The sequence below is a fragment of the Thamnophis sirtalis genome, unplaced genomic scaffold (assembly GCF_051295495.1).
Source record: "Thamnophis sirtalis isolate CommonGarterSnake01/CBP01778 unplaced genomic scaffold, rThaSir2_p1.2 scaffold_1, whole genome shotgun sequence".
NCBI classification, from domain to species: domain Eukaryota; kingdom Metazoa; phylum Chordata; class Lepidosauria; order Squamata; family Natricidae; genus Thamnophis; species Thamnophis sirtalis.
In genome coordinates this window covers 109,664,514-109,808,692 of record NW_028261381.1, presented here as the reverse complement: position 1 = coordinate 109,808,692, position 144,179 = coordinate 109,664,514, and the positions used below count along the sequence as shown (strand labels likewise).

General features: G+C 41.1%; 8 protein-coding genes and 2 pseudogenes across 8 annotated transcripts in view; all 10 read left to right on the top strand.

Moving 5' to 3' along the window:
* Positions 1 to 309, top strand: part of LOC148049672 (disintegrin and metalloproteinase domain-containing protein 20-like) — a 4,507-nt gene extending 4,198 nt beyond the window's left edge. The window contains exon 1 of the mRNA XM_087721640.1: positions 1 to 309. This exon is cut by the window's left edge and continues 4,198 nt beyond it. The gene's annotated coding sequence lies outside the window, so the exon portion shown is untranslated.
* Positions 310 to 14,794: 14,485 nt separating this feature from the next.
* Positions 14,795 to 18,112, top strand: LOC148049671 (disintegrin and metalloproteinase domain-containing protein 20-like). The gene is made up of 2 exons (XM_087723624.1): positions 14,795 to 15,699; positions 15,949 to 18,112. Exons 1-2 carry the CDS (start codon positions 14,795 to 14,797, stop codon positions 17,231 to 17,233), a joined length of 2,190 nt encoding a protein of 729 aa, XP_087579750.1. The 3' UTR covers positions 17,234 to 18,112.
* A 21,834-nt stretch (positions 18,113 to 39,946) lies between these two features.
* Positions 39,947 to 48,543, top strand: LOC148049670 (disintegrin and metalloproteinase domain-containing protein 20-like). The gene is made up of 2 exons (XM_087721631.1): positions 39,947 to 42,252; positions 48,326 to 48,543. Exons 1-2 carry the CDS (start codon positions 40,275 to 40,277, stop codon positions 48,541 to 48,543), a joined length of 2,196 nt encoding a protein of 731 aa, XP_087577757.1. The 5' UTR covers positions 39,947 to 40,274.
* An 11,403-nt stretch (positions 48,544 to 59,946) lies between these two features.
* On the top strand, positions 59,947 to 123,434 carry LOC148049664 (disintegrin and metalloproteinase domain-containing protein 20-like). The gene is made up of 3 exons (XM_087721621.1): positions 59,947 to 60,660; positions 73,072 to 73,214; positions 123,079 to 123,434. Exons 1-2 carry the CDS (start codon positions 60,081 to 60,083, stop codon positions 73,122 to 73,124), a joined length of 633 nt encoding a protein of 210 aa, XP_087577747.1. The 5' UTR covers positions 59,947 to 60,080; the 3' UTR covers positions 73,125 to 73,214; positions 123,079 to 123,434.
* On the top strand, positions 65,724 to 70,290 carry LOC148049669 (disintegrin and metalloproteinase domain-containing protein 20-like). The gene has a single exon (XM_087721606.1). The coding sequence runs from the start codon at positions 67,394 to 67,396 to the stop codon at positions 69,581 to 69,583; it is 2,190 nt and encodes a 729-aa protein (XP_087577732.1). The 5' UTR covers positions 65,724 to 67,393; the 3' UTR covers positions 69,584 to 70,290.
* Positions 88,736 to 92,251, top strand: LOC148049668 (disintegrin and metalloproteinase domain-containing protein 20-like; annotated as a pseudogene).
* On the top strand, positions 96,462 to 99,826 carry LOC148049667 (disintegrin and metalloproteinase domain-containing protein 20-like). The gene has a single exon (XM_087723509.1). The coding sequence runs from the start codon at positions 97,319 to 97,321 to the stop codon at positions 99,506 to 99,508; it is 2,190 nt and encodes a 729-aa protein (XP_087579635.1). The 5' UTR covers positions 96,462 to 97,318; the 3' UTR covers positions 99,509 to 99,826.
* On the top strand, positions 112,536 to 115,815 carry LOC148049666 (disintegrin and metalloproteinase domain-containing protein 20-like). Its single transcript, XM_087723420.1, has one exon. The coding sequence runs from the start codon at positions 113,078 to 113,080 to the stop codon at positions 115,184 to 115,186; it is 2,109 nt and encodes a 702-aa protein (XP_087579546.1). The 5' UTR covers positions 112,536 to 113,077; the 3' UTR covers positions 115,187 to 115,815.
* Positions 120,727 to 123,097, top strand: LOC148049665 (disintegrin and metalloproteinase domain-containing protein 20-like). The gene has a single exon (XM_087721612.1). It carries the CDS (start codon positions 120,767 to 120,769, stop codon positions 122,954 to 122,956), a length of 2,190 nt encoding a protein of 729 aa, XP_087577738.1. The 5' UTR covers positions 120,727 to 120,766; the 3' UTR covers positions 122,957 to 123,097.
* A 17,593-nt stretch (positions 123,435 to 141,027) lies between the features above and the next one.
* Positions 141,028 to 144,001, top strand: LOC148049663 (disintegrin and metalloproteinase domain-containing protein 20-like; annotated as a pseudogene).
* The last annotated feature ends 178 nt before the right edge of the window (positions 144,002 to 144,179 follow it).

The following is a 144,179-nucleotide window of genomic DNA, read 5'->3' as shown; positions in this document are numbered from 1 at the left end:
GAATGACTAACATGTCTTTCTGTATATTTCAAAGCATGATGAATGTCTGAAGGACGCTCATTAATCTAACGTGGAGTCAAACAGGAGGGGATTATAGACACTTGGTATTTCCACTAAGATAGTTCACTTAGCCAGTTCTCAATAGTCTATTCCTGGCCATGAAGAGATAGCGGATGAATTGGGAATTTAGTATCAGTCCTAGTATTTGCCAGTCTATTCCTGTTGCCGGCTGGTGAATGAACATTTGGGCAAGTGGATGGGGCTGGGGTTCAGTCTCAATCTTTGTTACTAAAATTTAGTTTAAAACTCCACAAGATCTCAATCTGCATCTTTTCTCAAACTTTTTTGAGTATGCGATCCTGGTAGTTTTCTTAATAGTGAAGCCAAACTTTTCACCCAAATGCACGATTTTTGAATTTTTTTCTATGGTGTTTCTTCGAGTCAGTTTGGACAATTTTTCTAAAGCCACTAATGAGATTATATATTCCAAATTTATTTAATGTGGTTTAATCCCTCTTAACTGGGTGTTAATTTCTCTGACCAGGTGAACTGGTACCACTGACTACTATAACAACAGGGTATCACCATTAGCGCACTAAATAAACTAAAGGCCTCCAAAACACCTTAAGTAAAGTGGAAAAGTAGAAAGGCTGAGAGCGGAGAAATTGGAAAGGTACAGGTTGATGAAACAGAGAAGAGGAGGTGGATGATTTATGACTGTGTGTCTTCCCTGGACTCACCTGGATTTCAGTGAACTACCTTCTGTGTGCTGTGATCAATTGGAGCCAAGGCCCAACAGCTATCTCCTCCTGGGGAAGGAGGAGACTCTGGTCCACCGGAAGGGGCACACTGAGAATTTTGTGGATTTTCTGGATGACAACATCACTCAACTTTGTTCCTAGTTAGAGACTGGGATGATTGCTGTGTTATTTGGGAACATTTCACTGGTGGGTTTCAAAAATTGTTTGAACCTACTCTGTGGGTGTGGCCTCCTTTGTGGGAGTGGCTTGTTGCCCATGTGACCGGATATGAAGATGCCGACGACACTTGTCAGAACCACCTTAAATTACCTCACACACAGCACTGCCATGCATAAGAATATGATGTAAACTTGTTTTTTAAAAGGCATCTTTGGTTTGCGTTAAAAAAACTTCAACAACGCAATGTTCTAATTACACCACAAACGCAGCAGTCATCCTTACCTTTCACAGAGACACTGAGTTTTATAAATATGAGCATGATAGTGTAGAATAATCATATCCAAGGACCAGTGGTGGGTTTCAAAAATTTTTGGAACATCTTCTGTAGGTGTGGCCTGCTTTCCGGGTCCACTGGTGGAACCTCTTCTAACTGGTTTGGTAGATTTGACAAACCGGTTCTACCAAATAGGTGCGAACTGGGAGGAACCCACCTCTGGAACATTTCCATTCTTGCTCCTGAGGAAGTGGAAGGTTCCTAGGGTGTTTGAGCGCAAGCATTTTTGTTTTAGACCCATGCTCCCTCCAGGCTCGGTACTCTCTCCGCTTCTATTTTACATCAACAGGAAGCCATTGGGTGAGATCATCCATCACTATGGACTGAGATATCATCAATATGTTTACGATACACAGCTACATATCTCAGTCCATGGTGAGTTACGTGATGCCCTGATCTCCTTCTCGCAGTACCTGGAGGCCATTAGGGACTGGTGGGGGAACAACAGGTTGAACCTGAACCCTGGTAAGATTGGGTGGCTCTGGGGTGCTTTGGTCCATGGGCAATTGCCATCTTTGATCTTGGATGGGGTGGTTCTGCTCCAAACAGACCAGTAAATAAATGGGATTCTCCTAGATTTGCGATTCCTGCTTGAAAGAGCAGGCGACAGTTGTAGCCAGGAGGGCCTTTGCACAATGTAAATTATGCACCATTTACATCCTTTCCTGGGCCAACAATCCCTGTTCACGGTTATTCATGCCTTATTCACCTGTCTTGACTATAGCAATGTGCTCTACATAGGGCTGCCCTTGAAAAGCCTCCGAAAGCTTCATTTGTTTCAGTATCCATTGGCCTGCATGGTTTTGTGCAGACCTCTATGTGCACATATGATACCTCTTACATGGGAATTACATTGGTTGCCAATTTGCTTCCGTGTGCAATTCAAGGTACTGGTTGTCCCCATTAAAGCCCTTCATCCTTGTGACCAGGTTATCTGAGTGACCATCTCTTGCCGATCACATACAGCTGACTCACTAGAGTGGGGAGGAAAAGAATGTTGTGTGTCCTGTCCTCTATGGAAGTTCATCTGTTGGGACCCAGAAGAAGGGCCCCTTTAGTGTCTCTCTCTCTCTGGAACCTTATCCCTCAAAAAATTAGACTGGCGCCCACCCTGAGACTCTTTCATAAGGAACTGAAGATATGGTTTCACCAGCAGGTTTGGAGAACAGAGAATGGGGTGCAGCTCTTTAAAAGGCTGATTTGAATGTGTGTAGTCACTGAGGGGGCCGGGGAGTTATTATTTTATTTTAATTTTATAATTATTTTTTATACATGTTCTATTATCTGTAAGCCACCTAGAGTCACTGTGAACTAGTAGGCTGCTATATACATTCTCATAAATGAATGAATGAATCAATCAATCAATTAATCAATCAATGATAAACCAACCAACAAACAAACAAAAAAATAGGAGTCATCTACAATATACAGGGTAAGGACTGTAACAGCCACTAGGTAGCATAGACAGCAGAGGACTAGCACACCATATCCATGAACACTAACTAGCAATGAGAGGACACAATAAATCTCCATAGTCGCATAATACACAGATAAACTCGACCATAATTTGGATGGGGAAACAGTCAGCATCCTCGACCAAGTTAAATCCCAAAGTGTAAGGAAATTCTGGCAAACTTGGTATTCAGACAAGTCAGCCATCAGCAAACCCCTCGAGAAGTTAAAAAAGAAGCAAAGAGAGCAAAATATTCATTTTTGGAATCTAATTTTAGTAGGCTTTTGATCCCACTTAACAGGAGGTGTATAGACGCTGTAGTATCCAATGTAATCTTTGTTGAACAGGACAATTCTTGTTGTTGTTGCTGTTTTGTGTAGTTTAAAACGGCATCATTGCTTCCGGTTTGGCATCACGCCGGTGCGAGCTGCCGACAGATCCTCTGCTCGGTTCGCCCGGCCTTTTGCACGAGAATGGCTGTAGCAGGCAAGGTCTTTTCGAGGTGCGAGGACCAGTGGAGAGGGGAAGCATCGGATCAGCGGAGGGAGAAAGGCGATCTCCCCCACGAAGCGAGAGGCTCCCTCAGATCGAGTGCAAAGGAGGTCGGCTGATTAATGGCCGACCAGAAGACGTGACTGCCAGCCTTTAACAAGGAAGGGAAAGACAGCTGCAGGGAACATATCGGATTGAAAGACGGTAAACGAAAGACTTTGATTAAGAACCTAAATTTGACGAAATTAATAATTTAACTTTTCTGAGCACGGATACGTAAGTGGGTGCATCAAGCTGAATCAGCTAGTAAAGACAGACAGGGAAAGATTTAAGAGAGCCGAGTGGCAGATCGGATAGAGAAGGACCGAGTCTTTGAATATTTAAATTTGGAGGATTAACAGTGGGCGAGACGGAGAAGTGAAAGATAGTTGGTTGGATCTGTCCCCCTCGTGGGAAAAAGGGGAAAAAGATCTGCGAGTCACGAGGGTTTGAATCAGCTTTAAAACTCTGGTGAGGCGGTGCCAAGGCATACTGATAGAGACAACAGAAGGGCGACACCTTGAAAGCGAAAACTGAGCGCCGGCGGGGGGGGAAGAAACCATCCCCCCCTGCCTCTTTCTTTACCTCACTGACAACAAGAAGTGATTGATCGGTGAGCTCTGAAACGACTTTCGGGAGCTCGGACCTCTCCCATCTCTTGACTCTCCACGCTGAAACGTTTTCTTCCTATCTAGTGGACACCTCTTAGATATTACAGAACTGTTCTATTGTATACTGTATAGTGCTGCTCTAATTTAACTATCTTGCTTTTTTTTGGGTGTGCGTTATAGTGGATTGATTGTTGTTGAACAACACACTGAGACTTGGGTAGCTGATATATTGTTAACATTACTGTCTAGATACCTAACTCATTGGTTAACCAATTAATTAAGTATAAACTATTCAAAAAGTTTATAGATTAATGTAATAGAACTGTATAAATACTCTAACACCAGCTAGAAGGTACTGGAACTACAGATCAAAGGGGGAGAGCTGAATTAAGTTAAATGGCAACAAGAATAGTAACCTTAACTAAAGGAAGCAAAAAACAAACTTCTCTATCCACTCCGGTGAGGGAAAAGTCGCCTGAGGGCAGGCAGACAGGAGATAAGACAGCCTCAACTTCACAAGGCCAGGAGGTAACAATGGACTCTCTACAGGAAGCAATATTGAAGATGAATGAAAACATCACCAAAGGCCTGGAGGGAGTAAAGAACGAAATGAGTGAAGTTAAAAATAATATGGGGAGGATTGAGGAGCGTGTAGGGGCTATCCAAACAGCTTTGTCAAGGAATGAACAGGAAATCAAAAATGTTAAGGAGAGAACGGAAGTAGCAGAAAAAAGAATAGATAAGACAGAGGATAGACTGGAATCCATAAACACAAATCTGGAGGAGGCCATCCTCCACCTAGAATTAGAGAGATCAGCGTTTTATTTGAGACTACAAAATGTAGAAGAAGCGAGAGATGAAAATCTTCGGGAGCTGATTGCAGAAATTCTGGGACTAGTTCTTGACAGGCCGAAAAATGAGGTCATTAACGAATTGGATGAAATTTATAGAATTAACACAAGCTTTGCGAGACGTCATCGACTTCCGAGGGAGATCCATGTGAGGGTTCTAAGAAGACAGTTGAGAGAGGATATTCTAAGCACAATAAGAGGGGACTCATTAACATATAAAGGTAAAGAAATTCTTATCTTAAAGCAGATCCCCTGGAGAGTTAGAGAGAAGAGAAGGAAATATAACTTCCTCTCCTCACAATTAAATAGACATAGAATCCAGTTTCGATGGCTCCTTCCGGAAGGAATGCTAGTAACATGGAGGGGAAAGAAGTACCAGATAGACACCTTGGAGAAAGCTCAAGAATTCCAGGAACTTTTATTTGCAGACGAAGAGAGGTTTAATAAAGAAGGAACCTTAAGTAGAAGACAGGAAGATATTATAACTGAATCCCAACTGGAGGGGCGAGAGACGAGAGAGGTCAGAGAGCGAGAGAGATATGGCAGAGAAGAATCAAGAGCAAGGTCACCAATTGAGACAAGATCTAAAGGTGCCCTCAAAGCAAACAACTTGTAAAGGAGTTGAGGAATGGGAAACAAATATACTATCAGCAAATATGAATGGTCTTAACATAACATCAAAAAGAAAACATGTACTGTTGAATTTATTGAAACAAAAGTTAGATGTAATCTGTCTTCAGGAAACCCACATTAAAGAGAAATATAATAACCTGTTGAAATGCCCAAAATTAGGTAAAGCATTTTGTTCGTCAGCACAAACTAGAAAAAGGGGAATTGTGATGTATATAAAAGAATGGTTGAACCCCAAATTAATATATGCAGATAAAGAGGGTAGAATATTAATGGCGGAGATAACGAATGGTGGGAAAAAATTTTTACTAGTTGGAATTTATGCCCCAAACCAAAAACAAGAAAGATTCTATGTAAATTTACACAAGAGGATAAATGAAATAAAGTGGCAAAATATATGTATTCTAGGGGACTTCAACGCAGTAGTAGACGGTAAAATGGATTACAAGGTATACACAAGGAAAGTACTAGAAGGAAACTACCGACCGCCTATGCAAATATGGTGAAGGAACTAGACCTCTATGATGTCTGGCGAACAATGAATGACAAGATACAACAGTACACATTCTACTCTCAACCACATAATTCTTGGTCCCGTATCGATATGGTCTGGTCAAACCTGGAACTACTTATGGATACTGTAAATATTGAAATAACAACAAACAAGTGGGCCGACCATCATCCAGTCTTATTGCAATGGAAAGGAAAGACAAGGATAAAAGCTAGGTGGACATTAAACCAGAACATATTACAAGAGAAACAATTTGTACAATCAATAGAAAAGGAATTGGGATATTTTTTCAAAGAAAATGGTAAAGAGCAGACATCAATACAAAACGTCTGGGATACGATGAAGGCAGTCGTGAGAGGAACATCAATAGCCTATATAGCAAGAAGAAATAAAATGCATAGGGAAAAACTTAATACATTGAACAAAGAATTAAGAGAGATAGAACTGCTGATTCAGAAAGAGCCAGACAATATTAAATACAGGGAAAAAGGAGAGTTAATTAAACACCAAATAAATCTGATTTCTCAAGAGGAAGTAGTACAAAACATTAAGAGAATGAAGCAGAACTATTTTGAACATGCAAATAAAACTGGGAGATGGCTGGCTCACAAAATAAGAAAAGATGAGGCAAAAAGAACTATTAAACAACTGAGCGACGAGGAGGGGAACTTGAAACAGGAAATAGGGGAAAAGAAAAAGATTGTACAGAACTACTATAAGAAACTATATGAACCGGACGAAATTAGTGAACAAGACATCAGAAAATACCTAATAGAACAGAAACTTCCAGTCTTGCCGGAGGAGATGAGAGAGATGCTTGATAAGGAAATTACACAAGAGGAATTGAAAAAGGCCATTCAAAAACAAAAAAACAATAAAACACCTGGTCCAGATGGGCTTCCGTCGGAAATCTATAAAAAACTCCAAAATACCATAGAAGACAAATTATTAGAATTATTTAATGAGGCACTACAAAACAGTAAGGTTCCAAAATCATGGGGGGAAGCTTTCATTACCCTAATACCAAAGGAAGAGGCGGATAGTAGTAAAATTCAAAACTATAGACCTATATCCTTGTTAAACGCGGATTACAAAATTTTTATATCAATTTTGGCAGAAAGATTAAAAATAATATTAAATCAAAATATCCATTCGGACCAAAATGGCTTTCTCCCTAAAAGACACATTCGGAACAATACAAGAATAATAATTAACACCTTGGAATTCTACGAAACAAGATCTGAGAAACAATTAGCATTAATTTTTGTCGACGCGCAGAAAGCATTCGATAACTTAGATTGGAATTTTTTAATCACACAACTAAAAATGATGAAATTCGGCAACAAATTTATTAAGATTATAGAAACTATATATTCACAGCAATCAGCAAACATTATAATTAATGGAGAATTAACAGAGAGGGTACGAATCAGAAAGGGTGTTAGACAAGGGTGTCCGCTCTCCCCAGTACTATTTATTATGTCGTTAGAGGTTCTCCTAAATCAGATAAGATTAAATCAGGAAATTAGGGGTTTGACCATAAAAAAAGAACAATATAAAACACAGGCCTTCGCGGACGACATGGTCTTTATTGTGGAAGACCCTCTAATCTCAGGACCGAAATTAATGAAGGACATTGAGGACTTTGGGCGTGTGGCCGGATTAAATTAAAAATAAATAAGGAAAAAACAAAAATGATTATAAAGAACTTTCCCAAAAAACAGATAGAAGAACTAGAGAAAGCAATGGAATTAAAGGTAACTAAAAAGGTCAAATACTTAGGGATTTGGCTATCTGCGAAATGCTCTTCTATAAAAGAAGATAACTATGATAAACTATTACGAAACATCCAAAAAGATTTAAAAAATTGGTCGAAGCTACAAATATCATTGATGGGAAGAATCTCAGTAATCAAGATGAATGTCTTGCCAAAAATTCTCTATTTATTTCAAACGGCACCGGTTAAATTAGGAGAAAATTTTTATAACGATTTGGATAAAATGGTACGAAATTTTGTGTGGAATGGCAAAAAGCCTAGAATAAAATATAAGCATCTTCAAGATAAAAGAGCGCAAGGTGGAATGGGCCTACCGGAATGGAAAGCATATCATCAAGAGTTAATTCACGTTGTCCCAGGGTCCTAGTTCCTATCAACATGCAGAAAGCTGTACTAGCAAAAAAGTACAATTACTACTTTTATTACTACTTCTGCTAGTATGTTTTTGTTCTCACTAAGAATTAGTCCAGCCAGTCACAATAATAGGTTAAACCAGTTGCTGAAAATCAGAACATTTCTTTTCAGGATTGATAAAAAATTTGAAGGATGCTTGTTCGTGTCTATTCTATCATGGATCATTCAAATAATAGAGCATCTCAACTATCTTTCAAACAAGCAAGGTCTCTGGCCTGTATTGGCCCATTTATGGATTGTTTCCTACCTTCCTGTAATGGAGGGGGCTCAAATTCAAAATTTAGCAATGAATTAACTATTCTTTGGATGTCAGTTTTTGTTCTTGCTCTATTAAACTCCATTATATTCCAAAGAATTCCATTTATTGTTACTATAGTCAGAATCTTTCAACTTGCGATTCGTACACATCCTTCCTTACTTTTTTTCTAGCCCACAAAAGTTATAGTGGACTCTCTTTCCCGTGTCAAAGGTTCTACTTTGATGGGTTTCTTTCTCTCGATGGGAAATGGATATGTATATTTCATGCCTATTTGTGATGCTGTTGAGGAAGAGCTTGGCTGGGACCGTTGAAGAGAGATGGCCTCCAGGCTTTAGGCGTATTTCTTATGAAACAACCATTCCCAGGCAAGTGACACCCAAGTCTGGACATGAGGAACCAGAGCATGTAACCTATTTACTGCAGATTGGAGGGAATAAGCAAGTGGTACATCCCAGACAGAAGTGGGGTTTGGTGCCTAAACATTTCCCTGTGTTCTACTCTAATGAAGAAGGAGATCTCCAGATGGAGCAACCTTTCATCAGAGATGATTGTTTTTATCATGGCTTTGTTCAGGACAAACCCTCTTCTCTGGTCACCCTCAGCTTTTGCTCAGGAGGACTCTGAGGTATTTCGGAATTCGAAAATAAAATAAAGGTTCGCATATATGTGCTAGTCATTCTGGACTCCAGGGTGTGTGTGCTCATCTCCCTTTCAAAGCTGAAGAGCCAGTGCTGTCCCAAAATGTCTCTGTGGTCATGTGGCCGGCATGACTAAATGCCAAAGGTGCATGGAACACTGCTACCTTCCTACCAAAGGTGATTCCTATTTTTTCTACTTGCATTTTTACATGCTTTCGAACTGCTAGGTTGGCAGAAGCTGGGACAAGTAACAGGCGCTCACTCTGTTATATGGAGCTAGGGTTTTGAATTGCCAAACTGCTGATCTTTCTGATCGACAAGCTCAGCGTCTTAGCCACTGAGTCACCGTATCCCTAGAAAATAGAACAAATGAATTTGAGCCAGTTGAGGAATCTGCTATCTTTCAGCATAAAATTCTAGTTGCTATGAGCGTAACAGATATTCTTCATATGGCAACTTCATTATATGAACCACTGTCTGTTAAACTGTCTTTAGCTGGACTGGAAATCTGGACCCAAGGGAGTCCCATAAACCTTAAGTGGGACATACATAAGACCCTTAGATCTTTCACTGATTGGAGAAGACGATCACTACAAAGACGTCTAAGGAATGATGCTGCTCATTTATTTGCATTCAAGAATTTTAGTGAGCTAGGATTAGCATTCACAGGAAGAATTTGTAGAGATGACTATGGATCTGCTGTTGAACAATACATAACCACCAGCCTGTTCACTATATCTTTAATATTTGTTCATGAGCTAGTACATAATCTCAGAATGAGCCATGATAAAAAATATTTTTGGAAATATTTTTTATTATTTACATTATTATTATATACTTTATTCATTAAACATGAAACTCAGCCAACTGAACATTCAGAAATGCATTACAAATACCAGTGAGTGGTGCTAATGGTTGATACGGGTTGCTGCCAGGTATCGTAGGTATCAACCAAATACCTTTCAAAATATATGATGTTCCGAGTAGTGTAGTTTTTTTGCAGTTCTGCTGGTGTTATTGCAGGAAGCTGCAATTTGTTGATGTATCTTAGTATTGTATTCTTAGACATGGTGCCAAGTGCCCCGATGACATTGGGTATCACTGTTACATGCTTCATCCATAGCCGTTTAGTTTCGATGGCTAGGTCGCAATATTTCATTATTTTTTCTAGTTCTTTTTCTTTTACTCTGGCATTTCCTGGAACAGCAATATCAATAAACTGTACACTTCAGCTCTCTCCATCTATGATATTGTTGTGCTCCAAATGACGATCCATTTGTATTTGAAAGTCCCACAAGATCTTCACCTTCTCATTTTCGATAAGTTTTTCCACTTTATGTTCCCATGACTTTCTGGATACAGATAAACCATATTTTTTACATTATGACCACTGGATTAATTTAGCAACTCGGTCATGTCCAGCTTTGTAATCAGTTTGTGTGATTTTGCTGCATTCACATATGAAATGTGAAACAGTTTCGACTTTGTTATTGCAAAGTCGGCAGTTTGGGTTGTCAGTGAATTTCTGTATCTTCACTTTCATGGCATTAGTTTGTAGTGCTTGTTCTTGAGCAGCCAGTATTAAACCTTCCGTTTCTTTCTTGAGGGTGCCCATCCTAAGCCATGTCCATGTCAAGTTGGCATTACATTTTCCTTCAATGTTTTTCAAGTGCTGTCCATACAAACTTTGGTTTTCCATCTATTTAATCTGTCATCCAGCTGTTTTCCTTATATTCTGCCTTTGTTTCTGTTGTTTTTATGCTGTTCTCTGTTTTCACAGCCTGCAGCAATTTTTCTGTACTTTGGTTCACATAATTTATTCAAACTCCATTTTTCTTCTTCTACAGTTTGATGGGTTTGCAATAGGCCCCTGCCCCCTATTTTTCTTGGCAATACAACCTGTCGATGTCACTTCGTGGATGTAAAGTTGGTACATATTCAAAAGTTTGTGTCTTTTCCGGTCCAGGTTTTTCAGTTCAGCCAAAGTCCAGTTGATGATTCCAGCTGAGTAGCGTATCACTGGAACTGCCCATTTATTAATGGCTTGAATTATGTTTCCAGCATTCAGCTTTGATTTTAATATTTTGCAGACCCTCTTGATGTATTCCTTTTTTGTTGACTCTTTGGCTTTTCCATTCAAGATGTTATCTGCTTCCAATATGCCTAGGTACTTGTAACCATCATCCTTTGCTAATGCTTTCACTATATCTCCATTTCCCAGTTCCATTCCTTCTGTATTTTTCATTTTTCCTCGCTGCATGGATAATATAGCACATTTTTCATGTCCAAAGATTCATCTCTGCCAGCATCCTGGACTGTTGGAGATGCTGGACTGTGCTGAACACACTCTCCTTCCTTTCCTGTTCTCCTCTCCAGCTGTTTCTGCTGCTCCTCTAACAACCGACCAGTTAAATATGCCATGGTTAAATCCTGTCCTTGCATGGACTCTAGACTAGTCATAAGAACATCCCATGAACTGTCCAAAGACCTAAGCACCACATATGCCTTGTGTGCTTCAGTAAAAGTCATTCTCTTTCCTTCCAACTTAAGCAATGTCCTTCTCATATTCTGCAAATATGTGGAAATACACTCTCCTGGCTTCAGCTGTGCCTTATACAGTTTCCAAGTCAGCAACACTTTGTTACCTGCAGACTCTCTCACATAAACACTACGCAACTCCTCCCAGCACTGTTTTGCAGATTGTTTTTTAAAATGTTTTTTATTAGATAAACATTAAAAATATTGGACATAGTGCGACAATTCTGGCATAAGCATTTCCATGTAGTTTTTGAATCTTACAGCAATTACAGTTTATATCCATTACATAGGTATGTGTAGTCAGTCAAATTACCTGCCCATTAATCCCTTTTTTATATAAGTACTAACCATACAAATACATATCCAATTGCTACTATCACACAATCTTAATACCATCTTGGAAACTTGGGTTTCAAACAAATGAGCCATCAACAGGCACATAGAAATAAAACCACACGAGAGGCAGCTCCGAAGTCACGACGACACGAAGTGTGATCTCAATGCTCGGAGATCGCAGTCAACACTTTTGCCACTGGGGGGTCCAAATGGATCTAAACTGTCCTGAAGAGACAGTGAACAGGAAGAATATGTCTTGCTGATATGGGGATATTGCAAAATCCCCAAAAGAAGCAAGAGAAGTTCTTCAAGCCGGTGAGAAAAATTCCAGCCAAGGCTGATGAGGTTGGGGCTTTTGGTTGGGCCCAAAACTGAAGGAATGGAAAGTGAAAGTGTTTCCAGCTGGTGAGGATTTTTTATCATTTTAAAAGAGAGACTGCCTATAAAAACTTAAAAATTGATTTAAATTGAAAAATAGAAGAATCAAGCGGCAAAATTAAACTTTTAATGGTTCTGGGTAGTAGTTATCTCACTTTTTTAAATACTATCTTTATGGATGGAATCTTTACAAGCCTTTTAAATGCCAGAGTAAAAGAAAAAGAACTAGAAAAAATAATGAAATATTGCGACCTAGCCACCGAAACTACACGGCTATGGATGAAGCATGTAACAGTGATACCCATTGTCATCGGGGTACTTGGCACCATGTCTAAGAATACAATACTAAGATACATCAACAAATTGCATAAATTGCATCCATAAAATGGATGGATTAAGTCTTCTTTTTCTACTTTTTCTCTGTGACTCTCTGTCATTTAAAGACCAAAGCTTTCCTCTTTCATTGCTGTGGGTATAAAAAAGAAACATCGTAACAGTGCTGCACTGCTCAAATGCTGACAGGTTTTGTTGATTGGAGCTGTATTCAAGTGGAACCTTCTCCTTTCTTCATGGTTTGTTTTGATGGCTCATTACAGAGCGATAGGGGTAAGCCAGATGTCCCTTTGAAGTGTGTTTTCAACCAGAGAAGAGGGGGAAAACGGCTTTTGTGAATTCATGTTTTAACTTTAATAATTTTCCAAGCAAGGGCAGCTGTGCTTGTTAAGATGGCACAATGTCAAGAAAATATAGAGATCGTAAGCTTGCAGACAATATTTTCAGAATTACTAAAACTATCAAATACATATGAAAGAATAGAACAAAAACTGGAATATTTAGAGCAGCTTACAGTAAAATATGATGGAAAAATTGAAGATGTTTATCAAATGCAAAATGAGGGGATTGAAACCCAAAAAATTGAAGTAGAAAATGAATATAAAGAGATTAAACTTGCTGATATTTATGGCAATTGGTTTGTTTTTGAAAATGCAAAGAATGGAATATTTAAAGAGGAAATAAATGGAGAGGAAATCTATCTCAAAGGGCAAGGTATAGAAGAAGAAGAAGAAAAAATTAAAGAATTTATGGACTATGAAACCTTATCTGCAAAAATATTGATAACACTGCTGACAATAAAAGATAAACGGAACAAAGAAACAGAAAGAGGGCATCAAGATTACATGAGAGATCTTACAAGCAAGGAGTTGCTAAGTCCATACTAAGCTGATCAAGAAGATGTTTAGAAGGTTAATACCACAAATGGCAGAAAACATGAGACTGTTTTGTCATTGGAAAGATACAGGTTGATAAATGGAAGAGTATCATTTAAAACTAGTTAAACCTAGTGAAATTTAGTGATAATAGATATAGTCAAATAAATAATTGATAATGTTACTATTGTATACAATGTGTAGTGTCATGATGAGTAATAATTGGATATGAATATTGAATGGTACCCATGAAAGGAAGATTAGAAATCCCTTTGGATTATATATAAAGGTTAATAAAAAAGAACTAAGTTAGATACAGTTAAGTTTTGATTATTAGGGGGGAAATGTTATGATACAGGATATAGTCAAATAAAGGAGAGATAATGATGACAACCTATATATATGTATGGGTACAATATAAGGAAACTGGATGAAAATTGCAAACAGTTATCTGGAAAGGAGGATTAGAAAAGTTTGCTATTAAATATTATGGAAGTTTAGCTAGAATAGGACATAAGGATTCAGTATTAATGGAGGAATTCAAATAAATTCATGTTTATCTATATCTTCCCCTATGCAGAGCTTCTGTTTAAAGCTCTGAAAACTTGAATGAAATTTCAGTGGTGTCATGATTCTTCATACCAGATGATCAGAACTAAATAGCAAATCTAACATAAATTTGATGTGGATTTGAAAATCTGAGATTAGTTAGATTGACATGCTTCCCACCCTCCCTCTCCCTCTCACACTCCCACCTCCATTCCCTTTCCCTCTCCCTCCCCCTCCTTCTCCCCGATTGCCTGTTCCCTGCCTGACTAGCTGTCTGGTTTATCTTCAATTCAATAAGAATGAAAATTCTTAATTCAAAGATTGGGCCATTTGGTATGTAAAAAGCCTCAGTACTCCCCCGCCCCCAAATGACTTTTGAAATTAGAAGGTTCAAATTTTTGGTTTTGAGCTCTTACAAAGCTACACCTCTTATAATTTGATAGGCTACTTCACTTGAACTAATTGACTTCAATTCACACCCTCAGCCAACCAGAAAAAATATGCAGTTCATTCCTGCTAGATAAACTAGACAAAAGTAGGATACGAACAGAAATCAAGCTGTTTGGAGTTAACCTGGGAACTTCAAGTAATTAAACAATGAGTCATCATAATAACATTTCATACATCTTCATTTCATACATCTTCCTTTGCTCTTGTATTCTACATTTGTTTGTTTAAACTCCACCCACATTCCAGAATATTTCATTTTCTGTTGCTATGTACAGAATCCTCATTTTCAAATGTTTGAGTCTCTCCTAACATCTCTCTTACACAGACACTCATAATTCCCCTATAACGATCTCTGTTGAGATTCCTTTCTAAGAATTGTGTCAATTTCTATTCTTGTTCTATGAAAATGAGTACCTGTCTGCCATTGTTGAGTGTGATATTGCTTAAGATTGTTCAAAATGCAGCTTCTGGACAGGCACCTCCTCAGGGCTTCAGATATGCCTCTTACGACGTGATCATCCCAAGGAAGCTGTCTCCCAAGTATGGGGAAGAAGAACCCCAGGATGTGAGCTACCTCCTGCCCATTGAAGGAAATCCCCATGTGGTATTCCTCAGGCAAAGAAGGAACTTCATCCCTAAGGTCTTTCCTGTCTTCACCTATAATACATCGGGAGATCTCCAAGTGGATCATCCTTTTATCAAGGATGATTGTTTCTACCATGGATTTATTCAGAGAAAGTCCCCTTCTCGAGTCACCCTCAGTACATGTTCAGGAGGCCTGAGAGGTCTCATACAAATGGAAAATAAGACCTATGAAATTGAACCAGTCCAGGAATCTTCTACCTTTCAAGACGTGGTGTTTCGGTTAGAAGTAGAGGAAGAGGCTCTCCAAATGACTTGTGGAGTTGGAGAGGAAGAGCAGAGCCATCAAGAGGGCATAATACTTGAAACAGAGAATGTTGCCACCAAGGATATTTTTGGTAAGTCCTGGTGGCCACATACAAGATATATCAAAGTGGCAATTGTGATTGATTATGAACTACATTTGAGGTTTCACAGAAATGAATCTTTTATTACGATGCAAGTTCTAGATATTGTCCACACTGCAAATTCATTCTATGATCCACTTTCTGTTCATCTGTCAATAACAGGCTTAGTGATCTGGTCACAAAACAACCCCATAAACATTACCTCTACAGCAGGTAGCACACTTTCACAGTTTAATATTTGGAGAAGAGATCATCTGCTTAAAATTTTAAAAAATGATGTTGGTCACTTATTATCATATAAGTATTTTGGGGGAACAGTAGGACTTGCTACTGAGCCAAGGTGGCGCAGTGGTTAAATGCAGCACTGCAGGCTACTGCTAGATCAGCAGGTCAGCGGTTCAAATCTCACTGGCTCAGGGTTGACTCAGCCTTCCATCCTTCCGAGGTGGGTAAAATGAGGACCCAGATTGTTGGGGGCAATATGCTGACTCTCTGTAAACCGCTTAGAGAGGCCTGAAAGGCCTATGAAGCGGTATATAAGTCTACTGCTATTGCTATTGCTATTGCTATTGCTTGCTTATGTTGGAACAATATGTAGCGGTCACTGGGCAAGTGCTATTGAATCCTATAGAACTTCCAGTTTGTTTTTAATTTCTGAAATATTTGCCCATGAACTGGGACACGTGCTTGGAATGGAACATGATGAACAATTTTGTTATTGTGAAAAGAGTAAATGCATTATGGCAGCCCATGCAGTAGAGACTGATAAATTTAGCAACTGCAGTTACAAGGATTATTTCCGCCGTAGAAACACTGGGTGTTTATTTGTCCCACCAGACACTAACACAACATTTAAGTTTGAATCCTGTGGTAACAAAAGAGTGGAAAAGGGAGAGCAGTGTGACTGTGGGTCACAAACACAATGCAAGTCAGATCTGTGCTGCCAAGCTAATTGTATATTGCGCCCTGCGGCTGTTTGTGCCTTTGGACTGTGCTGTGCTAAGTGCCAGTATCGTCAACGTGGAACTGTTTGCAGAGAGAAGATTAGCAGTTGTGATCTCCCTGAATATTGCAATGGGACTTCAGAGCACTGCCCAGAAGATGCGCATGTGCAAGATGGTGCCTTGTGTAATGATGGTGTGTATTGTTATCATGGGAAGTGCACGACTCATGATATGCAGTGCAAAATGATATTTGGTAGTGGAGCAACAGTCGCTTCTGAAGCTTGCTTTAGACAAGTGAATAATAAAGGTGATCGCTTTGGCAACTGTGGCCTTAAACATGGAATTTACAAGAAATGTGATACTGGGGATACCCTCTGTGGCCGTATCCAGTGTAAAAGTGAAGAAATTCCTTCTTTGGAGGATCACACTACAATAATTCATACTTCCATTGGAGATAATCAGTGCTGGGGTACTGACTACCACACTGGGATGAAGGTAGATGATATTGGAGCCGTGAGAGATGGCACCCCTTGTGGCAATAACACGTTGTGCATTGAGGGGAGTTGTGTCAATGTGTCCATTCTGAAATATGACTGTAATGTCACAATGTGCCACAATCGGGGAGTTTGTAACACTCTCAAACACTGTCACTGTGATATTGGATGGGCCCCTCCAGACTGCAGCAATATAGGCTATGGAGGTAGCATAGACAGTGGGCCACTTCCCATTTCAATAGAGGCTAACGGTATTGTGAAAATCTCAGCTATAGCTGGAATATTCTGTGCCTTTTGTCTCACAATTGTTTCTACTGGTCTGATTATCTGGTTCAAAGATAGTCTGAGAAACCGATTTCGAAAATTTCAGGGAAGAGTCCATGCTACAGAATCAAATGATGAAGGAGCACCAATGTAACTCACCCTTGCTAAGAATGCACAACCCATCCAGAATAAGCACAGGAATTAATAGTCAAATTGAAAAACAAAAAAATTGAAACTTCAATGTTTTAATTATATTTCCCTGACATTTCTTTGAAGGTGAAGAAACCTTGTGATATAGTCTGTGAGAATGAGTTGAGTAAATCTCTGATTTGTAATGAAAAATAACTCCCCAAGACAGCCTTGTCAACGAAGCGTCTGAACTGAAGATAACCTCAAGCATTAGCCAACTATACCAACTGTACATTGGATGTGAAACAAAGATCAAGAGGCATTGTTGATTATAGAGAATTTGGGCTGTCAACACAGCACTGCACATCGACCCTTCTCTAATTCTGCCCTGTTCAGATTAATAATGACATTATTATGGACGTTTAGTATTGTGAAGCCACTCAATGACTACTGGAGAAAGACATCTCCAACATGGCCCTCTGTGTTATTCAATTACAACTGGTCTCATCTGTTCCACTATGATTGATCTGTTTTAAATAAAAGGTTGTTTAGGTTTTAGCCTAGCTCTTAGTGTCATCAGTGTGCCCAGCTACCCTTTCTCACACACTGCAAAAAACACACTGACACGAGAGAGAGGGAGGGAGAGAGGGAGAGAGGGAGGGAGAAAGATTCATATAAACGAACTCTCATAGAGAGCTACGTCTGGTAGAAGAGCCCTTCATTCATCCACCACCAATTCCTCCTCTGGCCCACAGCTACAAGAAACATCAGTCACTTTATAATGATAATAACTTAGCAAAGAAATAGAGCCATGTTGCTTCTTCCTTCTTTCTTCTTCCCTTCTCAGGACACCTATATGGCACTTGCTCTTGATAAGTTATTCCAAAAACATACTCAAACTCAATGCACCAGTGAAGACAGCCCCAGTGTGTGTCCCCCCCCCGCTTTTCCTCCTTATTGACAATCTTAACTGGACAAACTCTCTCTTTTCCAAGAGAGATTTTCCATCCAAAACATCTCACACTAAGTAAATGAAATGGCAATAAGGGACCCAAGAGATGATTTCTTTCTCTTTTAATGTTATTTCCTTTGGCTAAACTGTTATTATGTGGAATTAGGTAGGGTTGCTATGTAACATTTCGGATAGGATAGAATTGTTTATTGGCCAAGTGTGATTGGACCAGTGGTGGGTTTCAATTTTTTTGGGAACCTACTCTGTGGGTGTGGCCTCCTTTGTGGGAGTGGCTTGCCGGCCATGTGACCTGGTGGGAGTGGCTTGCCAGCCATGTGTTTTCTCTCTCTCTCTCTCTCTCTCTTTCCTTCCTTTTGTCTCTCTGTCCCTTTTTTCTTTTTTTCTTTTATCTCTCACTCTTTTTCTTTCTTTTTTCTTTTTTTCTTTATCTATTTCTTCCTTTCTTTCTCTTTCTCTCTCTCTCTCTGTGTCTCTCAGTCTGTCTCTCTCTGTGTGGGGGGGGCAGTGGTGTGTTTCAAAATTTTTTGGAACCTCTTCTGTAGGTGTGGCCTGCTTTCCGGGTACACTAGTGGAACCTCTTCAGTAGATTTGATGAACCGGTTCTACTGAATAGGTGCGAACTGGTAGGAACCCTCCTCTGGATTGGACACACAAGGAATTTGTCTTTGGTGCATATGCTCTCAGAGTACATAAAACGAAAAAGAAAGGGAAAAAATACATTCATGTGATTGGTAGGCCACCAGGTGGCTGGTTGGCCACCAGGAGGCGCCTGAGCCTTGAACCAGTGGGGAGGAGACAAGGGAGTGTGATCCTGACATCATGCGTTTGAGCAGTGGGGAGGAGACAAGGGAGTTGGTCCTGGATGCCCGGCAACAGAGAGCTAATAGGCGTAAGGAACAGTTGCGCAGTTACAGGAGATAATTGCACTCAGCTGGTGTTAATTACGCTCCTCTCAAGACTATAAAAGGAATGATTGTGCGCACGCTCAATGCAGGAGTCAACATATTTACTAGAACTGGAGAACTCTTGTGGCTAGCTTGGCTGGCTGGATTGCTGCCAAGGACTGGTCTGTGCTGGATTGCTGCCAAGGGCTAGTCTCTGTGTTAATAAATCCTTGAAGTATCTTTATAGCAATAGCAATAGCAGTTAGACTTATATACCGCTTCATAGGGCTTTCAGCCCTCTCTAAGCGGTTTACAGAGTCAGCATATTGCCCCCAACAACAATCCGGGTCCTCATTTTACCCACCTCGGAAGGATGGAAGGCTGAGTCAACCCTGAGCCGGTGAGATTTGAACAGCCGAACTGCAGAACTGCAGTCAGCTGAAGTAGCCTGCAGTGCTGCATTTAACCACTGCGCCACCAGGGCTCTTTATCTCGGCGTGCTTTGGTGTAGGACGGGGGAGGGGCGGGTCAGAACAACGAGCCATGATGAAATTCACAATTTTTGTGACATTTTTGAGGACATCTTCAAATTTCTTGCTGCTTTCCCTGGCACAAAGAGCTTCTTGATGTATAATACAATGGAACTGGATGACTATGCTTTATTTCTTTAACAAACAACTGTATGAAACCAGATGTTGCCCGCACCATGGAAGGTGCTCCATCAATAGTAATTGAAACCACTTTTTCTGGTCTTATGTCTTGTGACGAAAAAGCCTCCATCATAGCATTGTAGATATCTATCCCTTGTGTTCTTTCAGGCAAAGACACCAGTTTCACCAGCTCTTCTCTCATGATGTCACCAACAGCATAATGCAAAATTACTGCTACCCTTGCATGAGTATTTACATCAGTGCTTTCATCCAAGCACATGGAGTAACAGGCTGCCTTTTGTAAGTAAGAGGTGAGTTGCTGACTAACATCAGTTGCCATGCGCTGGATTCGAACTTTAACAGTATTTCTGCTAAATAGAACCTCAGAGATGCACTTCATAATTTTATCCTTGCTTGGGAAATCCTGAAAAAGGGAATCACTTCCAGACAACATGGCTGTTTTGATAATATCCCCATCAGAGAGGGGCCATGTTCTGCTTAGGCACAGTGAAATTTGAAAACTGGCAGTTGTCAGATGATTTGTTCTGGGCAGAAAATTGGAAAAACTAAGAGTCTGGGAATGATAGTTCCTCGCTTTTCTTTCAATAAACTCTTTTCTTTTCTTTCAATTGCACCACTTTTGTGGTTGGTGTCAAAGTGCTGTCTCACACGTGATGTGCGACACACAACATTTTCATTGCACAAAGTACATAATGCTTTCCCACTGTGTTCAATCACTCCAAATGACTCTTTCCAGGCCTCTTAGAATGATCGTCCACTATCTGATTTTTTTTTTTTTTTTGCTGTGCTTATTTTCAGATATTCAAGACTTGGAGTGTACAAAAACACATTATTTTAAAAAAAATGAGGCATCCAAATCAAACCTATCCCTGTACCAAAAATAGCTCACACTATTAGTTAATACTGAAGAAATTCCCTGAATCAACCAATCTATAGCAGTGATTCCCAGCTGGGGGTTCTTTTGAATTTGCTGAATAGGAGAAAGCAATTTCACAGAAGAGGGGATGGAGAGGGTAGTGGGATGGTTTGTCTGGGGAAATTCTCACTCACTCCCAGACCCCTTTGGGATCAAGCAGAACACCCGCAGCCCTCCCCTGTGTCCTCAGGCATTGGAACATTAGGGGGGGGTGCTTTTCAAGGAGCCACAAGCGGGCTGAGAGCTGGTTTTTGTCCCACAAGTAAGTTTTGGCCCAACATGAAGGTCTTTTATTTGCTCCTTGTACTCTTTGTCTTTGCATTTTTACCCGCCTTTTAATTCCAGAAATCAGGCTCTGTATTAAATGGTACTCTAGACAAAAGATGCTTTTAGACATGATAATAGCTGTCTGCCATGCCTATCTGCCAGCAGCTCCTTTGGGGGAAGGAGAAGAAGAGTGAGAAGTCAGGAAAGGGAGGAGACGACCAGGAAAGGGAGAGAGAACCGGAGAAAGAAAGGCTGGGAGGAGGGAGGGAGGGCTGAAGGGTGTGTGTGGAACTCATTTGTGAATATTAACATGGGTGCTCTGAGCGGAGACAGACATCCCAGAGGCACTGAAGCAACCGCCGCTCTTCCCTCCAGGCAAATGAGGGGTTTCCTTGCTATAACTTTCAATGATCCAACAGCTGCATGGAAGCCAGATGTTGGGAAATCACTCCTTGTTCGGTCCTCTACAGAGCAGGAGCCTCCCACCCGCACTACTGAATCAGTGATCTCCTTCGAATAGCACCTGGAGGCTGTTAGGGGCTGGATGGGGAGCAACAGGTTGAAACTGAATCCTGGGACGATCGTGTGACTGTGGGTTTAGGGCACTTTGGTCCATGGACAGTTGCCATTTATGGTCTAGGAGGGTGTGGCACTGCCCCAAATACACCCACTGCATAATCTGTGAGTTCTCCTGAATTTGTGACCTGCTGAAAGAGCAAGTGGCAGTTTTGGGGAGAAGAACCTTTGGACAACTACGAGCTGTGCACCAATTACACCCTTTCCTGGACCAACAATCCCTACTCTCTATCACTCATGCCTTAGTCACTTGTCTTGACAATTGCAATGCGCTCTACATGGAGCTGCCCTTGAAAGCCCTCCAGAAGGTCTAGTTGATTCAAAATGAAGTGGCCCACATGGTTTTGTGCAGATCTCTACATGCACATGTGTCACATCTATCACAGGAACTGCATTGTTAGCCAACGTGGCTACAGGTTCAATTCAAGGTGCTGGTTTTCACCTTTAAAGCCTGCTATCAATACAGGGTCATGGGGCTCATGGGGTAGTGGCCTCAGAATTGACCTGACCACAGGTTTTAAGAGGCTGCTTTTTGCTGGGGAGTTTTAACTTCAAGTCTTTTGTGGAGAGGTAGACCTTTCCCCCCATCTGGGATGGCCATTGTGGGGTTCAGTGTTCATCTGCCTGTGTCTTATAGGTCTGTGCTGCTTTAGCTAGCACTTTCTTGACATTTTCCAATGCTTCTTTTACCATTGACAGCTAGTCTGTCAAGCTGATTGAGGAGGGGGGGAAATCCCTTGGGTATTCTGGCATTGGGACAAAGTCCATGCCACTCACTACTTTGAACGAAGTTGGTCCCATGCTACTGTGAACAGCATTATTATACGCAATCTCAGTGAAAGGCAGGAGGTTTGCCCAATTGGACTGCTGATAGTTTGCCTGACACCTCAGGTATTGCTCTAACATGGTGTTCAGACATTCTTCTCATTATTAGCTGGATGAAAAGCCGAGCTAAGCTGCTAGGACACACCTATGTACCGCAGGAGTCCCTTTTTGTGAAATGGGGCCTTGGAGTTCAGGTGGGCCTTTTTGTTACGTACCTGTCTCCCTGCTACGTTTCATCGGCGCTGCTGGAGCTGCTGGATGTGTTAGCTGGATTGGCGGTTGATTTCCCCAGGCTGATGATCCTGGGGGATTTCAATCTGCCTTCCATTGGCGAGACATCCAAGTCAGCTCGGGAGTTCATGGCTTCCATGATGGCTATGGACCTAACTCAGTTAATTCAAGACCCCACCCATAATGTGGCAGTGGATGAATGATCTAGATTTAGGGGATATTTCTATCCAACCCTTGTCATGGTCGAATCATTTACCTAGGAGCTCGGAGAGATGAAACGCCAGAAAAGACACCTAGAGAGTGGTTGGACGGCCAGCCAGTCCGAATCTGATCGAACACTAATAAGAATTCATATTAAATCCTACTTAGTGGCGATAAAAGCGGCAAAACGGCAACATTTTTCTGCTCTTATCGCGTCCGCACATAACTGCCCACCCGCCCTGTTTAGGCTGACTTGCTCCTTACTTAACCAAGGAACTGGGAAAGGCCCCTTGCAGGGTAGAGGTGAAGAATTTGTTCAGTATCTGCAGGATAAAATCACTCAGATCCAAACAGGCTTGGACTCTGACTGGGTAGATTTGGGTGAGTTGACGGGGATGAATCTTGTGGAGACCATCTGGGATGAGTTTGACCCTGTGACCCCCAAGGGCATGGACAGGATTATGGAGATACTCAGTGCTGCTACTTGTGTGCTGGACCCGTGTCTCTCTTGGTTAGTCTCAGCTTCCCGGGAGGTGACACGAGGCTGGCTCCAGGCGATTACCAACACTTCGTTGAGAGAGGGGTTCTTTCCCACCACCTTGAATGAGGTGGTGGTGAGGCCCCTCCTTAAGAAGCCTTCCCTGGACCCAGCTTCTTTAGCCAATTATCGTCCAGTCTCCAACCTTCGCTTTGAGAGTGCAATAGCACGTCAGCTTCCCCAGTTTCTGGATGAAGCTGTCTACCTGGATCCATTTGAGTCGGGTTTCAGGCCCGGATACAGCACTGAGATGGCATTGGTCACGTTGGTCGATGATCTCTGGTAGGCTCAGGACAGGGTCTGCTCCTCTGTCCTGGTCCTGTTAGACTTCTCAGTGGCTTTCGATACCATGCTATCCTACTGTGACGACTCAGGGGGTTGGGAGTGGGGGGCACCTTTTTACGGTGGTTCTCCTCCTACCTGTCGGATCGGTCACAGTTTGTGTTGACCGAAGGGCAGGGATCAACCCTGAGGTACATCACTCGGATATGTGGCTTAGTTTAGAAGAACACCTGATGGCCATAACCAGGGGGGCCTTTTACCAGGTTCGCCTGGTACGTCAGTTGCGCCCCTTCCTGGATCGGGATGCTCTGTGCACAGTCACTCATGCCCTCGTCCTTTCTCGCCTGGACTACTGTAATGCTCTCTACATGGGGCTGCCCTTGAAGAGCACCCGGAGGCTTCAGCTGGTCCAGAATGCGGCTGCGCGGGTTATCATGGGGGCACCTAGGTGCTCCCATGTTACACCCCTTTTAGGCAGCCTGCACTGGTTGCCGGTTGTCTTCCGGGTGTGATTATGACCTTTAAAGCACCCCATGGCTTAGGCCCAGGATACCTGTGAGACCACCTACTGCCACCGGTAGCCTCCCACCGTCCAGTGCGATCCCACAGAGTTGGCTTCCTTAGGGTGCCGTCGGCCAGACAGTGTCGGCTAGCGACCCCCAGGGGGAGAGCCTTCTCTGTGGGAGTGCCTTCCCTCTGGAATGAGCTGCCCCCGGAACTTCGTATAATCCCCGACCTCCGGTCCTTCCGATGTGCCCTAAAAAGGTGGCTTTTCCAGCAAGCCTGCCTGGCCTGAACAAAGCAAAATAAATTATTGATCGTTGTTAATTTTAATTCGATTTAAAAAAAATGTTATTGTTAATTCTAATTGGGTTTGTTTGGAATATTCTATTTAATTTTTTTAAACTTTTGTATTATGTGTTTCTTTTAATGTTGTATGCCACCCTGAGTCCTTGGCAGAAGGGCAGCATATAAATCTAATAAACCAAACCAAACCATTGTGGTGCAAATGGTGCACTTTTCACATAACTGTCCAAATCTTTCTTCCCGCCAGACCACCAGAGTTGCCCCCATACTAAATGTAAAGTCTTTAGAAACTCAAAGTGGCCCGCCAATTTGATGTTGTGGCTCTTCCTCTGCATAGGGACTCTGGGATGTAGAGTTTTGTCCCCTTTTTGTCAAGATATGTTGGTTGTCATGGAAGTAGGGATCTGCTAGCATTTCGATTTTGAGTTCAATGGTTAGATCACTTGCTGTTCAATCTGGCCAGTCACGGTGTTGTCATCTGGTGGTCACTTGGGCTTCTGGTGGTCATGTGGTACCAGGTTAGCAGTGCCCATCTTACAGCAAAAGCTTCTTCTTTTTCCCTTGCAGCCCAGTGTCTCTCTGTGTCCATAAGTTTGTGGGAAGTGCAGGGCTGTAATTTTCCTTGGCTATTTCTTGGGAGTAGCATTGCTCCCACTGCCATGTCACTGGCATCTGCTTGGATAATGAAGGGTTGTTTGGGATGAGGAGGTTTCAGCAGTGGTTCCTTTCAAAAAAGTTCTTTTAGTGTTTTGAATGACTTTTTGCAGGTCCCACTGTTGGGGTTGTCCCGGGCAGGGCTTCCTCCCTGGACTCCCTGTCTTTAGGAGGTCTGTCATGGGTTTGGCAATCTTTGCAAAGGAGAGGATGAATTGCCTGTAAAGGTTTGTGAAACCTAGGAAGCTTTGTAGCTGTCTGTAGTTGCAAGGAGGCTGCCAGTTTAAGATGGCTTGTACTTTGGCTGGGCCCATTTCTATGCCCTCATTTGACATGTGGTAGTCCAGGTTGTCTAGCTGTGTGCAGTGAAACCCAGATTTTGACAGCTTGGTGTACAGGTTTGCCACCAGACGTTTTTGCAGTACCTGGTGGACTAGGGGTGTGTGGTCCTCCATTGTCTCAGTGTAAATGAGGATGTCATTCAGGTAGACAAGGACCCCCATATAGAGGTGCTCATGCAGCACCTTGTTTATTAACTGCATCAACACCGCTGGGACCAGCGACATGTGGTGAGGTTTATGGCTGGTGAGGCACTGATGTCATCACCCAGATGCTGAGGAAAGAAACATTTTACATTTACAAAATATAACAAATACATTTCAGTACTTCAACAGCATACAGGTAGTCCTCAACTTACAACTGTTCATTTAGTGACTATTCAAAGTTACCCCACTGAAAAAAGTGACTTAAGACCGTTTTTCACTTATGACCATTGCAGCATCCCCATGGTCACATGATCAAAATTCAGATGCTTCGCAACTGGTTCATACTTTTGATGGTTGCAGTGTCCTGGAGTCACATGATCACTTTGTCCAACCATCTTACATTTTGCAAACTTCTGACAGTAGATAAGCAAAGTCAATGGAGGAAGCCAGATTCACTTAACAACCGTGTTACTAACTTAACACCTGCAGTGATTCACTTAACAACTGCAACAAGAAAAGTCGTAGAGTGGGGCAAAATTCACAACTGTCTTACTGTGCAAAATAAAATTTTAGGTTTGATTTTTTTTTATTAAAAGTTTTAATGAGTTTTACAATTATATACCTTCCCTCCCTCCCCCTCGATCCCTCATCCCCTCCCTCTTCCCCCCCACAACCTCCCAATGCAAATACAGGGTATAAACATTTAGCAACCATATACTAAAATAAACTAACTAACTTTAGCGTCATCCCTCGCTTGTACTTTAACTCCCCTTTTGTAAAGCTAACTTTAAATAAGTTGTAACATTCCTTGCTCATTCATTCATAAGCTATCTGAAGTTTCTTAGTCCCATATTTATTTTGAATGTAATCAATCCATCTTCTCCATTCCAGCTTGTATTTCCCATCTGAATAATCCTTGAGATATGCTGATATTTTTGCCATCTCTGGTTTGTTACTTTTAACGTCCATTCTTCCTTCTTCCAGTACTGCGCCACCAACAGTCTTGCTGCCATTGTTAAGTTCAGAATCAAATTAGTCTCTATAACTGTACAATCTGTGATTATACCTACCAAGAATAACTGAGGAGTAAACTTTATCCACTTTTTAAGAATATTTTGCATAATCCACCATATTTTTATCCAAAATGCTTTGACCTTTTTACAAGTCCACCATATATGATGATACGTAGCATCAGCACAATCACATCTCCAGCATTTAGGTTGTAAGTTCGGAGACATACAAGCTAATTTTTTAGGACCTAATGCCATCTATAAAACATCTTGTAGAAATTCTCTCTCAGGTTTTGGACTTGCGTAAATTTTAGGTTTCTTACCCATATCTTTTCCCATGTTTCCATCATTATTGGTTCTTCAAAATTTTGTGCCCACTTTATCATACAGTCTTTAACTAACTCTGTTTCAGAATCTATTTCTATCAATATATTATAAAACCTTTTTATATGCATTTCACTTTGGTCCCTAATTTGTTTTACTAGGTTGTCCTCATTTTGCATAATACCAATTTTCTGGTCTTTTTTTCCATCTGGCCTGTAGCTGTCCATACTGAAACCAGGTTTGAATTACCCTTTCCACTTTTAGTACATTCAGAGGTTTTAACTGTAATACACCTCCTTCTATAGTAAGAAGCTGTCTGTATGTGGTTACATCTTGTTTTTGTTCTGTGATTATATTCTCTATTGCGTGTCTGGGTATTGGCCATATAGGTATCTTATCATTTAATTTATGTTGATATTTTTTCCAGACACGCAATAGAGCATTCCTTAAAATATGACATTTAAAAATCTTATCCACCTTCTTATCATATATTAAATAAGCATGCCAACCATACACCAAATCATACCCTTCAATGTTCAGTATTCTATCCTCTGTTGAGTTGATCCAATTACTAATTATTGATAAAGCTACTGCTTCATAATATAATTTTAAGTTTGGCATTTTCAAACCTCCTCTCTTACGTACATCTTGCATTATTTTAAGTTTTATTCTCGGTTTCTTCCCTGCCCAAACAAATTTATTAATACCCTTCTGCCATTCTTCCAAATTTGCATCTTTTTTAAGTATTGGTATCATTTGAAAAAGGAATAAAAACTTAGGCAAAACATTCATTTTTACTGCTGCTATCTTTCCCAGCAAAGAGTTGTAGTTTTTCCCATTTCTTCATCTCTACCTGTATTCTATGCCATAATGGTTCGTAATTATACTTATATAATTTCCCATTTGAGGTTGTAATATAAACTCCTAGATACTTGACCTTTTTTACTATCTCGCATCCTGTTATTCTTTTAATTCTTCTCTTTGATTTGCGTTCATATTTTTAACTATCATCTTTGTTTTCCCTAGATTTATTTTAAACCCAGATACTTGACCATATTGATTAATTATGTTCATTAAAGCCATAGTTGATTTCCCCAGTTGGGGAAATGCTCGTAATCTGTATTCATAATGCCTAATCTTAATTCCCTGTAAATCATCTGACCCGCGTATTTTATTCAACAATAACTCCAGGGTTAAGATAAACAATAATGGAGACAGGGAACACCCATGTCTTGTTCCTTTTTCAATTTTAAAAGGTGCTGTTAAATTACCATTAACTATAATTTGTGCTGTTTGTTCCTGACATATTGCCTTGATAGATTGTGTGAAATGCTCTCCAAATTTCATCTTTTGTATTATTTTCATTAAAAATTGCCAATTTACTTGATCAAGTGCTTTCTCCGCATCCAAGAATATGAACGCTTCGGGACTTGGTTGTTCTTTCCCAGATACTCCAATATATTAACAATTTGGCTTACATCACTTTTCATTTGTCTCCCTTGTATAAAACCAGATTGATAATTGTGGATCACTTGTTGTATAACTAAAATCAACCTATTTGCTAATATTTTAGCAAAAAATTTATAACCTGTATTGAGTAGTGATATAGGCCTATAATTTTTTGGCTGGCTAAGATCATGAGCTTCTTTCGGAATCAGGGAGATAAAGGCTGTTCTCAAAGATGGAGGTACCCTTCCTTACAATTGGATTCTATTAAATAGTTCCTTAAGAGGTTCTACCATTTTTATAATAAACCACTGTCAGTCCATCTATACCAGGTGCCTTCCCAACTTTTAATTGTTCAATTACCAGGAGGATTTCCTCCGAGGTTATTGGTTGATTCAATCTCTCCCTTTGCTCATCCGTAACTATAGGGATTTTCTCTTTCTCCAAGTACCTATCTATGTCTAAATCTTGTATTTTATCACCAGTGTACAATCTCATGTAAAATTCTAAAAAAGCCTTTTTAATCATATCCTGTTGATAAACTTCTTTACCTTTATAATCAATTTTTTCTATAGTACAAAATTTTTGTTTTTTCCTCGTCATATATGCTAACCATCTACCTGGTTTATTTGCATTGCAAAAAGTATTATGTTTAGCATAAAATAAATTAGTAGCCACCTGATCTGATATCAACATATTAAATTGCACTCGTAGTAAAGTGATTGCCTCTTTTGTCTTATTACCTGAGTTAGATATTAGCTCCTGCTCTTTCTTCTTTATCTCTTCCTCTAATTCCTTTCATTTTGCCCCCTGTCTATGTCTATATAGATTATTTAAGTTTATTAAAACTCCTCGCATATACGTTTTACTTGCATCCCAAACCATTTCCATAGATGTTCCCTTATTCATATTAAGAGCAAAATATTCTTCCAACAGTTTTTTACATTCATTGACATTTTTTTCATATCTAAATAAATTTTCATTTAACCTCCAAGACCTTCTAGGTTCCTTCCCTTATTCTGGTTCCATCCAAACTGGGTTATGATCTGTTAAAGCTCTTGAGCGTATCTTCCTCTTCTTTACCTTAGAAAGAAAATCATTTGTGATTAATATAAAATCAATCCTAGAAAAGGATTGATGCCTATCAGAGAAAAATGTAAAGTCCTGTTCTTTAGCATTCCTTTCCCGCCAGATGTCTCTTAGCTCAATATCGTCCATCATATCAAAGAAAGACTTAGGTAATCTTGCACGTGTTTGAATATTTTGCAATGGACCCTTCTTGTCTTTCTCAGTATCCAATGCTCCATTCCAGTCACCCAATAATATATACGATCTAAATCCCATTGTATTAACTTGGTATGGAGCAACTTATAAAATTTTTCTTGTTGTTGATTGGGGGCGTATACCCCCGTTAAGAGTATCTTTTTTCCTTCTAATAGTAGTTCAATTGCAATATATCTTCCTTGGGAGTCTGCTTCAATTAATTCCGCCTTTAAATCCCTTCTTAAATATATAAATATACCATTTTTCTTCTCCAGGGCAGAAGCTACAAAATGTTGTCCCAATCTTGCATTCATTAAGTATTTCTGATCATTTGTTCTAATATGTGTTTCTTGCAGACAAATTACATCGTTTTTAAATTGTTTCAAATAGTGGTATTTTTTTCCCTTTTTTGTGGTGAGTTTAAGCCATTGACATTCCAGGTTAAAAATTTAATTGTCATCTTCAGCTCCCTGAAGCTTTTTAAAAGTCACCTGGAAATCCTGTAGTTTGATCTTCGGCCTGGCTCCCCCCATGGCTTCTGTGTTAATGTTTATAGTTTCTTGAGTTGTTGTCAGGGCTTGTTGCATCTTTAATTCTTGTTCCTTGCATTTGGTAGCCGCTCGGGTTTGTCTTTGCTCCATAATTCCTTCTGTCTCCATAAGAAGATTCAAAGTTTGGGCCACATCCAATGATCCTTGGGTATCTTGCTGTCTGGCCTCTCCTGCTTGCTCCCTTTCTCTGAATCCTGGAGTTGGAGGGTAACCAGCCTTTAATACGTTGCTGTAAAAATCTCTGGCCTTCCAAACTGAATTGAGACGATGTTTTTGCCCCAAGTAATTCACACTAATCCGGCTGGAACTTCCCATCTATATTGTATCTGATGGTTTTTAAGTTCATCCACTAGGAATGCATAGTCTTTCCTAGATTTCAACATTTTTGGTGGAATTTCCTTCAAAACTATCACCTCCTGACCTGCAATCTGCAACTTGGTTTTATAGGACCAAGTAGTATCAGGTTCCTTATATTCCTAGTAGCAAAGTAGACTACAATCTCTTGGTAATTGTTTCTGTCTGGCAATCCATGAATTAACGCAGTATATTTTGTCCATTTGCCAATCATACTCAGCTCTTGGTTGACCAATTAATTGGTCAAAAGCTTCTGCAAGAATCTCTTTCAGATTTTCTTGGTTATTCTCTTTCAGGCCTCTTATTCTCAAAGCAAATTCCATCACTCTATATTGTATCATTGTAATTTCTGCTTTTGACTTATCAGTCTTATTTTGAACCTCTTCAACTTTACTTTCTAGATTGACATTGGACTGGTTAATTTCTTCCACTCTATCATCCAATGAGGATACATAGCTAGCCAAATCTTTAAAGGCTTCTACTATGTCTTCTCTTATTTGCTGGTTACGAGTCTGGTTTAGCTCCTTGATCCCAGATATTTCCTCCGAAACCTCCTTAAAGGCAGATGTAATCTTTTCTTCTATCTTAAGTTCTAAAGGAGAAGCCTGTTCTTTTAAGGCGCCTTGCAGTGGGGGGAGGTAATAATGACTGTAATTTGTTTGTCGGGGCTGGAGAGCTGCCAGCGCTCTTTGAAGTAGTTGTTCAAAGGCCATTGTTTTGAGGCCATTTCAACTATTCAATTAAACTTATCTTCCACCAAATTGTTAAGTCCAACCAAACCACTTAGTCCAATTATTAAGTCTTGTAGCTTATTAGTAAATCAATGCTGTTTTGAGTGATCTTAAACTCTTAGTTCTTTTAACAACTTTAGGAAGCACTTAAGATGTAATAGCTTGTTAAGTTTCAATTCAGCCACACCTTCAATATTCGGCACCATTTTCACTTCAATCTTGTTAGTTTTAACAGAAGGAGTTTTTGTAAAACGGAGTTAAAGTTTTAAAATACCTGCAATTGTGAAACTCTCCAGTATTTTCTCTGCCTGCTTCTTACTCAAATGTAGATCAAACATTGATTGCAGGGGTGGTCGTGGCTCTTTGATCTGTGGAAAGCAGAGCATCCTGAGAGCGGAGTGTGTCGAGCTACAGGGGGGCTCACACCTTCCAAACCCTAGAATTTACTCCTGGGGGGGTGTTAAGGGAACTCTACCCATGCTTGGCAGCTCTCCTCTTTCCTCTTCACCCAAGGAAAGAGTTTTCAACCTGCCAGACAACTGATTTACGCTGTCCAGGCAATGTAACGCGATCTCGGGGCTGGAACGTCTCAGAGGAGACGTTGTCAGAGCAGCACGGTGCCACCGGAAGCCCGGTTCAATTGTGGTCATAGGTTCAGGACTACCTGTCTCCTATTAAAACACGACAAATGATCATCGTGAAGGGAGGACTGTGACCTCTTTGATCTTTTTACAATTGCATAGAAAATGGCGAGAATTAATATTCTACTTCAGTTTTACTTGGAAATGAACAGCTATCAGTAATAAAGTTTAGCAGGGAATGGCATTCACTATTGAAAACATATCGTCCCCTACAACCCTGGGTAGAAATTTTGGAATATATTTAAGGCAAGTTAAATATTAATAATTAATTTTATATAGGTTGCCTGCATTGGATGTTTGCATAATGGAATGATGGAGAGGAGGAGAAGGAGGAGGAGGAGAGATGAAAGGCAAGGGGGGGAGGAATTCCTACTCTTTCCCCAGTGTATCCCTCAGCAGTGGCAGGTAACTGTAATTCACGTCCAGGTCTGCTCAACCACCCCGCTTTGCACCGCAAGTATTATTTAACTAGGGGTGAGTAGAAAACAATGAAAAATAAACGTGTTCCCCCTGGAGCTTGGTGGGGGGGAGCAGCAATCCCCGTCTGTCACCAAAGGAACCTCAGGCAGTTAAAAGGGAATAAGCGTGGCCTTAGCTCAGCAGAAATGACTGGATTTTATTATTAGCCCACCTCGTATAATAAAGCGCTATTGCCATCAACGTTCTAGCAGGCCGGGGCGGGGGGACAATTTTTATCTTCATCCAATTTTTATGCTTCATTGTTGCAGGAGGCTGCTAATTGTTCTGGTGGGACATTTGGTGGGGGGTTTCCCTGTGTGGGCAATGTTTCTATTTGCTGGTGTGGAAGGGGTTTGGGTCCTCTTGCTATCATCAGCCTCTGAATGCCCCTCTTCCATCAGATTGTCAGCCTCCACTTGTCTAGTCAAGAGCGCCCCTGTATGACCGTGTCCATCATCTTAGGGGCTATTTTATGAATTGGATTGCTTCCCAGTGGACTGCTAACTCTATCTTCACTGATTTGATCAGGTAGGTTGTGTAGACTCCCCCTAGTAGGGACCCATCGACTTGTTCGAATCTGATCAGGTGGGCTAGTCTCTTCGCTCTAATCCCCAACTTCAGGACTGTGGTTAATCAAGCATCTAGTGCAGCCTGAGTCTATTAGGGCTTGAAAAGTACCTCGGGTCTCCATTTTTGGGATTGTGAGAGGCATATTGTGAGGATATAGGGATGGATCCATTCACTCACCATTGCGTCATTTTTATCTTCGTCCTTTCTGTCATAGAAATCCAGCAATTGGTCATTATTGGCTTGAGTCCCCACCACCACCACTCTGGCTGGGTGGGGGGGACCCCTACAGCCTGGAGGGCTTTTCAGGATGTGTCAGTGGCATGCCTGGGGCTTCGTTCCAGTTGTGTCCTGGGTAGTGGCTCTGGCTTGGGTTTCGGAGCTGGGGTTGCGCATGTCAATGTAATGTGGCTCATCCCTCCACATCTGTAGCATTTCAATTGGCTTTGTGGGAGGGATGGTTTTGGAGCCGGCTATCCTGGTGCAGCTTCCCATTGGCCAGATGGTCTCTGGTCTGGTTGTCCTTCCCCTTGGTATCTGGTTGCTTCTGCATGTTGTGAATGCACAATCCACAGTTAACTTTTATGGTTACTCAGAACTCTTCAGAGAGGCTGTTTAGAATATCCCGATAGGCGGTTCCTTGGGCAATTTGCTTGTCCAGGCTCGTTCTGAAAAAGTGAACTAATAGCCACTCCGGCAAAGGGGATAGCTTCTCCATGAGTCTCCTGAATTCACAGATGTATTCCTTAATAGGTCGCCTTCTGTGCTTTAGGTTTCAAAGCTCATCCTCCATGTATTCATCCTCCTCCACCTCCTCAAATCTGGCTTCAAGCTCTTGTAGGAAGTCATCGACATCTTGCAGCTGGGGGGCTCTCTTATAGAGAGCTGCTAGCCATTCCTTTGCTTCTCCCTCTAGCCCCTAGGTGGTGTTATTCACCATGGCTCTCTGTGATGGGTAAAGGTATCCTTACTGCTCTAAGTGGATTCTAGCAAGTCAAGAAATAGAGCCAGTTGATCTGAGTCCCCATCGAGTTTTCCCCTGAATCAGGGCGATTTGTTCAGCACTACTCTTCCCACATCATGTTGGCCCCCATATGCCTGTGCTTGGTGTGTTTGGAAGTTTCTCTAATCTCTAGTTCATAGAAAGGGATGGTTGCCCATCTTGGGTAGCTTCCCTGTTGTGTAGAGGGGCCACCAGCAGCAGCCTTGGGCTCATTCTCCCTGGTGGGCGGAGAAGGGGGACTGCATTCCAGTCTGCTTCTCCCTCTTCAAAGTTCTTAGTTGCAACCTCTCTCTTTTTGGGTGGCACAACAGCCCCTCATCACGAAAGGCATTTCAGTCAAATTTCTCACTCAGCTGTTCTAAGGATCCCCATAATGGTTCCATCAGGGTTTTTGAGAGTCTGGGCTGTTCCCAGTCCCTCCCCCATTCCAGACTACCTAGCTTGCTCAGGGGCTTTCCCCAGCCACGGACGCGAGGGTGGGGAGCAATACCTCAGCTGCTATGCTTTTGTATTCTATATTCGATTCTTCAAACTCCGCCTACATTCTAAAACCTATTGCCTGTTTCTGTTGCTATGTACAGAATCCTCATTTTCAAATGTTTAAGTCTGTCTCAACATTTCTCTCTCACAGAAACAATTTTAATTCTGCTATTCCCATCCCTATTGAGATTCCTTTCTTAGGGTCAGTTTGTACCCTCATTCAATCCCAACATCTCTCTCTCTCACACACCCACACAGACAAATACGCTGAATTCCCATGTGCCCATCCATATTGGGATTCGTTTCCTAGGATAGGGTCAGTTTCTACCCAAGAAGAATATCCCATTCTTTTTTGTCTTTTACGTATCTGGACTGAACTTGTAAATAAGCCCACCATTCCAGTTCTATTCCTTCGTCATATAATTCTTTTCTGGATTTTAGTTCACCTCTTTCATTTAGCATCTCCTTATAAGTTATTACTTTCCCTAAATTAATAAAATTCGGATGTATGATCATCTCCAGCGTCGATAACCAGTTTGGGGATTCCATGTAATTTTGCTGTTTGATCCTCATCCACGTAGATCTCCTTTTATATGTTGCCTCTGGAAGTACTGGTGGGCTTTATATTTTCCATCCCATAGGAAGGCACGCCACCCCATTTGCATACCACAATGTAAATAAAGCTTTCAAAGTATTTTTTGATGTTTTCCTTCATAATGTAAAATACCTAGAAGAAACTGCTATCATATTTCTTAATAGCAAACCACATCTATGAACGCCAGCATCAAGAAGACACAATGAAAATGGCAGTTGGACTTACCTGAACTGCATGTTTCAACGAGAAGGGTGGGAGGAGTAACCATTGGGTATTAACCTAATCTGATTGCCTATTGGAGATTGAGGAAATCTTTGGAAGCCACACCTCCTGCTGGTCCGGTGGCCACCCACTTTAACCGAACGTCTGAACGGCATCTGAAAGGAAGCAAAAAGAAACAGCCAATACCATTCTCCCTAGCTGTTGCTTGGACCTGGACGTGCTCAGGCCCTGCTTCATGGCGCAGGGCGCCATAACAGGCGGGAAGTGACTCCTCCCACCCTTCTCGTTGAAACATGCAGTTCAGGTAAGTCCAACTGCCAGTTTCCGAAGAGAAGGTGTGGGAGGAGTAACCATTGGGACATACCAAAGTTAGTTGTCCTGGGAGGGAATGGACGGGCCTGAGCCCCCTTGCGAGTCTAGGACGCTCTGAAGGACCCTCCTGCCGAAGGCGGCGTCCGCCGAGGCGTAGGCGTCCAATCTATAGTGTCTAATGAAGGGGGAAGGGGAGGCCCAGGCGGCCGCTCGACAAATCTCTTCTAGGGGAGCCTGGGAAGACTAGGCGGCTGAGGTGGCAGCACTTCTGGTGGAGTGTGCTGTGATACCCTGTGGGACCTGAAGACCCCGAGCCTGATAGGCCTGAGAGATGGCCGCTCTGATCCATCTGCTGATGGTGGCTGAGGAGACCTTAGCCCCACGGGTGGAAGGCTGGAAGGACATGAAGAGGGCCTCTGATCGTCGAAAGGGAGCCGTGCGCTTCAAGTAGATGCGTAGGGCTCTTCTAACATCTAACTTATGCCAGGATTTCTCCCTTTCCCCAGAGGGATGGGGACAGAAATCCGGAAGGATGATCTCTAACCCTCTGTGGAAGGGGGAGTTGATCTTGGGCATGAAAGAGGGGTCTAGTCTGAGGATGACCCTGTTATCTAGGAAAGTGCAGAGGTCTGCTCTGCTGGAAAGGGCGTTGATCTCTGAGACCCTTCTGGCTGAAGTGATGGCTACCAGAAAAACGACCTTAAGGGTCAGAAGCTGGAGGGAAATCTCTTTCAGAGGCTCAAACGGAGCCTCCGTTAGAGCCTGGAGGACTGTGGGAAGATCCCAGGAGGGGAATCGATGGACCGCTGAGGGTTTCAAATTCGCCGCCCCTTTGAGAAAACGCCTGAGAACCGGGTGTTGAGATAAGGGGGGAGCGTTAACCCCCCCTAAGACTGTGGAAAGAGCGGAAACCTGACGCCTAAGGGTGCTGGTGGCGAGGCCCTTCTGGTGACCCTCCTGGAGGAAGTCTAGAACCTGAGGAACCGAGGCAGTCGTAGGACAGATGTCTTTACCCCGGCACCAGTCTGAGAAGGCCACCCACGAGGCATTGTAGATGCGGGTGGTGGATTGTCTCCGGGATGCCTCTACCACCTTGATGACCTCCTCGGAGAACTGAGCCTGTCTCAGTTGTTCCTGCTCAAGCGCCAGACAGTCAGATGGAGCCACTCCGGGTCTGGGTGCTCTAGGGATCCCTGGTGGAGCGCCACCTCCCCTGCTGGGATCCTCCAGGGAGGAGCTGTGGACAGGTCCACCAGATCTGCCAGCCAGGGGTGGCGTGGCCAAAAAGGAGCTACCATTATCAGATCTGCCCTCTCAGCTACCACCCTCCTCAACCCCGGGGATGAGGGGAAGGGGGGAAAAGGCGTAGAGAAGACCTGGTGGCCAGCTGCAGCGTAGGGCATCCGTGTCCATGGCTCCCGGGGTCGGGAACCTCGAGACGAACTTTGGTATCTGGGCGTTGTGCGGCGTCGCAAACAGGTCCACCGTCGGATGTCCGAACCTCTCGCAGATCCTGTGGAAGATCGAGGGATGGAGCTGCCACTCTCCGTTGTCGATCGTTTCTCTGCTTAGCCAGTCTGCTTGATGGTTCTCTGTTCCGGAGATGTGCTCCGCTTTGATGGACGCCAGGTGTTTCTCCGCCCAGTGACCCAGACGCAGCGCCTCGTCGCGGAGAGCCTTGGAGTGGGTGCCTCCTTGTCTGTTCACGTGTGCCTTGGCCGCTACGTTGTCTGTCAGGACTAGGATGTGTTGACCTCTGACCATGTCCTTGAAGTTCGGAGGGCCAGGTGGATGGCCCTGAGCTCCAACCAGTTGATGTTGTGACTTAGATCTGTTGGAGTCCACCGACCTTGGCCGATCTGGTTCTCCAGGTGGGCCCCCCAGCCGAAGAGGCTTGCGTCGGTGGTGAGCGTCATCCTTGGTGGATCTCTGAAGAGGCAGCCTCTGTTCAGAGCTGGGGACAGCCACCAGCGGAAGGATAGCAGCACCTGGGGTGATACTCGGATCTTGAAGGTCGCGTCGCTTGTCCCGGCCTTCTGATGTGGTAGCAGGAACCACTGGAGCTCCCTGGCATGCAGTCGGGCCCAAGGGATGATCCCTATGCACGAGATGAACTTTCCCAGGAGCCTGGAAAGAAGAACTACAGGGACAGAGCGTGACTTGCGAACCTCCCCCGCCACCGAGTCGATGATGGACCCTAGGTGAAGCAGCCTGGTGGAGGGCACGAGGTGGCTTTTCTCCAGGTTAATGGAGAACCCCAGGGATCTGAGAGTGTCGATGGTAGTATTCAGATCCCTTGCAGCTGAGGCAGAGGACCTGGCCAGGACGAGTATGTCATCAAGGTAGCAAAATAAACGGACAGGGAGGGAATGCAGGTGACCAGCAGCTGCAGCTAGCACCTTGGTGAAAGTCCTGGGAGCTGAGGCCAACCCAAAGGGCAGGGCTCTGTATTGGAAATGGTTCCCCTCATGGGAGAACCTCAGAAATTTATGGTGCTCCGGGGTGATCCTGATATGCAGGTATGCCTCTGTAAGGTCGATGGAGGCAAGGAAGTCGCCCGGCCGGATGCCCTCCAGGATGGATCTTAGAGAAGCCATTTTAAATTTACGGTATACCACCCTGGAGTTGAGTAACTTAAGGTCCAGGATGGCTCTCCAACCCCCCGAGCTTTTGGGCACTAGGAAGAGGTTTGAATAAAATCCTGACCCTTTTTCCCCTTCTGGGACCCTCTCGATGGCCCTGATGTCGAGGAGATGTTTAATGGCCTTGGTCTTAAGGGCCCTCTTGTTTGGGTCGGAGGAGGAGGAGAAGGTGCGGAACCTACTGGGAGGAAGGGAGCGGAACTCCAGGCGAAGCCCGAGCCTTACCGTCTGGAGAACCCACTCATCCGATGTGATACGCTCCCAGGCATCCGCAAACATGGAGAGGCGACCGCCGATGGGGTGATCCGGGGGCGGATTACTTGAATCTGCGGAAGGGGCGACCGCCTCCTCCACGAAAGGGCCGCTTTCCCTGGTGTTGGCCCCTGAATCTGCTCTGAAATTGTCTATCCCCCTGCCTCTGAAATCTGGGGTTTTGGTACCTCTGGCCTTGGCTGTCTCCTTCAGGTGGTCTGCAGGAGGTCTTCCTAGGGTACGGTGCATGGCGGAAATCCGACCGCTTGTTCATTGATGGGAGGATCTTCCGCTTGTTTCTATCCTCCACAAGGAGAGGATCCAGTGCCGTTCTGAATAACTTGTCCCCGGTATAGTCCGCGCCGGGTAGGTGCCACTTCATCCGGGATTCCGCCTGCCAGTGGTGTAGCCAGAGTAGTCGCCTAGAAGCAACTGAAGAAGACATAGCACGTGACACATACTTTACACATTCAAAATGGCGACTGCTGGTGCCGTCTGGAGTCTCCTTACTCCGCTGGAGCCCTCTTCGCAATCCTGGAAGGGTTCTGGGTTCTCCGGCTTCCCTGGACTCCTCCGATCGTCGCCTGGAAGTTTTTCAGTGATCCTGGGCCTTCCTGGGGCTTCCACCCCCTTTGGAAAAATCGGGTGGCCCTGCAGGACTCTGAGCGCGCACGCTGGCAAGCAGAGGCTTGAATGAGCGGCGTGGAGCACAGCAGAAGGCAGGTGAGTTTGCTTTAAGTTGAAATTCCTTGCTGAGGCTTTGTTGAGAGTAAAAAAACTCCTGAATCTCGGATAGAAAGGAGAGCAGGAAAAAACACTCCAATCAGGCCGAAGATTGAGGTTAAAGTGGGTGGCCACCGGACCAGCAGGAGGTGTGGCTTCCAAAGATTTCCTCAATCTCCAATAGGCAATCAGATTAGGTTAATACCCAATGGTTACTCCTCCCACACCTTCTCTTCGGAAATCTCCTTAATCCCACAACATATGGACAGACACAACCATAATTTGAATGGGGAAATGGTCATCATCTTAGACCTAGATCAAGCTAATTGTCTACGTGCAAGTGAACTCTTGGAAACTTGGTAGTCAAACAAATGAGCCATCAACAGGCACATAGAGATAAAACAACAATTGCAGACCATTGGAAACAAATAATGAAAAAGGAAGCAAAGATGCCAAAACATTCATGTTGGGCATCTATTTTTAGTAGGCTTTTGATCCCACTGAACATCAGATGCATAGAATTTATAGAACCCAGCACAATCTTTGTTGAAGAGGACAATTGTTCTTCTTGTTGATCTCTCACGTAACATAAAAGTACAGTCTATTCAGCCTTTAAAATTGGGTTTATTTGTGCTAAGAGTCCAACTTTGTGGTCTTTAATAGATTCTCTCCCGCTCCCCAATAACATTCTTACAGCAAAGACTGAGGCACTTGGTATGGAAAAGTATCAGATCCTTTTATAGTCAAAGATAACCTGTATGAAAGGAGCAAAAGCCAAATAAACATGATTTAGAAATTAGAAGGTTCAGCAGGTTATTGATTTGGAGCTCTTACAAAACCACACATCGCCTGGTGTGATAGGCTACTTCAATATCCACTCAAATTATTGAATTTCAATTCACACCTTGAGCCAACTAGAGAAAATATCAGTTTATTACTGTTAGAGAGCACTAGGATATGAACAGTAGTTATTCTACATTGGTTGTTTAAACTCCGCCTCCATTCCAAAAATCTATTGCATTTCCGTTGCTACTGGTATGTTCAGAATTCTCATTTTCAAATCTTCAAATTCAAAACCCTAAGTCAATCTGGCTGTCTCCCCCACCTCTCCCTCCCTCCCTCCCTTGCTCTCTCTCTCCCTTTTCCAGAATAGGGTCAGTTACTACATTCGTTCTGCGAAAATGAGTGTCTGTCTGTCACTGTTGAGTGTGATATTGCTTAAGATTGTCCAAAATGCAGCTTCTGGACAGGCACCTCCTCAGGGCTTCAGATATGCCTCTTACGATGTGATCATCCCAAGGAAGCTGTCTCCCAGGTATGGGCAAGAAGAACCTCAGGATGTGAGCTACCTCCTGCCCGTTGAAGGAAATCCCCATGTGGTATTCCTCAGGCAAAGAAGGAACTTCATCCCTAAGGTCTTTCCTCTCTTCACCTATAATACAGCAGGAGATCTCCAGGTGGATCATCCTTTTATCAAGGATGATTGTTTCTACCATGGATTTATACAGAGAAAGTCCCCTTCTCGAGTCACCCTCAGTACATGTTCAGGAGGCCTGAGAGGTCTCATACAAATGGAAAATAAGACCTACGAAATCGAACCAGTTCAGGAATCTTCTACTTTTCAACATGTGGTGTTTCGGTTAGAATTAGAGGAAGGGGCTTCCCGAATGACTTGTGGAGTAAGAGAAAAACAACAAAGCCATCAAGAAGACATTAGTCCTGAAACACAGAATCTTGGAAACAAAGAATTTTTTGGAAAATCCTGGTGGCCACATACGAGATATGTTAAGGTAGCAATTGTGATTGATCATGAACGATATTTGAAGTTTCACAGCAATGAATCTTTTATTACGATGCAAGTTCTAGATATTATTCACACTGCAAATTCATTTTATGATCCACTTTCTGTTCATCTGTCAATAACAGGCTTAGTGATCTGGTCACAAAAAAATCTCATAGACATTACCCACATAGCAGATGACACACTTTTATCATTTAATGAATGGAGAACAAACCATTTACTTGATATTTTAAAGAATGATGTTGCTCACTTATTTGCTTATAAAGATTTTGGGTTAACAGTAGGACTTGCATATATAGGTACTATATGTAACAATTACATGGCAAGTGCTATTGAATCCTATAAAACCCCCAGTTTGTTTTATATGTCTGTCATATTTACTCATGAACTGGGACATGTTCTTGGAATGCAGCATGATGAGCCATTTTGTCATTGTGAAAAGAGTGAATGCATTATGGCACCATTTGCAGCAGAGACTGATAAATTTAGTAACTGCAGTTTCAAGGATTATTTCCATTATAGAAACACTGAATGTTTATTTGTCCCACCAGACACTAACACAACATTTAAGTTTGAATCCTGTGGTAACCAAAGAGTGGAAAAGGGAGAGCAGTGTGACTGTGGGTCAGAAACACAATGCAAGTCAGATCCCTGCTGTCAAGCTAATTGTACGTTGCGCCCCACGGCTGTTTGTGCCTTTGGACTGTGCTGTGCTAACTGCCAGTATCGCCAACGTGGAACTGTTTGCAGAGAGAAGATTAGCAGTTGTGATCTCCCTGAATATTGCAATGGGACTTCAGAGTACTGCCCAGAAGATGTGCATGTGCAAGATGGTCCCGTGTGCAATGATGGCGTATATTGTTATCATGGGAACTGCACGACTCATGATATGCAGTGCAAAATGATATTCGGTAGTGGAGCAAGAGTCGCTTTTGAAGTTTGCTTTAGAGAAGTGAATAATAAAGGTGATCGCTTTGGCAACTGCGGCCTTAAACATGGAAAATACAAGAAATGTGATACTGGGAATAGCCTGTGTGGCCGTATCCAGTGTAAAAGTGAAGTAGTTCCTTCTTTGAAGAATCACACTACAATAATTCATACTTCCATTGAAAATGATAATTGCTCTGGCACTGACTATCACACTGGGATGAAGGTAGATGATATTGGAGCCGTGAGAGATGGTACTCCTTGTGGCGATAAAATGTTGTGCATTGAGGCTAGTTGTGTCAATGTGTCCATTCTGAAATATGACTGTCATGTCATAATGTGCCACAATCGTGGAGTTTGTAACACTCTCAAACACTGTCACTGTGATGTTGGATGGGCCCCTCCAGACTGCAGAAATAGAGGCTATGGAGGTAGCATCGACAGTGGGCCACCTCCAGTTATAGTACTGTCTATAGCTGACGTGACAATCTTTTCTGTACTTGCAATACTCCTTGTTTTGTGTCTCACAATTCTTTTTCCTGATGTAGTTATCTGGTTCAAGGATGGGCTGAGAAACCCATTTGGAAATTTTCAGTGAAGAATCCATGCTACAAAATCAAAAGATGAAGGAACACCAGTGTAACTCATCTTTGGTAAGAATGAAAAACCCATTCACTATAAGCCCAGAAATTAACAGTCAAATTGAAAAACATCGACTTCCAAAATTTCATTGTTTAAAGTTGTCTCCCCACACACATTTTTTGGGGTGGAACTTGACTACTTTGGAGGGGAAGAAACCCCCAATCTATGTAAAGTAGAGTTAAAGCAAATCTTTCATTTCTAAATAATAATAAATAGTTTTAATTTTAGATCTCAAAACTTCAAGTTCAAAGTGGAAAGAAGAGATAATTCAGAGGCAGCTTGTCCCAGTGTGATGGTTCCTAGTTTCTATTAACTGGCAGAAAGTTGTAGTAGCAAGAAAGTACAATTAAAACCCACCATCAGTTTTTTATTACTTCTTCATTTTTCTGCTGGAATGTTTTTATTCTCCCTAAGATTTAATGCAATGAGTCATCATAATAGATTAACTAGTGTCTTCTCTCTGGAAGTCAGAGAATTTATTTTCAGGATTAATGAAAAATTGCTTGCTCCTATCCTACCAAAGCCATTGACTGAAAAACTGCTACATATACAATGATAGGTGGCTTTCTCTGTAGCCCAATAAATACTTTTATTAACCCTTGAGTAAACTCTTCAATGAATTTTAGAATCATCTGAAGCTGCTGATTGAGTCTGCTTCTGGATTGACCTGCAGTGATCATCAATCGGCCACTGAAGAGAACTCTCCAGAATAGGCTTGTAAATGAAGCATGTATGAGATGCAGATACATTGACCGATACACAGCTATGCCAACAGTACATTGGATGTCAAGGAAAGATCGAGAAGCATTGTTGATTATAGGTAATTTCGGCTGCCAACACAGCACTGCACATCGATCTTTCTCTAACTCTGTCCCAGTAAGATTAATGATGAAATTATTATGGACGTTTAGTATTGTGGAGGCACTCAATGACTACTGGAGAAAGACATCTCCGACATGGGCCTCTGTGTTATTCAGTTATAACTTTTCTCATCAGTTCTACTATGATTGATCTGTTTGAAATAAATTGTTTTTTAGGTTTTTCTCCCACTGGAAACATTAGCTTTCAGTGTCATCTGTGTACCCATGTACCAATTCATCACACACTGCAAAACACACACACACAGAAACATACATTCAGAGATAGAGAGAGAAACAGACAGACAAAGAGAACAACACATTCATATAACCAACTCTCAACTCCCTGCTGCTCTTCATCTGATAGAAGGTTACCTTCATTCAATTACCACCAAGTTGTCTTCTGGCTCTTACCCAGAACCAAGAATCAATCAATTTTTAATGGTACCTGAAACAAAGAAATGCAGCCATGTTGATTCTTCCTTTCTTCTTCTTTTGGGGACAGTCCCAGTGTGGCTCCCTCTCCATTCTCCACCATAATGGGAATGTTAACTGGACAGCCCTTCCTTTTGCTTCCAAGGCTGATCAATTGTGCTTGTGTTCAGCCGAGATCCAGACTACTGTACCAACAAGGAGAAAGTCCGCCAGTGAGTCAGCTCCAAATGCAGTGGATGTCCTTGCACAAAGATCTATTCCTTCCTTGATCCATTGCTCTGTGACTCCACTTGTGGTGTTTCTTCTTTTTTTTAAAGTCACCTTGTGAGTCTTTGGTGACCAAGATCCCAATACGACTAGGTTTAACTGCCAGTCCTTCTCTGTCTTGTGCTCTACTGATGCATTTTTAACTTGGGGGGAAACAGGGTGTCACATCCAAAACATGTCACACTAAGTAAATGAAATGGTAACAAGGGGCCCAAAAGATGATTTCTTTCTCTTTTAATGTTATTTCCTTTGGCTAAACTGTTATTGTGTGGAATTAGGTGGGGTTGCTATCTAACATTTGTGCAGCTTCCAAGAGGGAAAAGATGTCCTGTTCTACTTTCTGCTCCCATTTTACCCCTTATTTATTCTGGGACATGATAGGAATGCTATCCACAAAGATTATTCAGATGTAAGAGAATGACTAACATGTCTTTCTGTATATTTCAAAGCATGATGAATGTCTGAAGGACGCTCATTAATCTAACGTGGAGTCAAACAGGAGGGGATTATACACACTTGGTATTTCCACTAAGATAGTTCACTTAGCCAGTTCTCAATAGTCTATTCCTGGCCATGAAGAGATAGCGGATGAATTGGGAATTTAGTATCAGTCCTAGTATTTGCCAGTCTATTCCTGTTGCCGGCTGGTGAATGAACATTTGGGCAAGTGGATGGGGCTGGGGTTCAGTCTCAGTCTTTGCTACTAAAATTTAGTTTAAAAGTCCACAAGATCTCACTCTGCATCTTTTCTCAAACTTTTTTGAGCATGCGATCCTGGTAGTTTTCTTAATAGTGAAGCCAAACTTTTCACCCAAATGCACGATTTTTGAATTTTTTTCTATGGTGTTTCTTCGAGTCAGTTTGGACAATTTTTCTAAAGCCACTAATGAGATTATATTTTCCAAATTTATTTAATGTGGTTTAATCCCACTTAACTGGGTGTTAATTTCTCTGACCAGGTGAACTGATACCACTGACTACTATAACAACAGGGTATCACCATTAGCGCACTAAATAAACTAAAGGCCTCCAAAACACCTTAAGTAAAGTGGAAAAGTAGAAAGGCTGAGAGCGGAGAAATTGGAAAGGTACAGGTTGATGAAACAGAGAAGAGGAGGTGGATGATTTATGACTGTGTGTCTTCCCTGGACTCACCTGGATTTCAGTGAACTACCTTCTGTGTGCTGTGATCAATTGGAGCCAAGGCCCAACAGCTATCTCCTCCTGGGGAAGGAGGAGACTCTGGTCCACCTGAAGGGGCACACTGAGAATTTTGTGGATTTTCTGGATGACAACATCACTCAACTTTGTTCCTAGTTAGAGACTGGCATGATTGCTGGTCCACTGGAATATCCTGGGGCAGGTTCTTGCCGTGTTATTTGGGAACATTTCACTGGTGGGTTTCAAAAATTGTTCGAACCTACTCTGTGGGTGTGGCCTCCTTTGTGGAAGTAGCTTGCCGCCCATGTGACCGTATATGAAGATGCCGATGACACTTGTCAGAACCACCTTAAATTACCTCACACACATCACTGCCATGCATAAGAATATGATGTAAACTTGTTTTTTAAAAGGCATCTTTGGTTTGCGTTAAAACAACTTCAACAACGCAATGTTCTGATTGCACCACAAACGCAGCAGTCATCCTTACCTTTCACAGAGACACTGAGTTTTATAAATATGAGCATGATAGTGTAGAATAATCATATCCAAGGACCAGTGGTGGGTTTCAAAAATTTTTGGAACATCTTCTGTAGGTGTGGCCTGCTTTCCGGGTCCACTGGTGGAACCTCTTCTAACCGGTTCGGTGGATTTGATGAACCGGTTCTACCGAATAGGTGCGAACTGGGAGGAACCCACCTCTGGAACATTTCCATTCTTGCTCCTGAGGAAGTGGAAGGTTCCTAGGGTGTTTGAGCGCAAGCATTTTTGTTTTAGACCCATGCTTCCTCCAGGCTTATGAAAGGGAAGTGATATGTGGGGGGATTCTGCTGATGATCAATACTTCCTTATAGGATGGGGTAGCTCCCCAGCACTTTAAGTAGGCTGAGGTCTGCCCTCTTCTTAAAAACCATCGCTGGATTCACCCTGTTGGATAATTTCTGACCAGTCTCCAATTTCCCCTTTTTGGGGAAGGTTATAGATAAGGTAGTTGTGTGGCAGCTCCAGAGGGTTTTGGGTGAAATGGAGTATCTAGACCTCTACCATTCAGGCCTGGATATGGGACAGAAACACCATTGGTCTCATAGTTGGATGGTTTCTGGCAAGAAATGTGCATCCATCCTTGCTCTACCTGACCTCTTGGCTGCTTTCAATACCATTGACCACGGTATCCTTCTGGAGTGACTTCGGGAGTTGGGAGTAGGGGTCTTTGTGGTATCCTGGTTCGCTTCCTCCCTCTGTAGCCACTGCCGGTGTTAATAGGAAGCAAGAGGTCCAGCCCTTGTGCACTGTCTTGCGCAGTTCTGCAGGGCTCGGTACTCTCTCCGCTTCTATTTTACATCAACAGGAAGCCATTGGGTGAGATCATCCATCACTATGGACTGAGATATCATCAATATGTTTACGATACACTGCTACATATCTCAGTCCATGGTGAGTTACGTGATGCCCTGATCTCCTTCTCGCAGTACCTGGAGGCCATTAGGGACTGGTGGGGGAACAACAGGTTGAACCTGAACCTTGGTAAGATTGGGTGGCTCTGGGGTGCTTTGGTCCATGGGCAATTGCCATCTTTGATCTTGGATGGGGTGGTTCTGCTCCAAACAGACCAGTAAATAAATGGGATTCTCCTAGATTTGCGATTCCTGCTTGAAAGAGCAGGCGACAGTTGAAGCCAGGAGGGCCTTTGCACAATGTAAATTATGCACCATTTACATCCTTTCCTGGGCCAACAATCCCTGTTCACGGTTATTCATGCCTTATTCACCTGTCTTGACTATAGCAATGTGCTCTACATAGGGCTGCCCTTGAAAAGCCTCCGAAAGCTTCATTTGTTTCAGTATCCATTGGCCTGCATGGTTTTGTGCAGACCTCTATGTGCACATATGATACCTCTTACATGGGAATTACATTGGTTGCCAATTTGCTTCCGTGTGCAATTCAAGGTACTGGTTGTCCCCATTAAAGCCCTTCATCCTTGGGACCAGGTTATCTGAGTGACCGTCTCTTGCCGATCACATACAGCTGACTCACTAGAGTGGGGAGGAAAAGAATGTTGTGTGTCCTGTCCTCTATGGAAGTTCATCTGTTGGGACCCAGAAGAAGGGCCCCTTTAGTGTCTCTCTCTCTCTCTCTCTCTCTCTGGAACCTTATCCCTCAAAAAATTAGACTGGGACCCACCCTGAGACTCTTTCATAAGGAACTGAAGATATGGTTTCACCAGCAGGTTTGGAGAACAGAGAATGAGGTGCAGCCCTTTAAAAGGCTGATTTGAATGTGTGTAGTCACTGAGGGGGCCGGGGAGTTATTATTTTATTTTAATTTTATAATTATTTTTTATACATTTTCTATTATCTGTAAGCCACCTAGAGTCACTGTGAACTAATAGGCTGCTATATACATTCTCATAAATGAATGAATGAATCAATCAATGATAAACCAACAAACAAACCAAAAAATAGGAGTCATCTATAATATACAGGGTAAGGACTGTAACAGCCACTAGGGCGGATAGACAGCAGAGGACTAGCACACCATATCCATGAACACTAACTAGCAATGAGAGGACACAATAAATCTCCATAGTCGCATAATACACAGATAAACTCGACCATAATTTGGATGGGGAAACAGCAATAGCAATAGCAGTAGACTTATATACCGCTTCATAGGCCTTTCAGGCCTCTCTAAGCGGTTTACAGAGAGTTAGCATATTGCCCCCAACAATCTGGGTCCTCATTTTACCCACCTCGGAAGGATGGAAGGCTGAGTCAACCCTGAGCCGGTGAGATTTGAACCGCTGACCTGCTGATCTAGCAGTAGCCTGCAGTGCTGCATTTAACCACTGCGCCACCTTGGCTCAGCATCCTCGACCAAGTTAAATCCCAAAGTGCAAGGAAATTCTGGCAAACTTGGTATTCAGACAAGTCAGCCATCAGCAGACCCCTCGAGAAGTTAAAAAAGAAGCAAAGAGAGCAAAATATTCATTTTTGGAATCTAATTTTAGTAGGCTTTTGATCCCACTTAACAGGAGGTGTATAGACGCTGTAGTATCCGAAGTAATCTTTCTTGAACACTCTCAAACATTGTCACTGTGATGTTGCATGGGCCCCTCCAGACTGCAGAGATAGAGGCTATGGAGGTAGCATCAACAGTGGGCCACCTCCAGTTACATTACTGTCTAAAGCTAATATGAAAACCTCAGCTGTAGCTGCAATACTCTCTGCTGTTTGTCTCACAAATGTTTGTGCTGGCCTGGTTATTTGGTTCAAGGATAGACTAAGAAGCCAATCTGGAAAATTTCAGGAAAGAGTCCATGCTATGAAATCAAACGATGAAGGAACACTCACGGTTGCTTAGAATGCACAACACATCCAGTATAATCACAAGACTTAACTCTCAATTTTTTAAAAGGGACTTGAAATTTCAATGTATTAAATTAAATCATTTTAATTGTTTTAATTTAAAATTCCAAGTTCAACTTTGGGAGGAAGAGTTAATTCACGTTGTCCCAGGGTCCTAGTTCCTATCAACATGCAGAAAGCTGTACTAGCAAAAAAGTACAATTACTACTTTTATTACTACTTCTGCTAGTATGTTTTTGTTCTCACTAAGAATTAGTCCAGCCAGTCACAATAATAGGTTAAACCTGTTGCTGAAAATCAGAACATTTCTTTTCAGGATTGATGAAAAATTTGAAGGATGCTTGTTCCTGTCCATTCTATCATGGATCATTCAAATAATAGAGCATCTCAACTATCTTTCAAACAAGCAAGGTCTCTGGCCTGTATTGGCCCATTTATGGATTGTTTCCCACCTTCCTGTAATGGAGGGGGCTCAAATTCAAAATTTAGCAATGAATTAACTATTCTTTGGCTGTCAGTTTTTGTTCTTGCTCTATTAAACTGCATTATATTCCAAAGAATTCCATTTATTGTTACTATAGTCAGAATCTTTCAACTTGCGATTCGTACACATCCTTCCTTACTTTTTTTCTAGCCCACAAAAGTTATAGTGGACTCTCTTTCCCGTGTCAAAGGTTCTACTTTGATGGGTTTCTTTCTCTCGATGGGAAATGGATATGTATATTTCATGGCTATTTGTGATGCTGTTGAGGAAGAGCTTGGCTGGGACCGTTGAAGAGAGATGGCCTCCAGGCTTTCGGCGTATTTCTTATGAAACAACCATTCCCAGGCAAGTGACACCCAAGTCTGGACATGAGGAACCAGAGCATGTAAGCTATTTACTGCAGATTGGAGGGAATAAGCAAGTGGTCCATCTCAGACAGAAGTGGGGTTTGGTGCCTAAACATTTCCCTGTGTTCTACTCTAATGAAGAAGGAGATCTCCAGATGGAGCAACCTTTCATCAGAGATGATTGTTTTTATCATGGCTTTGTTCAGGACAAACCCTCTTCTCTGGTCACCCTCAGCTTTTGCTCAGGAGGACTCTGAGGTATTTCAGAATTTGAAAATAAGATAAAGGTTCGCATATATGTGCTAGTCATTCTGGACTCCAGGGTGTGTGTGCTCATCTCCCTTTCAAAGCTGAAGAGCCAGTGCTGTCCCAAAATGTCTCTGTGGTCATGTGGCCGGCATGACTAAACACCAAAGGTGCATGGAACACTGCTACCTTCCTACCAAAGGTGATTCGTATTTTTTCTACTTGCATTTTTACATGCTTTCGAACTGCTAGGTTGGCAGAAGCTGGGACAAGTAACAGGAGCTCACTCTGTTATATGGAGCTAGGGTTTTGAACTGCCAAACTGCTGATCTTTCTGATCGACAAGCTCAGCGTCTTAGCCACTGAGTCACCGTATCCCTAGAAAATAGAACATATGAATTTGAGCCAGTTGAGGAATCTGCTATCTTTCAGCATAAAATTCTAGTTGCTATGAGCGTAACAGATATTCTTCATATGGCAACTTCATTATATGAACCACTGTCTGTTAAACTGTCTTTAGCTGGACTGGAAATCTGGACCCAAGGGAGTCCCATAAACCTTAAGTGGGACATACATAAGACCCTTAGATCTTTCACTGATTGGAGAAGACGATCACTACAAAGACGTCTAAGGAATGATGCTGCTCATTTATTTGCATTCAAGAATTTTAGTGAGCTAGGATTAGCATTCACAGGAGGAATTTGTAGAGATGACTATGGATCTGCTGTTGAACAATACATAACCACCAGCCTGTTCACTATATCTTTAATATTTGTTCATGAGCTAGTACATAATCTCGGAATGAGCCATGATAAAAAATATTTTTGGAAATATTTTTTATTATTTACCTTATTATTATATACTTTATTCATTAAACATGAAACTCAGCCAACTCAACCTTTAGAAATGCATTACAAATACCAGTGAGTGGTGCTTATGGTTGATACGAGTAGCTGCCAGCGTCCTAGGTATCAACCAAATACCTTTCAAAATATATGATGTTCCGAGTAGTGTAGTTTTTTTGCAGTTCTGCTGGTGTTATTGCAGGAAGCTGCAATTTGTTGATGTACCTTACTATTGTATTCTTAGACATGGTGCCAAGTGCCCCGATGACAATGAGTATCACTGTTACATGCTTCATCCATAGCCGTGTAGTTTCAATGGCTAGGTCGTGATATTTCATTATTTTTTCTAGTTCTTTTTCTTTTACTCTGGCATTTCCTGGAACAGCAATATCAATAAACTGTACACTTCAGCTCTCTCCATCTATGATATTGTTGTGCTCCAAATGACGATCCATTTGTATTTGAAAGTCCCACAAGATCTTCACCTTCTCATTTTCGATAAGTTTTTCCACTTTATGTTCCCATGACTTTCTGGATACAGGTAATCCATATTTTTTACATTATGACCACTGGATTAATTTAGCAACTCAGTCGTGTCCAGCTTTGTAATCAGTTTGTGTGATTTTGCTGCATTCACATATGAAATGTGAAACAGTTTCGACTTTGTTATTGCAAAGTCGGCAGTTTGGGTTGTCAGTGAATTTCTGTATCTTCACTTTCATGGCATTAGTTTGTAGTGCTTGTTCTTGAGCAGCCAGTATTAAACCTTCCGTTTCTTTCTTGAGGGTGCCCATCCTAAGCCATGTCCATGTCAAGTTGGCATCACATTTATCTTCAATGTTTTTCAAGTGCTGTCCATACACACTTTGGTTTTCCATCTATTTAATCTGTCATCCAGCTGTTTTTCCTTATATTCTGCCTTTGTTTCTGTTGTTTTTATGCTGTTCTTCGTTTTCACAGCCTGCAGCAATTTTTCTGTACTTTGGTTCACATAATTTATTCAAACTCCATTTTTCTTCTTCTACAGTTTGATGGGTTTGCAATAGCCCCCTGCCCCCTATTTTTCTTGGCAATACAACCTGTCGATGTCACTTCGTGGATGTAAAGTTGGTACATATTCAAAAGTTTGTGTCTTTTCCGTTCCAGGTTTTTCAGTTCAGCCAAAGTCCAGTTGATGATTCCAGCTGAGTAGTGTATCACTGGAACTGCCCATTTATTAATGGCTTGAATTATGTTTCCAGCATTCAGCTTTGATTTTAATATTTTGCAGACCCTCTTGATGTATTCCTTTTTTGTTGACTCTTTGGCTTTTCCATTCAAGATGTTATCTGCTTCCAATATGCCTAGGTACTTGTAACCATCATCCTTTCCTAATGCTTTCACTATATCTCCATTTCCCAGTTCCATTCCTTCTGTATTTTTCACTTTTCCTCGCTGCATGGATAATATAGCACATTTTTCATGTCCAAAGTTTCATCTCTGCCAGGATCTTGGACTGTTGGAGATGCTGGTCTATGCTGAACACACTCTCCTTCCTTTCCTGTTCTCCTCTCCAGCCGTTTCTGCTGCTCCTCTAACAACCGACCAGTTAAATATGCCATGGTTAAATCCTGTCCTTGCATGGACTCTAGACTAGTCATAAGAACATCCCATGAACTGTCCAAAGACCTAAGCACCACATATGCCTTGTGTGCTTCAGTAAAAGTCATTCTCTTTCCTTCCAACTTAAGCAATGTCCTTCTCATATTCTGCAAATATGTGGAAATACACTCTCCTGGCTTCAGCTGTGCCTTATAAAGTTTCCAAGTCAGCAACACCTTGCTACCTGCAGACTCTCTCACATAAACACTAAGTACCTCTTCCCAGCACTGTTTTGCAGATCGTTTTTTAAAATGTTTTTTATTAGATAAACATTAAAAATATTGGACATAGTGCGACAATTCTGGCATAAGCATTTCCATGTAGTTTTTGAATCTTATAGCAATTACAGTTTATATCTATTACATAGGTATGTATAGTCAGTCAAATTACCTGCCCATTAATCCCCTTTTTATATAAGTACTAACCATACAAATACATATCCAATTGCTACTATCACACAATCTTAATACCATCTTGGAAACTTGGGTTTCAAGCAAATGAGCCATCAACAGGCACATAGAAATAAAACCACACGAGAGGCGGGGCCAAAGTCACGCCGACACGAAGTGTGATCTCAATGCTCAGAGATCGCAGTCAACACTTTTGCTACTGGGGGGTTCAAATGGATATAAACTGTCCCGAAGAGACAGTGAACAGGAAGAATATGTCTTGCTGATATGGGGATATTGCAAAATCCCCAAAAGAAGCAAGAGAAGTTCTTCAAGCCGGTGAGAAAAATTCCAGCCAAGGCTGATGAGGTTGGGGCTTTTGGTTGGGCCCAAAACTGAAGGAATGGAAAGTGAAAGTGTTTCCAGCTGGTGAGGATTTTTTATCATTTTAAAAGAGACTGCCTATAAAAACTTAAAAATTGATTTAAATTGAAGAATATAAGAATCAAGCGGCAAAATTAAACTTTTAATGGTTCTGGGTAGTAGTTATCTCACGTTTTTTAAATACTATCTTTATGGATGGAATCTTTACAAGCCTTTTAAATGCCAGAGTAAAAGAAAAAGAACTAGAAAAAATAATGAAATATTGCGATCTAGCCATCGAAACTACACGGCTATGGATGAAACATATAACAGTGATACCCATTGTCATCGGGGTACTTGGCACCATGTCTAAGAATACAATACTAAGATACATCAACAAATTGCATAAATTGCATCCATAAAATGGATGGATTAAGTCTTCTTTTTCTACTTTTTCTCTGTGACTCTCTGTCATTTAAAGACCAAAGCTTTCCTCTTTCATTGCTGTGGGTATAAAAAAGAAACATCGTAACAGTGCTGCACTGCTCAAATGCTGACAGGTTTTGTTGATTGGAGCTGTATTCAAATGGAACCTTCTCCTTTCTTCATGGTTTGTTTTGATGGCTCATTACAGAGTGATAGGGGTAAGCCAGATGTCCCTTTTTTTTTCTTTCACATATTTTATTTCATTTTCATTTTCCTTTTTGTACAATCACTTATATACTGTGCAATTAAAAAAGCAATAAACACAACTTCTCTTCTATTCCATCATGAAAAACCAGTATAACACTTCAATCCTCCATACACCCTTTCTTCTCCCCCTCCAACTTTCCTTTCTCCCCTCCAACATTCCCCTCTTCTACTTCCCCTCCCCCTCAAACATTCCTTTCTCCCCTTCCCTCCATCTCACCCTCCTTACATTCCCCTCTCACTCCCTCTTAACTCCTCCCTCTTCTTTCCCTCTACTCCTCACTTCAGTGTATTACTACTATTCATTAATCTATTCAATTTGTATTTTACACTAAAATTAAAAGAAAAGAGAAAAAAAGGGAAAAGAAAAGGAAAAGAAAAAAAAGAAAAAAGAGCAACAGTATACAAGTGCATTCTTATTGTTTTGAAAATTGAAACTATCTCTCCACCCTCCACCCTCCCCCCCCCCCGTGAACCCCCCTCCCTAGCCCCCTTCCGACTTCCCAGATCCCATTCCCGGCATGACTCTTTATCAAACACAGTCTGGAGTATATTAAAACCAAATAGATTTAGAATTGAAGGATTAAAAATAAGGGAAAAAAGAAAGAAATAAAAGAAAAAAAAAGAACCAAAAAAAGGAAAAAACGGGAAAAATCAATAAACTCTCTACATTAGGCTCAGCTTCCCATCATTATTAAAACTTAAGCAATGTGCATCATTCCTAAACTCAATTAATTTATTACTTGCAGGATTTCAAACTATGTTGAAACCAAGTGAGTTAATCAAATAAAATTCTACTGTAGCCAGGACCTTATCTCTTTATCTAGGTATGTGTCTGTTTCCAAACCTTTAATTTGTCCCTTTTACCTCCTTCTCTATAAAGCAATTTAGACACCTCAAATATTTCTCACGGTTTCCATTCTAACTCCTCTCATCCTGCCTCTACCCGTGTCCATATATATATTTTATATCATCCGTACTCCTCTCATATTTGCTCCGCCTTCCTTCAAACTCCCTGAATATATCCTTCCAAGCATTATATTCAAATAGCAATAACAATTTCTATAAAAATCACCTTACTTTCTGGCTTCGAATAAGCTCTAATTGAACCTTCACTACCCTCCCGTCTGCACCACCCTTCCCAACTCCATTCAACCTAAGCCGCAATCCAGAAACATCACAATCTCCGCCCTCCTCACCCTAGAGAATAAATCATAAGCAATTTATATAAAAGTTCAAAGTTATCCATCAGGTCATTTTTAAGTCCCATACAGTATATTTTCCAAGGGGATCAGCATTAAGCAAATATTTTGGAAGCAAAACTAAATCCTTGTTCTCTGCTCTTCTGCCCTTCCGGAGGGGGAAAACGATACCTCCCGCCTTGTAGTTGTGTGTTTAATTGTTTCTCTTCTGCTTCTCCTTGTCTTTCTCCATGTCCGGGTGATTCAGGAAGTCCCGCCTTCAGGATCTTGTAATAGAAATCTCGGGCTTCCCAAACAGAGTTAAGGCGATGTTTCTGGTTATCGAATGTAACCATAATACCAAATGGCACATCCCATCTGTATTTGATTATTTCTGAGTTCTTTGGTTAGGAAAGCATAGTCTCTTCTGGATCTTAACATTTGAGATGGTATTTCTTTAAAGACGATCAAATCCTGTCCATCAATTCGCAGCCTGTTATTGTAAAACTTTTGTAGTATCGCGTTTCTGGATTCTTTTGTAGCAAAGTATATAATTATATCTCTCGGAAGCTGTCTCTGTTTTGCTGTCCACGAATTATGGCGGTAAATTTTTTGAATCTGCCAATCAAAGTTAAGTCCCGGACTTCCCACCAAACGATTGAAAGCCTCTGAAAAGGTCTGTTTCAAATTCTCCTGTTCCTTTTCACGCAATCCCCTAACTCTTATTGCAAACGCAGTCTTTTTATAATTTGTCATAACAAGTTGTCTCTCTGACTTTTCAATTTCCTGTTGCAACTTTTCAATTTTAAATGTCAGATTAAAATTAGTTTCTTCCAAAAGTTCCAGTTTATCTTCCATTCCTGCAATACAATCTGTCATTACAGTTATAACCTCGATCATATTCTCCTTTGTTTGAGCAATCTTAGCATCAAGTTTATCACATAATTCCGAAACAAATTGCTTCATTTCCGCTCTAAATTCATTAAGAGTTTCAAAAAGAAATTCTTTCATTAACAAATCTCCAGTAGAGGGCGTAGAAGGCAAAGGCTGCGGCTTTATGGCAATTGCTTGCGATGTATTATTGACGAAACGTTTCGGTTGCTTTGATTTAGGAGCCATAATAAAAGAGTAAAACAAACAAACAAAGTCTCTGCTCACCTTGATTTAAAATAAAGTATTTTCAGTAGACTTTTGGCAGTTAGCAAAGAGAAGTCTTCAGGGAAACGGGGCTAGTTAAGTATATCATATATCAACTGCGAAGGCTATGAAATCGCCATTTTGAAAAACATTTAAACAAAGGAGCCTTTTGTAAACTTGAAGCTGGTATTTTGAATAATAATAAACCAAAGGATTCTCAGGAATGGTCGCTGCTCGTATAGAATTTAAATAGCTTAGTTTTGTCCTGAGGGGGGGGGCAACCTGCCTTGAGCTGAAAAAAGAACAGCTGAGAAGATCTGGCTGGAGTAAAAAAAAAACTCAGCTTTGATGTTGAACCTCCTTTCCGTTCACAGCGAAAAACAAAAGGCTGTGGACAACAAAGAGAATTCTAACGACTGAGTTCCTCCCTGCCCCTTCCTTGTCTGAAAGGGGAGATATCTATAGATCTTTTAGATATACAGACCAGAACTCTGAGGAGAGCTCCGTTGAGCTCCCGACGACGACAGGAGGATGGAATCTTTACAAGCCTTTTAAATGCCAGAGTAAAAGAAAAAGAACTAGAAAAAATAATGAAATATTGCGATCTAGCCATCGAAACTACACGGCTATGGATGAAGCATGTAACAGTGATACCCATTGTCATCGGGGTACTTGGCACCATGTCTAAGAATACAATACTAAGATACATCAACAAATTGCATAAATTGCATCCATAAAATGGATGGATTAAGTCTTCTTTTTCTACTTTTTCTCTGTGAATCTCTGTGATTTAAAGACCAAAGCTTTCCTCTTTCATTGCTGTGGGTATAAAAAAGTAACATCGTAACAGTGCTGCACTGCTCAAATGCTGACAGGTTTTGTTGATTGGCGCGCTTTAGTGGACCGTGGTTTTGTCGTGCCACGAAGAAAAAGAACTAGAAAAAATAATGAAATATTGCGACCTAGCCATCGAAACTACACGGCTATGGATGAAACATGTAACAGTGATACCCATTGTCATCGGGGTACTTGACACCATGTCTAAGAATACAATACTAAGATACATCAACAAATTGCATAAATTGCATCCATAAAATTGATGGATTAAGTCTTCTTTTTCTACTTTTTCTCTGTGAATCTCTGTGATTTAAAGACCAAAGCTTTCCTCTTTCATTGCTGTGGGTATTTTTTTTAATTCATTTAAAGATCGGACCTCTTTTTCTAATTTGAAATGCAAAATAGATATAAAAAAGAAACATCGTAACAGTGCTGCACTGCTCAAATGCTGACAGGTTTTGTTGATTGGAGCTGTATTCAAGTGGAACCTTCTCCTTTCTTCATGGTTTGTTTTGATGGCTCATTACAGAGCGATAGGGGTAAGCCAGATGTCCCTTTGAAGTGTGTTTTCAACCAGAGAAGAGGGGAAAAACGGCTTTTGTGAATTCATGTTTTAACTTTAATAATCTTCCAAGCGAGGGCAGCTGTGCTTGTTAAGATGGCACAATGTCAAGAAAATATAGAGATCGTAAGCTTGCAGACAATATTTTCACAATTACTAAAACTATGAAATACATATGAAAGAATAGAACAAAAACTGGAATATTTAGAGCAGCTTACAGTAAAATATGATGGAAAAATTGAAGATGTTTATCAAATGCAAAATGAGGGGATTGAAACCCAAAAAATGGAAGTGGAAAATGAATATAAAGAGATTAAACTTGCTGATATTTATGGCAGTTGGTTTGTTTTTGAAAATGCAAAGAATGGAATATTGAAAGAGGAAATAAATGGAGAGGAAATCTATCTCAAAGGGCAAGATATAGAAGAAGAAGAAAAAATTAAAGAATTTATGGACTATGAAACCTTATCTGCAAAAATATTGATAACACTGCTGACAATAAAAGATAAACGGAACAACGAAACAGAAAGAGGGCATCAAGATTACATGAGAGATCTTACAAGCAAGGAGTTGCTAAGTCCATACAAAGCTGATCAAGAAGATGTTTAGAAGGTGAATACCACAAATGGCAGAAAACATGAGACTGTTTTGTCATTGGAAAGATACAGGTTGATAAATGGAAGAGTATAATTTAAAACTAGTTAAACCTAGTGAAATTTAGTGATAATGGATAGTCAAATAAATAATTGATAATGTTACTATTGTATACAATGTGTAGTGTCATGATGAGTAATAATTGGATATGAATATTGAATGGTACCCATGAAAGGAAGATTAGAAATCCCTTTGGATTATATATAAAGGTTAATAAAAAAGAACTAAGTTAGATACAGTTAAGTTTTGATTATTAGGGGGGGAAATGTTATGATACAGGATATAGTCAAATAAAGGAGGGATAATGATGACAACCTATATATATATGTATGGGTACAATATAAGGAAACTGGATGAAAATTGCAAACAGTTATCTGGAAAGGAGGATTAGAAAAGTTTGCTATTAAATATTATGGAAGTTTAGCTAGAATAGGACATAAGGATTCAGTATTAATGGAGGAATTCAAATAAATTCATATTTATCTATATCTTCCCCTATGCCAGTGATGGGCAACCTTTTTGGCGTGGTGTGTCAAAAATCGGCAAAAAATCGAGCATAACTCGCGTTGTGTGTCACTTCGACAAAAACATAATTTTGCGCAATTTATAGTTTAAACTACAAAAATGTATAATTGCAATATATAATTGTATTTAATAAACCAAAAACAAATTATTTAACATACCTGCTTAGTAACTTCTTTGTTCATCAGTCGATTTCGTATGTTGCCCTTGATATTATTGAACTTGTTTGGGGTGCCGTGAACCAGGGCTGTGGAGTCGGCTGCTTCCAGCTCCACGTCCTCATCAACATAGCTAACTTAGCTAACTAGCCTAACAAGCTAACACAACCTCCCCCTCACTTATCTCAGTTATTGTGGGCAATTACAATTGTAATTGCCCACAATAGTTGCTGCTAATGGCGCTCACAGTTCCCGTTGGCACTCCGCTGTTCCCTGCTGTGGTGCGGTCGTAACCGACAGTCCCAGGAGTAGACTCTCTGTGCCGGCCTGACTGGAGAGAGGCGCGCACTGTTCCCGTGCTCCTCTCCTGCGGGTCCTCCCTCGCCGCACTGATGACATGTGTGCGCACGGCACGCACGCCTTACCAGCAGCCCCTGCGCTCAGAAAGGGGCGGTGGCGATACAGTAAGTGAGTGTGGGCGGGGGAGATCACACGTCCCGCCCCCCCCGTTCCTCCAGCACAGATTCTTTCATCCTCAGCGGCCGTGCAGGAGCCGAGGATGAATCGCATGAAATCCTGTGCGTGTCACCCCAAATGGCTACGCGTGTCAGCACTGATGGTTCGCCATCACTGCCCTATGCAGAGCTTCTGTTTAAAGCTCTGAAAACTTGAATGAAATTTCAGTGATGTCATGATTCTTCATACCAGATGATCAGAACTAAATAGCAAATCTAACTTATAAATTTGATGTGGATTTGAAAATCTGAAATTAGTTAAATTGACATGCTTCTCTCCCTCCCTCTCCCTCTCACACTCCCACCTCCACTCCCTTTCCCTCTCCCTCCCCCTCCCTCTCCCCGATTGCCTGTTCCCTGCCTGACTAGCTGTCTGGTTTATCTTCAATAAGAATGAAAATTCTAAATTCAAAGATTGGGCCATTTGGTATGTAAAAAGCCTCAGTACCCCCCCCCCCCAAATGACTTTTGTGCATGGAGAAAAAATTAAATGACCTTGAATTTGAAATTAGAAGGTTCAAATTTTTGGTTTTGAGCTCTTACAAAGCTACACCTCTATAATTTGATAGGCTACTTCACTTGAACTAATTGACTTCAATTCACACCCTCAGCCAACCAGAAAAAATATGCAGTTCATTCCTGCTAGATAAACTAGACAAAAGTAGGATACGAACAGAAATCAAGCTGTTTGGAGTTAACCTGGGAACTTCAAGTAATTAAACAGTGAGTCATCATAATAACATTTCATAAATCTTGCTTTGCTCTTGTATTCTACATTTGTTTGTTTAAACTCCACCCACATTCCAGAATATTTCATTTTCTGTTGCTATGTACAGAATCCTCATTTTCAAATGTTTGAGTCTGTCCTAACATCTCTCTTACACAGACACTCATAATTCCCCTATAACGATCTCTGTTGCGATTCCTTTCTAAGAATAGTGTCAGTTTCTATCCTTGTTCTATGAAAATGAGTACCTGTCTGCCATTGTTGAGTGTGATATTGCTTAAGATTGTCCAAAATGCAGCTTCTGGACAGGCACCTCCTCAGGGCTTCAGATATGCCTCTTACGACGTGATCATCCCAAGGAAGCTGTCTCCCAAGTATGGGGAAGAAGAACCCCAGGATGTGAGCTACCTCCTGCCCATTGAAGGAAATCCCCATGTGGTATTCCTCAGGCAAAGAAGGAACTTCATCCCTAAGGTCTTTCCTGTCTTCACCTATAATACATCAGGAGATCTCCAAGTGGATCATCCTTTTATCAAGGATGATTGTTTCTACCATGGATTTATTCAGAGGAAGTCCCCTTCTCGAGTCACCCTCAGTACATGTTCAGGAGGCCTGAGAGGTCTCATACAAATGGAAAATAAGACCTATGAAATTGAACCAGTCCAGGAATCTTCTACCTTTCAACACGTGGTGTTTCGGTTAGAAGTAGAGGAAGAGGCTCTCCAAATGACTTGTGGAGTTGGAGAGGAAGAGCAGAGCCATCAAGAGGACATAATACTTGAAACAGAGAATGTTGCCACCAAGGATATTTTTGGTAAGTCCTGGTGGCCACATACAAGATATATCAAAGTGGCAATTGTGATTGATTATGAACTATATTTGAGGTTTCACAGAAATGAATCTTTTATTACGATGCAAGTTCTAGATATTGTCCACACTGCAAATTCATTCTATGATCCACTTTCTGTTCATCTGTCAATAACAGGCTTAGTGATCTGGTCACAAAACAACCCCATAAACATTACCTCTGCAGCAGGTAGCACACTTTCACAGTTTAATATTTGGAGAAGAGATCATCTGCTTAAAATTTTAAAAAATGATGTTGGTCACTTATTATCATATAAGTATTTTGGGGGAACAGTAGGACTTGCTTATGTTGGAACAATATGTAGCGGTCACTGGGCAAGTGCTATTGAATCCTATAGAACTTCCAGTTTGTTTTTAATTTCTGAAATATTTGCCCATGAACTGGGACACGTGCTTGGAATGCAACATGATGAACAATTTTGTTATTGTGAAAAGAGTAAATGCATTATGGCAGCCGAAGCAGTAGAGACTGATAAATTTAGTAACTGCAGTTACAAGGATTATTTCCAGCGTAGAAACACTGCGTGTTTATTTGTCCCACCAGACACTAACACAACATTTAAGTTTGAATCCTGTGGTAACAAAAGAGTGGAAAAGGGAGAGCAGTGTGACTGTGGGTCACAAACACAATGCAAGTCAGATCTGTGCTGCCAAGCTAATTGTATATTGCGCCCTGCGGCTGTTTGTGCCTTTGGACTGTGCTGTGCTAACTGCCAGTATCGTCAACGTGGAACTGTTTGCAGAGAGAAGATTAGCAGTTGTGATCTCCCTGAATATTGCAATGGGACTTCAGAGCACTGCCCAGAAGATGTGCATGTGCAAGATGGTGCTGTATGCAATGATGGCGCGTATTGTTATCATGGGAACTGCACGACTCATGATATGCAATGCAAAATGATATTCGGTAGTGGAGCAACAGTCGCTTCTGAAGTTTGCTTCACAGAAGTGAATAATAAAGGTGATCGCTTTGGCAACTGCGGCCTTAAACATGGAAATTACAAGAAATGTGATACTGGGGATAGCCTGTGTGGCCGTATTCAGTGTAAAAATATACAAATGCCTTCCTTGGAGGACCACACTACATTAATTCATACTTCCACTGGAGATAATCAATGCTGGGGTACTGACTACCACACTGGGATGAAGGTAAATGATATTGGAGCAGTGAGAGATGGTACTCCTTGTGGCGATAATACGTTGTGCATTGAGGGTAGTTGTGTTAATGTGTCCATTCTGAAATATGACTGTAATGTCACAATGTGCCACAATCATGGAGTTTGTAACACTCTGAAACACTGTCACTGTGATGTTGGATGGGCCCCTCCAGACTGTAGAAATAGAGGCTGTGGAGGTAGCATAGACAGTGGGCCAGCTCCATTGATAGCACAGTGTAAAACTAATATGAAAATCTCGTCTGTAGCTGTAATACTCTTGGCTTTTTGTCTCACAATTGTTTGTGCTGGCCTGGTTATCTAGTTCAAAGATAGACTAAGAATCCAATTTGGAAAATGTCAGGCAAGAGCCCATGCCACAAAATTTTAAAAAAAGAAGGAATACCAGTGTAGCTTATCCTTGCTAAGAATCCACAGTGCATTCAATATAAGCAAAGGCATTAATAGTCAATTTGAAAAACAAAGAGATTTCAAATTTCAATATTTTACAGGAGTTTCTGAGACACATACCCTTTTGAAAAATCTGGCTTGTTTGAAGGGGAAGAAAACCTCCGATATATGCAAACTAAGTTCTGTGAGAATGAGTTCAGAAAATCTCTGATTTGTAATGAAAAATAACTTTCCGGGATAGCCTTCAAAATGAAGTGTCTGAACTGAAGATCCCTTAACTAGTAGCTGGCTATATCAATAGTACATTGGATTTTAAATAAAGATTAAGAAGCATTGTTGATTATAGATAATTTTGGCTGTCAACAGCAGCGCACACTGACCCTTCTCTAATTTTGCTCTGGCATGATTATTGATGAAATTATTATAGACATTCGGTATTTTGAAGCTACTCAGTGATAATTGGAGAAAGACATATCCAATGTTGTCCTCTGTGTTATTCATTTACAACTTTTCTCATCATTTCTACTATGTTTGATCTGTTCAAAATAAAATATTCTTTAGGTTTTCATCCCACTGGAAAAATTAACTATCAGTGTCATCAGTGTATCCAATTATCATTTCCTAACCCACCGCAAAACACAGATACATAGAGAAGGGGTGAGGAAAAGAAGGAGGGAGGGGAGAGAAAGAGAGGGAGAGGGAGAGGGAGAGGAAGGGTGGGAGTGAGAGAGAGAGAGAGATGGAGAGGGAGAGAGAGAGAGATTTATATAAACGTATAAATAAACTCTCATAGACTCACTTCCCTGCTCCTCCTCTGTAGAAGGGTTTCACCCAGAAGGGAAAATCAATCAATTTTTAATGGTACCTCAACAAAGAAATGGAGCCATGTTGCTTCTTCCTTCCACCTTCTTTTCTTTTTGGGACATGAACAGGACACTTTTCCCAGGTAAGTTATTCCAAAAAATTTACCGCACAAATGAGGACAATCCCAGTGTGGCTGCCTCTGCCTTCTCCACCTTAATGGCAATCCTTCCCTTTTGCTTTCATGTTTATGTTTATGTTCAACAGAGATCTGGCAAAGAAGAAAGTCCACCAGTGAATCGGCTCAGAATGCAGCAGATATTCTTGCATAAAGATCTGTTTCTTCCTTGATCCATTACTATGTTACTCACCTTGTGGTTTTTCTTTTTAAAAAGCCACATGGTGACTCTCTGGTGACCACGATCCCAATACTACTAGGTTTAATTGCCAGTCCTTAACTGCATTATGCTCTACTCACGTGTTTTTAAATGGTGGAGAAACAGGTTGTCATATCCAAAACATGTCACACTAAGTAAATGAAATGAAAATAAGAGACCCAGAAGATGATTTCTTTCTGTTAAGCTGAGATGGCACAGTGGTTAGGATGCAGTACTGCAGGCTACTTCAGCCGACTGCTACCTGCAATTTGCCGGTTCAAATCTCACCAGGCTCAAGGTTGACTCAGTCAGTCTTCCATCCTTCCGAGGTGGGTAAAATGAGGACCCAGATTGTTGGGGGCAATAGGCTGACTCTGTAAACTGCTCAGAGAGGGCTGTAAAATGAAATGGTATAGAAGTCTAAGTGCTGTTGCTATTGCTATTGTTTTAATGTTCACAGGTGTCAAACTCATGGCATCACATTGCCATCATGTGACGTATCGTGATGTTCCCCCCCCTTTGTGGAGCTGGGGTGGGCGTGGCCTGCACATGACGCATCCAAACTGTGGGACACCAGTTTGACACCCCTGTTATAGCCTATGGCTGCCCTATCTAAACTGTTACTATATGGAATTTGGTAGTGTTACAATGTAACATTTCTACAGCTTCCAAGAGGGAAAAGATGTGCAGTGCTACTTTCCATTCCCATTTTACTCCTTATCTATTCTGGGGCATGACAGAAATGATCTCCACAAAGATTATTCGGATATATAGAAAGAGTAATACGTTTTTCTGCTAATTTAAAAAAAAAAAACAACCTGATGCCTGGAAGAAGCTCACTCATCTATCATGTTGGGGGAAGCAGGAGTGGATGATGCAAACTTGGCACTGGCGGTAAGCATGTTCACATAGCTGGTTCCGGAACAATTATTCCTACTCATGAAGCGCTGGTGGGTGAATATGGAATTTAGTAGAAGCACTTTTACTTGCCAGTCTATTCTTCTGGTGAATGAACATTTGGGCAAGGGGGTGGGTGCATGGCTTAGGATTCGGTCCTAATCTTTGCAAGGGAATTCTTGAAAAATTGGTATTCAGAAAAGTCAGCCATCAACAGGCACATAGAAAAAGATATATTTTTACTGTCCCCAGTTCCACCAGGAACTGGGGACTATAACAGCAGATCTGCTGCATAATCTTGCTGTTCTCCTAATCACTGTAATAGAAAGGTGATCAAGGCTCTGGATCGGATTGCGTCCATTTGCCCTCTGCTCACCCATTGATCCTCTCTGACCTCGGGGGTAGAAGATAAGGGATGGCAGAAGATAAGGGATGAATTTGACTGAACATGGGTAAGAGCTGCTACTGTGGCCTATCCTGTAACCATTTGTGTAGGAAGTGTAAATATTTCCCCACACTAATTGCATCTGCAGATAATTTATCAGCACCACTCTTTAAGGTGAGCTGTCTGCTCCTGGAGAAGGAGGAGATTGAGGTTCACCTGAAGGGGTGCACTGAGGATTTTCTGTTTCATTGTTAGCCAATTTGACTCCGGGTGCAATTCAAGGTTCTGGTTGTCACCTTTAAAGCCCTTCATGCTTGGGACCAGGTTGTCTGAGTGACCATCTCTTGCTGATCACATCCAGCTGACCCATTAGAGTGTGGAGGAAAAGAATGTTGCGGGTTCTGTCCTTTAAGGATGTACATCTGGCGGGACCCAGAAAAAGGGCCTTCTCCATAGTGGCTCTCTCTGTCTGGAACGTTATCCTTCCAGAAATTAGACTGGGCCCCCACTCAGAAACTCTTTTATAAGGCCCTGAAGACATGTTTCACGAGCGAATGTGGAGAACCTGTGATGGAGCCCTTTAAATGGCTGATTTAGTGTGTGTAGTGGCTGAGGTGTGTGTATGTGTGTGTGCGTGTGTGGGTTTGGGTGTGGGTGTGGTGGCTGAGGGGGGTGGCTTTACTATTTTTTTATTATTTTAATACATTATTTATCTGTAAGCTATCTAGAATCACTTTGAGTAAATAGGTGATTATAAACATTCTGTAATAATAATAAATAATAAATAATAAATAATAAATAACAAACAACAAACAAACAATAAACAATAAACAAACACTTAAACACATAAACACATAAACAAATAAACACATAAACACAAACATTAAAAGATAAAAGATAAATAACTGAATAACTGGATAATGATAATAAATAAATAAATAATAAATAAATAATAAATAAATAAATAAATAAATAAATAAGCAAGCAAGCAAGCAAGCAAGCAAGCAAGCAAGCAAGCAAGCAAGCAAGCCAGAAGACCCAGTAGCCCCAAAAGAAAAGGGAAAAAGTTAGGAGTCCTCTACAATATACAGGGTAAGGATTTTAACAGCCACTAGGTAGGATAGGCAGCAGAAAACCAGCACAACATATCCATGAATATCAACACTCAGTGAGATGACACAATGAAACTCCTTAGTCACACAACACACAGATCGACTCGACCATTCGGATGGGGAAACAGTCAGCATCCTCGACCAAGTTAAATCCCAAAGTGCAAGGAAATCTTGGCATACTTGGTATTCAGACAAGTCAGTCATCAACAAACACATCAAGAAGTTTAAAAGAAAGCTAAAAGAACAAAACATTCATTTTTGGAATCTAATTTTAGTAGGCTTTTGATCCCACTTAACAGGAGGTGTATAGACTCTGCAGTATCCGATGCAATCTTTGTTGAACAGGACAATTTTTTGTCTTGTTGCTGTTTCATGTAGTTTAACACCACAACATTTTAAACATGACACAAATATTTGCCGTTTTTCTTGCTCTTGTATCTTGGTTCACCCTTTCAAAAATGAAGAAGAGTTCAGACTGAACAGCCGTTTAAAGGGGTTTTTTTGTGCTAAGAATGCAACTTATGGTCCTTAATACAGTTTCACCCCACAATACTTGTAAATTTCATCAGGTACAAGCTTTAGGGAAAAATAGTATCGGAATTGTTTTCTACAATCGCCATACAACTTCCATTGCCAAACCTTCTCTTGGTTACTGTCAATCATTCCAAACATTATTCCTTCCTATTGCTAAATCAACAGGAGATTAGGCAATACATTCATATTTATCTATATCTTCCCCTATGCAGAGCTTCTGTTTAAAGCTCTGAAAACTTGAATGAAATTTCAGTGGTGTCATGATTCTTCATACCAGATGATCAGAACTAAATAGCAAATCTAACTTATAAATTTGATGTGGATTTGAAGATCTGAGATTAGTTAGACTGACATGCTTTTCTCCCTCCCCCTCCCTCTCCCCGTTTGCCTGTTCCCTGCCTGACTAGCTGTCTGGTTTATCTTCAATTCAATAAGGATGAAAATTCTTAATTCAAAGATTGGACCATTTGGTATGTAAAAAGCCTCAATACCTCTCCCCCCCCCCACTAAAAATGACTTTTGTGCATGGAGAAAAAATTAAATGACCTTGAATTCGAAATTAGAAGGTTCAAATTGTTGGTTTTGAGCTCTTACAAAGCTACACCTCTATAATTTGATAGGCTACTTCACTTGAACTAATTGACTTCAATTCACACCCTCAGCCAACCAGAAAAAATATGCAGTTCATTCCTGCTAGATAAACTAGACAACAGTAGGATACGAACAGAAATCAAGCTGTTGGGAGTTAACCTGGGAACTTCAAGTAATTAAACAATGAGTCATCATAATAACATTTCATAAATCTTGCTTTGCTCTTGTATTCTACATTTGTTTGTTTAAACTCCACCCACATTCCAGAATATTTCATTTTCTGTTGCTATGTACAGAATCCACATTTTCAAATGTTTGAGTCTGTCCTAACATCTCTCTTACACAGACACTTGTAATTCTCCTATAACGATCTCTGTTGAAATTCCTTTCTAAGAATAAGGTCAGTTTCTATCCTTGTTCTATGAAAATGAGTACCTGTCTGCCATTGTTGAGTGTGATATTGCTTAAGATTGTCCAAAATGCAGCTTCTGGACAGGCACCTCCTCAGGGCTTCAGATATGCCTCTTACGACGTGATCATCCCAAGGAAGCTGTCTCCCAAGTATGGGCAAGAAGAACCCCAGGATGTGAGCTACCTCCTGCCCATTGAAGGAAATCCCCATGTGGTATTCCTCAGGCAAAGAAAGAACTTCATCCCTAAGGTCTTTCCTGTCTTCACCTATGATACAGTAGGAGATCTCCAGGTGGATCATCCTTTTATCAAGGATGATTGTTTCTACCATGGATTTATACAGAGAAAGTCCTCTTCTCGAGTCACCCTCAGTACATGTTCAGGAGGCCTGAAAGGTCTCATACAAATGGAAAATAAGACCTATGAAATTGAACCAGTCCAGGAATCTTCTACCTTTCAACACGTGGTGTTTCAGTTAGAATTAGAGGAAGGGGTTCCCCGAATGACTTGTGGAGTAGGAGAGAAACAGCAGAAACATCAAGAGGACATAATTCCTGAAACAGAGAATCTTGGAAACAAAGAAGTTTTTGGTAAATCCTGGTGGCCACATACGAGATATGTTGATGTAGCAATTGTGATTGATCATGAACGATATTTGCAGTTTAACAGCAATGAATCTTTTATTACAATGCGAGTTCTGGATATTATCCACACTGCAAATTCATTTTATGATGCACTTTCTGTTCATCTGTCAATAGTAGGCTTAGTGATATGGTCACAAAGCAACCCCATAGAGATTACCACTTCATCATATGACACCCTTAAATTGTTTAGTACTTGGAGAAAAGACCACCTGCTTAAAATTTTAAAAAATGATGTTGGTCACTTATTTGCATATAGGAATTTTGGGGTAATAGTAGGACTTGCTTATGTTGGAACTATATGTAGCAGTCATTGGGCAAGTGGTATAGAATCGTATAGAACTTCCAGTTTGTTTCTTATTTCTGAACTATTTGCCCATGAACTGGGACACAATCTTGGAATGCAACATGATGAAAATTATTGTCATTGTGGAAAGCCTGTTTGCATTATGGCACCCTATATAACAGAGACTGATAAATTTAGTAACTGCAGTTACAAGGATTATTTTCACTATAGAAACACTTGGTGTTTATTTGTCCCACAAGACACTAGCATAACGATTACATATTGTGGTAACAAAAGAGTGGAAAATGGAGAGCAGTGTGACATTGGGTCAGAAACACAATGCAAGTCAGATCCGTGCTGTCTACGTAATTGTCGTTTGCGCCCCACGGCTGTTTGTGCCTTTGGACTGTGCTGTGCTAACTGCCAGTATCGTCAACGTGGAACTGTTTGCAGAGAGAAGATTAGCAGTTGTGATCTCCCTGAATATTGCAATGGGACTTCAGAGCACTGCCCAGAAGATGTGCATGTGCAAGATGGTGCCTTGTGTAATGATGGTGTGTATTGTTATCATGGGAAGTGCACAACTCATGATATGCAGTGCAAAATGATATTTGGTAGTGGAGCAACAGTCGCTTCTGAAGCTTGCTTTAGACAAGTGAATAATAAAGGTGATCGCTTTGGCAACTGTGGCCTTAAACATGGAATTTACAAGAAATGTGATACTGGGGATACCCTCTGTGGCCGTATCCAGTGTAAAAGTGAAGAAATTCCTTCTTTGGAGGATCACACTACAATAATTCATACTTCCATTGGAGATAATCAGTGCTGGGGTACTGATTACCACACTGGGATGAAGGTAAATGATATTGGAGCCGTGAGAGATGGTACTCCTTGTGGCAATAACACGTTGTGCATTGAGGGGAGTTGTGTCAATGTGTCCATTCTGAAATATGACTGTAATGTCACAATGTGCCACAATCGGGGAGTTTGTAACACTCTCAAACACTGTCACTGTGATATTGGATGGGCCCCTCCAGACTGCAGCAATATAGGCTATGGAGGTAGCATAGACAGTGGGCTACTTCCCATTTCAATAGAGGCTAACGGTAGTATGAAAATCTCAGCTATAGCTGGAATATTCTGTGCCTTTTGTCTCACAATTGTTTCTACTGTTCTGATTATCTGGTTCAAAAATAGGCTGAGAAACCGATTTGGAAAATTTCAGGGAAGAGTCCATGCTACAAAATCAAATGATGAAGGAGCACCAATGTAACTCACCCTTGCTAAGAATGTACAACCCATCCAGAATAAGCACAGGAATTAATAGTCAAATTGAAAAACAAAAAAATTGAAACTTCAATGTTTTAAATATATTTCCCTGACATTTCTTTGAAGGTGAAGAAACCTTGTGATATAGTCTGTGAGAATGAGTTGAGTAAATGAAATGTAATGAAAAATAACTCCCCAAGACAGCCTTGAAAACGAAGCGTCTGAACTGAAGATAACCTCAAGCATTAGCCAACTATACCAACTGTACATTGGATGTGAAACAAAGATCAAGAGGCATTGTTGATTATAGAGAATTTGGGCTGTCAACACAGCACTGCACATCGACCCTTCTCTAATTCTGCCCTGTTCAGATTAATGATGAAATTATTATGGACGTTTAGTATTGTGAAGCCACTCAATGACTACTGGAGAAAGACATCTCCAACATGGCCCTCTGCGTTATTCAGTTACAACTGGTCTCATCTGTTCCACAACGATTGATCTGTTTTAAATAAAAGGTTGTTTAGGTTTTAGCCTAGCTCTTAGTGTCATCAGTGTGCCCAGCTACCCTTTCTCACACACTGCAAAAAACACACTGACACGAGAGAGAGGGAGGGAGAGAGGGAGAGAGGGAGGGAGAAAGATTCATATAAACGAACTCTCATAGAGAGCTACGTCTGGTAGAAGAGCCCTTCATTCATCCACCACCAATTCCTCCTCTGGCCCACAGCTACAAGAAACATCAGTCACTTTATAATGATAATAACTTAGCAAAGAAATAGAGCCATGTTGCTTCTTCCTTCTTCCTTCTTCCCTTCTCAGGACACCTATATGGCACTTGCTCTTGATAAGTTATTCCAAAAACATACTCAAACTCAATGCACCAGTGAAGACAGCCCCAGTGTGTCGTCCCCCCCCCCGCTTTTCCTCCTTATTGACAATCTTAACTGGACAAACACTCTCTTTTCCAAGAGAGATTTTCCATCCAAACATCTCACACTAAGTAAATGAAATGGTAATAAGGGACCCAAGAGATGATTTCTTTCTCTTTTAATGTTATTTCCTTTGGCTAAACTGTTATTATGTGGAATTAGGTAGGGTTGCTATCTAACATTTAGGATAGGATAGAATTGTTTATTGGCCAAGTGTGATTGGACCAGTGGTGGGTTTCAATTTTTTTGGGAACCTACTCTGTGGGTGTGGCCTCCTTTGTGGGAGTGGCTTGCCGGCCATGTGACCTGGTGGGAGTGGCTTGCCAGCCATGTGTTTTCTTTCTTTCTCTCTCTCTTTCTCTCTCTCTTTCCTTCCTTTTGTCTCTATGTCCCTTTTTTCTTTTTTTCTTTTATCTCTCACTCTTTTTCTTTCTTTTTTTATTTATCTATTTCTTCCTTTCTTTCTCTTTCTCTCTCTCTCTGTGTCTCTCAGTCTGTCTCTCTGTGTGGGGGGGGGCAGTGGTGTGTTTCAAAATTTTTTGGAACCTCTTCTGTAGGTGTGGCCTGCTTTCCGTGTACACTAGTGGAATCTCTTCAGTAGATTTGACGAACCGGTTCTACCGAATAGGTGTGAACTGGTAGGAACCCACCTCTGGATTGGACACACAAGGAATTTGTCTTTGGTGCATATGCTCTCCGAGTACATAAAACGAAAAAGAAAGGGAAAAAATACATTCATCAAGAATCACAAGATACAACACTTAGTGATAATCATAGGTTACAATCATACTAGGAAACAAACAGAACAATATAAACCGTAAAAATACAAGCAAGTGGTTATAGTCCTAAGTGGGAGGAGATAGGTAATAGAAAGGATGAGAAGAAGAATAGTAATATAGTCTTTATTTCCACTATAGAAACACTGGCTGCTTATTTGTCCCACCAGACACTAGTACAAAATTTAGTTTAAATCCTGCACTGTCCCTTTCTATCTTCTCAAGTGTTTCCCGCAGGTCACAGAATTTATTTTTCCACATGGAGCTTTCTTTAAATTCAATAGCTCCATTTCCACATTTCCTAAGTCTAACCAGTGTAAACAGATAAGATCGAGTTCTTTAAATTTGGCTTTATCTGGAGAAGTAAGAAAACACAGCATTGTCTCCATCTTACGGAACTGTAAAAATCTGTTACCAAAATTCAACTTTGCAGCTGCTACAATGCTAGAAAATTCCTTATTGATTTCCTGATGGCTTGTAGGATTGTCTGCAAATGTTGTAGAATTTTCTAAATGCATTTTTCAATTTGGAAAATATTTCAGCTGCCCACTTTCAAGGTCTCTTTCAAAAACTTCCAGTTTTCTCTCAAATGTTTTGATATCACAAAAGATCCTTTCTGCTGTTTCCCCAAAACCTTTTAGTTGTTTGTTCACTCCATTGAAGAATACTGAAAAATCTGTAAAAAAAAAAAAAAAATGTGAGGTTGGTAACCAGGCCACATTATTCCTGCCCTTTTTCATCCATAAACAGCCTAATTTCATCCAAGCAGGCTACAAAACTCTGCAGGACTCATCTTCTGCTCAGCCACCGGACATTATTGTACATAAGTAAACATTTATACTGTGCCTGAACTTCCTCAAGGAGTTCTTTAAACTGTCGATAATTCACAGCACGGGCTGTTGTAGCCCAGCAGAAGCCGTTGGAGCTGCCACCAGACTCCGACAGTGAGGGGCCCTATGAGTCTGCTCTGGAGGATGCGGAGGACCCGGACAAGGTTCCGACTCTGAGCAGGACGCAGAGAGGCTGGTTGGCCACCAGGAGGCGCCTGAGCCTTGAACCAGTGGGGAGGAGACAAGGGAGTGTGATCCTGACATGTTTTTGAGCAGTGGGGAGGAGACAAGGGAGTTGGTCCTGGATGCCTGGCAACGGAGAGCTAATAGGCGTAAGGAACAGTTACGCAGTTACAGGAGATAATTGCACTCAGCTGGTGTTAATTACGCTCCTCTCAAGACTATAAAAGGAATGATTGTGCGCACGCTCAATGCAGGAGTCAACATATTTACTAGAACTGGAGAACTCTTGTGGCTAGCTTGGCAGGCTGGATTGCTGCCAAGGACTGGTCTGTGCTGGATTGCTGCCAAGGACTGGTCTGTGCTGGATTGCTGCCAAGGACTGATATGTGCTGGATTGCTGCCAAGGGCTAGTCTCTGTGTTAATAAATCCTTGAAGTATCTTTATCTCGGCGTGCTTTGGTGTAGGATGGGGGGGGGGGGGTCAGAACAACGAGCCATGATGAAATTCACAATTTTTGTGACATTTTTGAGGACATCTTCAAATTTTTTGCTGCTTTCCCTGGCACAAAGAGCTTCTTGATGTATAATACAATGGAACTGGATGACTATGCTTTATTTCTTTAACAAACAACTGTATGAAACCAGATGTTGCCCGCACCATAGAAGGTGCTCCATCAATAGTAATTGAAACCACTTTTTCTGGTCTTATGTCTTGTGACGAAAAAGCCTCCATCATAGCATTGTAGATATCTATCCCTTGTGTTCTTTCAGGCAAAGACACCAGTTTCACCAGCTCTTCTCTCATGATGTCACCAACAGCATAATGCAAAATTACTGCTACCCTTGCATGAGTATTTACATCAGTGCTTTCATCCAAGCACATGGAGTAACAGGCTGCCTTTTGTAAGTAAGAGGTGAGTTGCTGACTAACATCAGTTGCCATGCGCTGGATTCGAACTTTAACAGTATTTCTGCTAAATAGAACCTCAGAGATGCACTTCATAATTTTATCCTTGCTTGGGAAATCCTGAAAAAGGGAATCACTTCCAGACAACATGGCTGTTTTGATAATATCCCCATCAGAGAAGGGGCCATGTTCTGCTTAGGCACAGTGAAATTTGAAAACTGGCAGTTGTCAGATGATTTGTTCTGGGCAGAAAATTGGAAAAACTAAGAGTCTGGGAATGATAGTTCCTCGCTTTTCTTTCAATAAACTCTTTTCTTTTCTTTCAATTGCACCACTTTTGTGGTTGGTGTCAAAGTGCTGTCTGACACGTGATGTGCGACACACAACATTTTCATTGCACAAAGTACATAATGCTTTCCCACTGTGTTCAATCACTCCAAATGACTCTGTCCAGGCCTCTTAGAATGATCGTCCACTATCTGATTTTTTTTTTTTTTTTGCTGTGCTTATTTTCAGATATTCAAGACTTGGAGTGTACAAAAACACATTATTTTAAAAAAAAATGAGGGATCCAAATCAAACCTATCCCTGTACCAAAAGTAGCTCACACTATTAGTTAATACTGAAGAAATTCCCTGAATCAACCAATCTACAGCAGTGATTCCCAGCTGGGGGTTCTTTTGAATTTGCTGAATAGGAGAAAGCAATTTCACAGAAGAGGGGATGGAGAGGGTAGTGGGATGGTTTGTCTGGGGAAATTGACAAAAGATGGAGAAGAGTATCTTGCTTTTAGACATGATAATAGCTATCTGTTATGTCTATCTGCCGGCAGCTCCTCTGGGGGAAGGAGAAGAAGAGTGAGAAGTCAGGATAGGGAGGAGACGACCAGGAAAGGGAGAGAGAATGGGAGAAAGGAAGGCTGAGAGGAGGGAGGGAAGGCTGAAGGGTGTGTGTGGAGCTCATTTGTGAATATTAACATGGGTGCTCTGAGCAGAGACAGACATCCCAGAGGCACTGAAGCAACCGCCCCTCTTCCCTCCGGGCAAATGAGGGGTTTCCTTGCTATAACTTTCAATGACCCAACAGCTGCATGGAAGCCAGATGTTGGGAAATCACTCCTTGCTCGGTCCTCTACAGAGCAGGAGCCTCCCACCTGCACTTCTGAATCAGTGATCTCCTTCGAATAGTACCTGGAGGCTGTTAGGGGCTGGATGGGGAGCAACAGGTTGAAACTGAATCCTGGGAAGATGGTGTGACTGTGGGTTTAGGGCACTTTGGTCCATGGACAGTTGCCATTTATGGTCTAGGAGGGTGTGGCACTTCCCCAAATACACCCACTGCATAATCTTTGAGTTCTCCTGAATTTGTGACCTGCTGAAAGAGCAAGTGGCAGTTTTGGGGAGAAGGACCTTTGGACAACTACGAGCTGTGCACCAATTACACCCTTTCCTGGACCAACAATCCCTACTCTCTATCACTCATGCCTTAGTCACTTGTCTTGACAATTGCAATGCGCTCTACATGGAGCTGCCCTTGAAAGCCCTCCAGAAGCTCTAGTTGATTCAAAATGAAGTGGCCCACATGGTTTTGTGCAGATCTCTACATGCACATGTGTCACATCTATCACAGGAGCTGCATTGTTAGCCAACATGGCTACAGGTTCAATTCAAGGTGCTGGTTTTCACCTTTAAAGCCTCCTATCAATACAGGGTCTTGGGGCTCATGGGGTAGTGGCCTCAGAATTTACCTGACCACAGGTTTTAAGAGGCTGCTATGGAATACCAGGTGTATCTTCCATAGCAGTCGGGGCAATTTTAATGCACTGTGACCAGGTTGATAATCTTCACTATGGGTAATGGCCCCCTGAACTTAGATCCCAACTTTTTGCTGGGGAGTTTTAACTTCAAGTCTTTTGTGGAGAGGTAGACCTTTCCCCCCATCTGGGATGGCCATTGTGGGGTTCAGTGTTCATCTGCCTGTGTCTTATAGGTCTGTGCTGCTTTAGCTAGCACTTTCTTGACATATTCCAATGCTTCTTTTACCATTGACAGCTAGTCTGTCAAGCTGATTGAGGAGGGGGGGAAATCCCTTGGGTATTCTGGCATTGGGACAAAGTCCATGCCACTCACTACTTTGAACGAAGTTGGTCCCATGCTACTGTGAACAGCATTATTATACGCAATCTCAGTAAAAGGCAGGAGGTTTGCCCAATTGGACTGCTGATCGTTTGCCTGACACCTCAGGTATTGCTCTACCATGGTGTTCAGACATTCTTCTCATTATTAGCTGGATGAAAAGCCGAGCTAAGCTGCTAGGACACACCTATGTACTGCAGGAACTCCCTCCAGAACAACCATGAACTGGACCTCTCTGTCTGAGATGATTCTTTGTGGCACTCTATGCAGGTAGTAGATGTGCTTCAGGAACAGTTTGGTTAGCTGGTGGGTTGAGGGTAGGCTTCTGCAGGATATGAAGTGTGCCTGCTTGGAGAATAAGTCTAGCACAATCCAGATCACAGTGTCCCCCCTCAACTCTTTGCCAACTCCACTATAAAGTCCACTGCAATTTCCTGTAGCAGTCCGGGGGGAGGGGTCTTGTTCCTGTCAGTGTTCCAAATGTCATCCAGAATTAAATCAGAGTTTAAGGCATAGCTTTCATCAACATTCCAATTTAATAAGAGAGACATGTTGGTACATCTGAGGAATACCCGATCCTGAAAGCTTCCTGGGTTTCCCACCCAGTTGAAAGTTCATCCTCTTCCCCCACACCCACAAGTCCATCACATGGTCCAATCTTCCATTGCCATGCTGGCATTTCCACCCATCTAGTTCCGGTCAGGTTGAGAGGTGCAGAGACAAAGAATGACCTTGGGCTTCTAGAAACGAATGTTTTATTTTGACAACAATACATTCTACTCCTTACTATTCCTCCTCCCAATTCCCCACTAATGAAACAGCGTGGTAAAATAATAGAGTGTGTGGCAGGCCAAAGATCCTAAAAGGAATATGAGTGCATGCCTGGTGTTCCCCTTAGTGAATTATTCCCACCAGGCTTCTGGGCGTTTCACCAGCTGAGCCCAGGGCAGGGGCGGGGGGATGGGGGTGGTTATTAGGGAAAGTCTCGGACCTCAGGAGGTCACCGTGCCTCAAATAGGCAGGTGTGAGTCCCTTTTTGTGAAATGGGGCCTTGGAGTTCAGGTGGGCCTTTTTGTTACGTACCTGTCTCCCTGCTACGTTTCATCAGCGCTGCTGGAGCTGCTGGATGTGTTAGCTGGATTGGCGGTTGATTTCCCCAGGCTGATGATCATGGGGGATTTCAATCTGCCTTCCATTGGCGAGACATCCAAGTCAGCTCGGGAGTTCATGGCTTCCATGATGGCTATGGACCTAACTCAGTTAATTCAAGACCCCACCCATAATGTGGCAGTGGATGAATGATCTAGATTTAGGGGATATTTCTATCCAACCCTTGTCATGGTCGGATCATTTACCTAGGAGCTCGGAGAGTTGAAATGCTGGAAAAGACACCTAGAGAGTGGTTGGACGGCCAGCCAGTCCGAATCTGATCGAACACTAATAAGAATTCATATTAAATCCTACTTAGTGGCGATAAAAGCGGCAAAACGGCAACATTTTTCTGCTCTTATCACGTTCGCACATAACTGCCCACCCGCCCTGTTTAGGCTGACTTGCTCCTTACTTAACCAAGGAACTGGGAAAGGCCCCTTGCAGGGTAGAGGTGAAGAATTTGTTCAGTATCTGCAGGATAAAATCACTCAGATCCAAACAGGCTTGGACTCTGACTGGGTAGATTTGGGTGAGTCGACGGGGATGAATCTTGTGGAGACCATCTGGGATGAGTTTGACCCTGTGACCCCCAAGGGCATGGACAGGATTATGGAGATACTCAGTGCTGCTACTTGTGTGCTGGACCCGTGTCTCTCTTGGTTAGTCTCAGCTTCCCGGGAGGTGACACGAGGCTGGCTCCAGGCGATTACCAACACTTCGTTGAGAGAGGGGTTCTTTCCCACCACCTTGAATGAGGTGGTGGTGAGGCCCCTCCTTAAGAAGCCTTCCCTGGACCCAGCTTCTTTTGCCAATTATCCTCCAGTCTCCAACCTTCGCTTTGAGAGTGCAATAGCACGTCAGCTTCCCCAGTTTCTGGATGAAGCTGTCTACCTGGATCCATTTGAGTCGGGTTTCAGGCCCAGATACAGCACTGAGATGGCATTGGTCACGTTGGTCGATGATCTCTGGTAGGCTCAGGACAGGGTCTGCTCCTCTGTCCTGGTCCTGTTAGACTTCTCAGCGGCTTTTGATACCATCGACCATGCTATCCTACTGTGACGACTCAGGGGGTTGGGAGTGGGGGGCACCTTTTTACGGTGGTTCTCCTCCTACCTGTCGGATCGGTCACAGTTTGTGTTGACTGAAGGGCAGGGATCGACCCCGAGGTGCATCACTTGTGGGGTGCCTCAGGGGTCGGTTCTCTCACCCCTCCTGTTCAACATATATATGAAGCCACTGGGTGAGATCATCTGTGGTTTTGGGGTACGGTATCATCAATATGCTGATGATACCCAACTTTTCATCTCTACCCCAAACCACCCAAACGATGCCCTCGACGTGATGTCCTGATGCCTGGAGGCTGTGCGCATCTGAATGGGGAGGAGCAGGCTCAAGCTCAATCCCTCCAAGACTGAGTGGCTGTGGTTTCCGTCATCCCGATTTGTGCATCTTGTTCCATCTTTGATTATAGGGGAAGAAATTCTAACCCCCTCAGAGAGGGCCCACAATCTGGGTGTCCTCCTGGATATGCGGCTTAGTTTAGAAGAACACCTGATGGCCATAACCAGGGGGGGCCCTTTACCAGGTTCGCCTGGTATGTCAGTTGCGCCCCTTCCTGGATCGGGATGCTCTGTGCACAGTCACTCATGCCCTCGTCCTTTCTCGCCTGGACTACTGTAACGCTCTCTACATGGGGCTGCCCTTGAAGAGCACCCGGAGGCTTTAGCTGGTCCAGAATGCGGCTGCGCGGGTTATCATAGGGGCACCTAGGTGCTCCCATGTTACACCCCTTTTAGGCAGCCTGCACTGGTTGCCGGTTGTCTTCCGGGTGCGATTATGACCTTTAAAGCGCTCCATGGTTTAGGCCCAAGATACCTGTGAGACCACCTACTGCCACCGGTAGCCTCCCACCGTCCAGTGTGATCCCACAGAGTTGGCTTCCTCAGGGTGCCGTCGGCCAGACAGTGTCGGCTAGCGACCCCCAGGGGGAGAGCCTTCTCTGTGGGAGCGCCTTCCCTCTGGAATGAGCTGCCCCCGGAACTTCGTATAATCCCCGACCTCCGGTCCTTCCGACGCGCCCTAAAAAGGTGGCTTTTCCAGCAAGCCAGCCTGGCCTGAACAAAACAAAATAAATTATTGATCGTTGTTAATTTTAATTTGATTTTTTTTAAAAAATGTTATTGTTAATTCTAATTGGGTTTGTTTGGGATATTCTATTTAATTTTCTTAAACTTTTGTATTATGTGTTTCTTTTAATGTTGTATGCTGCCCTGAGTCCTTGGGAGAAGGGCGGCATATAAATCTAATAAACCAAACCAAACCATTGTGGTGCAAATGGTGCACTTTTCACATAACTGTCCAAATCTTTCTTCCCGCCAGACCACCAGAGTTGCCCCCATACTAAATGTAAAGTCTTTAGAAACTCAAAGTGGCCCGCCAATTTGATGTTGTGGCTCTTCCTCTGCATAGGGACTCTGGGATGTAGAGTTTTGTCCCCTTTTTGTCAAGATATGTTGGTTGTCATGGAAGTAGGGGGTCTGCTAGCATTTCGATTTTGAGTTCAATGGTTAGATCACTTGCTGTTCAATCTGGCCAGTCACGGTGTTGTCGTCTGGTGGTCACTTGGGCTTCTGGTGGTCATGTGGTACCAGGTTAGCAGTGCTCATCTTACAGCAAAAGCCTCCTTTTCCCTTGCAGCCCAGTGCCTCTCTGTGTCCATAAGTTTGTGAGAAGTGCAGGGCTGTAATTTTCCTTGGCTATTTCTTGGGAGTAGCACTGCTCCCACTGCCATGTCACTGGCATCTGCTTGGATAATGAAGGGTTGTTTGGGATGAGGAGGTTTCAGCAGTGGTTCCTTTGAAAAAAGTTCTTTTAGTGTTTTGAATGACTTTTTGCAGGTCCCAGTGTTGGGGTTGTCCCAGGCAGGGCTTCCTCCCTGGACTCCCTGTCTTTAGGAGGTCTGTCATGGGTTTGGCAATCTTTGCAAAGGAGAGGATGAATTGCCTGTAAAGGTTTGTGAAACCTAGGAAGCTTTGTAGCTGTCTGTAGTTGCAAGGAGGCTGCCAGTTTAAGATGGCTTGTACTTTGGCTGGGCCCATTTCTATGCCCTCATTTGACATGTGGTAGTCCAGGCTGTCTAGCTGTGTGCAGTGAAACCCAGATTTTGACAGCTTGGTGTACAGGTTTGCCACCAGACGTTTTTGCAGTACCTGGTGGACTAGGGGTGTGTGGTCCTCCATTGTCTCAGTGTAAATGAGGATGTCATTCAGGTAGACAAGGACCCCCTTATAGAGGTGCTCATGCAGCACCTTGTTTATTAACTGCATCAACACCGCTGGGACCAGCGACATGTGGTGAGGTTTATGGCTGGTGAGGCACTGATGTCATCACCCAGATGCTGAGGAACAGAAACATTTTACATTTACAAAATATAACAAATACATTTCAGTACTTCAACAGCATACAGGTAGTCCTCAACTTACAACTGTTCATTTAGTGACTATTCAAAGTTACCCCACTGAAAAAAGTGACTTAAGACCGTTTTTCACTTATGACCATTGCAGCATCCCCATGGTCACATGATCAAAATTCAGATGCTTCGCAACTGGTTCATACTTTTGATGGTTGCAGTGTCCTGGAGTCACATGATCACTTTGTCCAACCATCTTACATTTTGCAAACTTCTGACAGTAGATAAGCAAAGTCAATGGAGGAAGCCAGATTCACTTAACAACCGTGTTACTAACTTAACACCTGCAGTGATTCACTTAACAACTGCAACAAGAAAAGTCGTAGAGTGGGGCAAAATTCACAACTGTCTTACTGTGCAAAATAAAATTTTAGGTTTGATTTTTTTAATTAAAAGTTTTAATGAGTTTTACAATTATATACCTTTCCTCCCTCCCCCTCGATCCCTCATCCCCTCCCTCTTCCCCCCCACAACCTCCCAATGCAAATGCAGGGTATAAACATTTAGCAACCATATACTAAAATAAACTAACTAACTTTAGCGTCATCCCTCGCTTGTACTTTAACTCCCCTTTTGTAAAGCTAACTTTAAATAAGTTGTAACATTCCTTGCTCATTCATTCATAAGCTATCTGAAGTTTCTTAGTCCCATATTTATTTTGAATGTAATCTATAGCAATAGCAATAGTTAGGCTTATATACAGCTTCATAGGGCTTTCAGCCCTCTCTAAGCGGTTTACAGAGTCAGCATATTGCCCCCAACAACAATCTGGGTCCTCATTTTACCCACCTCGGAAGGATGGAAGGCTGAGTTAACCTTGAGCCTGGTGGGATTTGAACAGCCAAACTGCTGAACTGAAGTAGCCTGCAGTGCTGCATTTAACCACTGTGCCACCCCGGCTCATATTTATTTTGAATGTAATCAATCCATCTTCTCCATTCCAGCTTGTATTTCCCATCTGAATAATCCTTGAGATATGCTGATATTTTTGCCATCTCTGGTTTGTTACTTTTAACGTCCATTCTTCCTTCTTCCAGTACTGCGCCACCAACAGTCTTGCTGCCATTGTTAAGTTCAGAATCAAATTAGTCTCTATAACTGTACAATCTGTGATTATACCTACCAAGAATAACTGAGGAGTAAACTTTATCCACTTTTTAAGAATATTTTGCATAATCCACCATATTTTTATCCAAAATGCTTTGACCTTTTTACAAGTCCACCATATATGATGATACATAGCATCAGCACAATCACATCTCCAGCATTTAGGTTGTAAGTTCGGAGACATACAAGCTAATTTTTTAGGACCTAATGCCATCTATAAAACATCTTGTAGAAATTCTCTCTCAAGTTTTGGACTTGCGTAAATTTTAGGTTTCTTACCCATATCTTTTCCCATGTTTCCATCATTATTGGTTCTTCAAAATTTTGTGCCCACTTTATCATACAGTCTTTAACTAACTCTGTTTCAGAATCTATTTCTATCAATATATTATAAAACCTTTTTATATGCATTTGACTTTGGTCCCTAATTTGTTTTACTAGGTTGTCCTCATTTTGCATAATACCAATTTTCTGGTCTTTTTTTCCATCTGGCCTGTAGCTGTCCATACTGAAACCAGGTTTGAATTACCCTTTCCACTTTTAGTACATTCAGAGGTTTTAACTGTAATACACCTCCTTCTATAGTAAGAAGCTGTCTGTATGTGGTTACATCCTGTTTTTGTTCTGTGCTTATATTCTCTATTGCGTGTCTGGGTATTGGCCACATAGGTATCTTATCATTTAATTTATGTTGATATTTTTTCCAGACACGCAATAGAGCATTCCTTAAAATATGACTTTTAAAAATCTTATCCACCTTCTTATCATATATTAAATAAGCATGCCAACCATACACCAAATCATACCCTTCAATGTTCAGTATTTTATCCTCTGTTGAGTTGATCCAATCACTAATTATTGATAAAGCTACTGCTTCATAATATAATTTTAAGTTTGGCATTTTCAAACCTCCTCTCTTACGTACATCTTGCATTATTTTAAGTTTTATTCTCGGTTTCTTCCCTGCCCAAACAAATTTATTAATATCCTTCTGCCATTCTTCCAAATTTGCATCTTTTTTAAGTATTGGTATCATTTGAAAAAGGAATAAAAACTTAGGCAAAACATTCATTTTTACTGCTGCTATCTTTCCCAGCAAAGAGTTGTAGTTTTTCCCATTTCTTCATCTCTACCTGTATTCTATGCCATAATGGTTCGTAATTATACTTATATAATTTCCCATTTGAGGTTGTAATATAAACTCCTAGATACTTGACCTTTTTTACTATCTCGCATCCTGTTATTCTTTTAATTCTTCTCTTTGATTTGCGTTCATATTTTTAACTATCATCTTTGTTTTCCCTAGATTTATTTTAAACCCAGATACGTGACCATATTGATTAATTATGTTCATTAAAGCCATAGTTGATTTCCCCAGTTGGGGAAATGCTCGTAATCTGTATTCATAATGCCTAATCTTAATTCCCTGTAAATCATCTGACCCGCGTATTTTATTCAACAATAACTCCAGGGTTAAGATAAACAATAATGGAGACAGGGAACACCCATGTCTTGTTCCTTTTTCAATTTTAAAAGGTGCTGTTAAAATACCATTAACTATAATTTGTGCTGTTTGTTCCTGACATATTGCCTTGATAGATTGTGTGAAATGCTCTCCAAATTTCATCTTTTGTATTATTTTCATTAAAAATTGCCAATTTACTTGATCAAATGGTTTCTCCGCATCCAAGAATATGAACGCTTCGGGACTTGGTTGTTCTTTCCCAGATACTCCAATATATTAACAATTTGGCTTACATTACTTTTCATTTGTCTCCCTTGTATAAAACCAGATTGATAATTGTGGATCACTTGTTGTATAACTAAAATCAACCTATTTGCTAATATTTTAGCAAAAAATTTATAACCTGTATTGAGTAGTGATATAGGCCTATAATTTTTTGGCTGGCTAAGATCATGAGCTTCTTTCGGAATCAGGGAGATAAAGGCTGTTCTCAAAGATGGAGGTACCCTTCCTTACAATTGGATTCTATTAAATAGTTCCTTAAGAGGTTCTACCATTTTTATAATAAACCACTGTCAGTCCATCTATACCAGGTGCCTTCCCAACTTTTAATTGTTTAATTACCAGGAGGATTTCCTCCGAGGTTATTGGTTGATTCAATCTCTCCCTTTGCTCATCCGTAACTATAGGGATTTTCTCTTTCTCCAAGTACCTATCTATGTCTAAACCTTGTATTTTATCACCAGTGTACAATCTCGTGTAAAATTCTAAAAAAGCCTTTTTAATCATATCCTGTTGATAAACTTCTTTACCTTTATAATCAATTTTTTCTATAGTACAAAATTTTTGTTTTTTCCTCGTCATATATGCTAACCATCTACCTGGTTTATTTGCATTGCAAAAAGTATTATGTTTAGCATAAAATAAATTAGTAGCCACCTGATCTGACATCAACATATTAAATTGCACTCGTAGTAAAGTGATTGCCTCTTTTGTCTTATTACCTGAGTTAGATATTAGCTCCTGCTCTTTCTTCTTTATCTCTTCCTCTAATTCCTTTCATTTTGCCCCCTGTCTATGTCTATATAGATTATTTAAGTTTATTAAAACTCCTCGCATGTACGTTTTACTTGCATCCCAAACCATTTCCATAGATGTTCCCTTATTCATATTAAGAGCAAAATATTCTTCCAACAGTTTTTTACATTCATTGACATTTTTTTCATATCTAAATAAATTTTCATTTAACCTCCAAGACTTTCTAGGTTCCTTCCCTTATTCTGGTTCCATCCAAACTGGGTTATGATCTGTTAAAGCTCTCGAGCGTATCTTCCTCTTCTTTACCTTAGAAAGAAAATCATTTGTGATTAATATAAAATCAATCCTAGAAAAGGATTGATGCCTATCAGAGAAAAATGTAAAGTCCTGTTCTTTAGCATTCCTTTCCCGCCAGATGTCTCTTAGCTCAATATCGTCCATCATATCAAAGAAAGATTTAGGTAATCTTGCACGTGTTTGAATATTTTGCAATGGACCCTTCTTGTCTTTCTCAGTATCCAATACTCCATTCCAGTCACCCAATAATATATACGATCTAAATCCCATTGTATTAACTTGGTATGGAGCAACTTATAAAATTTTTCTTGTTGTTGATTGGGGGCGTATACCCCCGTTAAGAGTATCTTTTTATCTGGAACTTCCCATCTATATTGTATCTGGTGGTTTTTAAGTTCATCCACTAGGAATGCATAGTCTTTCCTAGATTTCAACATTTTTGGTGGAATTTCCTTCAAAACTGTCACCTCCTGACCTGCAATCTGCAACTTGGTTTTATAGGACCAAGTAGTATCAGGTTCCTTATATTCCTAGTAGCAAAGTAGACTACAATCTCTTGGTAATTGTTTCTATCTGGCAATCCATGAATTAACACAGTATATTTTGTCCATTTGCCAATCATACTCAGCTCTTGGTTGACCAATTAATTGGTCAAAAGCTTCTGCAAGAATCTCTTTCAGATTTTCTTGGTTATTCTCTTTCAGGCCTCTTATTCTCAAAGCAAATTCCATCACTCTATATTGTATCATTGTAATTTCTGCTTTTGACTTATCAGTCTTATTTTGAACCTCTTCAACTTTACTTTCTAGGTTGACATTGGACTGGTTAATTTCTTCCACTCTATCATCCAATGAGGATACATAGCTAGCCAAATCTTTAAAGGGCCAAGGTGGCGCAGTGGTTAAATGCAGCACTGCAGGCTACTGCTAGATCAGCAGTTCAGCGGTTCAAATCCCACCAGCTCAGGGTTGACTCAGCCTTCCATCCTTCCGAGGTGGGTAAAATGAGGACCCAGATTGTTGGGGGCAATATGCTGACTCTCTGTAAACTGCTTAGAGAGGGCTGAAAGCCCTATGAAGCGGTATGTAAGTCTACTGCTATTGCTAAAAAAAAAAAGGCTTCTACTATGTCTTCTCTTATTTGCTGGTTACGAGTCTGGTTTAGCTCCTTGATCCCAGATATTTCCTCCGAAACCTCCTTAAAGGCAGATGTAATCTTTTCTTCTATCTTAAGTTCTAAAGCAGAAACCTGTTCTTTTAAGGCGCCTTGCAGTGGAGGGAGGTAATAATGACTGTAATTTGTTTGTCGGGGCTGGAGAGCTGCCAGCGCTCTTTGAAGTAGTTGTTGTTCTAACTTGTTTTGAGGCCATTTCAACTATTCAATTAAACTTATCTTCCACCAAATTGTTAAGTCCAAACAAACCACTTAGTCCAATTATTAAGTCTTGTAGCTTATTAGTAAATCAATGCTGTTTTGAGTGAACTTAAACTCTTAGTTCTTTTAACAACGTTAGGAAGCACTTAAGATGTAATAGCTTGTTAAGTTTCGATTCAGCCACACCTTCAATATTCGGGCACCATTTTCACTTCAATCTTGTTAGTTTTAACAGAAGGAGTTTTTGTAAAACGGAGTTAAAGTTTTAAAATACCTGCAATTGTGAAACTCTCCAGTATTTGCTCTGCCTGCTTCTTACTCAAATGTAGATCAAACATTGATTGCAGGGGTGGTCGTGGCTCTTTGATCTGTGGAAAGCAGAGCATCCTGAGAGCGGAGTGTGTCGAGCTACAGGGGGGCTCACACCTTCCAAACCCTAGAATTTACTCCTGGGGGGGTTAAGGGAACTCTACCCATGCTTGGCAGCTCTCCTCTTTCCTCTTCACCCAAGGAAAGAGTTTTCAACCTGCCAGACAACTGATTTACGCTGTCCAGGCAATGTAACGCGATCTCGGGGCTGGAACGTCTCAGAGGAGACGTTGTCAGAGCAGCACGGTGCCACCGGAAGCCCGGTTCAATTGTGGTCATAGGTTCAGGACTACCTGTCTCCTATTAAAACATGACAAATGATCATCGTGAAGGGAGGACTGTGACCTCTTTGATCTTTTTACAATTGCATAGAAAATGGCGAGAATTAATATTCTACTTCAGTTTTACTTGGAAATGAACAGCTATCAGTAATAAAGTTTAGCAGGGAATGGCATTCACTATTGAAAACATATCGTCCCCTACAACCCTGGGTAGAAATTTTGGAATATATTTAAGGCAAGTTAAATATTAATAATTAATTTTATATAGGTTGCCTGCATTGGATGTTTGCATAATGGAATGATGGAGGAGGAGGAGAAGGAGGAAGAGGAGAGATGAAAGGCAAGGGGGGGAGGAATTCCTACTGTTTCCCCAGTGTATCCCTCAGCAGTGGCAGGTAACTGTAATTCACGTCCAGGTCTGCTCAACCACCCCGCTTTGCACCGCAGGTATTATTTAACTAGGGGTGAGTAGAAAACAATGAAAAATAAACGTGTTCCCCCTGGAGCTTGGTGGGGGGGAGCAGCAATCCCCGTCTGTCACCAAAGGAACCTCAGGCAGTTAAAAGGGAATAAGCGTGGCCTTAGCTCAGCAGAAATGACTGGATTTTATTATTAGCCCACCTCGTATAATAAAGCGCTATTGCCATCAACGTTCTAGCAGGCCGGGGCGGGGGGACAATTTTTATCTTCATCCAATTTTTATGCTTCATTGTTGCAGGAGGCTGCTAATTGTTCTGGTGGGACATTTGGTGGGGGGTTTCCCTGTGTGGGCAATGTTTCTATTTGCTGGTGTGGAAGGGGTTTGGGTCCTCTTGCTATCATCAGCCTCTGAATGCCCCTCTTCCATCAGATTGTCAGCCTCCACTTGTCTAGTCAAGAGCGCCCCTGTATGACCGTGTCCATCATCTTAGGGGCTATTTTATGAATTGGATTGCTTCCCAGTGGACTGCTAACTCTATCTTCACTGATTTGATCAGGTAGGTTGTGTAGACTCCCCCTAGTAGGGACCCATCAACTTGTTCGAATCTGATCAGGTGGGCTAGTCTCTTCGCTCTAATCCCCAACTTCAGGACTGTGGTTAATCAAGCATCTAGTGCAGCCTGAGTCTATTAGGGCTTGAAAAGTACCCCGGGTCTCCATTTTTGGGATTGTGAGAGGCATATTGTGAGGATATAGGGATGGATCCATTCACTCACCATTGCGTCATTTTTATCTTCGTCCTTTCTGTCATAGAAATCCAGCAATTGGTCATTATTGGCTTGACTCACCACCACCACCACTCTGGCTGGGTGGGGGGCACCCCTACAGCCTGGAGGGCTTTTCAGGATGTGTCAGTGGCATGCCTGGGGCTTCGTTTCAGTTGTGTCCTGGGTAGTGGCTCTGGCTTGGGTTTCGGAGCTGGGGTTGCGCATGTCAATGTAATGTGGCCCATCCCTCCACATCTGCAGCATTTCAATTGGCTTTGTGGGAGGGATGGTTTTGGAGCCGGCTATCCTGGTGCAGCCTCCCATTGGCCAGATGGTCTCTGGTCTGGTTGTCCTTCCCCTTGGTATCTGGTTGCTTCTGCATGTTGTGAATGCACAATCCACAGTTAACTTTTATGGTTACTCAGAACTCTTCAGAGAGGCTGTTTAGAATATCCTGATAGGCGGTTCCTTGGGCAATTTGCTTGTCCAGGCTCGTTCTGAAAAAGTGAACTAATAGCCACTCCGGCAAAGGGGATAGCTTCTCCATGAGTCTCCTGAATTCACAGATGTATTCCTTAATAGGTCGCCTTCTGTGCTTTAGGTTTCAAAGCTCATCCTCCATGTATTCATCCTCCTCCACCTCCTCAAATCTGGCTTCAAGCTCTTGTAGGAAGTCATCGACATCTTGCAGCTGGGGGGATCTCCTCTTATAGAGAGCTGCTAGCCATTCCTTTGCTTCTCCCTCTAGCCGCTAAGTGATGTTATTCACCATGGCTCTCTGTGATGGGTAAAGGTATCCTTAGTGCTCTAAGTGGACTCTAGCAAGTCAAGAAATAGAGCCAGTTGATCTGAGTCCCCATCGAGTTTTCCCCCTGAATTGGGGTGATTTGTTCAGCACTACTCTTCCCACATCATTTTGGACCCCATATCCCTGTGCTTGGTGTGTTTGGCAGTTTCCCTCATCTCTAGTTCATAGAGAGGGATGGTTGCCCATCTTGGCTTCCCTGTTGTGTAGAGGAGCCACCAGAAGCAGTCTTGGGCTCATTCTCCCTGGTGGGTGGAGAAGGGGGACTGCATTCCAGTCTGCTTCTCCCTCTTCAAAGTTCTCAGCTGCAAACTCTCTCTTTTTGGGCTGTACAACAGCCCCTCATCATGAAAGGTGTTTCAGACAAATTTCTCACTCAGCTGTTCTAAGGATCCCATAATGGTTCTATCAGAGTTTTTGGGAGTCTGGCCTGTTCCCAGTCCCTCCCCCATTCCAGACTTCCTAGTTTGCTCAGGGGCTTTCCCCAGCCACGGATGCTAGGGTGGGGAGCAATACCTCAGCTGCTATGCTTTTGTATTCTATATTCGATTCTTCAAACTCCGCCTACATTCTAAAACCTATTGCCTGTTTCTGTTGCTATGTACAGAATCCTCATTTTCAAATGTTTAAGTCTGTCTCAACATTTCTCTCTCACACAAACAATTTTAATTCTGCTATTCCCATCCCTATTGAGATTCCTTTCTTAGGGTCAGTTTGTACCCTCATTCAATCCCAACATCTCTCTCTCTCTCACACCCACACAGACAAATACGCTGAATTCCCATGTGCCCATCCATATTGGGATTCGTTTCCTAGGATAGGGTCAGTTTCTACCCTTGTTCTGCAAAAATGAGTACTTATCTGTCATGGTGGAGTGTGGTGTTGCTTAAGATAATCCAAAATGCAGCTTCCACACGGGAACCTCCTCAGGGCTTCAGATATGCCTCTTACGACGTGATCATCCCAAGGAAGCTGTCTCCCAAGTATGGGCAAGAAGAACCCCAGGATGTGAGCTACCTCCTGCCCATTGAAGGAAATCTCCATGTGGTATTCCTCAGGCAAAGAAGGAACTTCATCCCTAGGGTCTTTCCTGTCTTCACCTATGATACAGCAGGAGATCTCCTGGTGGACAATCCTTTTATCAAGGATGATTGTTTCTACCATGGATTTATTCAGAGCAAGTCCCCTGCTCGGGTCACCCTCAGTACATGTTCAGGAGGCCTGAGAGGTATATTAAGGTAGCAATTGTGATTGATCATGAACGATATTTGAAGTTTCAAAGCAATGAATCTTTTATTATGATGCAAGTTTTGGATATAATTCACACTGCAAATTCATTTTATGATCCACTTTCTGTTCATCTGTCAATAACAGGCTTAGTGATCTGGTCACAAAAGAATCTCATAGACATTACCAACATAGCAGATGACACACTTTTATCATTTAATGAATGGAGAACAAACCATTTACTTGATATTTTAAAGAATGATGTTGCTCACTTATTTGCTTATAAAGATTTTGGGTTAACAGTAGGACTTGCATACATTGGTACTATATGTAACAAATACAGGGCAAGTGCTATTGAATCCTATAGAACCCCCAGTTTGTTTTATATGTCTGTCATATTTACTCATGAACTGGGACATGTTCTTGGAATGCAGCATGATGGACAATTTTGTCATTGTGAAAAGAGTGAATGCATTATGGCACCATTTGCAGCAGAGACTGATAAATTTAGTAACTGCAGTTTCAAGGATTATTTCCATTATAGTAACACTGAATGTTTATTTGTCCCACCAGACACTAACACAACATTTAAGTTTGAATCCTGTGGTAACAAAAGAGTGGAAAAGGGAGAGCAGTGTGACTGTGGGTCAGAAATACAATGCAAGTCAGATCCCTGCTGTCAAGCTAATTGTACGTTGCGCCCCGCGGCTGTTTGTGCCTTTGGACTGTGCTGTGCTAACTGCCAATATCGTCGGCGTGGAACTGTTTGCAGAGAGAAGATTAGCAGTTGTGATCTCCCTGAATATTGCAATGGGACTTCAGAGCACTGCCCAGAAGATGTGCATGTGCAAGATGGTGCCGTGTGCAATGATGGCGTGTATTGTTATCATGGGAACTGCACAACTCATGATGAACACTTTCTGTTCATCTGTCAATAACAGGCTTAGTGATCTGGTCACAAAAGAATCTCATAGACATTACCAACATAGCAGATGACACACTTTTATCATTTAATGAATGGAGAACAAACCATTTACTTGATATTTTAAAGAATGATGTTGCTCACTTATTTGCTTATAAAGATTTTGGGTTAACAGTAGGATTTGCATACATTGGTACTATATGTAACAAATACAGGGCAAGTGCTATTGAATCCTATAGAACCCCCAGTTTGTTTTATATGTCTGTCATATTTACTCATGAACTGGGACATGTTCTTGGAATGCAGCATGATGGACAATTTTGTCATTGTGAAAAGAGTGAATGCATTATGGCACCATTTGCAGCAGAGACTGATAAATTTAGTAACTGCAGTTTCAAGGATTATTTCCATTATAGTAACACTGAATGTTTATTTGTCCCACCAGACACTAACACAACATTTAAGTTTGAATCCTGTGGTAACAAAAGAGTGGAAAAGGGAGAGCAGTGTGACTGTGGGTCAGAAATACAATGCAAGTCAGATCCCTGCTGTCAAGCTAATTGTACGTTGCGCCCCACGGCTGTTTGTGCCTTTGGACTGTGCTGTGCTAACTGCCAGTATCGCCAACGTGGAACTGTTTGCAGAGAGAAGATTAGCAGTTGTGATCTCCCTGAATATTGCAATGGGACTTCAGAGCACTGCCCAGAAGATGTGCATGTGCAAGATGGTGCCGTGTGCAATGATGGCGTGTATTGTTATCATGGGAACTGCACAACTCATGATATGCAGTGCAAAATAATATTCGGTAGTGAAGCAAGAGTCGCTTCTGAAGTTTGCTTCAGAGAAGTGAATAATAAAGGTGATCGCTTTGGCAACTGCGGCCTTAAACATGGAAAATACAAGAAATGCAATACTGGAGATAGCCTGTGTGGCCGTATCCAGTGTAAAAGTGAAGAAATTCCTTCTTTGGAGGATCACACTACAATAATTCATACTTCCATTGAATATGATAATTGCTTCGGCACTGACTATCACACTGGGATGAAAGTAAATGATATTGGAGCCGTGAGAGATGTTACTCCTTGTGGCGATAACATGTTGTGCATTGAGGGTAGTTGTGTCAATGTGTCCATTCTGAAATATGACTGTAATGTCACAATGTGCCACAATCAGGGAGTTTGTAACACTCTCAAACACTGTCACTGTGATACTGGATGGGCCCCTCCAGACTGCACAAATAAAGGCTATGGAGGTAGCATCGACAGTGGGCCACCTCCAGTTACATTTCTGTCTAAAGCTAATATGAAAACCTCAGCTGTAGCTGCAATACTCTCTGCTTTTTGTCTCACAAATGTTTGTGCTGGCCTGGTTATTTGGTTCAAGGATAGACTAAGAAGCCAATCTGGAAAATTTCAGGAAAGAGTCCATGCTATGAAATCAACCGATGAAGGAACACTCACGGTTGCTTAGAATGCACAAAGCATCCAGTATAATCACAAGAATTAACTCTCAATTTTTTAAAAGGCACTTGAAATTTCAATGTATTAAATTAAATTAAATCATTTTAATATTTTTAATTTAAAATTCCAAGTTCCAACTTTGGGAGGAAGAGTTAATTCACGTTGTTCCAGGCTCCTAGTTCCTATCAACCTGCAGAAAGCTGTACTAGGAAGAAAGTACAATTACTACTTTTACTACTATTTCTGCTAGTATGTTTTTGTTCTCACTAAGAATTAGTCCAGCCAGCTGGAATTATGTTTCCAGCATTCAGCTTTGATTTTAATATTTTACAATTACTACTTTTACTACTATTTCTGCTAGTATGTTTTTGTTCTCACTAAGAATTAGTCCAGCCAGCTGGAATTATGTTTCCAGCATTCAGCTTTGATTTTAATATTTTGCTGACCCTCTTGATGTATTCCTTTTTTGTTGACTCTTTGGCTTTTCCATTCAAGATGTTATCTGCTTCCAATATGCCTAGGTACTTGTAACCATCATCCTTTGCTAATGCTTTCACTATATCTCCATTTCCCAGTTCTATTCCTTCTGGTTTTTTATTTTTATTTTTCCTCACTGCATTGATAATATAGCACATTTTTCATGTCCAAAGATTCATCTCTGCCAGCATCCTGGACTGTTGGAGATGCTGGCCTGTGCTGAACACACTCTCCTTCTTTTCCTGTTCTCCTCTCCAGCTGTTTCTGCTACTCCTCTAACAACCGACCAGTTAAATATGCCATGGTTAAATCCTGTCCTTGCATGGACTCTAGACTAGTCATAAGAACATCCCATGAACTGACTTCCTGGGGGCGTGGCCTGTTGCCGAGGAGGGCTCAACCGAGCTCCTCTCAGGGATCTGGTCTGTATATCTAAATAAGATCATAGATATCACCCCTTTTTGGCTAAGAAAGGGGCAGGGAGTAGCTCTGTATGCTAGGGTCTATTCGTAATCCACAGCCTTTTTCTTTTTTTTTGGCTGTGGATAGAGATTAGATCCAGCGGGAGCAGAGCTTTTATCTCCAGCCAGTTCTTCTCAGCTGCCTTTTTTGGCAGCCCCAGACAGGCTAGCCCCCCCCCCCCAGGACAAAGCAAAGTTTTTTCAAGCTAGGTTAATACGGGCGGGTCCCACTCCTGTGAGATTTATGCTTTTATTACTATCTTAAATACCAGCACCATTTGTCTTAGAGACTTCTTTGTCTAAACGGATCCAAAATGGCGATTTCTCTCCGTTGGTGATTGATAGCGGATGTACTTAGCCGGTTTTACCTTCCTGCAGACCGCTCCTTAACAAAATAAACTCTTTTTCTTTGGAAACAGAGGGGAGCAAAAGCGCTGCTTATTTGTTTATTTATTATGGCACCCAGGTCAAAGAAGCGTCTTGCTACAAATGTGCCTAAAGAATCTAAAGAATTTATATTGGAACCACAGCCTTTGTCTCCTATGCCCTCTACTGGAGAATTTTTAACACAGGAATATTTCTTTAAAATGTTTAATGATTTTAAACAAGAAATCAAGGAATTTGTATTGGAACTATATGATGATTTAAAGTCTAAAATTAACCAAATGAAGGCGAATACGTTCGCAGCCGTGTCTGCCCTGTCAGATTATTCTGCTGAAATAGAGAATAAATTGGAAAGCTTGGAGAAGGCTAATTTTAATTTGACTACTAATATTCAAATATTACAACAAAAAATTAGAGACACTGAAGAACAGTTCGTGATGATAAATTTTAATAGGAAGGCATTTGCAATAAGAGTTAGAGGATTCCGTGAAAAGGAGCAAGAGAATCTGAAACAGACCTTTGCTGAAGCCTTCAGCCATGCGGTGGGAAGCCCGGGACTTAACTTTGATTGGCAGATTCGGAAAATCTATCGCCAGAACTCATTGGTAGCGGAACAGCGACAGCTCCCGAGGGACATAATTATATATTTCTCCACAAAAGAATCCAGAAACGCGATTGTGCAAAAGTTTCATAATAACAGTCTCTGAGTTGATGACCAGGACCTGATTGTTTTCAAAGATATACCTTTCCAGATGTTGAGAGCAAGAAGGGACTATGCCTTTTTAACTAAAGAGCTTAGGAGTCAACAGATTCGATACAGATGGGAGGCCCCTGCCGGCATTACAGTCACATTTGAGAATCAAAGATTTCGTCTTAACTCTGTTTCGGAGGCCCGAGATTTCTATTGTAGGACTTTGAAGGCGGGACTTCCTGACTTACTTGGAAGAGAGGAGAGACAAGCGGAAGGAGAAGGCAAGCGGCAGGCCGCGTGGCTGCAAGATGGAGGGGGTAGCCTTTCCTCCCTCGGAGAAGCAGAAAAACGGAGATCGAGAATTTAGACATTTTAAAATATTTGCCAAAGTTGTGGACCGAATGGGGGTTTGCGACCTCTCTCCGGTAGAAAAAGCGGATTAATTCTTATTAGAAGGGAAAGTTGGGTGAAATTACTTTGAGCTAGATCTTAAACTAACGTCAGCATAAATTTGATAGTGGTAAACATCAGACAAGCAAGGGATGAGGGTAAAATATATGCGGAATGATTTACGTTGTTTAAAGCTTATTAGAAGAGAAAGCCGGTTGGGATTATCTTAAGATAGATGTAAAATGAATGCGGAATGAATTATGTTGTTTAAATTTTGTTAGAAGGGACTACTTTAAAACAGAAGGTTAACTGACTTTTGTTGAAAGTATTATTTGAATATGTGGAATGATCCATGCTATTTAATTCTTATTAGAAGGGAAAGTCGGTTGAAATTACTTTGAGCTAGATCTTAAACAAATGTCTGCATAAATTTGATAGTGGTAAATATCAGACAAGCAAGGGATGAGGGTAAAACGCATGTGGAATGATTTACGTTATTTAAATTCTATTAGAAGAGAAAGTCGGTTGGGATTATCTTAAGATAGAAACTGATTTTTGTGTAAAGTAATACTTGATCTACGCTGCTTAAACTTTACTAAGAAGGGGAAGCTTGGTTAGATTATTTTGAATTATTGTTTGAAAAGGAGGTTAAGAAAGATTATTTACGCTGTTTAAATTTTATTAGAAGGGAAAGTTTGATTATTCTTCTGTAAAGTAATATTTGAATACGTGGCATGAACCACGTTGCTTAAATTTTATCGGAAGGGATCATTTTTGGTTAGATTGTATATTGATGCCTACACAAATTTGTATAAATGTTTATCTGAATATAAGGTTTAGGAAGAGGAACGGGAGAGTCTACAGAAGGTTGGGGTAAATAACAAAGAAGTAAGAGACGAGAATAAAATATAGATAGAATGACTTATACTATTTAAGCATAGATAAAGATGGGGGGCTGAGATCAACACAAAGAGTGGTTTTTTTTTTCTCTCTCTCTTTTCTTTTCTTTCTTTTTTTCTTGTTTTTCTCTCTTTTGACATATTACTTTTATTTTTAATCCATACGTATACAAGATACTTTAGACAGAAGGTAGTGCCAGGTGTGGGCCCTGGGAAGTCGGGAGGATTAGGGATGGGGATTTGTGGGGGTGGGGGGGGGGTGTTAACATAGTCTCAATAAGAACAAGAATGTATTTATATACGGTGGTTTTTTTTTTCTTTTCTCTCTTTTTTCTTTCTTTATATATATATATATTTTTCCTTGGTTTATTTTACTTTTATCAGATTAAACAACACTCGAATAAAGGCATACACCAAGGAGGGAGGTAGAGGGAAAGAAGAGGGAGGAGCAAGGAAGGAGTAAGGGGAATGTAAGGAGGGCGTGTGGGAAGTAAGGGGAGAAGGAAGGTTTGAGGGGAAAGGGAAGTAGGAGGGGAGTGTTAGAGGGAGAAAGGAAAGTTGGAGGGGGTAGATGGGGTGTATGGAGGATGGAAGTGTTAGGTGGGGTTGTGAATGATGAGTTGTGTTTCCTTTTTATTTTGTTTGTTTTATTTCTTTTTTTTTTCTTATAGCAAATACCCTGTATATAAGTGATTGCAAATGGAATGTGAAAATGAATAAAATATATTTTTTTTTAAAAAAAAAGAACATCCCATGAACTGTCCAAAGACCTAAGCACCACATATGCCTTGTGTGCTTCAGTAAAAGTCATTCTCTTTTCTTCCAACTTAAGGAATGTCCTTCTCATATTCTGCAAATATGTGGAAATACACTCTCCTGGCTTCAGCTGTGTCTTATACATTTTCCAAGTCAGCAACACCTTGCTACCTGCAGACTCTCTCACATAAACACTACGCAACTCCTCCCAGCACTGTTTTGCAGATTGTTTTTTTAAATGTTTTTTATTAGATAAACATTAAAAACATTGGCCATAGTGCGACAATTCTGGCATAAGCATTTCCATGTAGTTTTTGAATCTTACAACAATTGCAGTTTATATCCATTATGTGTATATATGTATGTGTAGTCAGTCAAATTATCTGCCTATTAATCCCCTTTTTATATAATTACTAACAAATACTTATCCAATTCCTACATATCACACAATCTTAATACCACATTTCCCAATTCTTAACTTGTCTGCGTTTTTCTGTCCTGATTTTTTCCCCTCATTTCTAACCATCAGTACCATTTGTCCCAAATTTCATGATATTCCATCTCACCCTTGTCTTTGAGCTCTAGAGTCAGTCTGTCCATTTCCGCACACATCAGTATCTTATTCATTATTTCTTGTTGGGCTTTATATTTTCCATCCCATAGGAAGGCACGCCACCCCATTTGCATACCACGATGTAAATAAAGCTTTGAAAGTATCTTTTGATGTTTTCTTTCATAATGTAAAATACCTAGAAGAAACTGCTATCATATTTCTTAATAGCAAACCACATCTATGAACACCAGCATCAAGAAGACACAATAAAAACTCCTTAATCCCACAACACATGGACAGACACAACCATAATTTGAATGGGGAAATGGTCATCATCTTAGACCTAGATCAAGCTAATTCTCTACGTGCAAGTGAACTCTTGGAAATTTGGTATTCAAACAAATGAGCCATCAACAGGCACATAGAGATAAAACAACAATTGCAGACCATTGGAAACAAATAATGAAAAAGGAAGCAAAGATGCCAAAACATTCATGTTGAGCATCTAGTTTTAGTAGGCTTTTGATCCCACTCAACATCAGATGCATAGAATTTATAGAACCCAGCACAATCTTTGTTGAAGAGGACAATGGTTCTTCTTGTTGATCTCTCACGTAACATAAAAGTACAGTCTATTCAGCCTTTAAAATTGGGTTTATTTGTGCTAAGAGTCCAACTTTGTGGTCTTTAATAGATTCTCTCCCGCTCCCCAATAACATTCTTGCAGCAAAGACTGAGGCACTTGGTATAGAAAAGTATCAGATCATTTTATAGTCAAAGATAACCTGTATGAAAGGAGCAAAAGCCAAATAAACATGAATTAGAAATTAGAAGGTTCAGCAGGTTATTGATTTGGAGCTCTTACAAAACCACACATCACCTGGTGTGATAGGCTACTTCAATATCCACTCAAATTATTGAATTTCAATTCACACCTTGAGCCAACTAGAGAAAATATCAGTTTATTACTGTTAGAGAGCACTAGGATATGAACAGTAGTTATTCTACATTGGTTGTTTAAACTCCGCCTCCATTCCAAAAATCTATTGCATTTTTGTTGCTACTGGTATGTTCAGAATTCTCATTTTCAAATCTTCAAATTCAAAACCCTAAGTCAATCTGTCTGTCTCCCCCATCTGTCCCTCCCTCCCTCCCTTGCTCTCTCTCTCCCTTTTCCAGAATAGGGTCAGTTACTACATTCGTTCTGCGAAAATGAGTGTCTATCTGTCACTGTTGAGTGTGATATTGCTTAAGATTGTCCAAAATGCAGCTTCTGGACAGGGACCTCCTCAGGGCTTCAGATATGCCTCTTACGATGTGATCATCCCAAGGAAGCTGTCTCCCAGGTATGGGCAAGAAGAACCCCAGGATGTGAGCTACCTCCTGCCCATTGAAGGAAATCCCCATGTGGTATTCCTCAGGCAAAGAAGGAACTTCATCCCTAAGGTCTTTCCTCTCTTCACCTATAATACAGCAGGAGATCTCCAGGTGGACAATCCTTTTATCAAGGATGATTGTTTCTACCATGGATTTATTCAGAGAAAGTCCCCTTCTCGAGTCACCCTCAGTACATGTTCAGGAGGCCTGAGAGGTCTCATACAAATGGAAAATAAGACCTATGAAATTGAACCAGTTCAGGAATCTTTTACCTTTCAACATGTGGTGTTTCGGTTAGAAGTAGAGGAAGGGGCTCCCCGAATGACTTGTGGAGTAGGAGAAAAACAACAGAGCCATCAAGAATTCATTACTCCTGAAATACAGAATCTTGGAAACAAAGAAGTTTTTGGAAAATCCTGGTGGCCACATACGAGATATGTTAAGGTAGCAATTGTGATTGATCATGAACGATATTTGAAGTTTCACAGCAATGAATCTTTTATTACGATGCAAGTTCTAGATATTATTCACACTGCAAATTCATTTTATGATCCACTTTCTGTTCATCTGTCAATAACAGGCTTAGTGATCTGGTCACAAAAAAATCTCATAGACATTACCCATATAGCAGATGACACACTTTTATCATTTAATGAATGGAGAAGAAAACATTTACTTAATATTTTAAAGAATGATGTTGCTCACTTATTTGCTTATAAAGATTTTGGGGTATCAGTAGGACTTGCATACATTGGTACTATATGTAACAAATACGGGGCAAGTGCTATTGAATCCTATAGAACCCCCAGTTTGTTTTATATGTCTGTCATATTTACTCATGAACTGGGACATGTTCTTGGAATGCAGCATGATGAGCAATTTTGTCATTGTGAAAAGAGTGAATGCATTATGGCACCATTTGCAGCAGAGACTGATAAATTTAGTAACTGCAGTTTCAAGGATTATTTCCATTATAGAAACACTGAATGTTTATTTGTCCCACCAGACACTAACACAACATTTAAGTTTGAATCCTGTGGTAACAAAAGAGTGGAAAAGGGAGAGCAGTGTGACTGTGGGTCAGAAATACAATGCAAGTCAGATCCCTGCTGCGAAGCTAATTGTCGTTTGCGCCCCAGGGCTGTTTGTGCCTTTGGACTGTGCTGTGCTAACTGCCAGTATCGTCAACATGGAACTGTTTGCAGAGAGAAGATTAGCAGTTGTGATCTCCCTGAATATTGCAATGGGACTTCAGAGCACTGCCCAGAAGATGTGCATGTGCAAGATGGTGCCGTGTGCAATGATGGCGTGTATTGTTATCATGGGAACTGCATGACTCATGATATGCAGTGCAAAATGATATTCGGTAGTGAAGCAAGAGTCGCTTCTGAAGTTTGCTTCAGAGAAGTGAATAATAAAGGTGATCGCTTTGGCAACTGCGGCCTTAAACATGGAAAATACAAGAAATGTGATACTGGAGATAGCCTGTGTGGCCGTATCCAGTGTAAAAATGAAGAAATTCCTTCTTTGGAGGATCACACTACAATAATTCATAGTTCCATTGAACATGATGATTGCTTCGGCACTGACTATCACACTGGGATGAAAGTAAATGATATTGGAGCTGTGAGAGATGGTACTCCTTGTGGTGATAAAATGTTGTGCATTGAGGCTAGTTGTGTCAATGTGTCCATTCTGAAATATGACTGTAATGTCACAATGTGCCACAATCGTGGAGTTTGTAACACTCTCAAACACTGTCACTGTGATGTTGGATGGGCCCCTCCAGACTGCAGCAATATAGGCTATGGAGGTAGCATAGACAGTGGGCCACTTCCCATTTCAGTAGAGGCTAAAGGTAGTGTGAAAATCTCAGCTATAACTGGAATATTCTGTGCCTTTTGTCTCACAATTGTTTCTACTGGTCTAGTTATCTGGTTCAAGGATGGGCTGAGAAACTCATTTGGAAATTTTCAGGGAAGAATCCATGCTACAAAATCAAAAGATGAAGGAACACCAGTGTAACTCATCTTTGGTAAGAATGAAAAACCCATTCAATATAAGTCCAGGAATTAACAGTCAATTTGAAAAACAAAGACTTCCAAAATTTCATTGTTTAAAGTTGTCTCCCCACACACATTTTTTGGGGTGGAATTTGGCTACTTTGGAGGGGAAGAAACCCCCAATCTATGTAAAGTAGAGTTAAAGCAAATCTTTCATTTCTAAATAATAATAAATAGTTTTAATTTTAGATCTCAAAGCTTCAAGTTCAAAGTGGAAAGAAGAGATAATTCAGAGGCAGCTTGTCCCAGTGTGATGGTTCCTAGTTTCTATTAACTGGCAGAAAGTTGTAGTAGCCAGAAAGTGCAATTAAAACCCACCATCACTTTTTAATTACCTCTTCATTTTTCTGCTGGAATGTTTTTATTCTCCCTAAGATTTAATGCAATGAGTCATCATAATAGATTAACTAGTGTCTTCTCTCTGGAAGTCAGAGAATTTATTTTCAGGATTAATGAAAAATTGCTTGCTCCTATCCTACCAAAGCCATTGACTGAAAAACTGCTACATATACAATGATAGGTGGCTTTCTCTGTAGCCCAATAAATACTTTTATTAACCCTTGAGTAAACTCTTCAATGAATTTTAGAATCATCTGAAGCTGCTGATTGAGTCTGCTTCTGGATTGACCTGCAGTGATCATCAATCGGCCACTGAAGAGAACTCTCCAGAATAGGCTTGTAAATGAAGCATGTATGAGATGCAGATACATTGACCAATACACAGCTATGCCAACAGTACATTGGATGTCAAGGAAAGATCGAGAAGCATTGTTGATTATAGGTAATTTGGGCTGCCAACACAGCACTGCACATCGATCTTTCTCTAACTCTGCCCCTGTAAGATTAATGATGAAATTATTATGAATGTTTAGTATTGTGGAGGCACTCAATGACTACTGGAGAAAGACATCTCCGACATGGGCCTCTGTGTTATTCAGTTATAACTTTTCTCATCAGTTCTACTATGATTGATCTGTTTGAAATAAATTGTTTTTTAGGTTTTTATCCCACTGGAAACATTAGCTTTCAGTGTCATCTGTGTACCCATGTACCAATTCCTCACACACTGCAAAACACACACACACAGAAACATACATTCAGAGATAGAGAGAGAAACAGACAGACAAAGAGAACAACACATTCATATAACCAACTCCCTGCTGCTCTTCATCTGATAGAAGGTTACCTTCATTCAATTACCACCCAGTTGTCTTCTGGCTCTTACCTAGAACCAAGAATCAATCAATTTTTAATGGTATCTGAAACAAAGAAATGCAGCCATGTTGATTCTTCCTTTCTTCTTCCTGGGTACAGTCCCAGTGTGGCTCCCTCTCCATTCTCCACCATAATGGGAATGTTAACTGGACAGCCCTTCCTTTTGCTTCCAAGGCTGATCAATTGTGCTTGTGTTCAGCCGAGATCCAGACTACTGTACCAACAAGGAGAAATAGCAATAGCAATAGCAGTAGACTTATATACCGCTTCATAGGCCTTTCAGGCCTCTCTAAGCGGTTTACAGAGAGTCAGCATATTGCCCCCAACAATCTGGGTCCTCATTTTACCCACCTCGGAAGTCCACCAGTGAGTCAGCTCCAAATGCAGTGGATGTCCTTGCACAAAGATCTATTCCTTCCTTGATCCATTGCTCTGTGACTCCACTTGTGGTGTTTCTTTTTTTTTTTTTCAAGCCACCTTGTGAGTCTTTGGTGACCAAGATCCCAATACGACTAGGTTTAACTGCCAGTCCTTCTCTGTCTTGTGCTCTACTGATGCATTTTTAACTTGGGGAGAAACAGGGTGTCACATCCAAAACATGTCACACTAAGTAAATGAAATGGTAACAAGGGGCCCAAAAGATGATTTCTTTCTCTTTTAATGTTATTTCCTTTGGCTAAACTGTTATTGTGTGGAATTAGGTGGGGTTGCTATCTAACATTTGTGCAGCTTCCAAGAGGGAAAAGATGTCCTGTTCTACTTTCTGCTCCCATTTTACCCCTTATTTATTCTGGGACATGATAGGAATGCTATCCACAAAGATTATTCAGATGTAAGAGAATGTCTTTCTGTATATTTCAAAGCATGATGAATGTCTGAAGGACGCTCATTAATCTAACGTGGAGTCAAACAGGAGGGGATTATAGACACTTGGTATTTCCACTAAGATAGTTCACTTAGCCAGTTCTCAATAGTCTATTCCTGGCCATGAAGAGATAGCGGATGAATTGGGAATTTAGTATCAATCCTAGTATTTGCCAGTCTATTCCTGTTGCCGGCTGGTGAATGAACATTTGGGCAAGTGGATGGGGCTGGGGTTCAGTCTCAATCTTTGTTACTAAAATTTAGTTTAAAACTCCACAAGATCTCAATCTGCATCTTTTCTCAAACTTTTTTCAGTATGCGATCCTGGTAGTTTTCTTAATAGTGAAGCCAAACTTTTCACTCAAATGCACGATTTTTGAATTTTTTTCTATGGTGTTTCTTTGAGTCAGTTTGGACAATTTTTCTAAAGCCACTAATAAGATTATATTTTCCAAATTTATTTAATGTGGTTTAATCCCACTTAACTGGGTGTTAATTTCTCTGACCAGGTGAACTGGTACCACTGACTACTATAACAACAGGGTATCACCATTAGCGCACTAAATAAACTAAAGGCCTCCAAAACACCTTAAGTAAAGTGGAAAAGTAGAAAGGCTGAGAGCAGAGAAATTGGAAAGGTACAGGTTGATGAAACAGAGAAGAGGAGGTGGATGATTTATGACTGTGTGTCTTCCCTGGACTCACCTGGATTTCAGTGAACTACCTTCTGTGTGCTGTGATCAATTGGAGCCAAGGCCCAACAGCTATCTCCTCCTGGGGAAGGAGGAGACTCTGGTCCACCGGAAGGGGCACACTGAGAATTTTGTGGATTTTCTGGATGACAACATCACTCAACTTTGTTCCTAGTTAGAGACTGGCATGATTGCTGGTCCACTGGAATATCCTGGGGAAGGTTCTTGCCGTGTTATTTGAGAACATTTCACTGGTGGGTTTCAAAAATTGTTTGAACCTACTCTGTGGGTGTGGCGTCCTTTGTGGGAGTGGCTTGCCGCCCATGTGACCGGATATGAAGATACCGACGACACTTGTCAGAACCACCTTAAATTACCTCACACACAGCACTGCCATGCATAAGAATATGATGTAAACTTGTTTTTTAAAAGGCATCTTTGGTTTGCGTTAAAAAAACTTCAACAACGCAATGTTCTGATTGCACCACAAATGTAGTAGTCATCCTTACCTTTCACAGAGGCACTGAGTTTTATAAATATGAGCATGATAGTGTAGAATAATCATATCCAAGGACCAGTGGTGGGTTTCAAAATTTTTTGGAACATCTTCTGTAGGTGTGGCCTGCTTTCCGGGTCCACTGGTGGAACCTCTTCTAACCGGTTCGGCAGATTTGATGAGCCGGTTCTACCGAATAGGTGCGAACTGGGAGGAACCCACCTCTGGAACATTTCCATTCTTGCTCCTGAGGAAGTGGAAGGTTCCTAGGGTGTTTGAGCGCAAACACTTTTGTTTTAGACCCATGTTCCCTCCAGGCTTATGAAAGGGAAGTGATATGTGGGTGGATTCTGCTGATGATCAATACTTCCTTATAGGATGGGGTAGCTCCCCAGCACTTTAAGTAGGCTGAGGTCTGCCCTCTTCTTAAAAACCATTGCTGGATTCACCCTGTTGGATAATTTCTTACCAGTCTCCAATTTCTCTGCTTTTTGTCTCACAAATGTTTGTGCTGGCCTGGTTATTTTGTTCATGGATAGTCTAAGAAGCCAATCTGGAAAATTTCAGGAAAGAGTCCATGCTACGAAATCAAACGATGAAGGAACACTCACGGTTGCTTAGAATGCACAACACATCCAGTATAATCACAAGAATTAACTCTCAATTTTTTAAAAGGCACTTGAAATTTCAATGTATTAAATTAAATTAAATCGTTTTAATTTTTTTAGTTTAAAATTCCAAGTTCAACTTTGGGAGGAAGAGTTAATTCACGTTGTCCCACAATCCTATCAACATGCAGAAAGCTGTACTAGCAAGAAAGTACAATTACTACTTTTATTACTACTTCTGCTAGTATGTTTTTGTTCTCACTAAGAATTAGTCCAGCCAGTCACAATAATAGGTTTAACCAGTTGCTGAAAATCAGAACATTTCTTTTCAGGATTGATGAAAAATTTGAAGGATGCTTGTTCCTGTCCATTCTATCATGGATCATTCAAATAATAGAGCATCTCAACTATCTTTCAAACAAGCAAGGTCTCTGGCCTGTATTGGCCCATTTATGGATTGTTTCCCACCTTCCTGTAATGGAGGGGGCTCAAATTCAAAATTTAGCAATGAATTAACTATTCTTTGGCTGTCAGTTTTTGTTCTTGCTCTATTAAACTCCATTATATTCCAAAGGATTCCATTTATTGTTACTATAGTCAGAATCTTTCAACTTGCGATTCGTACACATCCTTCCTTACTTTTTTTCTATCCCACAAAAGTTATAGTGGACTCTCTTTCCCGTGTCAAAGGTTCTACTTTGATGGGTTTCTTTCTCTCGATGGGAAATGGATATGTATATTTCATGGCTATTTGTGATGCTGTTGAGGAAGAGCTTGGCTGGGACCGTTGAAGAGAGATGGCCTCCAGGCTTTCGGCGTATTTCTTATGAAACAACCATTCCCAGGCAAGTGACACCCAAGTCTGGACATGAGGAACCAGAGCATGTAAGCTATTTACTGCAGATTGGAGGGAATAAGCAAGTGGTACATCCCAGACTGAAGTGGGGTTTGGTGCCTAAACATTTCCCTGTGTTCTACTCTAATGAAGAAGGAGATCTCCAGATGGAGCAACCTTTCATCAGAGATGATTGTTTTTATCATGGCTTTGTTCAGGACAAACCCTCTTCTCTGGTCACCCTCAGCTTTTGCTCAGGAGGACTCTGAGGTATTTCGGAATTTGAAAATAAGATAAAGGTTCGCATATATGTGCTAGTCATTCTGGACTCCAGGGTGTGTGTGCTCATCTCCCTTTCAAAGCTGAAGAGCCAGTGCTGTCCCAAAATGTCTCTGTGGTCATGTGGCGGCATGACTAAACGCCAAAGGTTCATGGAACACTGCTACCTTCCTACCAAAGGTGATTCCTATTTTTTCTACTTGCATTTTTACATGCTTTCGAACTGCTAGGTTGGCAGAAGCTGGGACAAGTAACAGGAGCTCACTCTGTTATATGGAGCTAGGGTTTTGAACTGCCAAACTGCTGATCTTTCTGATCGACAAGCTCAGCATCTTAGCCACTGAGTCACCATATCCCTAGAAAATAGAACATATGAATTTGAGCCAGTTGAGGAATCTGCTATCTTTCAGCATAAAATTCTAGTTGCTATGAGTGTAACAGATATTCTTCATATGGCAACTTCATTATATGAACCACTGTCTGTTAAACTGTCTTTAGCTGGACTGGAAATCTGGACCCAAGGGAGTCCCATAAACCTTAAGTGGGACATACATAAGACCCTTAGATCTTTCACTGATTGGAGAAGACGATCACTACAAAGACGTCTAAGGAATGATGCTGCTCATTTATTTGCATTCAAGAATTTTAGTGAGCTAGGATTAGCATTCACAGGAGGAATTTGTAGAGATGACTATGGATCTGCTGTTGAACAATACATAACCACCAGCCTGTTCACTATATCTTTAATGTTTGTTCATGAGCTAGTACATAATCTCAGAATGAGCCATGATAAAAAATATTTTTGGAAATATTTTTTATTATTTACATTATTATTATATACTTCATTCATTAAACATGAAACTCAGCCAACTGAACATTCAGAAATGCATTACAAATACCAGTGAGTGGTGCTAATGGTTGATACGGGTAGCTGCCAGCATCCTAGGTATCAACCAAGTACCTTTCAAAATATATGGTGTTCCGAGTAGCGTAGTTTTTTTGCAGTTCCGCTGGTGTTATTGCAGGAAGCTGCAATTTGTTGATGTACCTTAGTATTGTATTCTTAGACATGATGCCAAGTGCCCCGATGACAATGAGTATCACTGTTACATGCTTCATCCATAGCCGTGTAGTTTCGATGGCTAGGTCGTGATATTTCATTATTTTTTCTAGTTCTTTTTCTTTTACTCTGGCATTTCCTGGAACAGCAATATCAATAAACTGTACACTTCAGCTCTCTCCATCTATGATATTGTTGTGCTCCAAATGACGATCCATTTGTATTTGAACGTCCCACAAGATCTTCGCCTTCTTATTTTCGATAAGTTTTTCCACTTTATGTTCCCATGACTTTCTGGATACAGGTAAACCATATTTTTTACATTATGACCACTGGATTAATTTAGCAACTCGGTCGTGTCCAGCTTTGTAATCAGTTTGTGTGATTTTGCTGCATTCACATATGAAATGTGAAACAGTTTCGACTTTGTTATTGCAAAGTCGGCAGTTTGGGTTGTCAGTGAATTTCTGTATCTTCACTTTCATGGCATTAGTTTGTAGTGCTTGTTCTTGAGCAACCAGTATTAAACCTTCCGTTTCTTTCTTGAGGGTGCCCATCCAAAGCCATGTCCATGTCAAGTTGGCATCACATTTTCCTTCAATGTTTTTCAAGTGCTGTCCATACACACTTTGGTTTTCCATCTATTTAATCTGTCATCCAGCTGTTTTTCCTTATATTCTGCCTTTGTTTCTGTTGTTTTTATGCTGTTCTTCGTTTTCACAGCCTGCAGCAATTTTTCTGTACTTTGGTTGACATAATTTATTCAAACTCCATTTTTCTTCTTCTACAGTTTGATGGATTTGCAATAGCCCCCTGCCCCCTATTTTTCTTGGCAATACAACCTATCGATGTCACTTCGTGGATGTAAAGTTGGTACATATTCAAAAGTTTGTGTCTTTTCCGGTCCAGGTTTTTCAGTTCAGCCAAAGTCCAGTTGATGATTCCAGCTGAGTAGTGTATCACTGGAACTGCCAATTTATTAATGGCTTGAATTATGTTTCCAGCATTCAGCTTTGATTTTAATATTTTGCAGACCCTCTTGATGTATTCCTTTTTTGTTGACTCTTTGGCTTTTCCATTCAAGATGTTATCTGCTTCCAATATGCCTAGGTACTTGTAACCATCATCCTTTGCTAATGCTTTCACTATATCTCCATTTCCCAGTTCCATTCCTTCTGTATTTTTCATTTTTCCTCGCTGCATGGATAATATAGCACATTTTTCATGTCCAAAGTTTCATCTCTGCCACCATCTTGGACTGTTGGAGATGCTGGACTGTGCTGAGCACATTCTCCTTCCTTTCCTGTTCTCCTCTCCAGCCGTTTCTGCTGCTCCTCTAAAAACCGACCAGTTAAATATGCCATGGTTAAATCCTGTCCTTGCATGGACTCTAGACTAGTCATAAGAACATCCCATGAACTGTCCAAAGACCTAAGCACCACATATGCCTTGTGTGCTTCAGTAAAAGTCATTCCTTCCAACTTAAGCAATGTCCTTCTCATATTCTGCAAATATGTGGAAATACACTCTCCTGGCTTCAGCTGTGCCTTATAAAGTTTCCAAGTCAGCAACACCTTGCTACCTGCAGACTCTCTCACATAAACACTACGCAACTCCTCCCAGCACTGTTTTGCAGATTGTTTTTTAAAATGTTTTTTATTAGATAAACATTAAAAATATTGCACATAGTGCGACAATTCTGGCATAAGCATTTCCATGTAGTTTTTGAATCTTACAGCAATTACAGTTTATATCTATTACATAGGTATGTATAGTCAGTCAAATTACCTGCCCATTAATCCCCTTTTTATATAAGTACTAACCATACAAATACATATCCAATTGCTACTATCACACAATCTTAATACCATCTTGGAAACTTGGGTTTCAAACAAATGAGCCATCGACAGGCACATAGAAATAAAACCACACGAGAGGCAGGGCCGAAGTCACGACGACACGAAGTGTGATCTCAATGCTCAGAGATCGCAGTCAACACTTTTGCCACTGGGGGGTCCAAATGGATATAAACTGTCCCGAAGAGACAGTGAACAGGAAGAATATGTCTTGCTGATATGGGGATATCGCAAAATCCCCGAAAGAAGCAAGAGAAGTTCTTCAAGCTGGTGACAAAAATTCCAGCCAAGGCTGATGAGATTGGGGCTTTTGGTTGGGCCAAAACTGAAGGAATGGAAAGTGAAAGTGTTTCCAGCTGGTGAGGATTTGTTATCATTTTAAAAGAGAGACTGACTATAAAAACTTAAAAATTGATTTAAATTGAAGAATAGAAGAATCAAGCGGCAAAATTAAACTTTTAATGGTTCTGGGTAGTAGTTATCTCACGTTTTTTAAATACTATCTTCATGGATGGAATCTTTACAAGCCTTTTAAATGCCAGAGTAAAAGAAAAAGAACTAGAAAAAATAATGAAATATTTCGACCTAGCCATCGAAACTACACGGCTATGGATGAAGCATGTAACAGTGATACCCATTGTCATCGGGGTACTTGGCACCATGTCTAAGAATACAATACTAAGATACATCAACAAATTGCATAAATTGCATCCATAAAATGGATGGATTAAGTCTTCTTTTTCTACTTTTTCTCTGTGACTCTCTCTGTGATTTAAAGACCAAAGCTTTCCTCTTTCATTGCTGTGGGTATAAAAAAGAAACATCGTAACAGTGCTTCACTGCTCAAATGCTGACAGGTTTTGTTGATTGGCGCGCTTTAGTGGACCGCGGTTTTGTCGTGCCACGAAGAAAAAGAACTAGAAAAAATAATGAAATATTGCGACCTAGCCATCGAAACTACACGGCTATGGATGAAGCATGTAACAGTGATACCCATTGTCATCGGGGTACTTGGCACCATGTCTAAGAATACAATACTAAGATACATCAACAAATTGCATAAATTGCATCCATAAAATGGATGGATTAAGTCTTCTTTTTCTACTTTTTCTCTGTGAACCTCTGTGATTTAAAGACCAAAGCTTTCCTCTTTCATTACTGTGGGTATTTTTTTAATTCATTTAAAGATTGGACCTCTTTTTCTAATTTGAAATACAAAATAGATATAAAAAAGAAACATCGTAACAGTGCTGCACTGCTCAAATGCTGACAGGTTTTGTTGATTGGAGCTGTATTCAAGTGGAACCTTCTCCTTTCTACATGGTTTTTTTTTATGGCTCATTACAGAGCGATAGGGGTAAGCCAGATGTCCCTTTGAAGTGTCTTTTCAACCAGAGAAGAGGGGAAAAATGGCTTTTGTGAATTCATGTTTTAACTTTAATAATCTTCCAAGCGAGGGCAGCTGTGCTTGTTAAGATGGCACAATGCCAAGAAAATATAGAGATCGTAAGCTTGCAGACAATATTTTCAGAATTACTAAAACTATCAAATACATATGAAAGAATAGAACAAAAACTGGAATATTTAGAGCAGCTTACAGTAAAATATGATGGAAAAATTGAAGATGTTTATCAAATGCAAAATGAGGGGATTGAAACCCAAAAAATTGAAGTGGAAAATGAATATAAAGAGATTAAACTTGCTGATATTTATGGCAATTGGTTTGTTTTTGAAAATGCAAAGAATGGAATATTGAAAGAGGAAATAAATGGAGAGGAAATCTATCTCAAAGGGCAAGATATAGAAGAAGAAGAAAAAATTAAAGAATTTATGGACTATGAAACCTTATCTGCAAAAATATTGATAACACTGCTGACAATAAAAGATAAACGGAACAAAGAAACAGAAAGAGGGCATCAAGATTACATGAGAGATCTTACAAGCAAGGAGTTGCTAAGAGAAGTCCATACAAAGCTGATCAAGAAGATGTTTAGAAGGTTAATATCACAAATGGCAGAAAACATGAGACTGTTTTGTCATTGGAAAGATACAGGTTGATAAATTGATTTGATTGATTTGATTTTACTTTATTTGTATGCCGCCCTTTTCCCTGAGGGGACTCAGGGCGGCTCACAATTCAGGGGGAGGGAAGGACAAACAAGTTACAGACATGAAGACAATACATCGTTAAAAAAAAGCGCAACAGTCATACTATTCGAGTGGGGTTGAAGTCTTTAGCCCCAGGCCTGTTGGGACAGCCAGGTTTTAAGGGCTACGCGGAAGGTCTGGAGGGTGGTGAGGGTACGAATCTCCACGGGGAGTTCGTTCCAGAGGGTCGGAGCAGCCACCGAGAAGGCTCTCCTCCGGGTAGTTGCCAGCCGACATTGGCCGCCTCATGGAATTTGGAGGACGCCTAATCTATGGGATCTTATTGGCCTAGTGGAGGTAATTGGCAGTAGGCGGTCTCTCAAGTACCCAGATCCAATACCATGAAGGGCTTTGTAGGTGACAACTAGCACCTTGAAGCGCACCCGGAGATCAACAGGCAGCCAGTGCAGCTCGCGGAGGATAGGTGTTACGTGGGTGAAACGAGGTGCACCCACAGTCGCTCGCGCGGCTGCATTCTGGACCAGCTGAAGTCGCCAAATACTCTTCAAGGGCAGCCCCATTTAGAGCACATTGCAGTATTCCAGCCTAGAGGTCACAAGGGCAGAAGTGACTGTTGTGAGAGCCTCCCGGTTCAGATAGGGACGCAACTGGTGCACCAGGCGAACCTGGGCAAATGCCCCTCTGGTCACAGCTGACAAATGATGTTCAAAAGTCAGCTGTGGGTCCAGGAGGACTCCCAAGTTGCGGACTCTATCTGAGGGGCGTATTATTTGACCCCCCCCAGCCTGAGAGATGGAACACTTGGCCAATTAGTGGGAGGGAAGCACAGCAGCCACTCGGTCTTATCTGGATTGAGTACAAGCTTGTTAACCCCCATCCAGTCTCTAACAGCTTCAAGGCCCTGGCTCATCACGTCCATCGCTTCATTGAGTTGGCACGGGGCGGACAGATACAACTGTGTATCGTCCGCATACTGGTGGTATTTTATCCCGTGTCGTCGAATGATCTTGCCCAGCGGTTTCATGTAGATATTAAAAAGAAGGGGGGACAGGACCGAACCCTGCGGCACCCCATATGTTAGGGGCCTAGGGGTCGATCTCTGCCCTCCGACTAACACCGACTGCGACCTGTCCGAGAGGTAAGAGGAGAACCACCGTAAGACAGTGCCTCCCACCCCCACCTCCCGCAGTTCTCGCAGAAGGATACCATGGTCGATGGTATCGAAAGCTGCAGAGAGGTCAAGGAGCACCAGGATGGAGGCATGGCCTCCATCCCTGGCTCTCAGAGATCATCGGTCAATGCGACCAAAGCGGTTTCTGTGCTGTAGCCAGGCCTGAAGCCTGACTGGAATGGATCAAGATAACTGGCTTCCTCCAAGGACCGCTGGAGCTGAAAGGCCACCACCTTCTCAACAACCTTCCCCACAAAGGGGAGGTTGGAGACTGGACGATAGTTGTTTAGAATGGCTGGATCCAAAGATGGTTTCTTCAGGAGGGGTCTCACAACCGCCGCCTTTAAAGTGGGGGGAAAGACCCCCTCCCGTAGGGAGGCGGCAACAACCGCCTGGATCCAGCCCCGTGTCACCTCCCTGCTGTTAACGACCAGCCAGGAGGGGCACGGGTCCAGCACGCATGTGGAGGCACCTACAGCTCTCATGGCCTTGTCCACGTCCTCAGGGGTAACAGCTTGAAAATCAACCCAGCGATGACCTACCAGATTATCCCTTAGTGCCTCAGCTGGTTCTGCAGGATTGGAGTCCAGGTCCGCCCGAAACCAAGCAACTTTATCTGCGAGGAATTGGACGTAATCCTCAGCCCTGCTCTGCAAAGGATCACCCGTATCCCTCCTATTTAGGAGGGAACGGGTTATCCTAAACAGGGCGGCTGGGCGCGACTCAGCAGAAGCAATCAGAGAGGCAATGTGAGTTCTTTTTGACGTCCTGATTGCCCGGATGTACTCTCTGATGCAGGATGTTAAAAGTGCTCAGTTCGATTCGGATTTACTGGCTCTCCATTGGTGCTCTAGGCGTCTCTTTCGGCGCTCCATCTCCCGGAGTTCCTCAGTAAACCAAGGGGGCCTCCTGGATCCACTGCCTCGGAGCAGCCGTAGAGGCGCAATCCGGTTAAGAGACTCCATCGCTGCCGAGTTCCAAGCAGCAACCAGAGTCTCCGCCGGACTGCGGGCGAGAGTATCAGGAATAACCCCAAGTATAATTTAAAACTAGTTAAACCTAGTGAAATTTAGTGATAATAGATATAGTCAAATAAATAATTGATAATGTTACTATTGTATACAATGTGTAGTGTCATGATGAGTAAAAATTGGATATGAATATTGAATGGTACCCATGAAAGGAAGATTAGAAATCCCTTTGGATTATATATAAAGGTTAATAAAAAAGAACTAAGTTAGATACAGTTAAGTTTTGATTATTAGGGGGGAAATGTTATGATACAGGATATAGTCAAATAAAGGAGGGATAATGATGACAACCTATATATATGTATGGGTACAATATAAGGAAACTGGATGAAAATTGCAAACAGTTATCTGGAAAGGAGGATTAGAAAAGTTTGCTATTAAATATTATGGAAGTTTAGCTAGAATAAGACATAAGGATTCAGTATTAATGGAGGAATTCAGATAAATTCATATTTATCTATATCTTCCCCTATGCAGAGCTTCTGTTTAAAGCTCTGAAAACTTGAATGAAATTTCAGTGGTGTCATGATTCTTCATACCAGATGATCAGAACTAAATAGCAAATCTAACTTATAAATTTGATGTGGATTTGAAAATCTGAGATTAGTTAGATTGACATGCTTCTCTCCCTCCCTCTCCCTCTCACACTCCCACCTCCACTCCCTTTCCCGCTCCCTTCCCCTCCCTCTCCCCGTTTGCCTGTTCCCTGCCTGACTAGCTGTCTGGTTTATCATCAATTCAATAAGAATGAAAATTCTTAATTCAAAGATTGGGCCATTTGGTAGTAAAAAGCCTCAGTACTCCCCACCCCCAAATGACTTTTGTGCATGGAGAAAAAATTTAATGACCTTGAATTTGAAATTAGAAGGTTCAAATTTTTGGTTTTGAGCTCTTACAAAGCTACACCTCTTATAATTTGATAGGCTACTTCACTTGAACTAATTGACTTCAATTCACACCCTCAGCCAACCAGAAAAAATATGCAGTTCATTCCTGCTAGATAAACTAGACAAAAGTAGGATACGAACAGAAATCAAGCTGTTTGGAGTTAACCTGGGAACTTCAAGTAATTAAACAATGAGTCATCATAATAACATTTCATAAATTTTCCTTTGCTCTTGTATTCTACATTTGGTTTTTTAAACTCCACCCACATTCCAGAATATTTCATTTTCTGTTGCTATATACAGAATCCTCATTTTCAAATGTTTGAGTCTGTCCTAACATCTCTCTTACACAGACACTCGTAATTCCCCTATAACGATCTCTGTTGAGATTCCTTTCTAAGAATAGGGTCAGTTTCCATCCTTGTTCTATGAAAATGAGTACCTGTCTGCAATTGTTGAGTGTGATATTGCTTAAGATTATCCAAAATGCAGCTTCTGGACAGGCACCTCCTCAGGGCTTCAGATATGCCTCTTACGACGTGATCATCCCAAGGAAGCTGTCTCCCAAGTATGGGCAAGAAGAACCCCAGGATGTGAGCTACCTCCTGCCCATTGAAGGAAATCCCCATGTGGTATTCCTCAGGCAAAGAAGGAACTTCATCCCTAAGGTCTTTCCTGTCTTCACCTATAATACATCGGGAGATCTCCAAGTGGATCATCCTTTTATCAAGGATGATTGTTTCTACCATGGATTTATTCGGAGAAAGTCCCCTTCTCGAGTCACCCTCAGTACATGTTCAGGAGGCCTGAGAGGTCTCATACAAATGGAAAATAAGACCTATGAAATCGAACCAGTCCAGGAATCTTCTACCTTTCAACACGTGGTGTTTCGGTTAGAAATAGAGGAAGAGGCTCTCCAAATGACTTGTGGAGTTGGAGAGGAAGAGCAGAGCCATCAAGAGGACATAATACTTGAAACAGAGAATGTTGCCACCAAGGGTATTTTTGGTAAGTCCTGGTGGCCACATACAAGATATGTCAAAGTGGCAATTGTGATTGATTATGAACTATATTTGAGGTTTCACAGAAATGAATCTTTTATTACGATGCAAGTTCTAGATATTGTCCACACTGCAAATTCATTCTATGATCCACTTTCTGTTCATCTGTCAATAACAGGCTTAGTGATCTGGTCACAAAACAACCCCATAAACATTACCTCTGCAGCAGGTAGCACACTTTCACAGTTTAATATTTGGAGAAGAGATCATCTGCTTAAAATTTTAAAAAATGATGTTGGTCACTTATTATCATATAAGTATTTTGGGCAAACAGTAGGACTTGCTTATGTTGGAACAATATGTAGCGGTCACTGGGCAAGTGCTATTGAATCCTATAGAACTTCCAGTTTGTTTTTAATTTCTGAAATATTTGCCCATGAACTGGGACATGTGCTTGGAATGGAACATGATGAACAATTTTGTTATTGTGAAAAGAGTAAATGCATTATGGCAGCCCATGCAGTGGAGACTGATAAATTTAGTAACTGCAGTTACAAGGATTATTTCCGCCGTAGAAACACTAGGTGTTTATTTGTCCCACCAGACACTAACACAAAATTTAAGTTTGAATCCTGTGGTAACAAACGAGTGGAAAAGGGAGAGCAGTGTGACTGTGGGTCACAAACACAATGCAAGTCAGATCTGTGCTGCCAAGCTAATTGTATGTTGCGCCCTGCGGCTGTTTGTGCCTTTGGACTGTGCTGTGCTAACTGCCAGTATCGTCAACCTGGAACTGTTTGCAGAGAGAATATTAGCAGTTGTGATCTCCCTGAATATTGCAATGGGACTTCAGAGCACTGCCCAGAAGATGTGCATGTGCAAGATGGTGCTGTATGCAATGATGGCACGTATTGTTATCATGGGAACTGCACGACTCATGATATGCAGTGCAAAATGATATTCGGTAGTGGAGCAACAGTCGCTTCTGAAGTTTGTTTCATAGAAGTGAATAATAAAGGTGATCGCTTTGGCAACTGCGGCCTTAAACATGGAAATTACAAGAAATGTGATACTGGGGATAGCCTGTGTGGCCGTATTCAGTGTAAAAATATACAAATGCCTTCCTTGGAGGACCACACTACAATAATTCATACTTCCACTGGAGATAATCAATGTTGGGGTACTGACTACCACACTGGGATGAAGGTAAATGATATTGGAGCAGTGAGAGATGGTACTCCTTGTGGCGATAATACGTTGTGCATTGAGGGTAGTTGTGTTAATGTGTCCATTCTGAAATATGACTGTAATGTCACAATGTGCCATAATCATGGAGTTTGTAACACTCTCAAACACTGTCACTGTGATGTTGGATGGGCCCCTCCAGACTGTAGAAATAGAGGCTGTGGAGGTAGCATAGACAGTGGGCCAGCTCCATTGATAGCACAGTGTAAAACTAATATGAAAATCTCGTCTGTAGCTGTAATACTCTTGGCTTTTTGTCACACAATTGTTTGTGCTGGTCTGGTTATCTAGTTCAAAGATAGACTAAGAATCCAATTTGGAAAATGTCAGGCAAGAGTCCATGCCACAAAATAAAAAAAAAATGAAGGAATACCAGTGTAACTTATCCTTGCTAAGAATCCACAGTGCATTCAATATAAGCAAAGGCATTAATAGTCAATTTGAAAAACGAAGAGATTTCAAATTTCAATATTTTAAAGGAGTTTCTGAGACACATACCCTTTTGAAAAATCTGGCTTGTTTGAAGGGGAAGAAAACCTCCGATATATGCAAACTAAGTTCTGTAAGAATGAGTTCAGAAAATCTCTGATTTGTAATGAAAAATAACTTTCCGGGATAGCCTTCAAAATGAAGTGTCTGAACTGAAGATCCCTTAACTAGTAGCTGGCTATATCAATAGTACATTGGATTTTAAATAAAGATTAAGAAGCATTGTTGATTATAGATAATTTTGGCTGTCAACAGCAGCGCACACTGACCCTTCTCTAATTTTGCTCTGGTATGATTATTGATGAAATTATTATGGACATTCGGTATTTTGAAGCTACTCAGTGATAATTGGAGAAAGACATATCCAATGTTGTCCTCTGTGTTATTCATTTACAACTTTTCTCATCATTTCTGCTATATTTGATCTGTTCAAAATAAAATATTCTTTAGGTTTTCATCCCACTGGAAAAATTAACTATCAGTGTCATCAGTGTATCCAATTATCATTTCCTAACCCACCACAAAACACAGACACATAGAGAAGGGGTGAGGAAGAGAAGGAGGGAGGGGAGAGAAAGAGAGGGAGAGGGAGAGGAAGGGTGGGAGAGAGAGAGAGAGAGAGATGGAGAGGGAGAGAGAGAGAGATTTATATAAACGTATAAATAAACTCTCATAGACTCACTTCCCTGCTCCTCCTCTGTAGAAGGGTTTCACCCAGAAGGGAAAATCAATCAATTTTTAATGGTACCTCAACAAAGAAATGGAGCCATGTTGCTTCTTCCTTCCTCCTTCTTTTCTTTTTGGGACACCAACAGGACACTTTTCCCAGATAAGTTATTCCAAAAAATTTACCGCACAAATGAGGACAATCCCAGTGTGGCTGCCTCTGCCTTCTTCACCTTAATGGCAATTCTTCTCTTTTGCTTTCAAGGCTGTTTATGTTCAACAGAGATCTGGCAAAGAAGAAAGTCCACCAGTGAATCGGCTCAGAATGCAGCAGATATTCTTGCATAAAGATCTGTTTCTTCCTTGATCCATTACTATGTTACTCACCTTGTGGTTTTTCTTTTTAAAAAGCCACATGGTGACTCTCTGGTGACCACGATCCCAATACTACTAGGTTTAATTGCCAGTCCTTAACTGCATTATGCTCTACTCACGTGTTTTTAAATGGTGGAGAAACAGGTTGTCATATCCAAAACATGTCACACTAAGTAAATGAAATGAAAATAAGAGACCCAGAAGATGATTTCTTTCTGTTAAGCTGAGATGGCACAGTGGTTAGGATGCAGTACTGCAGGCTACTTCAGCCGACTGCTACCTGCAATTTGCCGGTTCAAATCTCACCAGGCTCAAGGTTGACTCAGTCAGTCTTCCATCCTTCCGAGGTGGGTAAAATGAGGACCCAGATTGTTGGGGGCAATAGGCTGACTCTGTAAACTGCTCAGAGAGGGCTGTAAAATGAAATGGTATAGAAGTCTAAGTGCTGTTGCTATTGCTATTGTTTTAATGTTCACAGGTGCCAAACTCATGGCATCACATTGCCATCATGTGACGTATCGTGATGTTCCCCCCCCTTTGTGGAGCTGGGGTGGGTGTGGCCTGCACATGACGCATCCAAACTGTGGGACACCAGTTTGACACCCCTGTTATAGCCTATGGCTGCCCTATCTAAACTGTTACTATATGGAATTTGGTAGTGTTACAATGTAACATTTCTACAGCTTCCAAGAGGGAAAAGATGTGCAGTGCTACTTTCCATTCCCATTTTACTCCTTATCTATTCTGGGGCATGACAGGAATAATCTCCACAAAGATTATTCGGATATATAGAAAGAGTAATACGTTTTTCTGCTAATTTAAAAAAAACAACCTGATGCCTGGAAGAAGCTCACTCATCTATCATGTTGGGGGAAGCAGGAGTGGGTGATTCAAACTTGGCACTGGCGGTAAGCGTGTTCACATAGCTGGTTCCGGAACAGCTATTCCTACTTATGAAGAGCTGGCGGGTGAATATGGAATTTAGTAGAAGCACTTTTACTTGCCAGTCTATTCTTCTGGTGAATGAACATTTGGGCAAGCGGGTGGGCGCATGGCTTAAGATTCGGTCCTAAACTTTGCAAGGGAATTCTTGAAAAATTGGTATTCAGAAAAGTCAGCCATCAACAGGCACATAGAAAAAATATATTTTTACAGTCCCCAGTTCCACCAGGATGCTGCATAATCTTGCTGTTCTCCTAATCACTGTAATAGAAAGGTGATCAAGGCTCTGGATCGGATTGCGTCGATGTGCCCTCTGCTCACCCATTGATCCTCTCTGACCTCGGGGGTATACAGAGGAACCGAGATGGATGAAAGGGATTAAGAGATGTCTAGAGCACTGCTGGCAGAAGATAAGGGATGAATTTGACTGAACATGGGTAAGAGCTGCTACTGTGGCCTATCCTGTAACCATTTGTGTAGGAAGTGTAAATATTTCCCCACACTAATTGCATCTGCAGATAATTTATCAGCACCACTCTTTAAGGTGAGCTGTCTGCTCCTGGAGAAGGAGGAGATTGAGGTTCACCTGAAGGGGTGCACTGAGGATTTTCTGTTTCATTGTTAGCCAATTTGACTCCGGGTGCAATTCAAGGTTCTGGTTGTCACCTTTAAAGCCCTTCATGCTTGGGACCAGGTTGTCTGAGTGACCGTCTCTTGCTGATCACATCCAGCTGACCCATTAGAGTGTGGAGGAAAAGAATGTTGCGGGTCCTGTCCTCTAAGGATGTACATCTGGCGGGACCCAGAAAAAGGGCCTTCTCCATAGTGGCTCTCTCTGTCTGGAACGTTATCCTTCCAGAAATTAGACTGGGCCCCCACTCAGAAACTCTTTTATAAGGCCCTGAAGACATGTTTCACGAGCGAATGTGGAGAACCTGGGATGGAGCCCTTTAAATGGCTGATTTAGTGTGTGTAGTGGCTGAGGTGTGTGTGTGTGTGCGTGTGGGTGTGTGTGGGTGGGTGTGGTGGCTGAGGGGGGTGGCTTTACTATTTTTTAATTATTTTTAATACATTGCTTATTTATCTGTAAGCTATCTAGAATCACTTTGAGTAAATAGGTGATTAGAAACATTCTGTAATAATAATAAATAATGAATAATGAATAATGAACAATGAACAATGAACAATGAACAATAACAATAAACAATAAACAATAAACAATAAACAAACACATAAACACTTAAACACAAAAACACAAACATTAAAAGATAAAAGATAAATAACTGAATAACTGAATAATGATAATAAATAAATAAATAAATAAATAAATAAATAAATAAATAAGAAAGCAAGCAAGCGAGAAGACCCAGTAGCCCCAAAAGAAAAGGGAAAAACATTAGGAGTAATCTACAATATACAGGGTAAGGATTTTAACAGCCACTAGGTAGGATAGGCAGCAGAAAACCAGCACAACATATCCATGAATATCAACACTCAGTGAGATGACACAATGAAGCTCCTTAGTCACACAACACACAGATCGACTCGACCATTCGGATGGGGAAACAGTCAGCATCCTCAACCAAGTTAAATCCCAAAGTGCAAGGAAATCTTGGCATACTTGGTATTCAGACAAGTCAGTCATCAACAAACACATCAAGAAGTTTAAAAGAAAGCTGTCAGCTTCTGCTTTGCTGTTGCTTCAGCTGCCATGAAACGGGGAGGGAGGGCACGGTATTTTGGGTGGGGTTACTCATTGTGTGGAGGAAGGTTCTGGAGTTCTCTGGATGGACGGACTACGCATGCATGGGGGTTTTCCTGCTTAGACTAACGGCACCGACATTCCATCTTCATGATGCCTTTTGAAGTTATCTCACACCTGACACTTGAAGGACTTATGATTGGACTGGGCCTATGATGCCAGGGGGTGTGGAAAGGGCTATTCTATATATCAACTGCTTTCGCGCCTAATTAACCAGACTTTGCTATGCAACCGCTCTCTAGCCATATGTAATTAGTAAAAGTACTTTTGATTTCCTACACATGGAATCGTTGAGTCTTTCTTTCCTAATTATATTATGGAGGGATGCTGACAAGAGCTAAAAGAACAAACATTCATTTTTGGAATCTAATTTTAGTAGGCTTTTGATCCCACTTAACAGGAGGTGTATAGACTCTGCAGTATCCGATGCAATCTTTGTTGAACAGGACAATATTTTGTCTTGCTGTTTCATGTAGTTTAACACCACAACATTTTATACCTGACACAAATATTTGCCGTTTTTCCTGCTCTTGTATCTTGGTTCACCCTTTCAAAAATGAAGAAGACTTCAGACTGAACAGCCTTTTAAAGTGGGGTTTTTGTGCTAAGAATGCAACTTATGGTCCTTAATACAGTTTCACCCCACAATATTTGTAAATTTCATCAGGTACAAGCTTTAGGGAAAAATAGTATCAGAATTGTTTTCTACAATCGCCATACAACTTCCGTTGCCAAACCTTCTCTTGGTTACTGTCAATCATTCCAAGCATTATTCCTTCCTATTGCTAAATCAACAGATTAGGCAATAAATTCATATTTATCTATATCTTCCCCTATGCAGAGCTTCTGTTTAAAGCTCTGAAAACTTGAATGAAATTTCAGTGGTATCATGATTCTTCATACCAGATGATCAGAACTAAATAGCAAATCTAACTTATAAATTTGATGTGGATTTGAAGATCTGAGATTAGTTAGACTGACATGCTTCTCTCCCCACCCCTCCCTCTCCCCGTTTGTCTGTTCCCTGCCTGACTAGCTGTCTGGTTTATCTTCAATTCAATAAGAATGAAAATTCTTAATTCAAAGATTGGGCCATTTGGTATGTAAAAAGTCTCAATACCTCCCTCCCCCCCAAAATGACTTTTGTGCATAGATAAAAAATTTAATGACCTTGAATTCGAAATTAGAAGGTTCAAACTGTTGGTTTTGAGCTCTTACAAAGCTACACCTCTTATAATCTGATAGGCTACTTCACTTGAACTAATTGACTTCAGTTCACATCCTCAGCCAACCAGAAAAAATATGCAGTTCATTCCTGCTAGATAAACTAGACAACAGTAGGATACGAACAGAAATCAAGCTGTTTGGAGTTAACCTGGGAACTTCAAGTAATTAAACAATGAGTCATCATAATAACATTTCATAAATCTTGCTTTGCTCTTGTATTCTACATTTGTTTGTTTAAACTCCACCCACATTCCAGAATATTTCATTTTCTGTTGCTATGTACAGAATCCTCATTTTCAAATGTTTGAGTCTGTCCTAACATCTCTCTTACACAGACACTCATAATTCCCCTATAACGATCTCTGTTGCGATTCCTTTCTAAGAATAGGGTCAGTTTCTATCCTTGTTCTATGAAAATGAGTACCTGTCTGCCATTGTTGAGTGTGATATTGCTTAAGATTGTCCAAAATGCAGCTTCTGGACAGGCACCTCCTCAGGGCTTCAGATATGCCTCTTACGACGTGATCATCCCAAGGAAGCTGTCTCCCAAGTATGGGCAAGAAGAACCCCAGGATGTGAGCTACCTCCTGCCCATTGAAGGAAATCCCCATGTGGTATTCCTCAGGCAAGGAAGGAACTTCATCCCTAAGGTCTTTCCTGTCTTCACCTATGATACAGCAGGAAATCTCCAGGTGGATCATCCTTTTATCAAGGATGATTGTTTCTACCATGGATTTATACAGAGAAAGTCCCCTTCTCGAGTCACCCTCAGTACATGTTCAGGAGGCCTGAGAGGTCTCATACAAATGGAAAATAAGACCTATGAAATTGAACCAGTTCAGGAATCTTCTACCTTTCAACACGTGGTGTTTCAGTTAGAAGTAGAGGAAGGGGTTCCTCGAATGACTTGTGGAGTAGGAGAGAAACAGCAGAAACATCAAGAGGACATAATTCCCGAAACAGAGAATCTTGGAAAGAAAGATGTTTTTGGTAAATCCTGGTGGCCACATAGGAGATATATTGATGTAGCAATTGTGATTGATCATGAACGATATTTGCAGTTTAACACCAATGAATCTTTTATTACAATGCGAGTTCTGGATATTATCCACACTACAAATTCATTTTATTATGCACTTTCTGTTCATCTTTCAATAGTAGGCTTAGTGATATGGTCACAAAGCAACCCCATAGAGATTACCACTTCATCAGATGCCACCCTTACATTGTTTAATACTTGGAGAAAAGACCACCTGCTTAAAATTTTAAAAAATGATGCTGGTCACTTATTTGCATATAGGGATTTTGGGGTAATAGTAGGACTTGCTTATGTTGGAACTATATGTAGCAGTCATTGGGCAAGTGGTATAGAATCGTATAGAACTTCCAGTTTGTTTTATATGTCTGAACTATTTGCCCATGAACTGGGACACAATCTTGGAATGCAACATGATGAAAATTATTGTCATTGTGGAAAGCCTGTTTGCATTATGGCACCCTATGCAGCAGAGACTGATAAATTTAGTAACTGCAGTTACAAGGATTATTTTCACTATAGAAACACTTGGTGTTTATTTGTCCCACAAAACACTAGCACAACGATTACATATTGTGGTAACAAAAGAGTGGAAAATGGAGAGCAGTGTGACATTGGGTCAGAAACACAATGCAAGTCAGATCCGTGCTGTCTACGTAATTGTCGTTTGCGCCCCACGGCTGTTTGTGCCTTTGGACTGTGCTGTGCTAACTGCCAGTATCGTCAACGTGGAACTGTTTGCAGAGAGAAGATTAGCAGTTGTGATCTCCCTGAATATTGCAATGGGACTTCAGAGCACTGCCCAGAAGATGTGCATGTGCAAGATGGTGCCTTGTGTAATGATGGTGTGTATTGTTATCATGGGAAGTGCACGACTCATGATATGCAGTGCAAAATGATATTTGGTAGTGGAGCAACAGTCGCTTCTGAAGCTTGCTTTAGACAAGTGAATAATAAAGGTGATCGCTTTGGCAACTGTGGCCTTAAACATGGAATTTACAAGAAATGTGATACTGGGGATAGCCTGTGTGGCCGTATTCAGTGTAAAAGTGAAGAAATTCCTTCTTTGGAGGATCACACTACAATAATTCATACTTCCACTGGAGATAATCAATGCTGGGGTACTGACTACCACACTGGGATGAAGGTAGATGATATTGGAGCCGTGAGAGATGGCACCCCTTGTGGCAATAACACGTTGTGCATTGAGGGGAGTTGTGTCAATGTGTCCATTCTGAAATATGACTGTAATGTCACAATGTGCCACAATCGGGGAGTTTGTAACACTCTCAAACACTGTCACTGTGATATTGGATGGGCCCCTCCAGACTGCAGCAATATAGGCTATGGAGGTAGCATAGACAGTGGGCCACTTCCCATTTCAGTAGAGGCTAAAGTTAGTGTGAAAATCTCAGCTATAGCTGGAATATTCTGTGCCTTTTGTCTCACAATTGTTTCTACTGGTCTGATTATCTGGTTCAAAGATAGGCTGAGAAACCGATTTGGAAAATTTCAGGGAAGAGTCCATGCTACAGAATCAAATGATGAAGGAGCACCAATGTAACTCACCCTTGCTAAGAATGTACAACCCATCCAGAATAAGGACAGGAATTAATAGTCAAATTGAAAAGCAAAAAAATTGAAACTTCAATGTTTTAAATATATTTCCCTGTCATTTCTTTGAAGGTGAAGAAACCTTGTGATATAGTCTGTGAGAATGAGTTGAGTAAATCTCTGATTTGTAATGAAAAATAACTCCCCAAGACAGCCTTGAAAACGAAGCGTCTGAACTGAAGATAACCTCAAGCATTAGCCAACTATACCAACTGTACATTGGATGTGAAACAAAGATCAAGAGGCATTGTTGATTATAGAGAATTTGGGCTGTCAACACAGCACTGCACATCGACCCTTCTCTAATTCTGCCCTGTTCAGATTAATGATGAAATTATTATGGACGTTTAGTATTGTGAAGCCACTCAATGACTACTGGAGAAAGACATCTCCAACATGGCCCTCTGCGTTATTCAGTTACAACTGGTCTCATCTGTTCCACAATGATTGATCTGTTTTAAATAAAAGGTTGTTTAGGTTTTAGCCTAGCTCTTAGTGTCATCAGTGTGCCCAGCTACCCTTTCTCACACACTGCAAAAAACACACCAACACGAGAGAGAGGGAGGGAGAGAAGGAGAGAGGGAGGGAGAAAGATTCATATAAACGAACTCTCATAGAGAGCTACGTCTGGTAGAAGAATTTTTGTGGTCAGTCGAGACTTCAAATGTTTTCTCTCCTCCTGCCCCACTTCCAGCATGTGGCACCAGGTTAGCAGTGCCCATCTTACAGCAAAAGCTTCTTTTTCCCTTGCAGCCCAGTGCCTCTCTGTGTCCATAAGTTTGGGAAGTGCAGGGCTGTAATTTTCCTTGGCTATTTCTTGGGAGTAGCACTGCTCCCACTGCCATGTCACTGGCATCTGCTTGGATAATGAAGGGTTGTTTGGGATGAGGAGGTTTCAGCACTGGTTCCTTTGAAAAAAGTTCTTTTAGTGTTTTGAATGACTTTTTGCAGGTCCCACTGTTGGGGTTGTCCCGGGCAGGGCTTCCTCCCTGGACTCCCTGTCTTTAGAAGGTCTGTCATGGGTTTGGCAATCTTTGCAAAGGAGAGGATGAATTGCCTGTAAAGGTTTGTGAAACCTAGGAAGCTTTGTAGCTGTCTGTAGTTGCAAGGAGGCTGCCAGTCTAAGTTGGCTTGTACTTTGGCTGGGCCCATCTCTATGCCCTCATTTGACATGTGGTAGTCCAGGTCGTCTAGCTGTGTGCAGTGAAACCCAGATTTTGACAGCTTGGTGTACAGGTTTGCCACCAGACGTTTTTGCAGTACCTGGTGGACTAGGGGTGTGTGGTCCTCCATTGTCTCAGTGTAAATGAGGATGTCATTCAGGTAGACAAGGACCCCCTTATAGAGGTGCTCATGCAGCACCTTGTTTATTAACTGCACCAACACCGCTGGGACCAGCGACATGTGGTGAGGTTTATGGCTGGTGAGGCACTGACGTCTTCACCCAGATGCTGAGGAACAGAAACATTTTACATTTACAAAATATAACAAATACATTTCAGTACTTCAACAGCATACAGGTAGTCCTCAACTTATAACTTTTCATTTAGTGACTATTCAAAGTTACCCCACTGAAAAAAGTGACTTAAGACCGTTTTTCACTTATGACCATTGCAGCATCCCCATGGTCACATGATCAAAATTCAGATGCTTCGCAACTGGTTCATACTTTTGATGGTTGCAGTGTCCTGGAGTCACATGATCACTTTGTCCAACCATCTTACATTTTGCAAACTTCTGACAGTAGATAAGCAAAGTCAATGGAGGAAGCCAGATTCACTTAACAACCGTGTTACTAACTTAACAACTGCAGTGATTCACTTAACAACTGCAACAAGAAAAGTTGTAGAGTGGGGCAAAATTCACTTAACTGTCTTACTGTGCAAAATAAAATTTTAGGTTTGATTTTTTTTTACTAAAAGTTTTTAAACAGAACTTTTTTATTTTTCTTTTAAGAAAAAAAACACAAATATGTCATCATTTGTCAATCATTAAGACATTGAAGTACAATTTTTTTTTGTGTGTGTGTGCCCCTCCCCCCCTCCCCCCACCCCCCCTCCTCCTTCCCCCCCCCGACTTCCCAGAACCCGTACACGGTATGGATTTTTAACTAACACAGTCTAAAATCTATTGAGAAAAAAGAAATAAAGAAATTAATGACATTCTAGGTTGACCTTAGCTTCTTCTTACTGAACTGGCTTTTAACAGTTTAAATCATTTCTGATCTTAAGCATAGGCTAACTGGAATTTCTTAGTCCCGTATTTATTTTGTATATAGTCAATCCATTTTTTCCAGTCTCGTTTATATATCTCATTTGAATGATCTTTGAGATATGCCGATATTTTAGCCATCTCGGCTAAGTTTGTTACTTTCAATGTCCATTCTTGGATTGTAGGCAAGTCTTCCTTCTTCCAATATTGCGCCACCAACAGTCTTGCTGCAGTTATCAGGTGCAGAATCAAATTGGTCTCTACCACTGTTAAGTCAGTACATATACCTAGTAAAAATAACTGAGGAATAAACTTTATCCTTCTTTTAAAAACATTTTGCATGACCCACCATATTTTTATCCAAAATGCCTTAACCTTTTGGCAGGTCCACCATATATGATAATATGTAGCATCGAGAGAACCACACCTCCAACATTTAGGCTGTACATTCGGATACATAGAAGCCAACTTTTTAGGATCTAAATGCCATCTATAGAACATCTTATAAAAATTTTCTCTCAGATTTTGACTTGTGTAAATTTCACATTTCTTACCCAGATTCTTTCCCATGTATCCAACATTATTGGTTCCTCAATATTTTGAGCCCATTTTATCATACAATCTTTAACTAATTCTGTTTCCGAATCCATCTGTATTAATACATTATATATCCTCTTTATATGCATTAAGCTTTGATCTCTTATTTGTTTAAACAGATTATCCTCAACTTGGATAAAACCAATTTTTTGATCTATTTTCCACCTAGCCTGTAATTGCCCATACTGGAACCATGTTTGAACTACCTTCTCCTCTTTTAATACCTCTAAAGATTTTAATTGTAATACCCCCCTTTCCAAGATAAGAAGCTGTCTGTAAGTAATTCTGTCCTGTTTTTGTGCTGTATTCATATTTTCAATTGCGTGTCTAGGAATTGCCCACATGGGTATCTTGTCATTTAATTTATATTGGTATTTCTTCCAAACCCGCAGTAAAGCATTTCTTAAAATATGACTTTTAAAATTCTTATCCAATTTTTTGTTGAATAACAGGTAAGCATGCCAACCAAATACCAGATCGTGTCCCTCAATATTCAATATTCTATCATTGGTTAAATGAGTCCAATCACTAATTACAGATAATGCCACTGCATCATAATATAGTTTTAAATTAGGTAGTTTCAATCCTCCTCTCTCACGTACATCTTGCATTATTTTCATCTTTACCCTCGGCTTCTTTCCTGCCCACACAAATTTGTTGATACCCTTCTGCCATTCTAAAAGGTTCGCATCTTTTTTAAGTATAGGTAACATTTGGAAAAGAAATAAAAATTTTGGTAAAATGTTCATTTTCACTGCCGCTATCCTACCCAGCAAAGATAAAGCCAAGATAGAGCCAAGGTGGCGCAGTGGTTAAATGCAGCACTGCAGGCTACTGCTAGATCAGCAGGTCAGCGGTTCAAATCTCACCGGCTCAGGGTTGACTCAGCCTTCCATCCTTCCGAGGTGGGTAAAATGAGGACCCAGATTGTTGGGGGCAATATGCTGACTCTCTGTAAACCGCTTAGAGAGGCCTGAAAGGCCTATGAAGCGGTATATAAGTCTACTGCTATTGCTATTGCTATATAAGTGCAATTTCTCGCATTTTCTCATCTCTGTCTGTATGCTATGCCAAAGTGGTTCATAATTATGCTTATATAATTTCCCATTTTTGGACTTCCTGGGAGGAGCCTACTGGACTTCCTGGGAGGAGCCTACTGGTGGAAGCAGCAAAAAATCAGCTGCCTCCGAATTCCTGGCTACGTACCTGTTTAGAGGATCTTCCATCTGACGTCTTATCAGGTTTTCTTATCCTTCAGGCAAGAAGGAAAGAAGAAACTGTTTTGCTGGCAAATGCTCTTCGATTTTTGCAGCTTTTGTGCTTGCAAGGAAAGGGGGGCTAGCCCAAGGCAGAACGGCCGTCCGTGCTGGGAACTTCAAACTGCCTTGCGCAGGACAAAGTAGGTCTCTCCCACTCTGATCAAAGTTTTGTTTAATTTATTCTTATCACGAGCTGGATCCGTTCACTGTGGACATTAATTGCTTATCAACATTTTAGCTTCTTTTCTTTTTCTCCTCCGAAAAATTATTTACTCAGAGGCTTCTAAAATGGCGCCGAGCAGCCTGGTTTCTCCGGTAATAACGAACACTTTTTGCTAGACAAAGCAAATCCTCAAAAGAATTCAAAACAAGAGAGATTGCTTATCATTTGTTTTGGTTTCACAATAGAAGAATTTTACTCCTTTATTAACCTTGCTTATTTGGAAGTTAAATGGTGATGAATCTGCTGAATGGTCTTGTTACAATGTTTACTCACTGAAAGTTTTGCCAAGCCTTAAACTTCAAAATAAAAGCCTCTTTTTTTAAAGCTGCTTATTTAGGCAATAGAGTTTTATTAACTGCAGGCAGATAAATTTTGAAATGGCCTCAAAACCAAATATTAACTTGAAGTCGTCACCCTCTACTTCCAGGGGCACATCCTCAGTGCCTGGCACAAAGCTGCAGCCTCCGCTTCCTACGCCCCCTGCTGGGGATGTGTTAACGAAAGAATTTTTTCTGAGTAATCTAAGCGAGGCTCTTAATGCACAGACAATTAAAATGGAAGATAAATTTAGAGATAATAGAGAGGAGAGAAAAGAGGAAATAAAAGAAATGAAAGAAGAAATTAAAAATGAAATTAAAAGTGAAATAAAAGGACTTAAACAGGAGTTGTATGAGAAATTTGAGGCTAAGGTTGATAAAATTAGAGACGACATGCTGAGTCTTGTAACTGTATTAACAGAACATATTTCTGGAGTGGAAGATACTTTAGAGGTTCTTAATGATGCCAATGCTAACTTGACATTGAAAACAGAGGTGGTGGAACAAAAAGTGGAAAATGCTGAAAAAGAAATTATTATGATACAGTACCGACAAATGGAGTTCGCATTAAGAGTAAGGGGGCTGCGTGAGGAGAAACAGGAGAACCTGAAACAGATCCTATCGGAAGCTTTTGACCGCCTGATGGGAAGACCAGGGACCAATCAAGGCTGGCAAATTGACAAAGCTTACCGCGTCAACTCCTGGCTGGCAAAGCAGAAGCAGCTTCCTCGAGACATCGTTATATATTTTACTACAAGAGAGTTTAGAAATATGGTACTGCAAGCATCTTATAACACTAAGCTTCAAATTGGCGGTCAAGACCTGGTTGTTTTGAAAGAGATACCACCTCCAATGTTAAGAGCCAGGAGAGACTACGCTTTTTTGGTTGAAGAACTCAGAAATCGTCAGATACAGTATAGATGGGATGCACCATTTGGCATCATATTTACATTTGATAAGCAAAGGTACCGCCTCAACTCTGTATGGAAAGCCCGAGATTTTTATTATAATATATTGAAGGCCGGACACCCTGCACCATCTGGACCCAGAGAAAGACCACAAGAAAGACAGGATAGACAGCAAACTACACAACCATCAGACAAGGAAGGAAGATATTTGACTTTTTTAACTACCTCACATCCTAGCATCACTCCTAATTCTTCCTTTTGTTTAATGTTCATATTTATAGCTAATATTTTGGTTTTTCCTAAGTTTATTTTAAAACCCGACACTTGACCATATTGATTAATCGTATTCATTAAAACCATACTGGATTCCTGCGGTTGTTCCAATATTATGACCAAATCATCCGCAAAAGTGCGGACTCTATATTCTTGCTGCCTAATCTTGATCCCTTTTAAACCATCCAAGCCCCGTATTTTATTCAACAATACTTCCAAAGTTATAATAAACAATAATGGGGACAAAGGACAGCCCTGTCTTGTACCTTTTCCAATTTGAAAAGAGTCTGTTAAACTTCCATTGACTATGATTTGTGCTGTTTGCTGTTGGTATATTGCTTTAATTGACTGTAAAAAATTATCTCCTATCTGCATTTTTTGCAGTATCTTCAGCAGAAATTGCCAGTTAACTCGATCAAAGGCCTTCTCAGCATCCAAAAATATAAACGCAGCAGGGATCTGGTTGTTCTTTCCCAAATATTCTAATGCATTAATAATTAATCTAACATTACTTTTCATCTGTCTCCCTTGTATAAAACCTGTTTGGTCCGTATGTATCAATTGTTGAATGACCAACATTAACCTATTTGCTAATATTTTAGTAAAAATTTTATAATCTACATTCAGTAATGAAATAGGTCTATAATTTTTGGGTTGAGTAGTATCTTGATCTTCTTTGGGTATCAAAGATATAAACGCTGTCTTCCAAGATGGAGGGACTTTGCCTTCCGTTTGAATCATATTAAATAATTCTCTAAGAGGTTCTACCATTTCTAACTGTAAGTTTTTATAGTAAACCGCTGTCAAGCCATCTGTACCTGGTGCTTTCCCTGACTTTAATTGCTTAATTACCTGCAGGATTTCCCCCGAGGTTATTGGTTGATTCAATTTTTGCCTGTGTTCTTCTCTAACTGAAGGTATTTTCTCTTTGTCTAAATATTTGTCTATGTCTAAACCATTAATTTTATCCCCTTTATACAGTTCTGTAAAAAATTCCCAGAAAGCCTTTTGAATCTCTTCCTGTTGAAACACCTCCTTCCCTCTGTAAATCAGTTTAGATATATTTCAAGTTTTCCTTTTTTTTCCTAATCTGATAAGCTAACCATCTGCCAGGTTTGTTTGCATTACAAAAAGTATTGTGTTTTGCATATAATAAATTAGTAGCTACCTGGTCAGAGATCAACATGTCAAATTGAGATTTTAATATGTTAATAGCTTCCTTAACCTTTGTATCGTCTGGGTTCATTGTTAACTCCAGCTCTTTTCTCTTAATTTCCTCTTCCAGTTCTGTTCGTTTTAACCCTTGCTTATTTCTATGTGTTTTATTTATATTCATCAAAACTCCTCTCATATACGCTTTGCTTGCGTCCCATACAAATTCCATAGATGTACCCTTATTCATATTCAAAACAAAATATTCAGATAGTAATTTTTTACAATCATTAATATACTTTTCATATCTAAATAAGTTTTCATTCAATCTCCAAGACCTTCTTGCCTGCACTACCCTTCCCAACTCCATCCAAACTGGGTTATGGTCCGAAAGGACCCTAGCTGCAATCTTTGTTTTCTTGACCCTAGAAAGCAAATCATTAGTGGTTAGGATAAAATCAATCCTTGAAAGGGATTGATGCCTGTCCGAGAAGAAAGTGAAGTCATATTCCTCTGCATTTCTTTCTCGCCAAATATCTCTCAATTCAAAATCATCCATAATGTCAAAGAAAGATTTGGGTAACTTTGCTCGCACCTTGGTATTTAGGCGGGAAATCTTCTTATCTCTCTTAGTGTCTATCACTCCATTCCAGTCACCCAATAGTATACAGGAACTATAGTCCCACTGTACTAATTTAGCATGAAGATTTCTATAGAATCTATCTTGCTGTTGATTGGGAGCATAAATTCCCAAAAGTAATGTCTTTTTCCCTTCTAAGATTAAGTCTAAAGCAATATATCTTCCGAAGGGATCTGCTTCTATTAATTCAGCTTTCATATCTTTTCTTAAGTATACAACTATACCGTTCTTCTTTTCCATAGCAGAAGCTGCAAAATGTTGACCAAGTTTTGAATTGATCAAATATTTTTGATCAGTTGACTTGATATGAGTTTCTTGCAAACAAATTACATCGTTCTTAAACTGTTTGAGATAATGAAATATTTTCTTCCTCTTCTGTGGAGAATTCAGTCCGTTGACATTCCATGTTAAAATCTTAGTTGTCATCTTTGGTTGGTTGAAGCATTTTTAGAGCTTCCTGCATGGCCTGTTTAACCTTAAGGTCTAGCTCCTCCCACTGCTTCCAGATTTGTTATTGTAGTTCTTTGATCGATGGCCGATGATTGTTGATGCTGTTGCTTTTTAGCTTGTTTCTCCATACGTCTAGTAGTCATGCGGCTAGGTCTTGGTTCCATAGCACCTTGCACTTCTAGAGAAGAGAGATGCTCCATCTTGTCTGGTGGTTGTGTAGTTTGCTGTCTATCCTGTCCTTCTTGTGGTCTTTCTCTAGGTCCAGATGGTGCAGGGTGTCCGGCCTTCAATATATTATAATAAAAATCTCGGGCTTTCCATACAGAGTTGAGGCGGTACCTTTGCTTATCAAATGTAAATATGATGCCAAAGATTTTTTTTTACTAAAAGTTTTAATGAGTTTTACAATTATATACCTTTCCTCCCTCCCCCTCGATCCCTCATCCCCTCCCTCTTCCCCCCCCACAACCTCCCAGAGCAAATGCAGGGTATAAACATTTAGCAACCATATTCTAAAATAAACTAACTAACTTTAGCGTCATCCCTCGCTTGTACTTTTACTCCCCTTTTGTAAAGCTAACTTTAAATAAGTTGTAACATTCCTTGCTCATTCATTCATAAGCTATCTGAAGTTTCTTAGTCCCATATTTATTTTGAATGTAATCAATCCATCTTCTCCATTCCAGCTTGTATTTCCCATCTGAATAATCCTTGAGATATGCTGATATTTTTGCCATCTCTGGTTTGTTACTTTTAACGTCCATTCTTTCTTCTTCCAGTACTGCGCCACCAACAGTCTTGCTGCCATTGTTAAGTTCAGAATCAAATTAGTCTCTATAACTGTACAATCTGTGATTATACCTAACAAGAATAACTGAGGAGTAAACTTTATCCACTTTTTAAGAATATTTTGCATAATCCACCATGTTTTTATCCAAAATGCTTTGACCTTTTTACAAGTCCACCATATATGATGATACGTAGCATCAGCACAATCACATCTCCAGCATTTAGGATGTAAGTTCGGAGACATACAAGCTAATTTTTTAGGATCTAAATGCCATCTATAAAACATCTTGTAGAAATTATCTCTCAGGTTTTGGACTTGCGTAAATTTTATGTTTCTTACCCATATCTTTTCCCATGTTTCCATCATTATTGGTTCTTCAAAATTTTGTGCCCACTTTATCATACAGTCTTTAACTAACTCTGTTTCAGAATCTATTTCTATCAATATATTATATAACCTTTTTATATGTATTTGACTTTGGTCCCTAATTTGTTTTACTAGGTTGTCCTCATTTTGCATAATACCAATTTTCTGGTCTTTTTTTCCATCTGGCCTGTAGCTGTCCATACTGAAACCAGGTTTGAATTACCCTTTCCACTTTTAGTACATTCAGAGGTTTTAACTGTAATACACCTCCTTCTATAGCAGTGATGGCGAACCTATGACACGCGTGTCAGTGCTGACACGCGTAGCCATTTCGGGTGACACGCACATGCTCCCCAAACTTGTTTCAGCGGCAGCTCTCAGCCTGGGCGGCAGCGTCACACAGGCTGTGGAAGGAGGAGGAGGAGGAGGAGGAGGGAACCAACCAAAGAGAGGCTTTTACCGGGTCTGCGCCCCTCAAGCCGCGTTTCTTCCTGCAAAGCCCTTCGGGCAACCCGAGAGTTCCGCTTGACGCCAGAAGGGCTTTGCAGGAAGAAACGCGGCTTGAGGCGCCAGGACGGTCCTGGCTGTGGGGCGCAGACTCGGTAAAAGCTCTCTTTGGTTCCCTCCTCCTCCCCCTCCTTCCACAGCCTGTGTGACGCTGCCGCCCAGGCTGAGAGCTGCCGCTGCCGCTGCTGCACAACTGAGGGAGGGAGAGGGAAAGCAGAGGTAGCCTCAAATTCCACCGTTGGGACAGGGGAAAGGGCTTGTCCCTCAAGAGTGGGGGGGATAGAGGTGGGAAGAAGGGGCCCGGCCTGTCCCCAGCGCCCCCCACAGACGGATTACGGATCGAACGCTTCTCTCTCTGCAGCCTTTTTCTGCAAGTCCCAGCTACTCAGCGGGGCGTCATCATTTCCGGGGGGTTGCAGTTTTCCAGCTCAGATATCAGGATCCGCCGGGATTAAGTGGGAGAAAACGCCGCTGGCCGAGCGGAACAAACACATCCAAAGGTTAATCTTATTTTACGAAAACACAACTTCCAAAAGTCGATCGTGGCCTCCATCAAGAAGCTCTTCCCCCACCCCCCACCCATTCTGGGGTCTTGGTGTCCCTTGGCTAAGATCCACCCCGGAAAGCAGAACGGGGGCAGCCCTCCTGTGATTCTGGCTGGGTTAAAGAGCAGGGATGGAGGAGCCATATCACACCTTCATTCAAAGGGTGGGGAGGGGGAGGCCCGATAAAGTCCCTCCCTTGGGGTGTCTGAAGTCCCAGCTGAAGCAGCCGAAGGAAAAAGGATAAGCATCCGTCGCTGCCCAATGGCGCTTGGGGTAACCCCGCTGGGCAGAGCCAGTCGAGGCTCATCCTGCAAATGAGGGTTTCCTTTGGGGAGGGCCAGGTGGTTTCAAGCACCCCAAACAGCCAATCTCTCTCTCTCCGTCCCCCTTCCTTTGCTCCTGGGGCTGCAGAACTTTCCATGGGCTCAACAGTAATTGAGTAAAATTCTAAGCCACTGCAGTAGCTGCTTTTTGGTTTTATTTTTTTTAATATTTATCAGTCTCTCTTTTAGTTGAAGAGTTGAAGTCCACAAGGCTTAAAGCTGTCAGGTTTGAAGACCCCTGGGGTTTTTTTCCTAAAGGGTTAGGGGTGCAAGGTTCTTGTAACTTGACAGCTTTAAGACTTGCACGCTTCAATGCCAGAGTTTCTGAGCCAACATTTTGGTTGCTAAGCAGGACCGTTGGTAAGTGATACTGATAATAATATCAAGGGCAACATACGAAATCGACTGATGAACAAAGAAGTTACTAAGCAGCTATGTTAAATAATTTGTTTTTGGTTTATTAAATACAATTATATTGCAATTATATATTTTTGTAGTTTAAACTATAAATTGCGCAAAATTATGTTTTTGTCGAAGTGACACACAACGTGAGTTATGCTCGATTTTTTGCCGATTTTTGACACACCACGCCAAAAAGGTTGCCCATCACTGTTCTATAGTAAGAAGCTGTCTGTATGTGGTTACATCCTGTTTTTGTTCTGTGCTTATATTCTCTATTGCGTGTCTGGGTATTGGCCACATAGGTATCTTATCATTTAATTTATGTTGATATTTTTTCCAGACACGTAATAGAGCATTCCTTAAAATATGACTTTTAAAAATCTTATCCACCTTCTTATCATATATTAAATAAGCATGCCAACCATACACCAAATCATACCCTTCAATGTTCAGTATTCTATCCTCTGTTGAGTTGATCCAATCACTAATTATTGATAAAGCTACTGCTTCATAATATAATTTTAAGTTTGGCATTTTCAAACCTCCCCTCTTACGTACATCTTGCATTATTTTAAGTTTTATTCTCGGTTTCTTCCCTGCCCAAACAAATTTATTAATACCCTTCTGCCATTCTTCCAAATTTGCATCTTTTTTAAGTATTGGTATCATTTGAAAAAGAAATAAAAACTTAGGCAAAACATTCATTTTTACTGCTGCTATCTTTCCCAGCAAAGAGTTGTAGTTTTTCCCATTTCTTCATCTCTACCTGTATTCTATGCCATAATGGTTTGTAATTATACTTATATAATTTCCCATTTGAGGTTGTAATATAAACTCCTAGATACTTGACCTTTTTTACTATCTCGCATCCTGTTATTCTTTTAATTCTTCTCTTTGATTTGCGTTCATATTTTTAACTATCATCTTTGTTTTCCCTAGATTTATTTTAAACCCAGATACTTGACCATATTGATTAATTATGTTCATTAAAGCCATAGTTGATTTCCCCAGTTGGGGAAATGCTCGTAATCTGTATTCATAATGCCTAATCTTAATTCCCTGTAAATCATCTGACCCGCGTATTTTATTCAACAATAACTCCAGGGTTAAGATAAACAATAATGGAGATAGGGGACACCCATGTCTTGTTCCTTTTTCAATTTTAAAAGGTGCTGTTAAATTACCATTAACTACAATTTGTGCTGTTTGTTCCTGACATATTGCCTTGATAGATTGTGTGAAATGCTCTCCAAATTTCATCTTTTGTATTATTTTCATTAAAAATTGCCAATTTACTTGATCAAATGCTTTCTCCGCATCCAAGAATATGAACGCTTCGGGACTTGGTTGTTCTTTCCCAGATACTCCAATATATTAACAATTTGGCTTACATTACTTTTCATTTGTCTCCCTTGTATAAAACCAGATTGATAATTGTGGATCACTTGTTGTATAACTAAAATCAACCTATTTGCTAATATTTTAGCAAAAAATTTATAACCTGTATTGAGTAGTGATATAGGCCTATAATTTTTTGGCTGGCTAAGATCATGAGCTTCGTTTGGAATCAGGGAGATAAAGGCTGTTCTCAAAGATGGAGGTACCCTTCCTTACAATTGGATTCTATTAAATAGTTCCTTAAGAGGTTCTACCATTTTTATAATAAACCACTGTCAGTCCATCTATACCAGGTGCCTTCCCAACTTTTAATTGTTTAATTACCAGGAGGATTTCCTCCGAGGTTATTGGTTGATTCAATCTCTCCCTTTGCTCATCCGTAACTATAGGGATTTTCTCTTTCTCCAAGTACCTATCTATGTCTAAACCTTGTATTTTATCACCAGTGTACAATCTCGTGTAAAATTCTAAAAAAGCCTTTTTAATCATATCCTGTTGATAAACCTCTTGACCTTTATAATTGATTTTTTCTATAGTACAAAATTTTTCTTTTTTCCTCGTCATATATGCTAACCATCTACCTGGTTTATTTGCATTGCAAAAAGTATTATGTTTAGCATAAAATAAATTAGTAGCCACCTGATCTGACATCAACATATTAAATTGCACTCGTAGTAAAGTGATTGCCTCTTTTGTCTTATTACCTGGGTTAGATATTAGCTCCTGCTCTTTCTTCTTTATCTCTTCCTCTAATTCCTTTCATTTTGCCCCCTGTCTATGTCTATATAGATTATTTAAGTTTATTAAAACTCCTCGCATGTACGTTTTACTTGCATCCCAAACCATTTCCATAGATGTTCCCTTATTCATATTAAGAGCAAAATATTCTTCCAACAGTTTTTTACATTCATTGACATTTTTTTCATATCTAAATAAATTTTCATTTAACCACCAAGACCTTCTAGGTTCCTTCCCTTATTCTGGTTCCATCCAAACTGGGTTATGATCTGTTAAAGCTCTCGAGCATATCTTCCTCTTCTTTACCTTAGAAAGAAAATCATTTGTGATTAATATAAAATCAATCCTAGAAAAGGATTGATGCCTATCAGAGAAAAATGTAAAGTCCTGTTCTTTAGCATTCCTTTCCCGCCAGATGTCTCTTAGCTCAATATTGTCCATCATATCAAAGAAAGACTTAGGTAATCTTGCACATGTTTGAATATTTTGCAATGGACCCTTCTTGTCTTTCTCAGTATCCAATACTCCATTCCAGTCACCCAATAATATATACGATCTAAATCCCATTGTATTAACTTGGTATGGAGCAACTTATAAAATTTTTCTTGTTGTTGATTGGGGGCGTATACCCCCGTTAAGAGTATCTTTTTATCTGGAACTTCCCATCTATATTGTATCTGGTGGTTTTTAAGTTCATCCACTAGGAATGCATAGTCTTTCCTAGATTTCAACATTTTTGGTGGAATTTCCTTCAAAACTATCACCTCCTGACCTGCAATCTGCAACTTGGTTTTATAGGACCAAGTAGTATCAGGTTCCTTATATTCCTAGTAGCAAAGTAGACTACAATCTCTTGGTAATTGTTTCTATCTGGCAATCCATGAATTAACAGTATATTTTGTCCATTTGCCAATCATACTCAGCTCTTGGTTGACCAATTAATTGGTAAAAAGCTTTGGCAAGAATCTCTTTCAGATTTTTTGGGTTATTCTCTTTCAGGCCTCTTATTCTCAAAGCAAATTCCATCACTCTATATTGTATCATTGTAATTTCTGCTTTTGACTTATCAGTCTTATTTTGAACCTCTTCAACTTTACTTTGTAGGTTGACATTGGACTGGTTAATTTCTTCCACTCTATCATCCAATGAGGATACATAGCTAGCCAAATCTTTAAAGGCTTCTACTATGTCTTCTCTTATTTGCTGGTTACGAGTCTGGTTTAGCTCCTTGATCCCAGATATTTCCTCCGAAACCTCCTTAAAGGCAGATGTAATCTTTTCTTCTATCTTAAGTTCTAAAGGAGAAGCCTGTTCTTTTAAGGCGCCTTGCAGTGGGGGGAGGTAATAATGACTGTAATTTGTTTGTCGGGGCTGGAGAGCTGCCAGCGCTCTTTGAAGTAGTTGTTGTTCTAACTTCTTTTGAGGCCATTTCAACTATTCAATTAAACTTATCTTCCACCAAATTGTTAAGTCCAAACAAACCACTTAGTCCAATTATTAAGTCTTGTAGCTTATTAGTAAATCAATGCTGTTTTGAGTGAACTTAAACTCTTAGTTCTTTTAACAACGTTAGGAAGCACTTAAGATGTAATAGCTTGTTAAGTTTCGATTCAGCCACACCTTCAATATTCGGGCACCATTTTCACTTCAATCTTGTTAGTTTTAACAGAAGGAGTTTTTGTAAAACGGAGTTAAAGTTTTAAAATACCTGCAATTGTGAAACTCTCCAGTATTTGCTCTGCCTGCTTCTTACTCAAATGTAGATCAAACATTGATTGCAGGGGTGGTCGTGGCTCTTTGATCTGTGGAAAGCAGAGCATCCTGAGAGCGGAGTGTGTCGAGCTACAGGGGGGCTCACACCCTCCAAACCCTAGAATTTACTCCTGGGGGGGTTAAGGGAACTCTACCCATGCTTGGCAGCTCTCCTCTTTCCTCTTCACCCAAGGAAAGAGTTTTCAACCTGCCAGACAACTGATTTACGCTGTCCAGGCAATGTAACGTGATCTCGGGGCTGGAACGTCTCAGAGGAGACGTTGTCAGAGCAGCACGGTGCCACCAGAAGCCCGGTTCAATTGTGGTCATAGGTTCAGGACTACCTGTCTCCTATTAAAACATGACAAATGATCATCGTGAAGGGAGGACTGTGACCTCTTTGATCTTTTTACAATTGCATAGAAAATGGCGAGAATTAATATTCTACTTCAGTTTTACTTGGAAATGAACAGCTATCAGTAATAAAGTTTAGCAGGGAATGGCATTCACTATTGAAAACATATCGTCCCCTACAACCCTGGGTAGAAGTTTTGGAATATATTTAAGGCAAGTTAAATATTAATAATTAATTTTATATAGGTTGCCTGCATTGGATGTTTGCATAATGGAATGATGGAGGAGGAGAAGGAGGAGGAGGAGAGATGAAAGGCAAGGGGGGGAGGAATTCCTACTGTTTCCCCAGTGTATCCCTCAGCAGTGGCAGGTAACTGTAATTCACGTCCAGGTCTGCTCAACCACCCCGCTTTGCACCGCAGGTATTATTTAACTAGGAGTGAGTAGAAAACAATGAAAAATAAACGTGTTCCCCCTGGAGCTTGGTGGGGGGGAGCAGCAATCCCCGTCTGTCACCAAAGGAACCTCAGGCAGTTAAAAGGGAATAAGCGTGGCCTTAGCTCAGCAGAAATGACTGGATTTTATTATTAGCCCACCTCGTATAATAAAGCGCTATTGCCATCAACGTTCTAGCAGGCCGGGGCGGGGGGACAATTTTTATCTTCATCCAATTTTTATGCTTCATTGTTGCAGGAGGCTGCTAATTGTTCTGGTGGGACATTTGGTGGGGGGTTTCCCTGTGTGGGCAATGTTTCTATTTGCTGGTGTGGAAGGGGTTTGGGTCCTCTTGCTATCATCAGCCTCTGAATGCCCCTCTTCCATCAGATTGTCAGCCTCCACTTGTCTAGTCAAGAGCGCCCCTGTATGACCGTGTCCATCATCTTAGGGGCTATTTTATGAATTGGATTGCTTCCCAGTGGACTGCTAACTCTAGCTTCACTGATTTGATCAGGTAGGTTGTGTAGACTCCCCCTAGTAGGGACCCATCGACTTGTTCGAATCTGATCAGGTGGGCTAGTCTCTTCGCTCTAATCCCCAACTTCAGGACTGTGGTTAATCAAGCATCTAGTGCAGCCTGAGTCTATTAGGGCTTGAAAAGTACCCCGGGTCTCCATTTTTGGGATTGTGAGAGGCATATTGTGAGGATATAGGGATGGATCCATTCACTCACCATTGCGTCATTTTTATCTTCGTCCTTTCTGTCATAGAAATCCAGCAATTGGTCATTATTGGCTTGAGTCCCCACCACCACCACTCTGGCTGGGTGGGGGGGACCCCTACAGCCTGGAGGGCTTTTCAGGATGTGTCAGTGGCATGCCTGGGGCTTCGTTCCAGTTGTGTCCTGGGTAGTGGCTCTGGCTTGGGTTTCGGAGCTGGGGTTGCGCATGTCAATGTAATGTGGCCCATCCCTCCACATCTGTAGCATTTCAATTGGCTTTGTGGGAGGGATGGTTTTGGAGCTGGCTATCCTGGTGCAGCCTCCCATTGGCCAGATGGTCTCTGGTCTGGTTGTCCTTCCCCTTGGTATCTGGTTGCTTCTGCATGTTGTGAATGCACAATCCACAATTAACTTTTATGGTTACTCAGAACTCTTCAGAGAGGCTGTTTAGAATATCCTGATAGGCGGTTCCTTGGGCAATTTGCTTGTCCAGGCTCGTTCTGAAAAAGTGAACTAATAGCCACTCCGGCAAAGGGGATAGCTTCTCCACGAGTCTCCTGAATTCACAGATGCATTCCTTAATAGGTCGCCCTCTGTGCTTTAGGTTTCAAAGCTCATCCTCCATGTATTCATCCTCCTCCACCTCCTCAAATCTGGCTTCAAGCTCTTGTAGGAAGTCATCGACATCTTACAGCTTGGGGGCTCTCCTCTTATAGAGAGCTGCTAGCCATTCCTTTGCTTCTCCCTCTAGCACCTAGGTGGTGTTATTCACCATGGCTCTCTGTGATGGGTAAAGGTATCCTTAGTGCTCTAAGTGGACTCTAGCAAGTCAAGAAATAGAGCCAGTTGATCTGAGTCCCCATCGAGTTTTCCCCCTGAATTGGGGTGATTTGTTCAGCACTACTCTTCCCACATCATTTTGGACCCCATATCCCTGTGCTTGGTGTGTTTGGCAGTTTCCCTCATCTCTAGTTCATAGAGAGGGATGGTTGCCCATCTTGGCTTCCCTGTTGTGTAGAGGAGCCACCAGAAGCAGTCTTGGGCTCATTCTCCCTGGTGGGTGGAGAAGGGGGACTGCATTCCAGTCTGCTTCTCCCTCTTCAAAGTTCTCAGCTGCAAACTCTCTCTTTTTGGGCTGTACAACAGCCCCTCATCATGAAAGGTGTTTCAGACAAATTTCTCACTCAGCTGTTCTAAGGATCCCATAATGGTTCTATCAGAGTTTTTGGGAGTCTGGCCTGTTCCCAGTCCCTCCCCCATTCCAGACTTCCTAGTTTGCTCAGGGGCTTTCCCCAGCCACGGATGCTAGGGTGGGGAGCAATACCTCAGCTGCTATGCTTTTGTATTCTATATTCGATTCTTCAAACTCCGCCTACATTCTAAAACCTATTGCCTGTTTCTGTTGCTATGTACAGAATCCTCATTTTCAAATGTTTAAGTCTGTCTCAACATTTCTCTCTCACACAAACAATTTTAATTCTGCTATTCCCATCCCTATTGAGATTCCTTTCTTAGGGTCAGTTTGTACCCTCATTCAATCCCAACATCTCTCTCTCTCTCACACCCACACAGACAAATACGCTGAATTCCCATGTGCCCATCCATATTGGGATTCGTTTCCTAGGATAGGGTCAGTTTCTACCCTTGTTCTGCAAAAATGAGTACTTATCTGTCATGGTGGAGTGTGGTGTTGCTTAAGATCATCCAAAATGCAGCTTCCACACGGGAACCTCCTCAGGGCTTCAGATATGCCTTTTACGACGTGATCATCCCAAGGAAGCTGTCTCCCAAGTATGGGCAAGAAGAACCCCAGGATGTGAGCTACCTCCTGCCCATTGAAGGAAATCCCCATGTGGTATTCCTCAGGCAAAGAAGGAACTTCATCCCTAAGGTCTTTCCTGTCTTCACCTATGATACAGCAGGAGATCTCCTGGTGGACAATCCTTTTATCAAGGATGATTGTTTCTACCATGGATTTATTCAGAGCAAGTCCCCTTCTCGGGTCACCCTCAGTACATGTTCAGGAGGCCTGAGAGGTATATTAAGGTAGCAATTGTGATTGATCATGAACGATATTTGAAGTTTCAAAGCAATGAATCTTTTATTATGATGCAAGTTTTGGATATCATTCACAATGCAAATTCATTTTATGATCCACTTTCTCTACATCTGTCAATAACAGGCTTAGTTATCTGGTCACAAAAGAATCTCATAGACATTACCAACATAGCAGATGACACACTTTTATCATTTAATGAATGGAGAACAAACCATTTACTTGATATTTTAAAGAATGATGTTGCTCACTTATTTGCTTATAAAGATTTTGGGTTAACAGTAGGACTTGCATACATTGGTACTATATGTAACAAATACGGGGCAAGTGCTATTGAATCCTATAGAACCCCCAGTTTGTTTTATATGTCTGTCATATTTACTCATGAACTGGGACATGTTCTTGGAATGCAGCATGATGAGCAATTTTGTCATTGTGAAAAGAGTGAATGCATTATGGCACCATTTGCAGCAGAGACTGATAAATTTAGTAACTGCAGTTTCAAGGATTATTTCCATTATAGAAACACTGAATGTTTATTTGTCCCACCAGACACTAACACAACATTTAAGTTTGAATCCTGTGGTAACAAAAGAGTGGAAAAGGGAGAGCAGTGTGACTGTGGGTCAGAAACACAATGCAAGTCAGATCCCTGCTGTCAAGCTAATTGTACGTTGCGCCCCACGGCTGTTTGTGCCTTTGGACTGTGCTGTGCTAACTGCCAGTATCGCCAACGTGGAACTGTTTGCAGAGAGAAGATTAGCAGTTGTGATCTCCCTGAATATTGCAATGGGACTTCAGAGCACTGCCCAGAAGATGTGCATGTGCAAGATGGTGCTGTATGCAATGATGGCGCGTATTGTTATCATGGGAACTGCACGACTCATGATATGCAGTGCAAAATGATATTCGGCAGTGGAGCAAGAGTCGCTTCTGAAGTTTGCTTTAGACAAGTGAATAATAAAGGTGATCGCTTTGGCAACTGCGGCCTTAAACATGGAAAATACAAGAAATGCAATACTGGAGATAGCCTGTGTGGCCGTATCCAGTGTAAAAGTGAAGAAATTCCTTCTTTGGAGGATCACGCTACAATAATTCATACTTCCATTGAAAATGATAATTGCTTCGGCACTGACTATCACACTGGGATGAAAGTAAATGATATTGGAGCCGTGAGAGATGGTACTCCTTGTGGCGATAACATGTTGTGCATTGAGGGTAGTTGTGTCAATGTGTCCATTCTGAAATATGACTGTAATGCCACAATGTGCCACAATCAGGGAGTTTGTAACACTCTCAAACACTGTCACTGTGATACTGGATGGGCCCCTCCAGACTGCACAAATAAAGGCTATGGAGGTAGCATCGACAGTGGGCCACCTCCAGTTACAGTACTGTCTAAAGCTAATATGAAAACCTCAGCTGTAGCTGCAATACTCTCTGCTTTTTGTCTCACAAATGTTTGTGCTGGCCTGGTTATTTGGTTCAAGGATAGACTAAGAAGCCAATCTGGAAAATTTCAGGAAAGAGTCCATGCTATGAAATCAACCGATGAAGGAACACTCACGGTTGCTTAGAATGCACAAAGCATCCAGTATAATCACAAGAATTAACTCTCAATTTTTTAAAAGGCACTTGAAATTTCAATGTATTAAATTAAATTAAATCATTTTAATATTTTTAATTTAAAATTCCAAGTTCCAACTTTGGGAGGAAGAGTTAATTCACGTTGTTCCAGGCTCCTAGTTCCTATCAACCTGCAGAAAGCTGTACTAGGAAGAAAGTACAATTACTACTTTTACTACTATTTCTGCTAGTATGTTTTTGTTCTCACTAAGAATTAGTCCAGCCAGCTGGAATTATGTTTCCAGCATTCAGCTTTGATTTTAATATTTTGCTGACCCTCTTGATGTATTCCTTTTTTGTTGACTTTTTGGCTTTTCCATTCAAGATGTTATCTGCTTCCAATATGCCTAGGTACTTGTAACCATCATCCTTTGCTAATGCTTTCACTATATCTCCATTTCCCAGTTCTATTCCTTCTGGTTTTTTATTTTTATTTTTCCTCACTGCATTGATAATATAGCACATTTTTCATGTCCAAAGATTCATCTCTGCCAGCATCCTGGACTGTTGGAGATGCTGGACTGTGCTGAACACACTCTCCTTCCTTTCCTGTTCTCCTCTCCAGCCGTTTCTGCTACTCCTCTAACAACCGACCAGTTAAATATGCCATGGTTAAATCCTGTCCTTGCATGGACTCTAGACTAATCATAAGAACATCCCATGAATTGTCCAAAGACCTAAGCACCACATATGCCTTGTGTGCTTCAGTAAAAGTCATTCTCTTTTCTTCCAACTTAAGGAATGTCCTTCTCATATTCTGCAAATATGTGGAAATACACTCTCCTGGCTTCAGCTGTGCCTTATACAGTTTCCAAGTCAGCAACACCTTGCTACCTGCAGACTCTCTCACATAAACACTACGCAACTCCTCCCAGCACTGTTTTGCAGATCGTTTTTTAAAATGTTTTTTATTAGATAAACATTAAAAACATTGGACATAGTGCGACAATTCTGGCATAAGCATTTCCATGTAGTTTTTGAATCTTACAACAATTACAGTTTATATCCATTATCTGTATATATGTATGTGTAGTCAGTCAAATTATCTGCCTATTAATCCCCTTTTTATATAATTACTAACAAATACTTATCCAATTCCTACATATCACACAATCTTAATACCACAT

Coding starts and splice junctions, on each gene's coding strand:
- LOC148049671 (XM_087723624.1), top strand. CDS start 14,795: ATGAGTACCTGTCTGCCATTGTTGAGTGTGATATTGCTTAAGATTGTT. Junction 15,700..15,948: donor TATTTTGGGGGAACAGTAGG/ACTTGCTACTGA, acceptor GCTATTGCTATT/GCTTGCTTATGTTGGAACAA.
- LOC148049670 (XM_087721631.1), top strand. CDS start 40,275: ATGAGTGTCTGTCTGTCACTGTTGAGTGTGATATTGCTTAAGATTGTC. Junction 42,253..48,325: donor CAGAAATAGAGGCTATGGAG/GTAGCATCGACA, acceptor GAGGCTATGGAG/GTAGCATCAACAGTGGGCCA.
- LOC148049664 (XM_087721621.1), top strand. CDS start 60,081: ATGAAAATGAGTACCTGTCTGCCATTGTTGAGTGTGATATTGCTTAAG. Junction 60,661..73,071: donor TGCCACCAAGGATATTTTTG/GTAAGTCCTGGT, acceptor GTGTTCTTTCAG/GCAAAGACACCAGTTTCACC.
- LOC148049669 (XM_087721606.1), top strand. CDS start 67,394: ATGAAAATGAGTACCTGTCTGCCATTGTTGAGTGTGATATTGCTTAAG.
- LOC148049667 (XM_087723509.1), top strand. CDS start 97,319: ATGAGTGTCTATCTGTCACTGTTGAGTGTGATATTGCTTAAGATTGTC.
- LOC148049666 (XM_087723420.1), top strand. CDS start 113,078: ATGAAAATGAGTACCTGTCTGCAATTGTTGAGTGTGATATTGCTTAAG.
- LOC148049665 (XM_087721612.1), top strand. CDS start 120,767: ATGAAAATGAGTACCTGTCTGCCATTGTTGAGTGTGATATTGCTTAAG.